The 144,179-nt window shown below is 43.9% G+C and overlaps 3 protein-coding genes across 7 annotated transcripts in view; 2 read left to right on the top strand and 1 right to left on the bottom strand.

Annotated features, from left to right (window-relative positions):
* Positions 1–1,404: 1,404 nt before the first annotated feature.
* Positions 1,405–19,397, bottom strand: abhd3 (abhydrolase domain containing 3, phospholipase; the record flags this gene model as incomplete). The annotated part of the gene is made up of 9 exons (XM_080725763.1): positions 19,233–19,397; positions 17,793–17,956; positions 11,166–11,348; positions 9,725–9,770; positions 7,005–7,117; positions 4,798–4,971; positions 3,095–3,143; positions 2,790–2,955; positions 1,405–1,589 (listed from the first exon to the last, which is right to left on the bottom strand). The coding sequence occupies exons 1-9, from the start codon at positions 19,392–19,394 to the stop codon at positions 1,405–1,407; spliced, it is 1,242 nt and encodes a 413-aa protein (XP_080581889.1). The 5' UTR covers positions 19,395–19,397.
* A 5,195-nt stretch (positions 19,398–24,592) lies between these two features.
* On the top strand, positions 24,593–109,610 carry mib1 (MIB E3 ubiquitin protein ligase 1). 2 transcript variants are annotated; one of them, XM_080726629.1, is made up of 22 exons: positions 24,593–25,467; positions 27,490–27,661; positions 30,406–30,535; positions 34,156–34,260; positions 35,386–35,452; positions 37,280–37,484; positions 38,744–38,927; positions 40,752–40,896; positions 41,640–41,773; positions 45,004–45,111; positions 45,801–45,998; positions 47,715–47,866; positions 86,532–86,664; positions 89,045–89,131; positions 89,870–90,028; positions 93,674–93,855; positions 94,647–94,836; positions 96,725–96,803; positions 97,794–97,958; positions 100,282–100,353; positions 101,912–102,012; positions 106,870–109,610. In XM_080726629.1, exons 1-22 carry the CDS (start codon positions 25,239–25,241, stop codon positions 107,008–107,010), a joined length of 3,138 nt encoding a protein of 1,045 aa, XP_080582755.1. In that variant the 5' UTR covers positions 24,593–25,238; the 3' UTR covers positions 107,011–109,610. The 2 variants fall into 2 exon arrangements, with proteins under 2 accessions (XP_080582755.1, XP_080582756.1); XM_080726630.1 differs by having other exon boundaries at positions 100,285–100,353.
* Positions 109,611–142,989: 33,379 nt separating this feature from the next.
* Positions 142,990–144,179, top strand: part of gata6 (GATA binding protein 6) — an 8,171-nt gene continuing 6,981 nt past the window's right edge. For 3 of the 4 annotated variants that reach the window (XM_080725299.1, XM_080725301.1, XM_080725302.1), the window contains exons 1-2: positions 142,990–143,085; positions 143,805–144,179. The exon at positions 143,805–144,179 is cut by the window's right edge and continues 542 nt beyond it. In XM_080725299.1, coding sequence (XP_080581425.1) covers positions 143,860–144,179 — 320 coding nt within the window. In that variant the 5' untranslated portion in view covers positions 142,990–143,085; positions 143,805–143,859. Of the gene's footprint in view, positions 143,086–143,410; positions 143,488–143,804 lie in introns of those variants that run through there. The other variant, XM_080725300.1, reaches the window with a different exon arrangement.

The following is a 144,179-nucleotide window of genomic DNA, read 5'->3' on the forward strand; positions in this document are numbered from 1 at the left end:
CAATAAACCGGGGTTATGTACGTAACCTATAGTCTTCACCTGAATGGAACATAAACTTAATTAATATCACTGATAACGCCTGTTTTTACCCTGCTATTTAATGTTAAAATCGGCGGCTGTCAAAAAGGTCTATTGGTGCACGCCAAGTAAGTGCAATAGTCAGTCACATCACTGTACCAAGCAAATTCAGACTAAAAGAACCAAACAGGTTAAGACTTTGATCTACAACAGGACATGGACAGTTGTGGAATTTCAGTTGTGGTCTGTTTGGCCTTTGAGGTAAACTTCCCATAATCTAATGAAATCAAGTGTCTTAGAGGCATGGTACAGTAGTATAAACTAAAATAGTGCCATTTAACATTCCTTGTCATTAGTGATTTGTTTTCCATAATATATATTTGTAGAACTATTTGGTGTAAAGGTAGAATCTGTTAATAAAAAGTGCATGCAGGAAACCTCAAGAAAACATGTTAACCGGGACATAATACTGCTTGGACAAAAATGTTAACAGAAAAATGACCAACAAAATCATAACTCCACAGGATAGGACTAGGGGTAAATAAAAGAAATCCCTGAGGACTACATTCCTACTGATATGAGTTGTACAAGATGCGTCATACAAAGTAGATTCTGGCGTGTCAACTCTGAAAGTTTAAAATAAATGAAACATTGCCGGTCCATTTGTAAACTTTCAGAGTTAAATGACCACAATGTACTTTACATTACTCATGTTATGCAGTAGTTTTGTTCATTGCACATGGTGATGATATAAAACAATCGTCTTGATTATACGCAACTTAACAGGATGACCACATAGTCAGCTCTTTAACATTGACAAGTGTCCATGCTTGCTTTTCAATAAGTATAATATTGATTGCAAGGCTACATAGAGTTGTTGAGCACATGGAGGTATAAGTGCCTGTTAACACGCAGTATAAACAAATAAGATGAACGAATGTATGAATGAGAAGGAAAACTTTTTTTTGCTTGTGGTTGGAGGAAAGAAAATAAGGCAAAAAGATAAAAATCACACTCGTGTGAACTGAGCGGTGGAGGCTGCGTGTGTGTGTGTGTGTGTGTGTGTGTGTGTGTGTGTGTGTGTGTGTGTGTGTGTGAATGTGAGTCTGAACAACAGCGCCCCTCCTTTAACATGTGTGGTCAGAAAAGGTACTGCAGGCTACATACAGACACGGACGGACGGACGGACGGACAGACGAACGGACGGACGGACGGACGCATACATACATACATACATACCCACACACACGGCTACATATAGGAGACGGTGTGACCACCGCTCAAAAAAGGAAGGAATGATGGAAGGAAAAAAATATGGAATAAACCAAGGGAGGGACAACAAAAAGAATTGAAGGAACAAACCAAAAATGAGAGGAGTTGGTTCTCCTAACAAGATAGGTCTGTGAGCCCGCCGCCTTCCTCTATGACAGCCTTGGCAAACTGCTTGAAGACCCGGTCCATGTAAGTGTTCTTTCGAGGCCACAGGCCCTCCAGGAAACCAATATGGCCGCCATGACAGGTGATAAGGAGTGCTAGGTTAGGATTCTGCTTCACAGCCTCCACTGGAATGGCTGTAAAAAAACAAACAAAGAAAAACTAGAAATATGCAATTGGAAATTGCAAGTGTGGTTGCCGTGACGCCGGTCAGGGACATGCTGGGCCCCTGATTCAGCCCGGGAAAAAGAGTTGGAGAGGCCCTCAATGCGTGCTATAGAGCTGCTGCTACTCAAAGATTTGCCATTTCAGATCATGACAAGTGACAAGCCAGTGGGCCAATTACATGAGTTATATTTCGTTGTTGTCGGGTGGAAACCTAGTACGTCCAAAACCATTTGTTTTGTATTTATCATTTTAAAAATGACACAAAAAAATGACACATAAAAATGACACAACGCCTCGGCGTTGTGTTCTTGTAGATCTGCTGTTTTCACTACTTTTGTGCAACGGCCTTGTATGATGAAGCAGAGCTTTGCTTTGCGAAAAAATGTACACATTTGAAACTTGGAGATACGAGGTTTCTGCCCGACAGTGACGATTTACTTTGTTGGCCGCCCAGCCCCCAAAATGGAACAAAGGCTGACATTTTATTTATTTTTCCTAATGGCCGGCCTGGACCGGCCAGGAATGAACCGGCCGTTCGGGAGTTGTCCCGCTTTTCCCAATAGCCAGCACGTCTCTGACGCCGGTCACACTTGCAAACATCTCTATCTGTCAGTCCTTGTCCCTATTTGAGCGGTGCTAAACATTCCCTCCTTGTCCTTTCATGCCCATAAATGGAGAACCCTGGTGTCATCAATATTAAGCCCATATCTGGGAATGCCCATACATGGATATACTGTGTCAGTCTCATGTGGTCTATGATGTCAGACATCTACGATGATATCATCTCCATATTTGGGAAAAGTATATATATTTTTTTAATTAAAGTTTATGGAGAAAATGTATCCACGAATACATTTATATAAATTAAACAATGTAACGTATCTCTTAGCAAAATGCAAGGAATCGATTCCCCATTGAAGCCGGCAAATTTGACATATGGCCCACCAAAACTGTGGGAGGAGTAGCGCAGCAAAAATACGTCTATCTATGGGGGGAAAGAAAGATGGAAAGATGGAATAAAGTCAGACAAGTACTATAGTCACACAAATGAAATAAAAAATCAGGTTTTCTTTTGCCTGCTAGGTTCTAAGGCCGGCTGACTGATGACTGATGTCTCCTCCTGTGGAAACTAGTGCACACATCCAGTTGCTTTGGGGGCTGAAACTTACCATGGTTCGGTGAGAAGACATCGTCAGCAGCATTCAGACACAGCATTGGCACCTGCACAGATTTCAGCTTGTGTATGGGGCTGGCATCTCGATAGTAGTCATCATTGGTAGGGTATCCGAACATTATAGAGGTGAACCTCTCATCGAACTCTCGGATAGTCTTTGCCTGCAGGAACAGTTTGAAAAGATGACATGAAATGACAGGTACATCATTTTACAGGATTAGCCTCTATGTGTTATTTAAGTTGAAAGTAAAGTCTACCTTCATAACATGATCTATGTCGTAACACTTTTCATAACCTTACCTTCATAACATGATCTATGTCGTAACACTTTTCGAGCACTGGTCTATGTCTGGAAGAGAGAGCAAAAACACTGCTGTCAGCCACGGGCAACTTTGGCAGATGAAATGGTTTGAATATCAAGGTCAAGGTGATCTTTATTAACACAAATAGAGAAATTAATCGAAAACGTGATAACAGGCAAATAATTACTTTGGTGTCGTTTTTAAAACCGCACGCACGCACGCACGCACGCACGCGCGCGCACACACACACACACACACACACACACACACACACACACACACACACACACACACACACACACACACACACACACACACACACACACACACACACACACACACACACACACACACACACACATTTTTGTTGTTTATCTATCAAGAAGTAAAAATATTTTAGTACAATGTGACTCACTTGACTGACATAAGAAAATTAGTGCAGCCGTGGTGTACTGTATGACGCTAATATATTATTATGGAAACCCTGGCACTTATGTAAATCTGCAGACAGGGAATTTATGGTTTAGACAAGCTTACAACACGTCGCTTCGCGCCACGTTGTAAGCTTGTAGATCGGCGTTGTTTTCAAATGTATGGAATTTATTTTATTTTGTATTAATGAAATTATTTTGAAAGATGATTTATTTTGTTATTCATGAAAAATGTTGGACTTTTTGGGGACTTTTATTTATTTATTCATGTTTTGACATTTCTCGTGACCCACAAATGGGTCCCGACCCAGTGTTTGGGAACTATAGTACAGCGGCTAACAGCAGTATTTTGGGAGAATCGTTCACTTGGTGATACAAGCGTGAAAATTGGTACACATCATCTTTGGAGGCCACTCTTCGATTTAAGAAACCGAGACACTTGAAAATCAAAGATGGCGGCCCCCAAAATTCAAGATGTCCGTCCGAAAACGTGGTTTTTCCATTATAACTCCAAATGCATTGATTTTAAGACCCATAAATGTATTAAAGTTGATATCGCAGATATTTTGGTACCAAGTACATGTCTGTATCTATTTCAGTTCTTGAGATACAGCATATAGGTGCACCGGAGTCTGTAAAAGTACCTATAGGGTGTACCAAATGTAGTTCTAAGAGCGGCCATTTCTTGGGTAAACACAGCCTTACACAGGTGTTTTGATTGGAGTAAAGCATTAGTTCTATGCAATCAAACAATTGAAACACCTGTGTTTTTACCCAAGAAATGGCTGCTAAGGACTACAATGACGTAGCCGCTGGCACACACTATATGCTGTATCTCAAGAACTGCAATAGATACAGACACATACTTGGTACCAAAACATCCGCAATGCCCAGCTTTATATTCAACTTTAATACATTATGGGTCTTAAAATCAATGCATTTGGAGTTCTAATGGAAATAACACGTTTTCGGATGGACATCTTGGATTTTGGGAGCCGCCATCTTTGATTTTCAAATGTCTCGGTTTCTTAAATCGAAGAGTGGCCTCCAAAGATGATGTGTAACAATTTTCACGCTTGTATCACTAAGTGAACGATTGCTCCTATTATCCGCTGTACTACTAGTGGTATAGACAGTAGACCACAGTGCACACAGGTTATCCAAACTCCCCTTCCCCTGACCTCCCAGCCACAGCTGTCTGGCCAGGGCTGGGTACTGGTGGCTCTATAGTGGCTAATCTGGCTTAATCTCACACTGGCCCATTGCAGACCTGTGCACAGAGGCTTGTAGGCAGCTGGTGAGGTAGGAGTTGAAGAGGAAGCGGTCCAGGGGTTTCTCCAGCGACGCGGTGCATTCAAACACATCCCAGCCCGCCGAGAAGACCACCACGCCCTTCAGGCAGGTCTCACGACCTTTACGGCCCAGGTAATTGGCCAGCATCATCCTGGACATTGAGGTTTAGAGGGAGAGATAACAGGATCCGAGGATCGTAAAGGGGAAAGCGATGGGGAAATGCTCCATAAATGACCGATTCTTTCCTTCGTTGCATTAGCGCAGTGCAGTAAAACAAATATTCTTGGCATGGCTTCGAGAAGCTAAACTACATCATCGGAATTAAAACTTATGTCCCAAACAAACATCAAACAACAACTAAGACTCCCCCACAGTGTTCATAACAGTGTGACGGTATAATACCCTTTGATTTAAATCCCCAGTCTGCACAGTGTGTACCAAGGAATTTGGGTCTACTGTTACAATTTAATGAGTACTATTTGTATGGCTAAATTGCTCCATTTTAAGTGACTTTTCCGCAGCATGGTACCGGCTAAACTTGACTCAACTCTACCTGCATTTTTTTTAAATTTTGTATTGGGAACAATTACCTGGTACACTTTTTGGTACTTCTTCCAAGAATCATTACTAGCATCAATGCATCATAACCAGGCGGCAAATAATCTCTGTTGGATTTGAAGCCCACTTTCTGAATCTCTTAAGCATGCAGTTCCCATTAATGACCTGGTTTCGCTATTTCACCTCCTGCTGGCTCCATAAGAATTTACTCTCATGCCCGGACCGCTAGCCTTGTGGTCTGGGCACCTATTAGGCCCAGTAGGCTAAGTAGCCTGACAGAGTCTATGGTCATGATGGACTACTCTATATTGCATGGATGCTCCCAAATAGGGGCACTTGATTGATTTGAATTTATAGACAAACAAACTTTGAAAAGTACAGCAGTATAAAGAGTTAAAAATACATGATATGGATAATACACAAAAAAAGCCAAAGGCTTGTTTCCATTGTGAATAAAGAAATAAGACTGAAAGGGTTTAAACGTCAAAGTTGCCTTTTGTCGCAAATAAAACATTTTGGAGCTTTGAAAAGTGAGTTGTGAGGGGCACCTGCTGGCCTAGTGGTCAAGGCGCATACCACATACTAGGCTATGATGCCTGCTGGCATCGCCGGTTCGATTCCCGATCCAGATGACCTTTGCCACATGTCATTCCCCATCTCTCTCCCCATTTCCTGTCAGTCTACTATCCTATCAAAAAAACCTCAAATTATCCCTATATTTTAAGGAATTCATGATAATAACATAGAAAGGATACGACACAAGAGAAATGGCAAAGCTCACCAAGTAGTGAGACGTTTTCAACCCGGGCAGTTCAGCAGGGGAACGAATTAAGCTCATCTGAATTTAGGTGGAGCCATGACTTCTGGTCAGTTTAACCTGTAATGGTGAATTTAGAACTTTCTGGGCTGTTGGTAGAGCATTCCACTGTGTTGTGGAGAACACATTCTTACCCTTGAGTGACTTGAACTTGGCGGAACAAGTACAGTAGTTTGCCAACTACTGTCTTGGGAACTGCTCCTTTGACTATATTGTTAGGATCTAGAAACATTGGGGGCTTAGCCCAATCTCTAGATTTTCACACGACAATTGCAACATTTTCAAGGGATACAAATACGGGAAGTAAAGCGGAGTGTCTTGCTTTTTTATTGTCTGTCCTGGACCTGCTTCTATGGGCTGGCGGTGCCCGTCAGCAGGGGGTGTTGAACAGGAGAAGTAGGAGGAAGGCACTACATCCTCGCGGTGGGGGCTCCTCACTGGCTGTTGAGTCAGTAGGGTATAACAGCAGTGGCAGCACAGAAATGAGTGGGGAAAACCTATTGGCATAATGACTAAATGGGTAAATTAAAAAATATATATAGCATTAGTGTTAGTGTTAGCATTAGCTTTAACATTAGCATTTTTAGTAAGATCATAAGCATAGGGAAATCGCGATGATGACCAGCTACAGTACAATGAGGGAAATCCTATCTACAGTGGAAAACAAAGTAAAATGATTAGTCAAGTTGAGTTGAGAACCATGCAGTGGAAAAGCAGCATCAGACTGCTTCACTTCAGTACAGTGTGAAGTGAGTGACGCAGTGGCATTGACAACCTTAGTCTTAGCTTGTAGCGAAGGCCTCTCTTACCCGCCCATGGAGACTCCAGCAGCCATAATTGGAGACATTTCATAGTTCCGCTGGATGTGTTCAATGACCGCCTCCAGGTCCTCTGTGTTGGCTGCACAGTAGGTTCTGGGAGTCTGGGTTGAATGGAAACATCAAATGCACTCATTCTTTCTTTCTCTCTTAAATCGCCTCATAGCCCCAAAAACATTACTTTTCGGGGAAATGGAACAACATTTTCTGAAATACTCCAAACAGCCAACCTACAAGCTCTCAATGTGTGTGAGCTTGTAGATCAGCTATTTTCACTACGGTACTTTTGCTTGACACTTGTATAAGGAAGCAGGGCACTATAAGAAAACGAGAAAACATAAAAAGTTGAAATATGGAGATACAAGGTTTCTGCCCGGCAGCGGCGATATGCAACCGACATAGAGTACAAACATGAACAATATCGTTGTTGTCGGGTGAAAACCTTGTATGTCCAAAACCGTTCATTTAGCATTTTTCATTTTAAAAATGATTTAAACTAGTGAAAACAGCCAATCTAAGCACACAGCGCCTCGCACCGCGAGGCGCTGTGTGCTTGTAGATCTGCTGTTTTCACTTCTTTTGTGCGAACGGCCTTGTACAATGAAGCAGGGCTTTACTTTGCGAAAGAGCGTACAAATTTGAAACTTGGAGATACAAGGTTTCCACCCGACAATGACAATATGTAGATTGGTGCAGCAAAACACAGACACTAAGGAAATCTTGAACCAAAACAACCTAATGATAATTTCCATGAGCCATATACTACATGTAAGAGGCAGACAGGTATATGGGATCTAACAGGCTACCTAAAGTTTGATCAAAGTAAATAACTTAGGATATAGAAATATGGTAACATAATGACAGTCCCACCAATATACAACCAGGTCACATTGTTGATTTTACGATGAACCTCACAACTGTTTATTGTACTCTCCTCTCACACAACACAACCAGAACAAGGCCAGAAGAACAAGCTTGGATAACAGATATAAGAAATGCAATGGCATGACTACATGTATATCTTTGAGCGGTGCTAACCGCTACTACATCTGGCTTTGTGTGTATGTCTGTATGCCCGTCCCGCAAAGCTTGGTATAGGCCAAGCCTCACAGGACGTCACGTTGTGGCATGTATGCACATATAAGGCACCGCTCACTTCGCACTGGGTGTGATTATTTAACCCAATAAATCCTTTAAAGAATGGTGCCTTGCTACCAGGTCCGCTAATTTAGTTAGACTTTAGACCTTAGTTTTAGACCTAAATAACTACGTCATAAAAATGTAACACGTGCACTATGCCCATTGGGAAACGAGGTTAATCTTTCTGAGCCTGAAACAGTTTGCCAAGGCAATAGCCTTTACTTGACGGACACAACAAATCACCTCTTACTTGGAGGAGTCCATTTAACAAGGCCAATTCTTGGGTTGCAGTTGTCTCTCCTCAGCTATGGCCCTTCATTGAAATTCAAGCAGAATGTGCAGGGAAAGTAAATGTCTGCTTTCTGCACTCAGGCTGAGTTCCTCTCATAGGCCAACACAGGTAGAGGACTGCAGTGACTTAACATAACAGAGCCCACTAAAGTAAACAAACTCTGGTACACAGCTTGCTGAGATTCAGACGAAATCTTACTATCATATTCAGCCTTGCTGGTACTGTAAACATAAAGGGAACCAGTAGTTTCTCCCGATCTCATGGCTACATGTGCTAAAAAAAGAAGTACTGTAACCGCTATTCAAGCAGAGGTCTAGAATTAGGGCAGTAGCACTTGTACTGTTCTTTAGACAGAGGGCATCTCTCACATAGTGGGCCAAGCACTGGTCTATTTAAACAATGAGGACTATTCACTATTGGTGGCCACTACACAGAGAACACACTGACAACAACGTATGAATGCTAAGTCATTTTCATGAAATGTTGCACAAATACCCAGTTCATATAAGAGATAATTTGCTTCTTCCTTTTTACCATCAGTTCCTCATATAGTGCCATAAATAGAACATATATTAAAACATATGTTATTGAGGTCACCAAATCTAAAATAAATTGTTATGTTGCATTTCTCACAACTTTCAGAGCCTGTCTCTTTCAGATAAATGTGCAGCAGTTAGTCAGAGTGGGAAAACAACAATGGCAGCTACAGTACAAGGCATAGACCAGCCATTGATGCAATGACATTTTATCAAGAGGAAACATTGTCAGCTAGCCTTGGCCACAAGACACTACCATGTCTTGTAGACAAAGGGAGATGGTTGTGTGACACTGTATGATAAGAAGACGCTGGCTATTCTGCAGACTTGAAAGAATGTGCCCCTGTCCAGATGCCTAGAGTAGGTGTTAATACAGACAAGCATTGCACAGGAGCTTAGGCCCATTCTGTTGACTAAATATAACTGAGAGTAGGAGGACAGATGAAACTAGGTGTCTGAACTGCACGTGCCGTGGTAAGGTCATGTTTCTTAGGGGCGGCAATAAAATACACTATCTGTCCACCTGCAACTTAATCCCTGCTATGGGTCAACATGGGCTGTCTGGACAGCCCACATGACACGTGCACAATAGACATGCTCTGCGCTAGATGACTGCTGAAGCACTGGAAAGGGCATTTCTATGATTCTCAAAGTCATAATCCTGTTTTTCTTTGTAACTACACACACATCTCGGGTGTTCTGGTTGGTGTAAATCATTGTGTATGTACATGTATGAGTCTTACCAGCAGCATTTCACCAGACACCCCTCTGTTGTTGAATACCACACATCTGAAACAGTCAAAAGAAATGTGCTCATAAATCCATATATTAAATACATTTGAATGACAGTATAGCCATCTTTGTGAGTCCTTTGAGTTTGATTCTACAAGATTCTGCTTTTAATGCTTCATACAACGGTGTTGTGTGGTGAAAATAGACGTTTCTTTTCTGCCTACAATCATAAAAAAAACGCCTGGTTGAAATAATAATTATAATAAAATAGTCCCTTTTATAGTTGTTAGTGGTAAAATCACCTGTAAACTGCAACAGTGAATCCTTTTAAACAACGTGACTGTGCATGATTGTAGTCTACAAGTTAGCCTACTGACTGTCAAGTTCACATCACAGGAACACCTTGGCCCAAATACAATGAGATATATATCGAGACACAGCTGTACGAAATCATGTCGTTTATAGCTACTGGAGAGTAAAGTCCCCCCCCATACACACACATGGCTCACTAGTTCGTCATCTATTATCTGCAGGAGTCAGACCTGCTGTTTCTACGTATATCACTGTAAGATAGCAGCAGGGTGCAGTCAAACAGCTAGGGGGGCTAGTTGAGGGGAGTGCTTACGTACCACTCACTGCAGCACAGAGCACCATGCTAGATTGGACTAAGCTGCGAAGCTTGTATCAGGATAAACTGTGATAAATTAAGCTACACAGACAGCGGTGGATGGGCAAAAGATGCTGAGTTTGCCTGCTGTCTTCCCATTCCTTCCACATTCTGTTTGAAAGAATCAGTACAGGGAACACAGAAGGGCTGTTTGTTTGGGGAGAGAATGGTAGAGAGGGGGTGGGGTAGAAATCGGTCTCCCTCTGCATCAATGCGTTTTCAATGTTCGGCGATGTACCAAGACAGAGCTGGACACTAGGGTGCTTGGCTGGCACACTTCTCCGTGCACCTGCTCACCTGAACTCTACACAGTAAATTCCCGGTGTTGATTTAACTCAGACGAGTGTACAAATCAAGTCAAATAAGGGTCCATCTGTTTCTTTTCATTTTAACTGAGGTGGAAAAAGTACTCACATTTTGTACTTAAGTAAAAGTATCAATACTGCACTGTAGATGTACTCCGTTACAAGTAAATGTCCAGAATTCAAAATGTAAAAGTATGAAAGTATTGGCATCAAAATGTACTTAAAGTATCAAAAGTAAAAGTACTAAATGTTTGAAAATAGCAGATCTACAAGTAAGTAAATGTACTTAGTTACTTTACACCAATGGATTTTACTGTGTATTCCGCGAATAATCAACATGGACTTGAATGAAGACATAACTGTGTATACATGAATGACTTGCATCAATGGCACGCACAGTGGGACAACTGCATGAATCAGGGCTCTGTGGGCACAATGCCCAGCCTCTCTGGCCAATGGCCATGCAGGAGGACCACCCACCTATAGCCCAGATCCCGGCTCTGTTGGACCATGTGCAGTATGTAGGACTCCCTGCTGGTCCCGGTGAGACCTGGGAGAAGCAGAACGGTGGGTCTGGTGGCAGGGTCAGGGTGAGAGGGACTGGCGTCGTTGTCGAACCAGTCCAAAGAGATCTGCCCTCCATCTGCGGCCTTAATGAGCTCACTGCAGAAACAAGCGGGACAAACCAACTCAGCAATAAGCATCTGACCAGGGGCGTCGCACCAGATCCTGGGCCCTCACATTGGGGGCCCCCTCACTGCGGGCCCCCCCATGAATGTTCTTCATAGGGGGAGGAGGGGGTTTAACCCATTTAGACTGGGAACGCATTATTACGCATTATTTTGTGCTTTAACTATTGAAAAATAGCAGATCTACAGCTTGTAGATCTGCTATTTTTTTTAAATCATGATATCATGACATTAAGTTCCAGGGACCCCCCTGAAGCAAAATGTGAGTTACAAATGTTCGCTTAAAAAGATTTGCACACATTTTCACGACTTTTCAAAAATAGCAGATCTACAAGCTCGCAGTGCGGCACTCTGTGCCGCGCTGTGAGCTTGTAGATCTGCTATTTTTCAATAGCTAAAGTATAGAATAATTAAGGCCCTCCACCTTGGGCCCTAGTAACTCAGTCCCACTTTTCCCCCCCTTTTGACGCCCATGCATCTGACCAATCCTCTGTCTCTATTGCCTGTGTGTGTCTCCCTGTCTTTAATACACACATGACTCTTGTTTTTAAAGCATGCTATATTATTATTATTATGCACTCCGGCTAATTACATAGGTATCACAATACTGCAAAGAGAAGAGATACAAATGCAATACATTGTTGTACACACATTGATGTAGCATTCATAACAACAGCAGGCGTGCATGTCATTGTCACGCTGTATAAAATGAATGAATCTTGCAGCTGTTCATGTGTGGCTAAACCTACGTGAACATCCGGCAGGGTACAAGCATTCTTTCTGACAAGCTTCTCGGCATAATTGCGTTACCTTTTTTTTTATTCCCAGGTAAAATGATTTACTCCGACACATCAATCAACGACAGTGTCAAAGGGAATTTGATATGGCGCTAGTGGAGTCCCACACAGTAAAACCTCTGAGTGCTGATTCAACACTGAGAGGGCACAAATGGAACTTACGGGTCCATTTGATGATTCTATGGCAGGGGTCTTCAACAGGGGGTCCGGGACCCCTAGGGGGTCCTCGAAGTTACAGCAGGGGGGCCGCCAAATCTTTGTGATAGGATCATTCTTTTAAATTAACAACTTGAACCCTCACATCCTTATTCTGAGTAGAACTTTTGCCAAAAATAGCAGATCTACAAGGTCTCAACGCCTCGCAGCGCTTGTAGATTGTCTGTTTTCGGCAAATAGGTTTGGTGTAGAGGTAAAAAAGAGCAGACCAAGTACAGAGTGAAAAGGTCAAGTTTACTAAAAAGACAAATCCAACATAGACTGATGACAGTGCTGTCAAACAAGTCTATGAATCTATCTATCAAATCCATTAAAATCTTAATCACATTTATACAATATGTAGAGGGGGTCCCTGCTTCATCTCTCTCTCTCAGCTAAGGGGTCCTTGGCCTGAAAACATTGAAGACCCCTGTTCTATGGTATTTGTACACTATCAGGGTGAAATGGACACTCTGGGCTTTACAGTGCACCTAAACACAGGGGCGTCACAAGGGGTAGGAAAGTGGGACTGAGTTACTGGGGCCCAAGGTGGAGGGGCCCTAGTAACTTTATCTATTGAAAAATAGCAGATAGGGGCGCCTGCTGGCCTGGTGGTCAGGGCGCATACCACATGCTAGGCTATGATGCCTGCTGGCGTCGCCGGTTCGATTCCCGATCCGGACGACCTTTGCCACATGTCATTCCCCATCTCTCTCCCCATTTCCTGTCAGTCTACTGTCCTATCAATAAAGGCATAAAAAGCCCAAAAACAAAATCTTAAAAAAAGAAAGAAAAATAGCATATACAAGCTTGTATCTGGATCTGCTATTTTTGAAAAGTTGTGAAAATGTGTGAAAATCTTTGAATATATGTATTTTTTAAGCGAACATTTCTAACTCAAATTTTGCTTCTGGGAGTCCCTGGAACTAAATATTTTGAGATCGGGGTCCGTGGCCAAATACATATCATCTTGGGCCTTGGGGGTCCTTGACATAGGTTTCTTGCACACATTTTCACGATTTTTCAAAAATAGCAGATCTACAAGCTCGCAGCGCGGCACTCGGTGCCGCGCTGTGAGCTTGTATATCTGCTATTTTTCAATAGATAAAGTTATTAGGGCCCCTCCACCTTGGGCCCCAGTAACTCAGTCCCACTTTCCTACCCCTTGTGACGCCCCTGTGTGCAGGTGCACTGTAAAGCCCAGAGTGTCCATTTCACCCTGATAGTGTACAAATAGTGTGCTTGTATATCTGCTATTTTTCAATAGTTAACATTCATGGGGGGCTCGCAGTGAATCCTTGTACCCAGGGCCCAGAATTTGGTGTGACGCCCCTGCCTGCACACAGCTCATTGTGACAACCGTTTTATTTCCCCTGTGATCGTCCCGTCAGAGTGCTATTCAAGAAGCCCCAAGTCAAGAGAAAGGAGCGCTGGGGGGGGGGGCTTACACAGATGTACTGTATCACTGTAAAGTCCTCTGTGTTCATATAACTCAGAGAGTGTACAAATGAAACCATATGGGCCAATAATGGTCCATTTGGTTACATATTTACACTCAAGGAGGATGCATTAACACTGAGGAATAATATGTTAGGACAAATGAATCGCCTGGGCTACAAATGTAAGCTGGCACATAATTTAGTCCTAGTACAATGCATGTGCGCATACACACGCACAGGCGCACACATACACACACATACACACACACACAAACACAAACACAGAGCAGTAGAGTAAACCTGGCCAGGCTATGAGACATCAGCATGAAATTACAGAACCACTATAAAATATGCACCTTACGGCCAGACTTGAAAGTTAAGGAGGCCCAATCCACAGTGAGCAACCCACAAGGCGTGAGGAGATGATCTTTTATAGGTACTCTATAGGTTCACTGATCTAGGAGTGGAATTTCTCACAGATGGACTTGAATAAATCAGACAGCTTTCAGGGTCTCTGTCATTGGGCAAACCTTGGGGTAACTTGATTATAGGTGGTTGTCTTCCGGATGGAGGGAAAATGTGATAACGTCAGTAAATGTCATAGCTGTTACTGGGTTTGATTAAAGATGGGTGGCTGCAGGACTTGACATGGCCCCTCTGCATTGTGGGAAAGTGTTTCTCCTTGATTGAGTAGAGGACATACAGTGAAAATCAAAGGTAATGTGAATGTCCTGCCTGGAGACGATGCGAAAGATAGGACAAAAACTCTGGGACAAATATCCATAACAGAATTATGTGTTGTTGGTAATTGAATGTACTGTAAAGAACGGACAGCCAAGAAAGCAAAAAAACAAAAAAAACAAACAAAACATCAGTTATGGACACAAGATTTCAATATCAGATGTATTCCAGTAATATTACCATTACCGAGTGGTCCAGGCGCATACCAGGCTCTGATGCCTGACAGCACGTTGCGGGTTCGAGTCCCATTCCCGACGGCCTTTGCTGCATGTCACTCACCGTCTCTCTCTCTCCCTTTTTCCTGTCTACCTACTGTACTATCAATAAAGGCAAAAAGCCCAAAAACATAACTTTAAAAAATGTACGCAGTTCCTCCATATCATTGGACAGGAGTTGATCAAACAGTCCAATTGCCTATCCTCCCTGCTCTATATTAGCCAAAATGTCCTGACAGTCATGTTAAGAAACAAGAAATAATAATGAAGAAATAATGGATGATTGGTACTGTTAGAATAAGGATTTTTAGTTGCCTGTGTCTGTAATTTTCTTTATTATGTTTGATGCTCTGTTAAATATGCGATGCAATTTTTGTTTTGTGTATGTATATGTATTGTATGTCCATCTAGTATGATTATTACATAATAATTAGAAAGAAGATGCAATTCTGGGAAATTGCGAGTGTGGTTGCCAGGGCAGGAATTTCATGGAGGCCATGAAGGCCATGGCCGTCGTTGCCCCTCAGTTTGGCTTTGTGACCCTCCAAAAAATGACATACCCCGAGGCCACAGTGGCCTTAATGCCCCAGTAGCTGACTGTAGGCCTGGGGCGGTATGGATTTTTAATTATCGCGGTAATAAGTCACTGTTTAACAACGGTATGGCGGTATCCCCCCCAAAACGTTTCTTTGGGGCGCCTGGTGGCCTAGTGGACCAGGCGCATACCATATAGGCATTGCCATTTCGGCATCAATGCCTGTCGGCGTCGCCGGTTCGATTCCCGATCCGGCTGACCTTTGCCGCATGTCACTCCCTGTCTCTCCCCCATTTCCTGTCAGTCTACTGTCCTAAAGGCAAAAAGCCCAAAAACAAATCTTTAAAATATAAAAAATAAAGTTTCTTTGAATGATAGAGAAAAGAAGAAAAAAAAGAAAGAAAAGAAAAACGTAGTAGGCCTATACATTACTCAACCGCTGTATTGCAGTTATTGTACCTAGTCCTAGACTGTCACCACACCAATGCAACTCCTTGCAAATAGTTGCAACTCTTGCAACAAAACAGTTTTAAGGCCATGTCACAACAATGCAACTCCTTGCAAATAGTTGCAACTCTTGCAACAAAACAGTTTTAAGGCCATGTCGCACCCAATGCAACTCCCTGCAACAGCCATTGGGGATAATCGTTGCAAGAGTTGCATGCAACAGTTTTATTACAAGGAGTTGCGACTAGTTGCAATGGTGTGGACTGGCCTTAAGGGAAGTTCACGCCTAGCACTATAGCGATAACTGTTGTCATACTGCTGTGAACTCTTTCATCAACTTAAGCTAGAACCTTTTTTTAAATAAGTTATAAAATATAATCGGGGTATAATCGCAGTTATGAACACGGTATACATTGCAACCACGGTATGGCGTTATAACGGTTATTGCATTTGCACCCAGCCCTAGCTGACTGTACTACTTTCTTCACTGTCTTGTCAATATGTAGGCACCATTGTCTCTTTCTTGTCATGTAGACACCAGTGTCTTTTGTTGAGTCCCCATTTTTTAACCAATCCAGTATCTTTGATTTGTGCAGGGCTGAGCATGGATCATATTGTAAATACCAATTTATTTGTTTCACAGCAGATAGTCTACATATTACATTTTAAATCCTCCGTAACCCTTAAATTCAATTAATTTTTTCAATGGACAAAAATCTTGTTTCATTTGATGGCCTTCCTGCCCTGGCATTTGGCCTTTGTGCCATAAAAAGATGGACAACACCAAAGGCCAAGTGGCCTTGCCCCTAAAATGACGAAATTCTAGGCCTGGTGGTTGCCATTTTTATAGTAAGGATAGGCAGAATGTCATGTGAAGCTTGACCAATCCTCTATAACACGGTGACGGTTATTGACACGATGGTTATTGACCAATCCTCAAGCTAGCACAACTCCCCCATTGAACTCAACGGACTTACTCTGTAATGGTGACGTCACCGAGAATGCTGCTTCCTGATTGGCAATGAGTTTACCCAGAATTGTCTAGAACTATAATGTGTTGCCTACAACCACACAGTCCACACTAATAATAAAAAATCACACCCAATGTGAAGTGAGCGGTGGTCGTGCTTGCATAACGTCTTCAGACTAGGATTTGAGTCTAGGATGTACAGGCTATGCTACACACACACACACACACACACACACACACACACATTTTGCTATGGCAAAACGCTGAGGAAAAAGGCTACAGACACAAGCACAGCCACTCTATGGAGCGGTTTACCACCGCTCAAAAATGGAAAAGAAATGGTTTGGAACAGATAACTATGGACTATGGATATTCAGGCCAGATTTGTAAACATTTGGGACACACTGAGCAAAAGTTGCATCCACACAGCTAAATCCCCCCTTCCAATGACCACAGGAATGAAATGGCATGGCAATGTTCACATGGTCCATACTCCCCGAAACAGACTTAAGCCCACCTAATCCCGATGACGATGATGTATACTGTATACCCCTCCTTAGTCCCTACCACACTTTTAAATCATTCCAATGCGGGGGGGGGGGGGGTGGAAAGCATTGGCCAATGCCATTGATCCTCAAAAGAATGTACAGTATCTGAGCAGCTACAGTACAGTGGTCTCTGAGCCAGCATGACGGCGCAAAAGATCCCATTCACGTTTGAGCTTTTGAGTCTTGGTCACGAGCAAGAGTGGGATTTGTTTCCCAGTGTGAAACTTGGAGAGAAGGAATCAAGGATCAGGTAATAATATGCCTAATGGCAGACCCAAAGTGACCAAGCCAATTTCTTGTGTTTTTAATAAACCTGCCCCTCAGCAGGCCTGGAATAGAAGGCTAATATTTCTGGTATTAAATTACTCTACAGCAAACGTTCCAGCTTTAACATATCCTTTAACATAACACATGTTAGGCTTATCTCTTATCGGACATGCACTCCACCAGTTTGTCCATTGGACTGGGATAAGTAGGCTAAACGCTTCCAAGAAACATTTTCATTGTCTGTGCTCTTGGGGGAGTACTTACTTTCTGTAGCTGACCCCAGGTTTAGCTGTAACAAAGGGTCTCAGCAGGGTCTGGATGCGGCTCTCCCAGCACCAGAAGGTGGGGTAGTAGGTTTCTGACACCACTGGACATTGTTCCCTCAGAAACTGGTAGAACTTCTTTCCTCCTGATATGAGTTGTGGTTTCTACAAAACAAAACAAATGTTTTTTTTAGTCCACATTAACATGATTTTTTTTTTTTTTTTTTGATGATGTTTCAGTATCCCAAACATTATCAAGACAATGAAAATGTTTTAGAAAAAAGCACCATCACAAGTGACAAAAAAACCTGGTAAATCATGTGTTTTCACACACGCACGCGCACACGCACGCGCACGCACGCACGCACGCACGCACGCACGCACGCACGCACGCACGCACACACACACACACACACACACACACACACACACACACACACATACATATGAATTCAGTACAATACATTTCTGAGATTTTGTGAGAATGTAATGTAAACTGTTTATCGAGAAGAAAGGCGGGTCCTATACTGGGACTGACCTATCACTCACTGTCTGTACTGTGTAACTGGAGGTCAGCACAACACATCTGGAAGAAGCTGCACGATTGGATTTTCTACTTTAGCAAATATACGAATTACACATTAGGCCCAGCTTTACATTAACATTGTGTGTGAGAGAATGATTAATACAAAATAATACACTGAATGTCCAATGGATATGAAGTGACCTTTAGTAGCCTAAACGTATTGCATAAAGCTCATTACTTTGGTCTAAACTCTAAAGCCATTCTGTAGCAGACTAGCCATCTTAACCTGTGATCCTGGATTCTATTCTATTCCATTATGTTATATATTCTAATTTAATTATTTATTTTGACTAGGCCTATTATATATTTTTGCCCTGTGGTTAATCATAAACTTCCTCTGTCTGCAGTTTTCGTTTAGCAATAAGCTATAGACCTAAGCTATAATTTAATTTGTAGCTATTATGACGTTTGTGATGATAGCTAATCAAGACTTTGTTAAGACTTTCCAGTGAACAATAAACGTATTGTGACCTGAGCACAAGCATTTCAATTGCCATTAGCTGGTGTCGAGTCACAAAACAATATTCCAATAGCTTAAATACATTCTTATGTAATTACAAATAGTTACTACTACATAGTAGCCTACATGCCACTAATTTGGCCTACATCCCACATCAAGGGTAACCTATAGACTTCACTGCCTCCCACCACATCACACATGTGCGGGCGTCAGGGATACAGAGCAACCTAATCTATGTATCCATCCATCCATCAGCAAATGCAGCGGTCGTTTCTGGGTGCAATGGCAATTACAGCAGCGCTCCTCTATGGAAAACATAAACGCTGACTAAACTGTGACTGTGATATCATAATTATGAAACGTGGTTGTTCAAAGCAGCCGGTTAGATCCCCTACCTTCGCTACAGATATCAAGTAGTAGCAGGTATATGCAGCGCTGAAACCCAGCACCAGGGACAGACCCACTCCAGATCCAAATAGCCCGACTTTCACTTGATTTTCGAGATACAACGAGAGGTCCCTTGTCAAAACGTTGAAATTGAAGTCCAGGGAGATCATTGCAAGGTCGCACTGTTCCCTCGCACTGCAAGGATAGCGGCCGATGCGGCTGAAGTGAAATGTCAGCTCTCCGGATGCCTGCGGTGCTATGGGTGCCGGTGCTGCTGTGTGAAGGAGACAGTCAAGGGGAGCTGATCTGGGGCGATATAGATAGGGGCGGATGATGGCGCTCTCTGACCAACTATGTACATGGAAACCGAGCAGATCAGAGTCTGGCTCCACCTACAGTTAATAAAGATGCTCTACACACTAGTACAGTGATTTTCAAACTTTTTCATGTCAAGGTCCATTATTTATTGGGAATTTGAGCCACGGACCACCATTTGATGTGATTTTGCCTCTCTGACCGGAAACTTTGAATATTTTGTTGTCGTTGGATAAGATTTTGTCCACAATTCCATGCTGTAGTGGTCTACCATATAGGACATACATGGGCAACTGGCGGCCCGGGGGCCACATGCGGCCCCCACCTTCACTTAATGCGGCCCGCAGGTTAATATCAGAATACGAATATACTGATATATTATATTAATTCCAAACATGCAAAACAGGACCTCCTTTAATTACTTCAGTCCATATTAGTAGTTTTTGATGGCTAGTATTAAAATTGTAGGCTACTGTTTTTATGTCCAACTTATTTGCAATAAAGTTCATAAAGTTTACATATTGTAAGTACAGTATAACTAAATTAAGAACATTGCGACACGTTTAGCACTTGTAGACTGGCTATTTTTAGCTACTCATGACAGTAGAATGAAGAAGTGGGAGATCATTTACGAAATAAGTTACGTTCAAATATGGAGATAATATGGAGAGGTTTCTGTCGACAGCAACAATATGCAATGTGGCCCCCTGGAGTGAGTGTGGAAATACAGTGGCCCCCTCTATCATCAAAGTTGCCCAACCCTGATATAGGAGATAACATGCTGGCAAACATTGGTCAAAATAACATCTTGTAAATTAAGAAGGCTATATAAATAAAAGAGTGCAGGCCTATTAAGGGTCCATTCGGTTTCATTTTAAACTCTCAAGAGTTAAAGATTTATAAGGGTCCATTTGGTTACCAACTCTCCATCTTTTAGCTGGAGAATCACTGCACCAGGTCTACACAAGTGCTGTTTTTTGGCCCAGAAACACATCATTTGGGATATTATGGGATATTATGGAGAATAATTATATAATAATTCTACTTGAGGCTTCAAAGCTGCATAATTAACTATGTGTCAAGCGTTTCCGCTATCGATTAGAAATGAGAAATAATCCAAATAATTCTAGGGTGTATGCCTATCTGCCTTTGAGTGCCCAGTAACACCATTTACTTGTTACAGCTTTAACAAAAATAGACCAACGTGTGTAGGCCTATTTCTCACCAAGGAATAAGGAGGCCTTTTTAGCTTATTATTCAATTTCACCACAATGCATGCAACATTTAATTTAACATTGATAATTGAATATGATTATATGACTAATTGAATACTTTATTAACTGTTAAAAAATAAGGTCTGCTAATAGATTTTTAAACCTAAGACTCAATTCAGCTTCATTCACACACATGGTTATGCAGCCTATTTGAAAATCTAGGAAAAAATGGGATCATTCATGATGCGGAGTCCCTCCATTTCGTGGTTGGATGAAGTCAGGGCATGAGACACTGTGGAGTGGACAATGATGTTCATGGACAACATTGTGATAATGTAGTAAGATGAGGGAACAGGTTGAAGAGGGTCTGGAAAGGTGGAGGCATTTAGCCTACAGAGAAAGGGAATGGAAGTCAGAGAGGTGGCAAAGGAGAAAAAGGGTTTAAATACCTGGGGTCAATATCCAAAGTAAGGGGGAGTGTGGGAGAGTGCTACGATTCTCATTAGGAGAGACTGCAAGGGTGGACAAGATCAGAAATGACTACATAAGAGGATCAGCCCAGGTTAGAACGTTTGGTGATAAAACAAGAGAGATGATGCTGAGATGGTGTGGACAAAGGAGGGGTGGTGCCAGGGTACATTGGGAGAAGGATGCTGAAGACGGAGCTGCCAGGCAAGAGGAGAAGAGGAAGGCCAAATGGATCCGGTGAGAGAGTACATGCTGGAGTGACCAAGGAAGACACAGAGAACAGAAGCAGATGGAAACAGATGATCCACTGTGGTGACCCTGATGGGAATTAACCGAAAGAAGAAGAAGGAGAAGAAGAAGACTAAGCTGTGTAGGCTATACAAGATTTCGGCCCGATGGGCAAGCACATCCAACGGTCAAGGACAGAGCGAGTGTGTTGGTCACCCTTTGTTAGCCCTCTGGTTGGTCTCTGACTGACCAACCAGCAGGCTCTATCTGCCTTGTCCCGCCCTGGTTCCGCCTTTTTTATGTTGAATTTGCTAAAACATACTTTTTGGAGAAATTAAAAAAAATGCTGAGTCACTATACTGCAACTGAGCAGCTTCATTTGACTGGAACCAAGTTTTAAATTAGAATTGATCAGACAATACGAAGCAACTGAATTAAAATGGTAGTGGATGGAGTGTCTCACCGAGTGTCCCACCAAGACACAGCAACCAATGGGTGGGAAGAGGGGTGGGACAACGGGGCGGGAGTCGCGGGACTTGGCAAAGGGTGAATTGTACAATTATCTCCACTAGGCCGGACTACCGAAGGCCGGAGATTATGTTTTTGCCCCTGTCCGTGTGTCTGTCTGTCATCTGTTTATTGTCTCTGCTGGCAGAGGCTGGAGACTCAACTGTTTATGTTGCTGTCCATCTGTCCAGCCGTCCGTTCATTTCTGCCTGACTAGATTTTCCAAAACTCACAAATTGATACATATAATTTTTCATATTCCATTCCAATTAGCTAATAATTAACTTCCAAAATGTGTGGGCAATGGGTAGGCCTGGCGGATCTCTGCGCTCTGAGGAGCACACTTTTCTAGTTTTGGTCTATTAGGGCTACAAAACATATAGCTACTCTAATTGATTTTGGATTAAGAGTAAGGCAATTGTAAAGGTGCAACTGCAAGTGTATATAGCTCTATTTATTGTAATCATATAGTGTTCAGTGACAGGTCTCCCTGATGTCTCTTGAGCTCTTTAGTACACAGAAGATTTAAGGCTCCAGTTATAAATCCTCAGTGCCCAAAAATCTTGTTATTTGATTGACTTTTGAGTGGCTGTATTGTGATCACTGTTAATGCAATTCTTTTGCCGGAAAGTTTATTATCCAAAATAAAACCCTATTAAGTATCCTCTCTTTGCCTGTGACTAATAGGCCTGCAGTACATTGTCACCAACTCTGATCAAAGTGATCATAAAGCCCAGGGACTTACTTAGGGGTGTCTCGACCCACATTATGGATTGTGTTTTTCCCAGGTGAAACTAGGCTAATGACAGTTTGCTATCAGAAAGCAACAAACCAATATATTTCTGAGCGTGGTGCATGAGGACTCTTTCAACCGGTGCACCATTTGTAGCCTAGTCATTTGCAAACATTAACAAATTGCAGTTACATGCTGATTTCACCAATAGGCCTAAGGCCAGAGAATTCTTATTTTTCCCCCTTTTTTTTGACAAGTCAAAACACTTTAACAACACAAATGTTGTGCCATCCCTGGCACAAAATATACCATTAAGAATGAGGGCGAGAAGCGTCCTCGCCCTCTCGCGTCTCGCCCTCACACATGGGCGCGTGCACGCATCCGCCTGGGTGACAGCAGACTGCTGGGCAAGCCCTGGCGCTTTGGCATAGGATCAACTTTCCCCAAATATGGATGAGCTGGGATGAGGTGTCACGCACTGTGACGCACATGGGCTTAATATTGATGACATCATGGATCTAATCTTCATATGGGCATAAAAGGGACAAGGACGGAATTAATTTGCAACATCATGTCAGAACTTTTCATATCCTTCTGACAGCTGAGCTGGGATGATATTGATGACATCAGGGATCTCCATATATGGACATAAAGGGGACAAGGACGGAATTCATTTGCAACATCATTGTGATGTCAGAACCAGTCAGCTCAGCTGAGCTGGGATGAGGTGATGTCAAAACAGGTCAGCAATATCCTTCTGCTGAGCTGGGATGAGGTGTCACAGTGCGATGTCAGAAGAGTGACAGACAGACAGACAGACAGACAGACAGACAGACAGACAGACAGACAGACAGACAGACAGACAGACAGACAGACAGACAGATATGAGCCGGAGGTTTTCATAACTAAGTAGCGACCTATGGTTGCAACTATACATATAGCCGCCTACTACATATGATGTTGCATTGCAATACTACATTTTTTGGGCTCCTTGACATAAAAAAGTTTGTGAACCACTGTAGAAAGTATTAATAAAGTTCATCTCTTTTATGAAGAGTTTTAACCTGCAGTCCTGGACCCTCACTCACATCTCTTGTCAGACCTTTCTTTGCTCCGCATGCAGGTGGGTGGTCAGTGTGGTCAGTGACCACCCGTGGCCACCTGGTCAAATCAGTGGTTCCCAAACTTTTTAGCTCAAGACCCAAAAGAGAATTAGACATTTGCCCTGGACCCAAACTAGGGAAAATACAAATGGGTCCCGACCCAATGTTTGGAAACCAGTGAGTCAAATCTCCACACTTTGACCTGAGTCACCCATATAATGTATGGAGTCACCTGACGGCCGATGACGTCTTCGTGCGTCAATCTGTCTGTACTCTGTAGGCTACTCTGGACTGGTGGCTGGCCTAACAGCTGCTCTCATCTGATTGACAATAATCAGTGGTTGAAAAAGTACTTGCATGTTTTACTTTAGTAAAAGTATCAATACTGCAATGTAGAAAATCCTCAAGTAAAAGTCCTGATTTCAAATTAAAACTATGAAAGTATTGGTTAATTGGTATCAAAGTGTACTTGAAGTACCAAAAGTAAAAGTACAAAATGTGGGAAAATAGCCGATCTACAAGCTCACAATGCGTTGTGAGCCTAGGTATAAAATAGGGCTAAAGTGCATAATGTGTGTTTTGTAATAATATAATTTATATTCGCAAAGTAACTAGTAAATAAAGTTTAAAAAAATTAATGGCAGAGTAAAGTACAATATTTGGATCCGAGATGTAGTGTAGTAGAAGTAAAAGTATTGGAAATACTCAAGTAAAGTACAAATACCTAAAAAATATTTAAATACAGTACTTGAGTAAATGTACTTAGTTACTTTACACACACCACTGACAATAATGGCGACGCGTACAGTTGTGAGTTGGCTCCAGCAGGGAGCCGTTTGACAAAGGCAGCACAACGGCCGCTCAACCCCCAGCCAGGAGCCAGCAGCACTGCTCGGTGCTCGCATTCAACACCGACCGGGAGAAGCACAAGGCAGGGCGGACTACAACATTAGTTCTTTAACGCGATCAACATTAGCTGCTAAACCTGGAACGAACAGGGGGGTTTTAGCTTGCTAGCGAAGCATTAGCCGTCCAGCTAGCTGCCTAGCTCAGTGTAAGAGGTGGCAGTCAGTCAGATATATTCTTGTTGTGTGGAGTCAGTGGAGGAGGAGGGACATCCCCAGTTTGCCAACAAACAAAGATCTTGGCAACCATCTAGCAATGTGGCTTCACTTTACGAGCTTGTGGGTGATCGCTTTCCCCATCTGGCTGTGTTAACATGGAAAGAAGGCGCTGAGAACAGGTTTTTTTTATGCAAGAAAGTGCGCGGTGTTGAACATCTTCCTTGGGGTGGGGGGGCAGCTAGCTGTTTAGCTTCTGTGTCCTGTTGCTTTTTTCACGTCGTCCACTAAAGGGGCTACTGGGGCTAGCAGTATAGCTCCCTGGCTAACTTCATACACAACTCGCTGTGGCATTGCTGCCAGGGGGTCCTTGTTTTCAGCGACAATGACCACGGGCAGGAACAACCGGGTGATGATGGAAGGGGTCGGGGCGAGGGTGCTCCGCGGACCCGACTGGAAGTGGGGGAAGCAGGACGGCGGAGAGGGGCACGTCGGCACGGTCAGGAGCTTCGAGAGTCCCGAGGAGGTGGTGGTGGTCTGGGACAACGGCACCGCGGCCAACTACCGCTGCTCCGGCGCCTACGACGTGAGGATCTTTGACAGCGCTCCCACAGGTAGGCTGGAGCTCAGTTAAAGTGTTTCTCAAACTTTCACATTTCAAGGTCTCCCCCCTTAACTCTGACAGTGTACAAATGGAACCAAAATGAACCCTGAGGGTTCATTTTGGTTCCATGTGTACACTGTCAGAGTTACAGACGTGTATGGGTAAATGCACAAGTCCGACATCTCATTAGTTCTTCATTGGTTAGGTTTAGGGTTAGAATTCACCAGGTTACCAATACCATTCACCAGTGCCGGACTAATGGGATGTTGGACAAATGCCATGGCACAGTGGCACCCCCGGCCTAAAGTAACCCACAGAGTCCCTGGAAATCCACTTTGAGAACCACTGTTGTAGCTCATTAGAGTGGTTGTCCATGGCAGTGGTCCTCAAACTTTCTCATGTCAAGGAAGTACATGTTTACAAATTGACACTTGTCAGCCCGCGTACCCACTTGTGAAAAGATATGCCAGGGACCCACATTAGAGAAGATTGTTTACGGCAGCGATTCTCAACCAGTTTAATTTCAAGGACCCCAAGTTTGACTTGCATTTAGGCTACTGACCCCCCATTTAATGATATATCTGAGACACCAATGGTCCATTTGGTTCCATTTGTATTTTGAACACTCCCCTCTAACATACCCTTAAAAGTCCTCTTGGTTCATAACTATCATTTAGCTGGAGACCCCCTGGAACTCCCTCAAGGACCCCTGGGGGTTCCTCGGATCCCACTTTAAGAACCAATGCCGTAAGGGTCTAAATAAATAAATGCTGTTTACATTTGTACACAGTTAGGCCATGTGAAGGGGTTACCTGATAACTGTCTGTCAGTGTTGCATGATTAATCCTCGCCAACTGAATGTGACAGGCACCATGGGAACTCCATGACATGGCCCAGTTAGAGTTCAGAGTTAGAGCTTTTCATCTTCTTAAAGTGATGTTTCATTTTCAGGCCCGTGACCAGGCCAGGGACCTATCAACAATATAATGGGGAGTAGGATTATTACAGAATGAATGTGAAAATGCAACCCTATCCTTCCATCTGTCAAAATGTTGTCAAGATAGATGCTGTCTGTCTATCTTTACTAGATCATTGAAGATTGGTTGTGATGGTGCCAACACTAAACTGTTTCCAAACTCTTGATATCAATGCCCCTGGGCTGCTTAATTTTGATAGAGAGGTTGAAATGCAGCAAAGAGGCTTGAGTTGGATACAAACCCTGGCCTGCTGTGGAAGTACTGTAGCTTAACATTGATTGCACTCTTACCAGGTGAGCTGTGGGGTGCCCCCTTGTTTACATGTCTGTTGGATGATAAAGTTGTCTGGTAATTAATAAAATATTATACACCACTTTTCAAAAACAAATTTACGAAGTGTACACAGACATACCCCCCCTACCAGATGAAAGACAATGAATACAAGTTTAAGAATAAAATCATAATATTATTTATCAAAGCATAAAAAACAAACTGTTGTTAACCCCGTCCCCTTGAACCCTATTCGGCAGGGTCCCCCAGGGGTCTATCTTTGACCGAAAAGAGCCAATCTAGTATCTACAACCTCATAGTGATCGGTTGATTGTTTTTGGATATATATTTAGTGAATAGGGAAGGCTGATTAAAATCTTAATACAACAATAATATGTCAGTTATTATCTGTGTTTACTGTTTAGATACCAGTGCACATGTTCATGTATATGTAAAACTGTGATCAGTGTTCTAATCGGCATAAAGGCGGAAAAAGAAGCATATGTTGCCCGCAAAATCTGCTGCATCAATTATTGGTCGACCACTAGTCATAATCTATTACTACGACGAGCTTTAAATCTGTTTTTGCCTATTTTGACCTACAGTACCCGTGATGGGGTGAACTTCAAGTGGTTAAAACTAAAGCCATTTTAGTTTAAACCACATGAACCATAGCATGTCTAATCTATTCTGGGCATGTCATAATGGGTGACTATTTTGCAAAAATATCAGATGATCTCCAAACTCACAATGCGAGATGTTTGCTTTGCTTTGCAACCCCTCAGGCATCAAGCATGATGGGACCATGTGCGACACCTGCCGCCAACAGCCCATCATTGGGATTCGCTGGAAGTGTGCAGAGTGCACCAACTATGACCTCTGCACCACCTGTTACCATGGAGACAAGCATCACCTGAGACACCGCTTCTACAGGATCACCACTCCTGGCAGTGAGAGGTTAGACTTTGCACCTCATGTCATCATGTCTGCTGCACCCGTAAACTAAACCAACCAGGTGGTTTTATAGCTCCATCACCTCATGTGTTGGGTGACCCAGCAGTTAATTCCGTTACGTTGGCCCTATCTGTCAGTGACATTTGAGAGGTCTTGTTTGAGACCTGCCTCTCAGTCAAACACAACTGTGTCCAGTGTTCACGACTCCTAGCCCACTGTTGCCAAGCAACAGCTCAACCTCCAGGTTAGATGTTGTTTGGGTTCTGTCACACTCAATGATGACCATGTAATAATGATGATAATTGTATCTTCACAAAGGGTTAGGGCTAGAAGATTTGTTTAGAAGAAGACGGAGTGACCTCTGCACCTGATCTTATCAGTATCTTGTCATACAATATTAATATATTCAAATAAATATGGCACAGAAATGTCATATTGTACATATTGTACAATGTTTGGCTGAAGAAAAAGGCAGCTGATTCATTTTGAGGTGGACATATACATTTCTTCCTACTGTATTTTTCACAATGCGTGAAGGTGCAGAATCAGATGGCATTGAATGAACAAACCACACTACATGCATGCATACATGCCATACCTCACTGTGGCAATATTTGAGATGGGGCATCCTGTTCGGCTGTGTTTCAGGGAAAACCTCTATTGTAGGGTTCCCCAATTAGTTTTCCTCAAGGGCCGAATTATATCTGGGGTACCAAGCCGAGGGCCACAACATTGCAGGGGGCGACGGTGGCGTTCCCTCTACTCCAGCGACAGTTCAGATATCGTCACTGTCGGGCAGACACCTTGTATCTCCAAGTTTCAAATGTGTATGTTTTTTGGTAAAGCAAAGCCCTGCTTCATCATACAAGACCATTGCACAAAAGTGACAAAACTAGTGAAAACAGCAGATCTACAAGCACACATCGCGAGGCGGCGTGTGCTTGTAGATCGGCTGTTTTCACTAGTTTAGTACATTTTTTAGACGATGAATACAAAACAAACGGTTTTGGACATACAAGGTTTCCACCCGACAACGACAATATACTAGTGTTGTTGCTGCTCTTATACCACCATTATTACTGTGGTTGGTGGGGGCCAGACAGTAGCCTCCCGCGGGCCGCAAATGGCCCGTGGGCCGCCTATTGGGGAACCCTGCTCTATTGTGATGTTGAGTAGATGAACGCATGGCCCAACAGCTGGCGGTCTTTTCAACTAAGTGTGGCTTCAGTTCCCTCGAGACAGTTAGTGCATGGTAGCACGCCACACAATGGGCACTGGAGGTGTCCCCTATCCACACTGCTCTGACGGCGTAGTAGCGGGGTGCTTTGTTATGCCATTTCAGATTCTTTCACTGACTGCTGCAGGGGGAGTGTCTAGAGGCCACAAGCTGTTTGCTTTGGTTAGACGTGCACTGTCCAGCTGCCATGTCTAGCATCTACAGGTGCATTGTAGTTTGATGGTCTAAGATCTTCTGGGCAGTTTATTTGGCATTTCTATTATACTTGTAATGCAACACTCGGCCTCAAAGTGAATGCCTCCTCCTGGCTGATATTTACCCACAGCTACTTAACTAAGACCTGATGGTTTGCATTGGCAGTCCCATGATGGCTGGGTCAGGGGTAGGAGTTGCCACTACAAACACAGTGTAGAATCGCAGCACAAAATGTTAGTCTTCTTCGTGAGTACAAGTCGGTGTTGTGAGAGGTGATACTGCAATTGTCTTTTATACATTTTAACTGCAGTAAAATTAAAATAATAAGTTCAAGTTACTTTTATTGCCACACAACCAGGTTGGTGGTATTTGGTTTCAGTACAGAAATGTGTTGCAGCTCTGACAAAACAAGGAACAAGACATGATGTAGACATTTACACCATTACCACTTCCAACAATAAAAACATGGAAACAAAAAAACAAGACAGACAGCCATTTAGTTAGTGGCCTTATAAACTACGGTTTGTTTGTGGCCATAGAAATGTACCCTAACACAATAATCATGCATTTCTCTTCACCGTTGTTGATTGCGTATGATCATAGAATATGTTGCAATACATTTGAGTGACACCCCTTGCTGTTGGGCTGGTTGTACTGTCATGAAGAATGGGATGTAATGTTCATATTCTTATAGAGCTCTGACTGAAGCTCAGACTTGCCATCTGACAGTCTAATAGCTCTCTGGTAAACCACCAGCCTGGCCCCATGGCAGTAGGAGTGTGGCTTCCCTTCCATTGTGATCAAAAATGGGAATATTTCAGACCACACACTCAATCTTGGCCTCCATATCGGCCTCTGGATAGTGTTCTGGCAATTGTTAGTGGAAATGATTATGTTACTGCCACAGAACTGCTGACAAAAATGTATATCAACACTTTCTGGGCAACTCCAATAAACCATGCCATGTTCTTTTAATTTTATAATTATAAATAGCACTGCAGTGCATTGTGTAGATGGGCTATATTTTTAGAAAGGTTTTTAAATTATACATTTTCGCCTATAGTGACATGCTAGGCTAGGTTAAAATGACATTTTCCATTTCACATGTTGTCTAACCTCGTTCCCTGCCCTTTCTCGTCTCATGAGGAGAGAAAAGCCTGTAAAATAACTACAGCTGAAAATGTCTACGTCTATTATGTGTATATGCTTTCAGTTGCAGTTCTTGCTTTGTAGTTTGTGAGTATAGTGAATTTGAATAATGCTAATGCCCAAAAGAAGTGATGTTAATGAAGAACCGTTCTGTCTCTTGGTGCAGAGTCTTATTGGAGTCCCGTCGCAAGTCAAAGAAAATCACAGCCAGGGGGATCTTCACTGGCGGCCGTGTGGTGAGAGGAGTGGACTGGCAGTGGGAGGACCAGGACGGAGGAAATGGCAGGAGAGGAAAGGTGAGATACTGGGAGGATGTTATTCATATGAAAGCAGAGAATAGTAAAAGATATTGGCTATTAATTGCGACCGTAGGGCGCAGTTAACTATGAAAACAGTCACATCTTGTCAGTTACGTCAGTTACGTCAACCTCAATGTCTATAGCTGACCTATGACATCACACTGTTGTGACATCACATTCCGTCCTTACATTCCGTCCTTGTCCCTTGTATGCCCATATATGGATATCCCTGATGTCATCAATATTAAGCCCATAGGCATAGCATGTAATGCCCATATAGACATATTGTGTGAGTCTCGTGTTGTCTATAACCTAAGACATCTATGATGTCAGACGTCAGTCATCCATATTTGGGGAAATATTCTATGAAAACCCTTGTATGCCCATATATGGAAATCCCTGACATCATCAATATTAATCCCATTGCTTGGAATGCCCATATATGGATCATCATGTGCCTTGTGGTCAGTGGTTTTCAAACTGCAGTACCCCCTTATACTGATTTCTGAAGCCAAGGACCCCTTCCCCTGACGACAGCATTTTTCTTATCAAAAACTCCAGTCCAGTTCCAATGCCAATATGTCAAAAGTAAAACGGCATAATGGCAAATAAAATTGCTTTCTATTCAATAGTTGTACTGGTCAAGTTATTGATGTAATTTGGTTTTACAAATTACAAATTAGCAGGCTCACACAATGTTTTGTAATTTTTTTGTCAGTAAAATACATATTCCCATTTTCTCCTGTACCCCCTCCCCTGCAGTACCCCCACGTACCCCTACGGGTAGATGTACCCCCATTTGAGAAACATTCCTGATCTATAACATCAGACATCTATGATGTCAGACATCAGTCATATCCATATTTGGGAAAATATTTTGTCAAACTTAAACAACCAACCGCAAATCGAATCACACACGGCACCCAGGTTAAAAGAGCACAAGGTCTTAATTTTAGCCCTGATTAAGACCGCTTGTGGTCGAAACATGTTGGTGTATTAAATAAAGATTTGGGAGTACCCAGATCTCCTATTTATCTGATTTTCACGTGGCTTGGTTTGTTAGAAAGACACTTACATACACTTACATTCTGTATGGTTATAAAACAGAAAAGAGCTCTGGTCTCAGGTACTTCTATACAACACAGCTATATTTCTTGCAGTGGAATTATGGCAACTTTATGTTATGTGGGTGGTGTTGACGTGCCAATGACACGTCTACCTATTTACCTCTATGGTCTCTTGCACGTCTACAGGGCTCTTTGTTCTTTTATGCCGTTTGAGATCAACTGTTTGCCTCTGTCCCCTGCTGAAACTCATCACTCTGGAGTTTATTTCTTGCTAAAAACAAACAGCCGTTTATAATGATTTCGTGGTTATTTGGGAGATTTATATTATACACCCACCATGGGATTAGTGTTTCCTTTCACAACACTAAGGTATAGAGCGCGGTTACGTGGATTTCACCGGGACTTTTGCAGCGTTGTAGATGAAATAGTAAGTTAGCATAATGCCTAGTTGTCGCACACTGTTAAACTGATGGATCCAAACAATGATCCAAATGAGATGGAAAAAACACGAGTCAGTTATTGCCAGAAAAGGCTGCATAATATACTTGGGCAGCGGCTCAAATCACACAACTGGGTGAGAGCAAGAGCGACAGAGAGAGCAATAGAGAGTCATTTATCTTTTAGGATAATATGAATGGTGATGATGAATTAATTATTAATCATATCATCATTAATTCATTAATTTCATTTGGTTAGATTTATTTTATCGTTTGACAGCCCTATTATGTTTTAAATGTGACTGCAGATACTTGTGAACCTACAGAGATTTAGCCTGTTTATTTTGGAATTGTTCTTAGTGTACTCGGGATTCGACATTGCCAGCTAATTGTTTGGCAAAAAGATACAATATTGGGTGTGACTCATTTTAATTTTCACGTCAGAATTCCTCATTGATAAAAGGTCCCTTTAAGATCTTATTTTGGTTTCATCCCTCCCATTCAAATTCATATTATTTTCATAGAATACAATTATTATGTCCTTGCAGTCTGATGAGGTTGTCTATTAAAATGTACATTGGAGCAGTGCCATAAAGAGCTTGTATTTTGACTCCGGTCCAGACCCCAATGTATTCAATTTAGGAGTCCCTGCAGGCAATTTAAGAATTCATTTTGCTGTTATTTAATGGCATATCTCATTATTGTTTTATGATGCTGTAAGCAATATGCTCCCCAGAAAACCGCCGTTACATGTCCCCAGAAAACCGCCATTACATGTCCTGTAGCTAAGATGAGCTGTCAGTTTAGTGCGAATGTTGCCTCCTAAGGCCGCTTAATTTATTATGCCTGGAATGAGCATTCATATAATCTAATGATTTGAAATATATTTTTTACTGAAGGCTAAACTGTTAATTATTGTAATACAGCTCCTACCATTTTTGTAATTTACAAATTGTGGTAGACTCTCATACATGGCCGGAAAATTATTTCATGTAGATGATTTTGATTCTGTGTTTTCTAATTGGGCACATTTTTATAAAATGGATACATTTCGTTCTTGTTAAACGCAGCCAAAGAGCTCTTGAAAGGAAAAGTTTCTCCACAACTCCTTGGCTACTCTACCACAGACTTTTAGTTTAGTGTGTCCTTTGGGAATGCTTTAAAATTATTAAGAGTCACAGTTTCTGACAAAGGAGACTTATCTGAAATGACTGTTAATGCAAAAGATTTTTCATTTCAGATGACTTTACTTGAGTCACTTTTAATAAAAAAAAAAAGAAGGGGATTTTCTTTTTTCTCACAGCCAGCATGGTGAGGAATTTCTGCAGTGTGTGCATGTGGCTGTATTTTAGTGCAGTTGTGCTTGATCCTTCTTTTTACTGCTTCTCTGGGAACAATTGCTGTAACAATCACAAAGGTATATTAAAAATAACCCGAGAGGTTTGCTACTGCAGTAAAATGGTAAAAAAAAAAGTTGAGCCTATTGAAAGAAAAAATTGCAGTGCATGGAGAATCGAGACAAAATCTAATTGCAAGTCAAAGAATCAAAATGTAATCAAATTGTTGGTTCCTTGCCGATTCCCACTCACTAATATTTCCCTGCCTTCGTGAAGCCTCATGAAGGCCATTCCATCACTTCATGAAGTGATGGAATGGTGAGGCATACAGAACTGCAGACAATGCAGTATGGATTAGCTACTATACCTGCACACAGACTGAGGCCCTGTCCGAAGATGTTGGGTGGGGTGGGGGTTGGGGAGCAATAAAGCTGACGTGCTCATCTGAAACCGCAAATTATTGCCCTTGTAGCTGGTCACTAGACAGACCTCTATACTGCAATATAATGTGATCAGCTCCTCCAGGAATGGTTCTTGGCACTGTTCTTAAACATATTCTTAGCCATGGTGTTCCTAATGATTTAAAAAAATCATCTTATCTTCACCCTTTGTCATAAAATGAAGCATCTAGGGCCTAAGTGGCTAAAAGACATATTATTGAAGTAGAACTTCTTTGGAGTGCACCTTTTATGCCTTTTGCACATTTCCTAGATGGAAACCCCATATCAGGTGCCTTGACGTAATGGTCTTGTTTTGTTTTGCGTACCTCCCTGCAGGTGACAGAGATACAGGACTGGAGTGCCGCCAGCCCTCACAGTGCTGCCTACGTACTGTGGGACAACGGGGCCAAGAACCTGTACAGAGTTGGCTTTGAGGGGATGGTGAGTAAACTTCCAGTTCAGACACAACAAACATAGACACACGCAGTCATCTTACAAAGGATCAGCTGCCCATGTGGCTTTTGTGTTTGACCACAGAGCTGAGGCTGCCGTGGCTTTTGTTGGAGACACGCAGCCAGCATGCGTGAGGCACTATTGTGTAGGCAGCTGGAAAGAGAGGGTATCTACATGATAAAGGCAATCTGGTCCTTTTTTTTCGGGGGTTGGGTGAGGGGGTGAACATTGAGGTCAGCATGATGGGAGAGACGGGGGGTCCTTGGTTTTATCGGGGCTCTGGCTATGCACACACCCCCAATGAAAAGCTTATCTCTCATTGGCGGAGAGGCCCCCTCTGCCTTTTACGAAGGGGCCAATGAGGTCTCTCAGTCGTGTAACAGATTTGTCCTTTGTTATCCTAATAGGCTGAAACGGTCTTGAGGGTTAGGTAGCTGGCATCTGTTTCTGAATTAAGCAAGTCACAGATTACACTAGCCCCCCACTCCCCTTCAGCACGGCCATTTTTAACTGAAGGACCCCACTTTTGAGAGACGGTGAGCAAAAAAAATAAAAAGCCACTGCAGCTAAATGTAAAACGCCCAGGCAAGTCAACTCCTTTTTCTGTGTACACAGTAAAATCCTCAGTGTTAATTTAACCCAAATCCATTTGGTTATATTTCAACACTCTTACAGTTAAATGACCACTGAAGATTTGACAGTGTAGTAATTATTTTGTGCAAATAGCATCACAATAAGATCAACTTTAATCCCGTTGGCGCAGGTTTGTCTTCTTCTTCATTTGTTGGGACTTGTGTTAGGTTCCTGAGGCCTGTACGGTCTCATCACTTCAGAGGAATGTCTGCACTGCCTTGTAATCATCTCTGCCCTCTAACTCTGCCACAGTGGCTGCACATCTCTGAGTCATCAAAAAACCCACCACACACGATAACGCTTTCTTTTCCCCAGCAATGTAATGTTTCATTGTCCTTGCTTGCCCTTAAGGTAACTCTGTTGTCCCTCATTCTGTGCTGTTATGGTGACTTCTCAGTGACATAATTCACGATCAGGCTCTAATGGAATTACCCACCGACTAATTATCTTTTCATCCTCTTGCCCCCATCTCTCCTTCAGTCGGACCTGAAATGCGTGCAGGATGCCAAAGGAGGCTCGTTTTACCGTGACCACTGTCCTGTTCTAGGTAAGTAAGCCAGTGATCTGTGCCCACCCTCATTATTGCACCAATCCTTTCTCCCAGCGTTCTGGTGCAGTGGATTCCAAGGGCGTTAGGGAGAGTGTCTGTCGCAGGTACGCACCAGGGCCACAAGATGGCAGCACCACACAGTCACCTGGGTGTGCCTTGATACCAGAGCAGCACGGGTCATGATGCCAGCACAGCCAGGGGCGTCACACCAAATTCTGGGCCCTGGGTACAAGGATTCACTGCGGGCCCCCCATGAACTATTGAAAAATAGCAGATATACAAGCTCACAGCGCGGCACCGAGTGCCGCGCTGCAAGCTTGTAGATCTGCTATTTTTGAAAAATCGTGAAAATGTGTGCCAAGAAACCTATGTTTTCATGTCAGTGATGCTCAAACCTTTTCACGTGAAGGACCCCCCCATCTCAAAATATTTAGTTCCAGGGACCCCCCCCCCAGAAGCAAAATTTGAGTTACAAATGTTCACTTAAAAAATACATATATTCAAAGATTTGCACACATTTTCACGACTTTTTCAAAAATAGCAGATCTACAAGCTCGCAGCGCGGCACTCGGTGCCGCGCTGTGAGCTTGTATATCTGCTATTTTCCAATAGCTAAAGTTACTAGGGCCCCTCCTCCACCTTGGGCCCTGGTAACTCAGTCCCACTTTCCTACCCCTTGTGACGCCCCTGAGCACAGCATTCCAAGAATTCCAGTAGGGAAATGTTTCCTTTAGTGACTTCCTGGCCAGGGGTATCTGGGCAAGGACTGGCAGCGAATCCAACACTGCAGCAAAGCCCCTCCAACAGTGTGATGCGTCATTGTCATCGTCATCATCCCCTCAGTCCAGCACGTTGTACTGCCTATTGTATATGAATATATGTATATTCTTAGCACTGTAACAGTTATTTCTCGAAGGGTGTATCGTACAATTAGGAAAATGTACAGCAATATCCACTCACTTATTGGTAGAAAAGAAAAAGAAACGATGCACACAATGTTAACATTGCTGCTGCATCATCATCATCCAAGCTTTGTGTTGATAGTTCAAATTTGGAAGCAAAGTCTACATTGTGCTCCATTATTTTGTATAGTCTGCCACTGTGTGTCAATCTCTACATGTGTTCTACATTATTTGTTATTTTCACATGATTGGACTTTAATTAGATTTCTAATGCTATCATTGATTTTCAACTTTTAATGATTAACCACCTCCTTATTTTGGGCAATGGGCATGTCATCATTTCAAAGAATTTCAATTAAAAAAATATCTGCAACGCGTTGTGAGCTTTTAGATCGGCTATTTTCGTTATTTTTAGAACGTTTTAAATGGGGCTTAAGTGTTGAAAGGTTCTGTGAGGGATATTTTCTTGGGTTAAAACAAATAGGCTTTTGTTCAAAAGTTAAGGCTCTGCATTCAGATAGTAATCATTGCTATAGAGTTCAGTAATAGGGGCTCCCTGAAGAAAATACAGTTTCACGTTGGAATACCAATTTCATCCAGTCAGGAGATGAGCGAACCCAGCAAATAACAGCTTCAATTTTAGTGTTCCAGACAGTTCCAATTGTATTATACGTTTTGTTTCATAATTTATATAATTTCAAATTTCACTTACAGTTCCTGTATCCTGCATGAGTTGATTGTATAAAACTGCTCTCCTAACCAGAAAATGTATTCTCTGTTCATTGAAGAGCTGGATTAATTACTATGATAATTTAGAGCTATTTGTATTTAACACTTATTTGAACAAAGAAATATCACTTGCGCCACGTTTTTTAAGAATAGAATTTCCTTCATTCTTACTAAGTGTTGTTCTCCCTCCCAGGTGAGCAGAATGGCAACAGGAACCCTGGTGGTCTTCAGATTGGAGACTTGGTGAACATTGACTTGGACCTGGAGATTGTCCAGTCCCTCCAGCATGGCCATGGCGGGTGGACCGACGGCATGTTTGAGACCCTCACCACCACTGGCACAGTGTGTGGCATCGACGAGGACCATGACATAGTGGTTCAATACCCCAGTGGGAACAGGTGAGGCCATGGAAACAACCAACCAACCAGAAAGTGGGACTGAGTTACTAGGGCACAAGGTGGAGGGGCCTTAATTATTTTATATTTTAGCTATTGAAGAATAGCAGATGTACAAGCTCACAGCACAGCACCGAGTGCCGCGCTGCAAGCTTGTAGATCTGCTATTTTTGAAAAGTCGTGAAAATGTGTGCAAATCTTTAAATATATGTATTTTTTAAGCGAACATTTGTAACTCAAATTTTGCCTCTGGGGGGTCCTTGGAACTAAATATTTTGAGATGGGGGACCGTGGCCAAATACATCATTTTGGGGGTCACATGAAAATGTTTGAGCACCACTGACATAGAAACAAAAGTTTTTCAAAAAACCTTAGTAGGATTTGAAATATTCAAAGACTTGCACACATTTTCACGATTTAAAAAAATAGCAGAGCTACAAGCTTGTATATGAGCTTGTATATCTGCTATTTTTCAATTTCAAGTACCCAGGGCCCAGAATTTGGTGCGACACCCCTGGATACAACCCCACCACCACCCTCTCATGGCCAGCTTTTCTCTGAATCGGACGTTCCCTGTCGGCTTCTGTGATTTCACTGACTGTTTTAAAAGCATTGTTAGGGCCTTAGGATGTTGACAGAAAGTTATTTTTCTTTGTGTTTCTCCTTTTTTATATAATTAATGTTTTTGCACTTGAACACAATGTCAAAAACGGGGAGGAAATTATTGTTGCAAGGTTCCAGTTAGCCTATTAATGTGAGTGGCTTCAGTCAGTGTGCACTTGATCTGATGCCATGTCTGGATGTAAATCATGTCAGACTTTCAAATATTGACAGTTTAATTACTTTGATATGATCATTTATTGTCAGTTCAAATTTGTATCCAGTCTATGTAGTAAATGAGGCTATCACCTCAGAGTCAATAGTCGATTAATCAATGGGTTTGGCACTAGGAGGTTCAATCCTTAACCCCACCTACTTGAAAAGGCTGGTCTCTGCATGAATCCATGCAGCAAACCCAATTTTACAGATTTATTGATTAGTCTGCAAATTCCTATGACTTGAGTACGGATCTTTATAGTTGAGGACTGCCCTAGTTTTGAATCATCACTCAATAGTAATACAATATATCATGCAACTCTAAAGCCTACACTGTTACATGCCATTACTATGTCATTTTCTGATTATGAGTCACGAGAATGAGTTGACTGTTTGCTATACAGTATGTTCAGCACACACTGTAACGGTTCCCTGTGTGTCCTCAGGTGGACGTTTAACCCAGCGGTGCTGACCAAGGCCAACGTAGTGCGTAGTGGAGAAGTGGCAGCAGGTGCAGAGGGTGGGACTTCCCAGTTTCTGGTTGGAGACTTGGTCCAGATCTGCTATGATATCGACCGCATCAAGCTGCTGCAGAGGGGACATGGAGAGTGGGCTGAGGCAATGCTGCCTGTAAGAGTCTCATACTTTATAACAAAGTATTCACTGTGTATCATCACTGTCCGCCAGAAACCATCTATCTCTGTTTTAAACTTTGCCTTATGACACTTTTTCGCAAAAGTAGCAAAAATCTACAAGCTAACAACACAGCGGTGCGCCCGTGGCGCAGTCAGTAGTGCTGTCGCCTCACAGCTAGAAGGTCCCGGGTTCGATTCCTGCTGGGGACGCTGTGGGCGCTGGGGGGCGTGTTCTCTCCTCCACGTCATCAGTGCCCATACCCTAAGTGGGGTTGGCAAAAGGGTTCTCTATACTGCCTCCCCCTGATGGTGGGGAAAGGAACTGGTTGGAATAACGTGTTCCTTCCTCGCACTGCGTCCAGCCGGGGAATCTCTCCTCTGTCAGGTGAAAAGAAGTGGCTTGGACTACTCATGCATAGAAGGAAGCATGAGGTCAGCCTCTCCCCAGGTTGGCTGAGGGAGTGTAGCACCAAGGATTACATTAGATAATTGGCACTGGGTGAAAAATGGGTTACAAAATCGTGGGATAAAAATTATTAGAGATAACAACACATCGCCATTGTTGAAAGATTTTGATCATTTTGTCTGTTATGATATCCCAAAATGAGAGATGCCACGTTGAAAGTTGTTAAGTAAATCTGTGGATTTTATAAATATTTAACCAATGAAGAGTTATTAACAAGACTAAATAACTACATTGGATCATTTGGAACACTGGTTGAGAAGTAGATTTGGACATACAAGGATTCCACCCGACAGTGATGATATAAGATAGACCAATGCATTCCTGCAATTAGGCCCAATGAACTAATCTTATTTGTACTTTGCTTTTCATAAATCACAAACAATAAATACAAGGCCGAGTGACTTTAACAGCCATTGTAATTTCCTGCTACTCGCTATGGTCTTTAGCCAGTGCTGACTTCATCTCCCGTGTGGAAATTACCCGAAACATGCCAAAGATTCCTCTGTGCCAAATTAGCCTGGACACCAATAAAGATTATGGCCGTTACGGTAGTGATTACTTTATTTTCTCCTCTGCTCTATCTCAAAGAGAATGTATTCTTCTCTTATTATGGAAGTGTATTCATTGCTGCCCCATAACGCCGTTGGCTGTGTAATGCCAGTCTAGTACAATATGCCACTTATCCCTGCCAAACTAGCCCCCTCTCGGCAGCTAATGAGCCTTAAAACCCCGAGATGGGCTGTAGCTTTGATCACTAACCACGGCTGTTCCCCGTCTGCTGCTGCGGCTGCCTCTATTGCAGCAGTGTCGTCTCCCCCCCCCCCCCCCCCCATTATTGATAGTATCCTCCAGGACGGCCCTGCCTGTAGCTCCATGGACTCCAAAGTGCCTCCTCCTCGTGCAGCACGGCACAATATGATTGGAAATTGGAAGGCGTTTTGCAGCGTCCCCCAGAAACCCTGGAGAGAGGATGCCGTTATTGGCTGTATAGATGGGGAATAACCTGGCTAATAGACGGGTCTCTCTCTCTCTCTCTGTGTCTCTCGTTGTTTGTGCAGCGAGTCGATGCCCTTTGAATGACTAATGAGAGGAAAAACTTTACATTTGTCTGTGATGATCTCTGGTCTGTCAGTATTTTCTTTTTCTTGCACGCTTGTCGATTACTTTTTCCTCTTCTCCTGGTCCAATAGTTCCTTAGCCGAATAACCTTCTGTTTTATGCCTGTTGCCCTCTCTCTGTGTCTGACTTTTTATGTTGAGCTGATTTTTCTTGACACATACACACACACATATGTATGTATTTGTGAGTGAGACAGGCAGATGATCTAAATGAGTTTGTGCTGTGTGTTCACAGACCCTGGGTAAGGTGGGGCGGGTGCAGCAGATCTACTCGGACAGCGACCTGAAGGTAGAGGTGTGTGGCACCTCGTGGACGTACAACCCCGCCGCTGTCACCAAGGTTGCCCCCTCTGGCTCGGCCGTCACCAACGCCTCAGGAGGTAGACAAGCTGCATGCCACCACAGTCCACTGCAGTACAACTAGGCCTGTCACAATTATGGAATAATCGTCTAATCACAATTATTTGATCATGGTTATTTTGTCATAATAGTCATAATCATTTCCATGTTGAAAAATGTTCATATATTTTCAGACATTTTCAAAAATGGTGGACATAGCAGATCAACAAGCTTTTAGATCGGTTATTTCCACTATCAGTGTTCTTTTTGAAGTATAAAGTTGTGAAATATGTCAATAATTTATTTGTATATTTAGGTTATGTGTCAAATCTGCCATGTGCAACTTCAAAGCCTACTAGCCAAACAAATTTAATTGTCAATGACAAAAACACAACCCATTTAGGCCTAACCTATAGAATAGGGCTAAATCAGAAATTAGCCTACAAAACAAATATGTTGCTACATACTGTACATGTACTGTAAGCCCCTCCCAAACAGCAAAATGTGTTCCTGGCCTGAATGGGTTAAAGTGTTAATTGCAATTATTTGAGTGACAATTAATCGTCATGTAAAATGTCATAATCGTGACAGCCCCAATGCCACCAGAGTCTTCCGCAACTATGATGAAACACTAAATGCACAAAACCTTTTGTTTTATGGCTCTCTTGCTATTGTCTGTCTAACTCTGTCTTTCTCTGTGCACCTACACGAAATACCACTCTGATATGCTTTTGCACCTATTGTGTGTGTGTGTGTGTGCGCGTCTACGTGCGTGTGTGTGTAGAACGTCTGTCTCAGCTGCTGAAGAAGCTGTTTGAGACGCAGGAGTCCGGAGATATCAATGAGGAGCTTGTCAAGGCTGCAGCTAATGGAGATCTGGCCAAAGTGGAGGACATTCTTAAACGACCTGATGTGGACGTAAGTGCTGCAACAAAAACACACTTTGCTATGGGGGGGTAAATGTGTGTATTAATATTAGTGTTAGTTTTTACAGTGCTTCAGTGTGTGTCCTCCCAGGCATCCGTCTCTTCTGATCAGCAGATCACTTGATCAGTTTACACTGAGCCACCGTGGCCTGAGAATGCAGCCGTGCCTGGCTACTTGTTTAACCCATTCAGGCATAGAATTATTGAATGCTTTAACCAGTGAAAAATAGCAGATATACAAGCTCACAGCGCGGCACCGAGTGCCGCGCTGCGAGCTTGTAGATCTGCTATTTTTTTTTTAAGTCTTCACATGCAAAGGTTTGAGAACCACTAACATAGTAGTCTCTCAAGAACAGACTAACTGAGCTCCTTTTAAGTGAAAAGGACCTTTTCTTTGACGACGGCTGGCCAGATTGCTGACATAGAAACATAGTTTTTTCAAAAAACCTTAGAACGATTCAAAAGACACTTATAGAATCGGGTCAAAATTCTAATTTTCACGATTTTTCAAAAATAGCAGATCTACAAGCTCGCAGCGCGGCACTCCGTGCCGCGCTGTGAGCTTGTATATCTGCTATTTCTCAATAGTTAAAGCATAAAATAATGATACACAATAATGTGTGCCCGTTCTGAATGGGTTAATGAAAAGAAAAATCCTTTGGCCTTCGGGCATTATAGCAAACCACAGAGTGTCTCTCTGAGTACACTGATATTTGTTCTTGAATTCACCCCCCCCCCCACCACACACACACACACACACACACACACACACACACACAGACACAGGACCGCCCGTTTGGCTCCTAGGAGAGCGCTATGAGATCTTCCCTCCCCGCTCCTCTCTCAATCAGAAAAGCATTAAGCCTCGGCCCAGAGGAGGCATTGAGGTGCATCGGTGTGCATTGCAGCACTCTCAGTGTCCAGCTGATATCCACTAGTCCTGCATGGCCAGAGGATCTGTCCTGACAAGGGGGCTCTGGGGGCAAACACCCATTTGCCGGGGACACGAGCCATATTACTTTTTTAGAGTTGGTAAGGTCTAAGCCACCTGAACACTTTGCAATACGGTCTTCACTCGGAGAGAGAGAGAGTGTGTGCGCGTGCGTGCAGGGGTGTCACACCAAATTCTGGGCCCTGGGTACAAGGATTCACTGCGGGCCCCCCATGAATGTTCTTCATAGGGGGAGGGGGTTTAACCCATTTAAACTGGGAATGCATTATTACGCATTATTTTGTGCTTTAACTATTGAAAAATAGCAGATATAGAAGCTCACAAGCTGCAAGCTTGTAGATTTTTGAAAAATCTTTGAATATTTCAAATCCTTCCAATGTTTCAATGTCAGTGGTGCTCAAACATTTTCATGTGAAGGACCCCCAAAATTATATTTATTTGGCCACGGACCCCCATCTCAAAATATTTAGTTCCAGGGACCCCCCCAGAAGCAAAATTTGAGTTACAAATGTTTGCTTAAAAAATACATGTATTCAAAGATTTGCGCACATTTTCAATAGCTAAAGTGTAAAATAATTCCAGGCCCCTCCACCTTGGGCCCTAGTACTCAGTCGTCCCCCGTCCCCCCTTGTGACGCCCCTGCGTGCGTGCGTGTGTGTGTGTGTGTGTGTGTGCTGAAGGCTGGCCAGGTGCCCCAGCGCCTTTCAATGGAATTATTTGCTTAAAGCTGAGCACACTGGGCCTGGCCAAGTGATCCGGCCGGCCAGGACAAGAGACGTCTCGAGACTCCCAAAGGAGTCCGCATTAATATTTATGCTCCGAGTTATTGCAGTGCTGCAGTTAGCAATGGAACACACACACACACACACACACACACACACACACACACACACACACACACACACACACACACACACACACACAGACACGCCCAGCCACTTTCTACACTGGTGGTACTCCAGGTGAACAGCTAGTTTTGTGGATCGACATAAAATGATGCTGCTTCACATTGACAAACACAAGCGTGCACACGCACCTCCTCAAACACACACACACACACACACACACACACACACACACACACACACACACACACACACACACCAGGGTGCAACAGTTACTTGAACAAATAGATTTAATAGATTATGGCACATCTACAAGCTCACAATGCCTAGTGTTGTGAGTTTAATAGTTCTGCTATGTTTGCTTCTTTTGTTTGACACCTTTATGCAATAAAGCCTATCATTAAAAAAATAAGATACAATATATAATTTTTATTTATTTATTTTTGCTTATGGCTTTATTGATAGACAGTAGGCTGACAGGAAATGGGGGATGATGGGGAGTGACATAGAGAAAATGCCCGCTGCACCAGCTGCCCAGTAATCGTTTGAATAATCACAAAGAAAATGATAGATGGTTGCAGCCCTAACACACACACACACACACACACACACACACACACACACGTGCACATGTAGAGAGCAGCGTGGGCTGTACAGGCAGGCAAGCCTAGTAGGCTACAGAGGGGCGTGTGTGTTTACATTATTGCAATAAGTTGATAAAACCTTTACAATTATAAAAGCTATGAAAATGTACTCTGCTTTCATGCCAGCAGACTGGAGTAGATCCTGATATCCTATGAATTGAATCGAGAATTGTTTTGAATCGAGAATCGTTTTTAAATCGGAAAATAATCGTTTCTGAATTGAATCGTTTGGATTTGAAAGAATCGGGGGGAAAAAAAGAATTGTGACCCCAAGAATCGATTCTGAATCGAATCGTGGGATATCCATATAGGGCTGTCACAATTATTACATAATCGTCTAATGGCAATTATTTGAGATAATCGCAATTCTTTTGCATAATCGTCATAATCGTTTCCATGTTGAGAAATGTTAATATAGTTACAAACATTTTCAAAAAGTAGTGGAAATAGCCGATCTACAAGCTCACAACTCGTCGCATCGTGGCGCGTTGTGAGCTTGTAGATCGGCTATTTCCACTATCAATGTTCTTTTTTTAAGTTGTCAAATATGTCAGTAATTTCTTTGTATATTTAAGTTATGTGTCATGATTGCCAAGTGCAAATTCAAAGCCTAAAAGCCAAACAGGAATGTAACTGTCAACGACAAATACACAATTAAAATCGTTAATCGCAATTATTTGAGTGACAATTAATCGTCATGTAAAATGTCCTAATCGTGACAACCCCATACCCATAGATTGGTAGCCCTAGTGTGTGTGTGTGACTGCTGGTGTGTTTGCAGGTGAACGGGCAGTGTGCTGGTCACACGGCCATGCAGGCGGCCAGTCAGAACGGACACGTGGACGTGCTCAAGCTGCTGCTCAAACACAGCGTGGACCTTGAGGCGGAGGTCTGTATCCTCTTCTGTCTCCCTCAATATTCACACTGGCTCTTATCACCCAACGCCATTAAATTCTTATTAGTCAGCGGAGATAGGGTTTGCACCCTCTGCACACAGACGTGGTGTTCCTACATCTCGGCTGGAAGCAGTTTTCATATCGTGGGAAGTGAAAATGTGCTTTGACCTAACCTTAACAAAAAAGAAAAGAAATAAGCTTCAATCTAGGGATGGGACGATAAGTGATATTATTGTGATAAAAAAAACTCAAGATAATCGTATCGTGGAGATTTAATTTATCGTGACGTCATCCTCAGTCATGCACTGGGATCAATTCACCTTTTATTTGCCGAGCTGCATATCCAGTACCATTTAAACACTTTATAATTGGTAAAACGTACTTATAAACGTACTTTTATACGTTTTTTTTCACCCTCCACCAAATCTCTTCGCCAAAAAAGTAGTCGATCTACAAGCTCACAACGCGTCGCGACGCGGTGAGCTTGTAGCAATTTTTGGGCAAATGTTCTGCCTCAAGATAATGGATGCTGGGGACATTTTGTTTGTCGCGATAATATCGTAAATCGCAATTTCTTTGGTCACAATAATCGTGTCAAGAGATGTTCATATCATCCCATCCCTACTTCAATCCCAGTTTGAGCGCAGCAGTGTCATTATGGTGTCTCTGTGACCGTCCTCAGGACAAGGATGGCGACCGGGCGGTGCACCACGCGGCGTTCGGCGACGAGGGATCCGTCATCGAGGTGCTGCAGCGGGGCGGGGCTGACCTGAACGCCAGGAACAAGCGCAGGCAGACGCCGCTGCACATCGCTGTCAACAAGGGCCACCTGCAGGTGGTCAAAACACTGCTGGATCTTGGCTGCCACCCCAGCCTCCAGGTAGCTGCTCCATGCTGCACCTACTCTGAAATGTTACACACATTAACCCATTTAGGCCTAGACTTATTGAATGCTTGTTAACCAGTGAAAAATAGCAGATATACAAGCTCACAGCGCGGCACCGAGTGCCGCGCTGCGAGCTTGTAGATCTGCTATTTTTGAAAAAAGTAGTGAAAATGTGTGCAAATCTTTGAATAGATGTGTTTTCAAAGCGAATGTTTGTAACTCAAATTTTGCTTCTGGGGTGGTCCCTGGAACTAGATGTTTTGAGATGGGGGTCCGTGGCCAGATAAATATCATTTTGGGGGCCCTTCACATGAAAAGGTTTGAGAACCACTGACATAGTAGTCTCTCAAGAACAGACTAACTGAGCTCCAGTAGAGTGAAAAGGACCTTTTCTTTGATGATGGCTGGCCAGATTGCTGACATAGAAACATATTTTTTCCAAAAACCTTAGAAGGATACAAAAGACACTTATAGAATCGGGTCAAAATTCTAATTTTCACGATTTTTCAAAAATAGCAGATCTACAAGCTCGCAGCGCGGCACTTGGTGCCGCGCTGCGAGCTTGTATATCTGCTATTTTTGTTATATTTAAAGCATAAAATATTGCGTCATAATGTGTTCAGGCCTAAATGGGTTAAAGTTGAGGCATTTAGCACTAGTCAGAATAGTTCCCCAAGGTCAGATGACTCTTAACACTTTACGGCTGCCAGTTTTTTATCATTCGGAAATGCAGAACCGCCAGCGATTTTCATGGATTTTACCTTATTTTTGAAGGACCCACGGAAGTCAGGCTCGCAATACAGAACGGAGGCGAAGGGAGACCTCTTGTGTCAAGCGCATCTCTGCAGACAGCAGTAGTAGGGGGCGATGCATAAATAAAATAAATAAAAACTTCTTTGGTATTTTATGAAAAGGTTGCTACACTAAAAACTAATTTTTCACTACAATCATTAAACAGATAACAAAGCCTATCCTTACCAAATACCATTATTTTGTCATTGGCTTTGTATTTTACAAGTTTAATACCATTATTTTGCGTTGTGTTCTACAAGTTTTTCTTCTTCTTTTTCTGCGTAGGCCTAGTAGCCTACTGTGATTTGTCTGTCAATGTCTATGTTATAAGTTAAATTCATAGGACCCAAATTGCTTGACAAAAGCTTTCTTGAGGTATCCTTTTAGTTGACCGTGACTCTACCAGTGAAGTGTACTGTCACGAAACTTTAAGGGGGCGTCAATGTTAGGGCTGTCACGATATGACATTTTACAGGACGATTAATTGTCACATTTCTGTTTGGCTTTTAGGCTTTGAAGTTGCACATGGCAGATATGACACATAACCTAAATACACAAATAAATTACTGACATATTTGACAACTTACTACTTAAAAAATAACTTTGATAGTGGAAATAGCCGATCTACAAGCTCACAACGCGTCGCGATGCGACGCGTTGTGAGCTTGTAGATCTGCTATTTCCACTATTTCGGACATTTTTCAACATTCACGATTATGACGATTATGACAAAATAATTGCGATAATGTCAAATAATCACGATTAGACGATTATGTAATAATTGTGACAGCCCTAGTCAACGTTGGTCGCAACCTGCACGGATTTCGCTCCTCGCTAGTACAGAAACAGGAGATGGGCTTCACGACTCCTCAAGGCTTACTTACTTACAGTACCCCCCCCCCCCCCCCCTCTCGGCAGGACTCTGAGGGTGACACGCCCCTGCACGACGCCATCAGCAAGAAGAGGGACGACATGTTGTCCGTGCTGCTGGAGGCCGGCGCCGACGTCACCATCACCAACAACAATGGCTTCAACGCCTTGCACCACGCCGCCCTGCGGGGGAACCCCAGGTAGGAACGCTCTGTCTTTGCTGTCATTACCCCACTGTGTGGTGTCACCTCTGATGATGATTCCACCCTGGCTGGGACCAGGAAATGGTTCGCTTCAGTTTGAGCATTCTGTGGAGGCAGAATTCCTCTGCAGATATGCGCTTTCATATCGCCGTTGTCGGGTGGAAACCTTGTATGTCCAAGACCGTTCGCTTTGTATTTATCATTTTAAAAATGAACTAAACGAGTGAAAATAGCAGATCTACAGTTGTGTGCTTGTAGATCGTCTGTTTTCACTACTTTTGTGCGACAGCCTTGTATGATGAAGCAGGGCTTTACTTTACGAAAAAACATGCAAAGTTGAAACTTGGAGATACGAGGTTTCTGCCCGACAGCGACGATATATTGGATGTAATGACTTGGATTGGATCCAGTCAATGTCGTTTCAGAGGCTGGTGATTTTTCTTTTTTCTTTACTGTGGACCACCACACACTTAAATTCATACAGCCCCCCAAGTGCTCCTTGATGAGCAGGTTTGTTGCCTTGCGTAGTTGGCGGTGTCTGTGTGTAAATGTTTGGGTGAATGTAAAGTAATTATATAGTGCTTTGGATAAATATAAACAAGCTATATAAATGCGTTTTTTAGCATTTTTAACTCATTCATAGTTTACGGCCGTAAAGCCCGTTAATTTCTCTATGTCTTTCACTGCCGGCTTCTCCTACCTGTTAACGTGGGCGCTCGTCCAGTTCCCATCGTGCGTGATCGGACACTGCTATGCATCGTGTGTTCGCGTATTCCATCAGCTTCTCAAATCCGTTGAAACTTTTTCAATTGATCAATAAGTTCTCCATCTGTAAGCCGCGGAGTTCAGACAGAAAGTTAACGGGCCAAAATAGAGGACGGACTTCCGGTTCAGGGACTCCAATGTTAAAGTTGTCCGCTCAATAATGTGTCCGTGTAGAAACCGATCACGGAGCATTAGTTCCGGCCTATTTTAGTTGCGCTTCGATAAAAAAAAAATGTTTAATTAATTTTTATTACATTTACGGGTTCTACGGGCATGGCAGAGAAGGGGTACAAAGGGGTATTTTGATGGCAGAGTTTGTGTTAACAGTTTTTCTGGTGTGTTGGTGGCAGTTGCACCTCTGAGATTTTTTATTTATTTCATGTTAGTTTATTATTCAGCCTTGGGGGTTAGAAGAAAATCCTATTCACACCAAGCCTGAATCCAAAGTAAACTAAAGTCATATTAAACAGACAAAAGATCCCCAAGTGCCCTACAAAAGCTTTTCAGTTACATATTTAGCTTGTTAGTAGGACATTGCACTGGTAGAGAAAACAACAAATACATTTGGTTACCAACACTTATTTATTGAACTGTTGAAGCGACAAACAGTCGTCAATGTTCAGACAACATGAACGCTTTAGAAAAGGATTTTATTTTATTTTATTGGAGGGTAATCTACCATAGTAGCTCACAAAACTAAAGCTCGCTATTGGTTTTTGAGCATCTGTTGCCTGTGGCCACAGTCCCCCCCCCCCCCCCCCACCGTGCGTAAATCGAAATCGGAGGATGTTGAAGGCTGTGTTTGGCTTCAGTGTCCAAACAAGGTCTACCAGGCAGTGCTGTTAGACTATGGCAGGATTCCCCAATAGGCGGCCCGCGGGCCATTTGCGGCCTGCGGGGGGCTACTGTCTGGCCCTTACTGGGCCCTAACCCAGTAATAATGGTGGTATAAGAGCAGCAACAACACTAGTATATCGTCGTTGTCGGGTGGAAACCTTGTATCTCCAAATTTGTACGTTCATCGCAAACTAAAGACCTGTTTCATCATACAAGGCCGTTGCACAAAAGTTGTGAAAACAGCAGATCTACAAGCACACAACGCCTCGCACCGCGAGGCGTTGTAGATCGGCTGTGCTTGTAGATCGGCTGTTTTCACTAGTTTAATGCAAAACGAACATACAAGATTTTCACCCGACGATATCTGAACAGTCGCTGGAGTAGTGGGAACGCCACCATCGCCCCCTGCAATGTTGTGGCCCCATAATTCGCCCTTTGGGGAAAACTAATTGGGGAACCTGGACTATGGTGTCTGTCTGCTCTCTGGAATACCGGCACATTAGTGGATCGTAGAATCCAATAGGCACACGATTCACAGCATTTGGCTGTTTAGTTGTTTATTTTATCATATGCAGCCCAAAAGCAACATAAATATGTAGCCCAAAAGCAACATAAATATTCATAGTTATGTATCATTATGTGTTATTTTCTAGGTTACAAGTGGGCCCGAGGAGTTTCATTCAAATCTTGTCGAGTAACACACTTCATTGTTATGTCAGTCCTTACCCCAATCAGGCTGGGAAATACTTCAATTTTAATTACAAGGTAGAAAGAAGTAGAATCTATGATCAGAGTGAATTACGCTCATCAGTTCACAAAGAACGTTGAGTAGCACTTGAGAAAGATCATTGCTTTGTAGATTGCTTGACAGCAGGTTTTCGATGTAAGGAAAACATGCTCAACTCTAATTTCCCTGATATAGACTTGTCATTCTGGAAATGAACAAAGCGCAATTTGTTTGGTAAACTGAGGAAATAATCATTACAATCACATTTCACTGGGAAACAGATCTTTCCTATTCTTATAAGAATCTTGCTACTTGCACTGTTGCAGCTACAGGATAATTTAAATGCAAATCAAATGGACACATCTTGGAATAACACAAAGTGTAAAGAAAGATAAAGGTTTGATGTTCTTTGCCACAGATTCCTAGGTCAATGCCAACTGTCCACTGTTATGCCACTATCAGACCCCAAAGAGTCCAAGAGGAATAGCACTGACTCTCGTATTTTACATAAATGTTGCATTTAGGCAGATTCTCTGTTATTCGCTCTTTCTTTTTCATTCATTTGGGCCCCAGGTATAAGCCTACAGGCTTCGTCTGTCTCTGCACCAGATGGCATGGACTCACATTGACATTAGACTACCTGTGAGGAACCCAAAGCATCTGTCAAATAGTTTTTTTTTGCCGTGCACCTAATAGTCCTTGAAGTTCATTAGTTTATTTTACTGTTAATGCTGGTCTATTGCTTTGCATGTTAGCAGAGGCTAGCCTGAAGCCGCTGGCCCACACCGTAACAGGAGTCTGTCTTGTCCTTGGCCACAGCTATTTCTGGCTCCACCTGGTTGCTGCTCCGCTCCGCGATGGGCTATTCTGGTCTCGCATGCATGCGAATATTAAGGGTGGCTTATAGAGACTACTGTCTGTATATCAACCTCTGAAGGTGATGGACATTTGTGTTTTGAGGGTCAGGGTTATAGACTGGAGTGTTGTTGTTTTTTTTTTGGGAAGTCAACAGCTGCCTTTTTGGCTGAGCTCTGTGTGTGGTGTGTGTGTGTGTGTGTGTGCGCGCGCGAGCGTGTGAGTGTGTGCTTGCCTCGGACCAGGGACGTGCTGGCCATTGGGAAAAGCGGGAAAACTCCCGAACGGCCGGTTCATTCCCGGCCGGTTCATGCTGGCCATTAGGAAAAAATATTTAAAATAAAATGTCGGCCTTCGTTCCATTTTGGGGGCTGGGCGGCCAACAAAGTAAATCGTCACTGTCGGGCAGAAACCTCGTATCTCCAAGTTTCAAATTTATAATTTTTTTCGCAAAGCAAAGCCCTGCTTCATCATATAAGGCACAAAAGTAGTGAAAACAGCCGATCTACAAGCACTCAACGCCTCGCACCGGCGTTGTGTGCTTGTAGATCGGCTGTTTTCACTAGTTTAAAGGTTAAATGACATTCTGTTTTTACCAATCATAAAAGTCTTTGCCCTGGTCCTAAAAACATGTTTTAAAATGTTTAAACTTGAAAATCCACTCCATGGAGCCATGGTGTCTCTCTCTGTTTAGGTGTCATGAAAAACGGTCTGTCACCTGAAATACTCTAAACTCACCACCAGGGGAGCCTCTCTCTCCCACTCATTCTAACAAAATAAATATTAGTAGGCCTATAGTGCAGTAAGTACATGTACTTGAGTACAATTTTGAGTATTAGCCCTAACCCTAACCCTTTCCAATTTTCAATTCTTATACTTCTACTCCACTACATCTCAGAGGCAAATGCACTTTATCTCTCCACTACAATCATTTGGAGGCTTTAGTTACTAGTAACTTTGTAGATTTTGATTATTAATACAAATCAATCACTTCAGCCCTTATAGGACAGCGATTCTCAAACTATGGTACCCAAAGTGGCCACACACACACACGCACGCACACACGCACGCGCACCCACGCACATACAGATCTGCGGCCGCCCCGGCTCCAACACACAGAGATGCGTGCTCGCATTTTTTGTTGCTTTCGCACAAGACAGTGGCTGTGACACAGACACACACAACCATGGCAGCTAAAGAGGCTGAGCTAAGCCCTGGCCTGAGGCATACGCGTCTGCATGATCAGCGGGGAATTGTGTCATTACGAGCCGAGGCGCGGGTGTTTTTTCTTACCCCGGGAACGATACATTACCGGAGCCCTGCGGTTACTATGTACCTTCGCGGAGTTCAATTTAGACCGTCGGCGCCGCGGTAACGTTCAGCTCCGCTCCGCAATGCAGAAAAACGTCATGGTCCTTTGTAGTTATAGCAACATATTTTGGCTAAATGCCTCAGTTTAGAGAAACACCTATTGCTTGTGTTATAGCGTTTTACTGGGTGCTCGCATTACTGTCTGTCTGTGTGTGTGTGTGTGTGTGTGTGTGTGTGTGTGTGTGTGTGTGTGTGTGTGTGTGTGTGTGTGTGGGTGCGCTGTGCACTGTCACAGCAACGACAGAGTGTCGGTAAAAGGAGGGAGGTTCCACTTAGCTCTACCCCGGGGACAGTGCACTGTTAGTCGGACACAGCCGACACAGAGTGTCGGTAAGAAGGAGAGAGGTTCCGCTGTGCGCAAATACATAGCGATTTTAATTATTTCACTAAAGCATAAACAGACTACTTGATATGAAGGATATTGATGTAAATAAGATATTTGAATGGATAAATGTATTTTATATGCCCATATTTACAATTAAAGGACGATATAATGTAAGAGGTCACTTCCTCAAAACTTGGGCTGTGGAGAAATAACTCTATGGGAGAAATACAGACAGGGAGACTGGGAGAGAGGAGGACTGACGACGTATGAGTCCAGTATCCAATGAACTGCGCGTTTGAGACTCATTTTGCAGAAACCGGCACAAACACACAGATAGCAGGAAAACCACTGCATGTCAAAAGTTGTGTTTTTTTTGGTGTAATTGAGGCCAGGGAACATTAAAAAAAGCATAAAAAACTCAAAATTTATTTTTGGATGTCACCACCCCTTTAAATCATTTTTAAAATGATAAATACAAAACAAACTGTTTTGGACATACAAGGTTTCCAGTAACCTGACTTTCGCCAGATGGTGGCAGCATTGCTTATGCATTGCTTTACCATCTGGGCTCGCTCCAGCACAGTTGATAACACTCGTAAAGTCCCGGGCCGGACCAATCAGCGGCAGCTATGGGCGGGCTCTGAGCGGCTCTGAGCCAATAGAGTCTGATTGCAGACCACGTGGAAACCCAGGAGGCGGATTCTGGGTGCAACGTCATGCAGACAGGCCAATATGAGTGGTTGGAGTTGGCACGGCCATATCCAATCACCTGCTTTAGAATTTGAAAAAATGGCCCGCCCCTTACATCGGTTGTGCTGGACCGAGCCCAGATGGTAAAGCAGAGCGTTATGCAGGCATACGCAATGCTGCAAACCATCTGGCGAAAGTCAGGTTAGGTTTCCAGGGCCTCTCCAACTCTTTTTCCCGGGCTGAATCAGGGGCCCAGCACGTCCCTTGCCTCGGACCATGGGGACAGATACATTCTGCTGGCCTGGCACGAGGACAAATGAAATTGGGGTCAGGGGGCCATGGAGCACCTGGCCAGTCCCATCCCCTCAGCCCTGGCATGGCCTGCACAACGGCTCTGTCTAAAGCCCTCGCCTCCTTTACACCAAACCAACACCCTGATAGATAGCCTGTTAGACAATAATCTGCACTGCAATCAGCCTGCGCCTGACATTCTATTTCGAGCCGTGTGCCCGGAAATGCATTGGAGTCATTTTTCATGGTACCGTGATAAAGCGTATATGTATTTTTATATATATTTTTCCATTTATTACATTTTCTTCCTCCTTTAGCCAGCAATAGCATCAAAGGCGGAAGACAAATCTTTTCACTTATGGTTTCATATGAATCTTGTGCATTTATGGTGTGCGTGCGTGTGTGTGTGTGTGTGTGTGTGTGTGTGCTCACTAGAATTTATTGGAGAAGGAAATGGGGAGCTGGTTACCCTTAGGACTTAACAATACATAGCACCTTCTTCACCACCACTGAGTGTAACATCGCAGTCCTCAGTCTGTTATTGACTTGGAAGGTGAAAACGGCTGGAGTTAGTATTTTATATTGCAGGGCCCCTGTCGTGTTGTGTTGTGAGCGTGGGGCTGACTTGCTTCAGTCCACGCTCTGTCCCCTCTCGCCTTCAGTGAAACGAAGATATATGTCACCTTCTCCAATCTCGCCATTTACTTTTATTTCACGCTCGAGCTCCCGCAATATTGTGGAGACGGTCCTCTAGACTCAGCCCAAGTCCTAAAACCCTTGAAAATCTCTCCCTGGGTTGAAGTGAAAATTGTCGTGCAGCTGTTTTTTTTTCCCTCTTCTGTTGTAGAGGCGGGTGTCTCGACTGAGCGCTTGAAAGGAAGTCCTGCTGTAGAGTCATATTCTTGAAGAGTGCCCTCTGAGACTGTCAGGAAGAGGTACTTGGATGCGGAGCTGTGTCCTTACTGTCCTACCCACTGAACAGGAATATGAGGCTGGGTCCCTCTAATGTAGGTGCCTAGGCTTAATGATTTGTGTGATTCATGGCTCCAAGGGCCTGCCTAGGTTCACAATCACGAGCGTGCCTCCTCGTGTTTTAGATTGAACTACGATGGCACGGAATGTTCCGGGTGTGCAGTTGTGAGAGAGGCGTGGCTAAAACGTAATAGTTCCATTGTGACGAGTCCCAATTCACATGGAAGCACAGAGTAGAGATACCCCCACACTGCAACGGCTGCCCTGATGTAAGCTATCCACATCAAACAACACGCTAGTAGTTTTTGGTACTAAGCAGTGACCCTGTGTGTGTGTGTATGTGTGTGTGTGTGTAATGTATTTAGACCAGGGGTCTTCAACAGGGGGTCGGGGACCCCTAGGGGGTCCTCAGAGTTACTACAGGGGGTCCTCCAAATCTTTGTGTGATAGAAACCTTTTTTCTCCTTTTTTATATTAACCACTTGAACCCTAGCGTCCAAAAAGTAGCAGATCTACAAGCTCACAACGCCTCACAACGCGAGGCGTTGCGAGCTTGTAGATCGGCTATGTTCGGCAAAGAGGTTTGGTGTAGAGGGGGAAAAAGAACAGACTAATTACAGAGTGAAAGGTTCAAGTGGTTAAATATCTGAAAACACAGATTGACATGAATCCAATACACTGATGATTGTGCTGTCAAACTATATGGAATCTATGAGAAGGTTGTGGGGGTCCCTGCTTCATCTCTCTCTCAGCTAAGGGGTCCTTGCTTGGCCTGAAAACGTTGAAGACCCCTGATTTAGACGTTCTGAGAGCATGGGTGGGCCTTGCAGCAGTGGGTGGAAGATGGAGGAGGAGCCCCGTAGGTGACAGATGAGTCTGGCCGCGCGGAGTCCCCAACACTGAGACAAATCAACTCTATCAGCGGGGGTGCCCGGTAATCTGGGAGCCTGAACTATATATCACCCCCTTCATTACTCTCACACACAGTGCGTTAGGCCGCGTGTAAATGGAATTCCTCGTAAATTAGGCCCGTTGTTAAGTTTTACTGTTGCTGGTAAATTGAAAGCACTGGAATACACAATTGAAACACGTCGGCAGGGCTAAAAGAAAGGCCTTCCTCGGCCATCCATAATGCACATTCTGTCGCTGCACGTGTTTACCGCAGCGCCTGCCTGCGAGGGCCGCCTGGTTCGTCTCTTGTGTCTCTCCCCTCGGGCTGCTTGAAGCCAGTAGCTGCTACAGCACTGTAAACAATACGATTAATAGCCCGTGACTCATAAACGGGCTCCAAACAGGCCCTGCAGCGGTGGTCTGTGCCTATTTTCTTTTTTCTCTTTTCTTTTTTTTTAACCCCCACCTATAACACGGCACTCTGCTTTCTTTTAATGCGCAGGGCAATACGGGGCGGTCCTGCATGGTAATCACTTCACCTGGGCTTCCAGGGGGAGGAGGAGGGGGCGAGAGTTACTGGTTGGTTGTGGTCGCTCTCTTTCACTGTGTTTCTGAAATGCCAACGACATGTATTCCCAATCTACCGATTCACTCTGCTAGAACTAATAGGCAGCGCTGTAATGGTGCTCATCCTAACAGGGATCATAATTAGATAGAAAATAGTGTTACGGGCCTGCGGAGAGAACAACTGTGTGAAATGGGTGGAATGTTTGTGTTTCTGGGGGGGGCTAAGCCCCCTAGAAACACATGAATGTAATGCGTTGCATTGTTAGCTTGAAAATCTGTTATTTTTGGCATGCGGCACAGTTGTGCGACAAAGTGTAAATTAGGCTTTACTGCTGCGTTCCGCTGGTTCGCTGCTGCCGGCATTTGTGGAATTAAGAGTTTATCACCCATCCACCCCCGCCCACCCTCTCCCTTCTCCCTCTCGGCTCACGCACTTGCTTAGATTAGGCTAATAATCTAAGAAGCTGAATTGTGCTGCCGCAATTGGCTTGTATTACTGTAAACCTACGTAGGTGGTCATGGGGTAAACTCGATGCATATTCATGGTAAACGATGCATTCAGACGTGGTAGTAAATAGTAGTAATTTCTCCCTGAAACATGTGATAATGATGAATATACTCCTTGGTGTGTTTTAACATTACAAGCCATTTATACCTTTAGAAATGCTCTCTACCCTACACATCTATACATAATTCATAATTCAGCCTAGAAGTTAAAGTATGGTAATTGTATATCAGTCTGAACTAGGCAATTAGCTTGTATGTGATTCTGTTGTGTGTTATCACACGGGAACCGGTCAGTTTGACATACTAGGCTGATGCATCAGCCAAATTAGGGAGGAAGAGGGAGAGGTTGGGGTGGCAGGGAACACAGAGACATGGCTTTTTTATTTTGATCTGACTGCCTGTACTGCGGCAGCAGCTCTCTCTCTGTGTGTGTGTGTGTGTGTGTGATTGGGACTGTCTACAAGGAGTCTGCCTCTGTGATTTGTGTGTTTAGCTGCTGTCCGCTGGTGCATCTGGCTCTCGTCTCCCCCCTCCTCGTTGTCCAGTCTCAGCACAGGACTCGTCCAAGGGGAGGAGACCAGAAGAAGTGTGTGTTCAGTGTACACTGCAGTTTTCAATCCAAACTTTGATCGTTATCTTTTTTTTCCACCCTTAATCTTTCTTTAATTTTACCTCAGATGTAGGCTTTTTGTTTTCACACACCGCTTTTTCAACCCCTGCTGTTCTGCGCTGACTGTTCCCCATGTTGCTTATAGGGCTGGCATTCACCAAATATTCGAATATCAATGTCACTATTCGACGTTCACCGAAGTTTATAAAGCTTGGCGATATAGGAAGTCATAAGAATGAGTTGTCAATGCCCCTGGTGGATGAATTTCTTAATGCTCTATACCAGGGGTTCTCAAACCTTTTTAGGCTGTGACCCCCAAAATAAACATAGTTGAACTGACAAGCACTTGGAATTGTAGGTATTACATTTAATGTGACTCAGTTCCACAGATAAATATTGTGAAAATAGCAGATCTACATGCTCAAAACGCCTCGCAACGCGAGGCGTTGTGAGCATGTAGATCGGCTATTTTCACTATGTTTGCCTCTTGCTTACTTAATATTTGACAGTTTGGCCAGTCCTGTCGAATATTCGACTATTCGAATACTTTGAGGTCGAATAATTCGAATACTAAAAATCACTATTCGTGAATGCCCTAGTTGCTTAATTCCCCCCCCTTGCTCCCCTCCTCATAATTCTCCCCTACAGTGTAATTGACTGTTATCATACAGTGACTGTCAGTTCACGAGTTTCCGTCTCAGTTCCACAGCCCCCCCCCCCCCCCTCCCGCATTCTCATACAGACATGTGAGCACTGTGTGGCTGCAGCGTACAGCGCATACAGTATGTCTACCCCCCCTGCTATTTTTGAAACAGCCGCTGACGCTGTGGTTGGAATATCAATCTCTCGGGGGTGAGAGACAGCGAGGCAACGCTCAGTCAGGGATAATGCAAAAAACCCAAAAGACAGAGACTGAAAGGGTGTTGACAATACGAAAGGCTTCAAAGCTGGGATCGGTCTTTTCTTTTTTTATTAGAAAGAAAAAAAAAGAGAGAGACAGGATTAACATGGAACATCGTCACTCGGTAAACATTTTTGAGACAGAATTCAGAGAGACCTTGAAGGCGAGCAGTGGTCTAAAGTAACTAAGTACAATTACTGAAGTACTGTATTTGAGTAACATTTCAAGTTATTTGTACTTTACTTGAGTATTTCCAATTTCCAATACTTTTACTTCTACTCCACTAATCTCTTGATTCAAATATTGTACTTTTCCTCCACTACAATTATTTTAAAACTAGTTACTTGTTACTTGTAGATTTTGATTATTATTAAAAAACATATATTTACCACTTCAGCCCTATATATACAGCCCTATATATATTTTGGCCATTTGAAAATAGCCGGTCCACAAGCTCACAATGCCTCCCGATGTGACGCATTGTGAGCTTGTAGATCTGCTATTTTCAAAGTATATTTATACATTTGACAACTTAAAATGGGACATTCTACATAATGAGTACTTTTTACTTTTGCACTTTAAGTACATTTTGATGCTAATTATTTAGTACAAAATATTGTCAAGTACATTGTGAATTCTGGACTTTTACTTGTAAGAGAGCATTTCTACATTGCAGTATTTTATACATTTACTTTTCCAGCGCTGAAGGCGAGTCATTGTCACCGTGGCCACAGCTCAACACAGGGATGGCGGGTGGTGGAAGAGGCGTCTCTGTGAATTGATCTCCCGTAGTGATCAAAGCATAGCTACAGCTGGTTGAAGGGGACCAAATCCATTCAAGAGGTGATTTGGTTCCATTTTACCAGCTTTAGCACAGCATTGTGGAATCGCCGCTTCCTTGGTGACAGGAGTAGAGTTTTGCTAGATCCCACATCGGTCTCCGACAAGAGTCCTCCTGAGTCAACGACTGGGCGTAGAGAGGAGATGGGTCACACATCCTTCGCCATACCACCTGGAGGTGGCTAGTCGAGGGGCCGCGCTGTAACCGTACCCACCCCTTAGCTAGCATGGGCACAGATAGCTCCATCTCACTTACTGTCTGTCTCTCTTTCTCGCTCGCTTCATCACTCTCACTTTCCCTCACTCTCTGTGACACACGGTTGCACATTTCACACTGCTCGCACGCACACACACACACACACACACACACACACACACTATCGCCACGCGGCACCTAGCTACAGTCAATCAGCCCCTTGCTAACTTCCTCCTATGCCGCCTTCCAGGCCTGTCTATTTATCTTCGTTGGGATTTCTCTTTTATTTTTTTAATAGTTTATATTCTCGCTCTCACTCCCTCTCATACAGAGGGAGAAAAATTGTTCCCTGCGAAAAGGATAATAATAATCTGTGGCAGTGCACTTGAGTCAAATGTCCCGGAGTCGTGTAGCAATTACAGGCTGTGACAGATGGGCCCCGCTGCAAGTACGCTGGTGCTCAGGTCAGCAAGACGGCCAACAGACATGCACACACATGCACGCGCACTCACACACACACTCACGCACACACGTACGATCTGTAATGCCTCTCACTCACATGCCTAAAGCAGCACTCTGGGGTGTCAATTCACAACACTAATTTAGAACAGTCTTTAAATCCCAGAGACTAGATTTCAGATGACACCGTCAGAATGATGACAGGACACTGTACAGTCATTCCATTTAAAGCACAGCTCCCACCACACACGCCTTCATTTCCTTCTCTTTGGTGGTCATTGCTAATGTTTATTTGACACCACTTTGTACTACAAAGTAAAATACTCTGTGTCAATGTATCCATTTGTAACTCTGAGAGTGCCCATGATGGATCCATTTGCTTACGTTTGTACACTCTTTGACTTAAGGAAAAAACTCTAGAATCGTCTACAAAGTGAGCATTTTAATTATTAGTCAGATTTGATCATTATTGTCCGTGTATTTTTGTTAGCATATTAGTTTTTCCTTCCTTCCACCAAGGCTGAAGTGGGTTTGGGGGGAGCGGGCCGAAGGCCGCGACAGCTGAGGGATAGACGGGACTGCTTGTAGACAGACTGGAGGTCAACACAGGGCCAGCTCGATATGGCACACCAGAGGCCGGGCTATTTGTAACACACACACACACACACACAGCTCGTTCTCTTCCACACACACACTCTCGCAAAGCAGAGTCAGGTGGCCGGGCAGCAGCCTGGCTGCTCACCTCCTCCACTGGCCATAACGGGGCAAAAAAAGCAGGGGGGACGACAGGCACCAGCGAGCATTTGATAATGTCAGCATCTGCTGCGTTTGTCACTCAGACATGGAGGGGCCTGGGTGGAACATGCCCCCCACCCCCTCAACCCCCCAGCCTCCCTTCAAGACTAGAGTGGGCCATACTTCTGTAGGGATGTCTTGACACAAGCAGGACCCCAGGCACATGGAGATAGGTCTATATGAGGGGAGAAACGGGACCAAAGCCAGGAAAGGCAGGGTTGTCCCACTGACCTTCTCCTCCTTGACCTTATCAGAAATAGGATCTATATATATATATATAATATATATACTGTATATAGTTTTATATTGGGTTATAACTTATTATGAACTGCTTTTCATCCAATGTAGTAAGAATGAAAGAGATGGTGTTCTATTGTGTAGAATTCGTTTTCAAAGTCAGCCTTCCCAGCTTAGTCCCTCTCCAACATAGTTTATCCCCCCCCCCCCCCCAAAAAAGTGTTTTAACTTCATTTTTCTCTTCATGCATTCAAATAGGATTTTACCGAAGCAAAACATGGAAAGTATTGAAAAGGGACTAGCAGGTTACAAACTCCATATCTCATTCTCTTTTTATGATTGAAACTTTTTTTTCCTAAAACATACATTATTATATTTTTCCCCCTCCTCTGCTCAGATGTCAGTGAAACCGGCATTCAGACTGTCAATGTTAAGAAATCTTCTCCTCAGCTTTACATCTTTTCTCTCATGCACGGCAAATGGAATAAGTCTCAGCGCTACACTCAGCATATTAATCAGTTCAGAATAGAGTGTCATGTTTTTCATTAGAATAGTGCTGTAGCATTGAGGTGGCAACGCACACACGCTTTCCCTATTGCTGCACTGCACTGGAGCAATACCGCCTCCTCCGAAGATCATTCGCCGTTTAGCAAAACCGTGTGATTAGCAACTGTAGATAAGATACCTAACTCATTTAAAATCTCTCAACCTGGCAAGGTGTATCTGTAGTAAAGAAATGGAGGGGGGAGGGGAGAGGGGGGGTGCTAATTTGGCTGCCCACACATCAATTTGATATCACTTAGTCCAGACAGGTGATCGTGAAACTTATTTCATACTTTTACTTTTTTGTCATTTTTAAACCGTACCTAAATTCAACTACAAAAACCTTGGAGCAGAGCAATGCATGACATGCAAATGTGTTTCAAAGCGTGTCAAGCCCATGCTTAAAAAGGCTGGTCCTGGCCGTGCTCATGATCCAGGGGGCCAGAGAGGGACTGGAAGGTATTAGAATAGGTGAAAGTGCTAGATATGAATAGTAGGTCATGCAAAAAAACCTCCCCACCTCTCCCCCCTCTCTCTCTGTCTCTCTCTCTCTCTGTGTCCCTGTGCCTGTTCTGTTGCCTTTTATTTGTTTGAACCAGTTGACAATTAGAATCAGCTGACAGGGCCAGAGTTGACCCTGATCCTGCATTGTCACTTTTTGATGGCCTAATCTGACTGCCATGTGGCCCAGCAAAGCATTTGGCAAGCATAGCAAACGTGAACAATGAGAGCAGGAATCGGAGGGGAGGGGAGGGGAGTGGGGGGGGGGGGGGCGAGGGAGGGGAATGTGGGGCAGCCGGGTGGGTAAAGGGTTGGGGGGGTTCACAATGGAGCACACAGTATGGTTAACACAGCAGCCATATGATACAGCACTGGGGCAGAGTCAGTGTTTGGCAGCAGTGGCCTCGGCGCCTCTCTGATATCTGCCTCCTCAGCAACTCTGTCATGCTCTTTCATTCGCAAGTAAAATAATAATAATAATAATAAGGAGTGGTAAAGATGGCAGTGTCGTCGTCCCCCCCGGTTCACCTTACCTCCACCCGCCTGGCTGAGCCATGGGACCGTTGGGAAAAGATTATGGTATTAATATGGCCGGGGCCAGCTCTAGCATACCTCTCTGCTCGCTGAAGTTGGGGCTAAGTTGCAGCTGGCCGCCTTTCAATGCAGTAATGCAGTAAAACCACGCAACGATGAAAGGAGGCCCTGTTCATATGGTGATGTCGCAGGATGATTGTTAGCCCGCCATTCAGGGGAGATGGCTAAAAGTCGCACGCTAACATTCACACTGCACCCGTAACGTGGGGAAGAGGCGAAACACTCGATTGCTATCTTCTCTCTTATCCTATAGTATTAATTGCCATAAAAGATAATCTATGTCGATTGGATAAGAGGATTTTATTGGCCAACTCAGCTAGTTTGAGAAAGCAGTTAAGTTCCCTACAGCGATTATTGCTGCAGTGAGACTGCCCAGAGACAGTATAGCTAATGTATGAGCCATACACCACTCACATTCACTCTCTCTCTCTCTCTCACACTCTCTCTCTCTCTCATATACGCCTGCTGTTTTCTCTCAAACCATGGTCACAGCCACATTAACAATCATACACTGCATGACATTACTATATGTCCTCAGACACCACTGTCCAACAACATTTTGCACGAGGACTCACCACCCCACCAAGAATACATACTTCTTTACATTCCATAGCTATCATATGTTCATATGGGTACATAAAGAAGTATGTACTCCAAGGAGGCATTCTGAAGACATCACAATTCTCTCATCTTTTCACAAGGTCAAGGGAAGTTATTAGCAGAACATTTGTAGTTTTTTTTTCCTCACCGTGTTCCCTCCCAAGAAAGGCAGTCAGTCTGCACCATAAGGTGACTTTGAGCGTAAATTCAGTTCAGCGCTCAAGGCTTTTCCCTTCACTGGCCATGTAAGGCTAAAAGCACCAGTCCCCCCACCAATGTATCAGAGGTGTTGCGGTCCATACCATTGCCGACTTGTCCCAGTGACCCCCGCTGTCCTCCAGAGAGCTGGGAGAAACCATTAGGATCATGGAGAGAGGGGTGGAGAGACATAAAGGGAGGAATAGAGCCTGGATGCTGCTTCTCTCTCTCTCTCTCTCTCACCTCCCCTTTTCAGCTGTAGAAGGTGGTCCCTTTTTTGTCTTCCACAGAAGAAGGGTTGGGGAAAAAAAAGAGTAGGGAGGAGATAAAGTGGTTGTGACAAAAAACGGCCCGGAAAAAAGAAACGGAAGAGTTCTCTCCTTCACTGAGTGTCCTCGATGATGTCGTGGCCTCTCGAGCTCCTCGTCTTGTGCGAGGCTCAGTCGCTGTGTCCTGGGAATAGGGGTGCACCTTCAAGCTTAATGGCCCTACTGACATACTACACATTCTCACCTCCCACTTCTCTCTCTCTCTCTCTCGCCCTCTCTCTCTCTATTTCTGAGTCTATTCCCACTATCTCCTTACCCTTTTCCTAAGCCCCCTCCTCTCTCACCTCCCCCATGCACCTCCCTCTCCCTCTGGCCTGTCCCTCACTTGTCTATCTCTGGTGTCAGCCGCGTCCCCAGTGGTCTGTCAGGAGCGCTCGCCTGCTGATGTTTGAAAACGAGGGTGATCCAAGTGGAACAGGAAGCTATTGTGAGCGGGATTTGGGCTTTAGGCGCAGAGGCAGGCCATAGGTCACATGCAGCCGCTAATGCCCACTCAGCACTTGTGGATTGGCCCTGGTTACATGGCTATGTTAGCCCCCTCCCTTTCTCTTTCTCTCTCTTGCTCTCCCTCTCTATCCCCCATGGGCAGCCATATATTTCCCCCTCCCACACTCCCCAACACTTTCTCACCTCCTGTCCCCCCGAAACCCCCATTCACCCCTAACCCCCCCCCCCCCCGACACACCCTCACCTGTCCATGAGTGACCAGTCCAAGCAGCTGCTGTCCTATTGGTGTAAGTGGTGTGGGAATGGATCAATAACCATTTGCGTTGCGGTGTGAAATGTTCAGTGAGTCTCTAATGAATCTTTACCCCAGACCAACACATTCCACAAGTCAACACGGCTCCCCCTATCTGCCGGCTAGCGGGCTGAACGAATGCTGTGGCCGTCTGGGTGTAAAATGTACAAATGAGTAGGAAGCTGTTAGTGTTGTGTGATTTTCTTTTTGGGGGTGGGGGGGTGAAAGGATGGTGTTAGAACTATATGAATGGCTTACAGGAGAGGAGGCAGTGGAGTGTGTGTGTGTGTGTGTGTGCTTGGAAAAGGCAGAAGGGTTTAGAATAGCAATGAAGGGGCGCTTAAACCAGCAGTCGTTCTCAGCACAAAGATGGTGCCGGGTGGGTGGACGACGTACGACAAGCCTGGTGTTCCTAAAGGTGTGACGTCCTGTTTAGGAAATGTCACAGCCGCCCGAGAGGGTGAGCGAATGGGAGAGGTTTGGGGTGGCGTGGGAGGGGGGAACATTCCTTCCTTCCTTCCTACCGACAACAGTGGGCCGGAGGTTAGGGGTGATGGTGAGCAAGTGAATGAACTGGGTGGCTATCATGTTGGCTCTGCTGTGGCCTGGGTCATATAGAACCACTGCAGTACTGTGTACCATGCATGCCCTGCCTAGACTAGAATACCAGTACAGAGCGCGAGAGAGAAGAAACTGGGTTACTACCCCAAAGTGCAGTGAGTTCAGCCAGTGACACCCATCTACGCAGCCAGACATTGCTGCCCAGTTCTCCCACCCACCCATCCTCACCTTCCTTCTCCCCTACATCTGTGTTAATACACTCATCACAGCTGTGTGTTGTCAATCTCCGCCATCATTTACAGCTTCCCGTCCCGTTTGTGCGTTTTTCTGATGCCTCGTCATCCCTCTGATGCCCACATTCCATACCACCTGTCCGCCCCAATCATCCCCAATCGTGCATCCTTAAACTTACCTCGCCATCAATTAAGAAGTGCCACCCTATACACATACTGTATACTGTACCTCCTAGCGCCCCACACCCTTCAGTGTAAAAAAAGAAAAACTACGACCAAAGAAGACCAAAAAAAAAGAAGGAAAAAAAGTCCCAATACATATTGTATCCATTAGTATTTGGCGAATCGAAGAGGAAAAAGAACAATGACAAAAAGCTGTAAAGGTGTCCGATGCAGAGGGCCAACTGAGGCAGAAGCGAAGAAGGTCTCTCCACACCAGTGCAGGTTTGGAGTTAACGAGTCCGTCGTTAGATAGCGGCAGGGGCTGCAACCGGGAAGCGTAATGAGCCAAAGAGCTCTGCTGCTGCTACTGCTACTGCTGCTGCTGCTGCAGCATGTCCGGCCAGTGCCGGGAACACGAGGGAGGGAGGGAGGGAGGGGGGGGGGAGAGAGAGAGAGAGAGCATGATGAGAGCGAGATAGAAAGGAGAGTGCAAAAAAAAGCGAGGGTAAAAAATCCATGCGGGCCATAGCAACTCCCCAGCCTCCACCTGCCTCTTCTCGTGGGTGTCGTCTCGTGGATTTCTTTTTTGTTCTCCTCCCTGCACTTTTCTTTCTCTCTTATCTGTCTCTCTAAGAACCAACATGCACAAAAGGAATAAGCCCCCACCGCCCCCCCCCCCCTAAAAAAAAAAGCTACGTGCGCTGGTGAAGTTGTGTCCCAGTGCTGCTGCTCGCTGCAGAACGGTCCATCCGCTCCCGCTTCCGCACTACGCTGCACGCAGCTGAGCCATGCGGTTAATAACTGATCGCATCCAAAGAAGAGGCGGAGAACAGAGGGAAGGGGGGGGGGGGGGGGAGAGACGGCACACGTCAGGGGTGAACTCCTGTCCGAACGCAAAGGGAGAGCATATATTACCTGTCAGATCAGTTTCTTATCTGGGCTGTACCTCCTCTCTCTCTCCTCTCCTCTCCTGCTCTCTCATCTCTTGCTCTCTACTCCTGCTCTCTTCCTCTCTCCCTTCTCCTCCTCTTTCCCCTTTCCCTGTAGTGAAGAGAGCCATAATGACCTATAGAGTGCTCCAGCTGCTGCAGCCATCGTGTGCGCTGGTTGTATGCCTGACTCGCTGAATCAGCTTCTCTCATTGGTGGGGGGCGGGGGTGGGGGAGCGCCGGGTGCCAGAGTCGGGGAGGGGAGAGGAGAGGAGAGGAGAGGAGAGAAGAGAAAGCAGAGACTCAGTGCATGCACATTCCCATGCAAACACCCCAGCCATACCTTTCAGTAGGGGAAGGCGTTGAGCTGACGTGAAGAGCAGCCGCTTGGAGCGAGTGGGGGAAAAAAGAAAGGGGGAGTGTGGGGGGCAAGCAGGGAGAAGAAGAAGAAGAGGATGAAAGAGGAGGAGGAGGAGGAGGAGGGGAGGACTCTGCAGCACTCTCCTCTCCATCATGTGCATTCTGAGGGAGAGAGCTGGGAGGATGCCCTGGTCTGTGGAGGAGCTGGAAAAGTGCAGCAGCCGGGTTCTCCACCCTGCCTTTTTTTCGTATTCTGACGACAGCGTGTAATAACTAACGCACACACACACACACACACACACACACACACACACACACACACACACACACACCACACACACACACACACACGCACTTATTCAGTGGAACTTCACACGACATCGTAGAAAGAAGGAGTTTGCCAAATGAGAGCAGTGTGAAAAGGGTATTTCAAAATAAAATGCCTGCATCTCCGTGGCAGCAGAGACATATCTGCACTACTTTTAATAGCCGGCGTGCAAACCATCCAGATTTGATTTCCATTGTCTGAGACGATAGACACGATAGCATGTCGCTGTTTCTTTTTTTATCTGGATCGGAGCTTTTCTTTCTTTTTTAACGACACACGCTTTTCAATGTGGTTCTCTTCTTGGCAGCGACTGAACAGGGTCACCTTATAGGGAGAGAAGGTCAAGGAGAAGTGGCCAGCGTTGGGTTGTGGGAGTGAGTACTGTTGGTACAGTGACCGAGGCACGGGAGGCCAACAGGATCTCTACCACCCCACCAGACACCACCGCTCCTTCCCCCCACCCCTTTTTACGGCGCACAAGGCTAAGCTAATCGGTTAGCACTTTATGGGTAGCCAGGCATTTGAAACGCGCGTCGGCCCCTGCTGCTGGGACTGCTCCTGCATGTGTCTTCTTCTCTTCACCACCTCCCTGACCATATTTAGTCAAGCAGTGCAAAAAATAGTTCCCCCGCTCTGCTCCACTCACTCTGCTCCTCTCTACTGCCCCCCCCAACCCCCCACCACCCCATCTCTCTCTCTCTCTCTCTCTCTCTCTCTTCCGTAACTCCCCACCAGCACCCGCCCTAAGCAGCTGTTGGCCACAGGCTCCGGGAAGCCTCCCTGCCTATCGATTCCACCGGCCTGGAAGGAGAGAGGAGCGTTAGCCTGGCTAGCCCCCGCTTCCATTTGCCTGGGCTATTTTTAGAAGCTCCAAATAAAGTGGTCTCTCATGGTTCCACTTGTATATTCTCGACCCCCCACCTCCCCCCTTCCCCCCTCCCCCCGCAACTCCAATTCCCTTCCCCTGTTTTACATCCACCATCATCATCACCACCATGTCCACTACCTCCCACCCTGGCTCACTCTGTCCTTTTTAATCCCCCCCACCCCACCCCACCCAAAACACCAGCGACGTGCAAAGAATGTTAGAGAGGCAGCGGCTGAAATTTCTAAAAGGGCCTTTTGGTGAAAATATTGAAAATAGCAGACCTCCAAGCTCTCAATGCGTCGCAGCAACATAAGAAGCTGCAATCAAGTTCAGGAGAGTTTGGACAAGGTATTTTTCTTGAATGCTGCCTTCGCGTATGGCATGGAAAGAGGGCATTTGCAATTCTTTCACCATAGTAAAAACTGCATTCATGGTTAAGAGAGGGCACCTTTTTACAGACTGATAAAAGGGCAGGGGCTCAAGCCCCCTTTGATGTCTATGTGTGCACGTGCCTGCCAAACACACACACACACACACACACACACACACACACACACACACACACACACACACACACACACACACACACGCACCCACCTCGGTCTGTCTGTCTCACTCAATCTCTTTTAAATAGAGCTGGAACACACTGCTTATGGTAGAGCTCATGTCTGCTCCACTCTATACTTAGAATGGCTGCCTATTTGCCAAATGGACAAGCACAGGGTGAGAGGCGGCGTGTCATGAAGGGGAGCAGGGGGAGGCCATTAAATAGCAGCAAATATTATGTTTTCCTGTGGGCTGTTTTCTCTCTCTGCATTTTTTTCTCCTGTGACCAATTTTATTATTATTTTTGAGTGGCAGCCCCCCACCTCTCTGAGGCATCGAGTAGTTTTGGGTGCCTTCTCTCCTTTTTGAGCTCTCATTAATTTTCAAGTGTCTTTTTTCCAAGACTTCCCGAGGCACAGCTACTGAAGAATCTGTTTAATTAGTTGGACTCATCACAGGCCACAGCCATACTGTACGCCATGAATGTCCTCTGTGCCCTCTCTTCCCTTCCCCTCTCATTTCTCCTTCATTCTCTCTATATATCTCTCTCCTCTCCTTTCCTCTCCACTCTTCTCTCGTCCATTCTTCTCCTCTCTTAGCCTCTCTCATACCTCGATGACTAGGGATGGGACGATATGAAACTTTCATATCACGATTATCGTGACAAAAGAAATCGCGATTTACGATATTATCGCGATAATCAAAATCCATTATGAGCTTGTAGATCGGCTATTTTTTGGCAAAGACAACTGATATAGTGGGGAAAAAAATCTGGATATGCAGCTCGGCAAATAAAAGGTGAATTGATCCCAGTTTATGACGGAGGACGATATCACGATAAATTAAATCTCCACGATACGATTATCGTGAGTGGTTTTTATCACGATAAATGATAATATCGCGTATCGTCCCATCCTTAGTGTTCTCTCTTCCTTTCCCCTCATTTCTCTTTCATTCTCTCTATATATCCCTCTCTCCTTTCCTCTCCTCTCCTCTCCTCTCCACTCTTTTCTCGTCCATTCTTCTCCTCTCTTAGCCTCTCTCATACCTCGATGACAGAGCAGCACTAGTCGTCCCCCCCTCCCCGCCCCACCTTCATTCTAACTGCTGCAGAATGCCCCAGGATGTGTATGCTAATGTTTGGGCACACCGTTTACTGTTATGTCCCCTTTAAGTAATCATATGGAAACCTGACTGTGGCGGTTTAGTCTTAATAAAGGGCGAACGCGAGAATGTGCTCAAACGCACCCTTAGATGCAGCAGCGGGAGAAAATGTATGGTCATCAGAAAGGAGAATGTCTCTTGTACATGTAATTCTCTTTCAGTGCATGTCTGGTGATTGATTTGATATGCCTTCTAACAAGCTCACTGGCATACTTACCCCCACTCACAGTTATATATCCCAGGCCTTGTTTTATGGGTGGGGAAAAATTCTGCATAGATTTAAGTACGCAATTCAATTAATGTATTGTCACTGCAATTTATGGCCTTTCGATTACATTATCTTTATGGCTATTACAAGAATTGACCATTTGCCAGGTGAAATGGATTCCAGGCTAATGTGTCTGCTCAAAACCTGACCTTACATGGCCAATGAAAGTGCAGACTTGCAACCACATAAAGAGGCAGCCATGAATGTCCACCTGTTATTGGGGGTCTTGCAATGCAGACTCCATTTTTGCAGACCACTTTAAATTAAACCAGCCATAACTTTCCAGCTAGCCATAATTTCCTCCCTGTAGCACTTACTTGTCATCGTAATGTGCTGGCTCATATAAAGTGTGTGCATGTATGTGCGTGTGTGTATCGCTGTGTCAAACTAAGTTGTAAGAGTTTTAACTTTTTATTGTATTAATTAAAGAAACATGTCTTTCCCTTTTCTCCCAATTTGGATATTATGGCAATTCCCAGATTCCCCGAAAGTCAAGTTAAAACCTTTTAAGCATTTTATTAACATATCCTGTTGATATCACCTCCATATGTTGGCTGTGTTTATAGACTCTCTGGGCCTGCTCCCTGCTTGCACCAACCAACCACCCACCCAACCCACCAGTTTAATCTCAATTACAGCCAGACATTCATCTGCCCGTGAAACCCGGCAGCAGGGCATGCATCCTCCCTCCATGATGAATAGTATGGGGCCAATGTTTAGCTGAGCAGTTAATCGATCAATAAGAAAAGGGGCCATTAATGGACGCGTTTTGTTTCACTGGATAAAGGGGTGGGGACGACCTGTTTTCCCCCCTCTGAGTCCTACTTAAGACTCCTGCATCTCTATTCACCAAACTTTTGAATGAGATTGTCCATTTGTATGCATCAATGCCGCCTCGTGTTGTCCTGAATACTTATTGTGGGCAGAGACCGATGTGGTGTTTAGTTTAAAATGGCTGATTTGCAACTTCTCCTCAGCCTAGGAAATTTGACTCACTTTTAGAAACGTAATTACACTGCGTACATATCAATGTAAGTTTTGCAGTTGTACCTTTCCTTTTTATTTGCACATTATTACACCATCATGACATTTCCCAAATCCTTGCTAATGGGGTCACCATGGAAATTGTCATCAAAGCTTACTTGAGGTGTAGGTCAGTGGTTCTCAAAGTGGATTTCAGGCACTCTCTAGGGTCCTTTATGGGGGTCTAAATTGACCCTGCTCAAATGGAACCAAATGGATTTGGTTCCATTTGTATGCTGTCAAAGTTAAGCGGAGACCTTCAAATGTCAAAGTTTGAGAACCACTGGGTTACAGTGTAGCAGATCTCCAAGCTCAACGTGTGACAATGCAGCGTGTTGTAAGCTTGTAGATTGGCTATTTTCGGCATGCAGCACCATCTTACAACCTATATCAGGCTAAAGTCCTTCTGGGGGCAGGTCACATCATCAGCTGGCATGGGGTAAGGGGCCATTGCTACCCATTGGACGGTGGCCCTCATCTCCAACTTGAGAGACAGAGACGAGAGCTTTTCGACCAGTAGAATCTGGTGAGCTTCAGATGGGGATGGGGGGGGGGGGGGGGGGGGTAAAGCTCTCTGTCTCTCCTTTTTACTGTTTTTTTCCCCCTCTGCCTTCGGTCTTTGATGTTTCGGCGTGCTCGGCGAAGTCTCGGCCAGTTCCTCAGCCCGTCTCTTAATTCCTCGTCTCTGTGCGTCCGACTCTACCGGTCCAACAACATAGAGGGATTAAAGCCGCTACTAATGAGTCCAGTTTGGGCTCTTTTGAGTAAAATCTCCATCCTCCTCTTCCATCAGCACCGCTTACTTTATCACTCCCTCGTCAGTCCTGCCCACCCCACCCCCTGCACCCCACCCATCCTCATCCCTTTACACTGTGCATCATTTGAAGGGGTGAGGCTGTGTGAGCGCTCTCTGGAATAAAAGTGATTTATGAATGGCCAACTGGGTGTGTGTGTGTGTGTGTGGGGACGGGGTGTTCTGGTGGCAGTCAGACTCTCTGATCCAGCAGTCCATTGTTCACTCCAGCCTCACTGCAGGGGAAGCTCCTCTTCAATTCCTAGCACTCTGATCTGTTACCGTCCAAACGCTGCCGTCAAGTGACTCACTAAAGTCTGCACAAATACACTGCAAAATGCTGAGCGTTCATTTGATTCTGAACAGAACCAAATGGACCCATATAAGGGTTAATTTGGTTCCATTTGTTCACTTTCAGAGTTGCAAAGGGATGAATCAACATTGAGGCTTTTTCTGCGTACTTATGCAGGGGCACACGCCCGTAATGCATGCGTGCACCCTCCGTTGATATTTGCAAATTATTGTTTACAGTTTTGCATATGCAGTGGGACGTTCAAATCGACGACGTCTCTCTCTCTCTCTCTCTCTCTCTCTCTGTGCATATATCTTCCGAAACGGGCTGTTGTGTACAGTACACACATCACACGCACACAACAACGCTGAATGATTTCTCTTATCTTTGTGACCTGGCTGTTCGTCCCAGTCTTTAGAAGTTAACACAGGTGGGGATGGAGACAGGTGCATTGCCACCGCCAGTGAGCAGCGTTGACAGGGAAGGTGTTGTGTTTGATGAAGATAATGTACGACTTCCTCCCTGTCACCATATGTTCACATGCAGACACACATTTACTCGTGCACGTGCACCGACGTACACACACCCACATGCTGTTGTTGTGTATGCAGGACTGTTCACCTTCCTGCTGGGTAAAATGGTGGGGGATAATGCAGCCGCTCACCATTTGGACTATTAATTTTGGTGTCTATCTAGGCGCGTGTGTGTATATGATCACTTCCTCTTTGCAGAGTAATATAAGCTAATTCTAATGACTCGGAAAGATGAGCTGCTAAGATTGGTCAATGGAGAAGGGATAAGTGCACCGTTGTAATTCATTAAAAGATAAAGTGATGGCAGAGATACGACTCGCAACTAAGTAACCTTTCGCATCCAGATGAGCTGTGGTCTTCATAGCAATCTATTATAGGAGACAATGTCCCCACCTGGGTCAATGTTTTATGATAGGTGGGGCTAGATTATAATGCTGATCCTTTCCCTTTTTCTCCTGTCTTACTATTATCTGAGATTGATCACTTCATCAATTAAACCTGCCACTGTGTTGCTGCAGCATGTTCAGCAAGAACAGGTGCATGTTTCACCTAAGATACAGAGTACAGCCCCATGAAACATGCCACTGTGTTGTTTTCTACCTAAGACAAGTTAAGGAATATACGTGTAGGTGCATGTTCTAGCCAAGTTAGAGAGTATACGAGCATTTGCCTCCATGTTACTGCAGTGCGTGTACTATTTAAGTTACAGAGTATAGGTGCATACCGCTATAATGTTCTACCTAAGGTACAGAATACACTGTAGGTGCAGACTGCTATATAAGTCAGTGATCATCCTCTTCAACAGGGCCGCGGACGGGGTTTGCTCCAGCTTACCAAGGGACTTTATTGAAACATCCCCTCAGTCCCAGCAGCCCTGCTACTGTCCACCTATCTGAGCTGGGACCAGGCCAAGAGATCAGCCAGAGGACAAGCCCATACAAGCCCCAATCCCCCTGTGACCAATCAGAACGCCCACACTTCCACTGGGGGCCGGGCCAACAGTGGCGCTGGGCCAATAGATAAGCTCAGCAGTGCTGTAATGCTCCGTCTGTCTGTAGCGTGCTGAAACACTGAGTCCTGGCTGCTATGGTTGCTATAGCACATGCTGGGGGTGGTTGTGGGGGCTAGGGAAGGGAGGGAGTGAAGGATGGATGGATGGAGAGAGAGAGGGGGGGGGGGGCCAGGGAGGGGTGGAGGGAGGGAGGTGTGCAGCTTTTCCTGCAGGACTCAAGGACATATAGAGCTTTTGGGAAAGTGACTATAGTATACAGACAAAAGGAAACGCTTGCACCATGCACCAACTGTAAGTAGTGATGGTACGTTTTTTCTTTTCTTTTTTTCGCCCCTTTGCCAAACCTAGAAAGAGCAGGATTTATATGTGGCAGCTCCCTTTAAGTGCCTCAGCAATGCAGGTAATAAATATGACGGCGCCAAGTGATCTACTTCCACTACACAGCTGAGAGGCATCTATTAATATCCCCCCCCCCCCCCCCCCCCCATTTAAAAACAAATGTAGTTTATATATTTGCTTGACGTATTGGAACGGGCGACATAATTTATTTGTGCGGGTGATCGTACTTTAGCAGCAATGATGGCACTGCGGTTTCTGTTATGGCGAAGCGCTGAGGAGCGCACATGGTATTGCCTAGCTGTCATTGTTACGGGCTCGTAAGGCATCCGTGTACAAACTGTAACACATTCAATATGGATCCAATGTAACACAAGCATCGAGGGAGCATTTCAATGCCTCCCGAGTTGTAGTTTCGCAGTACGCCCAAGTTGGACAGTACAGTCCAACAGAGATCTACAGTACAGAGTACAGTACACAGTTGTGTATTAGTAACCCTGGTGTACTGTGAGGTACACATCCCGGGCCTGTGTTCACAACTGACCCAGGCTTAGCTATTGAATAATGTAGGTCTGGTTTCCTTGGTAACCCATACAGACAGGCAGGAGTCAAAGGCTCCTATGTAAATGCTGTGTGGCGGGTCAGAGAGGAGGATAAGGATTTTGAGAGTTGCGTTCGCTTGTGTACGTGTGTGCGCGTACAAGCACGCTTGAATGAATACTGAAAATGCCACGACACCTATCTTTGACATTCCTCCGGCGAAATAAGGCGCTGTACATTATTGGTATACGGCACAGTGTCTTTTCACTGTAGGAAAGCGGGGGGGGGGGGGGGGGGGGGGGCGACCACATTGTACTGTCTGTAGACTCATTGATCTGTGGGGAATGCATTCATGTTTGTATCTGTTTAACGTGCATTCATACAAGACACGTTCCCCTGCCAGTAACAAATTGGCTGTTAGACATTTTGTGTTCTGCAGTGGGACATTTAGTCTGTTGTCTCTGTGCTTAGGGGAGACAGTGGGACATATAGTCTGTTGTCTCCGTGCTTAGGGGAGACAGTGGGACATATAGTCTGTTGTCTCAGTACTTAGGGGAGACAGTGGGACATATAGTCTGTTGTCTCAGTACTTAGGGGAGACAGTGGGACATATAGTCTGTTGTCTCCGTGCTTAGGGGAGACAGTGGGACATATAGTCTGTTGTCTCCGTGCTTAGGGGAGACAGTGGGACATATAGTCTGTTGTCTCCGTGCTTAGGGGAGACAGTGGGACATATAGTCTGTTGTCTCCGTGCTTAGGGGAGACAGTGGGACATATAGTCTGTTGTCTCAGTGCTTAGGGGAGACAATGGGACATATAGTCTGTTGTCTCAGTACTTAGGGGAGACAGTGGGACATATAGTCTGTTGTCTCCGTGCTTAGGGGAGACAGTGGGACATATAGTCTGTTGTCTCAGTGCTTAGGGGAGACAATGGGACATACAGTAATAGTCTGTTGTCTCAGTACTTAGGGGAGACAGTGGGACATATAGTCTGTTGTCTCAGTGCTTAGGGGAGACAATGGGACATATAGTCTGTTGTCTCAGTACTTAGGGGAGACAGTGGGACATATAGTCTGTTGTCTCAGTGCTTAGGGGAGACAGTGGGACATATAGTCTGTTGTCTCAGTACTTAGGGGAGACAATGGGACATATAGTCTGTTGTCTCAGTACTTAGGGGAGACAATGGGACATATAGTCTGTTGTCTCAGTGCTTAGGGGAGACAATGGGACATATAGTCTGTTGTCTCAGTACTTAGGGGAGACAATGGGACATATAGGCTGTTGTCTCAGTGCTTAGGGGAGACAATGGGACATATAGTCTGTTGTCTCAGTACTTAGGGGAGACAATGGGACATATAGTCTGTTGTCTCAGTGCTTAGGGGAGACAATGGGACATATAGTCTGTTGTCTCAGTACTTAGGGGAGACAATGGGACATATAGGCTGTTGTCTCAGTGCTTAGGGGAGACAATGGGACATACAGTATAGTCTGTTGTCTCAGTACTTAGGGGAGACAGTGGGACATATAGTCTGTTGTCTCAGTACTTAGGGGAGACAGTGGGACATACAGTATAGTCTTTTGTCTCAGTGCTTAGGGGAGACAGTGGGACATACAGTATAGTCTTTTGTCTCAGTGCTTAGGGGAGACAGTGGGACATACTGTATAGTCTGTTGTCTCAGTGCATAGTCTGTTGTCTCAGTGCTTAGGGGAGACAGTGGCTGATACAAGGCCCTTTGCTCCCCATTATTTCAAGTTGCAAACAATGGATTTTAATTACCAATATGGGTTCTTTCAGCCACTGCTCCTTCTTCTGCCATGTGTCTGGGAATGAATGTAGCTTAGAAGTCCCCATCTGCTGCAAAATATGGCAACCGGGCACAGGGTGTGAGTGGTATATATTTATAAAATATTTACACAATATTTGATGTACACATTTCTTTGCGAATGAGACATCAATGCGAGTCATTTTTATCATTGTGCAAGTTATTGTTCAGCATGATTTCAAAGCTTTGCAAGAAAGAGTGAATCCAAATGTCAAGGATATGTTCCTCTCTGGCTCACCAGTCTGTAGCCATGTCCATCCCTGCAAGTAAAATGGTAAAAAGCAACACAACAACAACAACAACATGGAGAAATGGAATTGAGCCCACCAAAGCCCCACAACAATTTGTCTCTGAGCCCCCCATTTGTAAGGTGTTGCCAAAAAAGCTTGCTATGAAAAGCAGCACCTCCAATCAGTTACATCACATCTCTGAGGAATGGCTCAAACTGCGGTGCAGGCTGTGGCATTAATAACATTAACAGCTCGCTTCGCGCCAGGTGTGCCTCGCTAAAAAGTCTGTTGTTTTACTCTTTGTTCGTGGTCTTGTGGTGATTTCAAACTAGCCCTGAATAGTATACTATTTTTATTGAGGACCCATGAAGTGCCCACTAAGCAGTTTGAAGCTATCAAAAATACATGTTGAATTAGATGAGGAATATAGTTTATAGCCTTTCATGTTTAGCCAAGAGTAATTTAGCCAATACTCAATCATTTTATTTTCATTTACCAGCTATCAAGCTGTATGAAGGTTCATGCATTAATTTGACATGACTTTAATTTGTGTGGTTCAGCAAGGACTATTTTTTTTTATGTCCGTGAAAATATTAGCTTTTCATGCTGTGCACATCTTATTGGAGTAAATGAAAGGTGTAGATTTACATCACATGCCTGGTTGGAACTGATTAAAAATAATACTGTGAAGCTATTTCAGAAAGATTAACTGAAATATCAGTATATATTTGTATATTGCCATGGACTAGAAATAGATACTATTAAACAAACATCCCCCCCTCCCCTCAGAGGGAATATTCTTTCTGCATATTTTCTTGTGTTGGTTTATAGAGGATTATTTCTGCATCTTTTCTTGTATTGGTCTATATATAAAGTGTCCCAACAACTGCTGACTGGTGGTGCAAGCTACACTACGTACCCTTGCAGGTCACTCAGCACCACAATACAGAGACGAGCCAGCCAGGTGGAAGTGCATGCAGAGTACTGGGAGGAGGCAAGCCCGGGTGATTTAGAGCGCTGGATTTATGGTGCAGTTGTAGATCACAGGTGCCTCTCAGACCGTCTGCCCATATGTTGACAGTGCAGCGGGGCTGCCGATCGAAGGGCCTTTAGAGCTGCTGAATCCCCCACACTGCTTTGAAATGTCCCTGTGCTAAGTCCCTCGTTTGCTGTTTGCCTCTGTATATGGAGATGCAGAATGTTGAGCCCAGCAGGCGTGTCTAATTCTGATGGTGTAGTACACACGGCGCAGAGAACGCTGTGGCACTTCCCTAATGTACTAACGACCACTAACTCCTGCTGTATTTGGGGAACAGATGCAGTTAATGGCAATGGTCTCGGAATGAATCTTGATTTATACCAGTGGATCTCCCGTGATCCCCAAAATAATCATATTTTAACTTACGAGCACTAAGAGTTGAGGAATTACATTTTGTATATCACGGTTCTATTGTGAAAATAGCAAATCTACATGCTCACAACGCCTCGTGTTTTGCGAGGCGTTGTAGATGTGATATTTTCACAATTTCTGCCACTAATATTTGACAATTTGGACAATGTTTAATTTGTCATTTTTAGAGGTACTAAAAAGCCCTTGAATTGTCACTTTAGAAATGTGCAGATACCCCTCTATACACCTAAACTTTATGCTGGTTTGTTTACTGTTGAGTGAGAATACAATGTTTCACATTAAGCTAATCATCTAGGGACCTGGTCCCTAGATGATTAGCTTAATGTGACCCTCCCAAAATAATTTGGGGACCCCCCCTGGGGGTCCCGACCCACAGGTTGAGAACCACTGGCCTGATGTACAAACGACCACTAACTCATGCTGTATTTGGGGAACAGATGCAATTAATGGCAAAGATCTTCGGAATAAATCTTGATTTATATTACAAGCTACAATTTCTACAAGCTCACTGCATATGGCAGTTTTGTGAGCTTGTAGATCGGTGCGACACCAGCGCACAGCGGGAAACCGGATGAGTATCCCCTGAGGTGCTGTTATTACTGTCAGCGGCTCATATCATATCTAATTACAAAATAAAATAAGTTGACATCACAGGATCATTTTAATTTAATTTGACTACTTTTAACAAGATATTAATGAGGCAATACTTGACTGTACAGTGGTTATAGTATGGGATGGATGGTAGCAATTGATGTTGTCAAGGGGGAGCGATTCTAACCAATAGTTAGTTACCTATGCACGTGTAACATACTGCCTAGATAGTTTTTCTTTATTTTTTCTTTTGTTCAAAAGTTAAAGTTAAAATAGGAAAAAAGTTTCGAACCCGGGAAGATTGCTCACTTGCCCCCTGGTTACCATAAATGTTGGTTTAACAGCCAATTACATTTTTTCATAACGCATGCTAGCCTGTTTAGATTTCCACCAGACTTCTGTACAATCCAATACATTGAGATGTTCCCACTCTTTAGAACTATATGAAAAATGATGTGCAATAATGCATTGTTGCGACCGTTGGCCAGGACATCACAATGCCATCGACTAATTGCTGCACATACCATATTTGATTCTGATGTTGTTTTATTCTTCGATGCCCTTGCTTTTCCCCTGCGCAGTCCCATTCTCAGTAAAGGGCTGTGTATTATGACTATTATGGCTGGTGCAGAAATGAGAATGAGGCTTTTTCAAGCTGCTGAGGGGAATAAAGTGCACAGGAAGAGGAGCATGTGGGAAAATAATTGGGTCATCTAGAACCAATGGGACATTAACGTGCCATTGGGCCTCTCTCACTGTCTGCCATCCTTCGTCTTCATAAATCGCTGTGAATCAGGACGGCCCATAATGCAGTGTGATTTAAGGCTAATTAAAGCTAAGGCGGGCACAAGCCCACACCTACTTCCCGAACGGACGGAAACCGAACAGACAGAAACCCGTACCTGCGATTGCGAGAACAAACACCTGCGGTTTCCACGGACAGTGTTGGAGCTGACAGCATTTGCTTGATGTAACCAAAACATCATAGAAATGCACAAGTCAACCCCTCTCTTGTCTCCCTCTCTTCCCGGTTTATGCAAATAGTCCTTAATAAAATCATGCTCACTCAGGGGCCTCAGGTAGACAAAGGCGGGGGAAGGTCACATTGAGGGGGAAATTATTCTCTCCACGGCATGATAATGAAAGTACCACAGCCCCCCCCCCACACCTTTTTTTTCTCCTTCTTTTTTTAACCCATTTAGAACGGGTACACATTTTGTGTATCATTATTTTATGCTTTAACTATTGAAAAATAGCAGATATACAAGCTCACAGTGCTGCGCTGCGAGCTTGTATATCTGCTATTTTTGAAAAACTGTGAAAATTAGAATTTTGACCCGATTCTATAAGTGTCTTTTGAATCCTTCTAAGACTTTTTGAAAAACCCTATGTTTCTATGTCAGCAATCTGGCCAGCCATCGTCAAAGAAAAGGTCCTTTTCACTTAACTGGAGCTCAGTTAAGCTGGTTGCACACTGCTGCGTTTTTCGGGCCGAATATCGGAGTGAATTTCGGAGCGTGCAAATAAAAAATCAACCTCACGTTAGGTCAGTCACGTTTGCACACTGCCGCCCGTTTCGCGCACCACTCAGTCCCTTGCTCTCTCTATCTCTCTCTCTCTCCTTGCCCTGAAAAACGCATTTCGCAACGAAAAACGCAGCAGTGTGCAACCACCTTTAGTCTGTTCTTGAGAGACTACTATGTCAGTGGTTCTCAAACCTTTTCACGTGAAGGACCCCCAAAATGATATGTATTTGGCCATGGACCCCCATCTCAAAATATTTAGTTCCAGGGACAACCCAGAAGCAGAATTTGAGTTGGAGAAATTCACTTTGAAAATACATATATTCAAAGATTTGCACACATTTTCACGACTTTTTCAAGTGCCGCACTGTGAGCTTGTATATCTGCTATTTTTCACTGGTTAAAGCATTCAATAATTCTAAGGCCTAAATGGGTTTTAATGGATCAGGGCCAGTGAGGTTCTGCTCCCCAGCCCTCTCTGTCATTCTACGGGTCTGGCCGCTGCTGGTGTTTATCTGCCCTGCCCATAGCGGCACCCGGCGTCTGCTCTCTGGATGGCCCTGCACTGTCACATGCAACCTAGTGTTGCTGGGTTGGCCAGTGTGCTGGGACGAACTTCGTGGAACGCCGAATTTCAAACGCTCTTCATTTGCATAGGTTTTATACACTTTAAATGATTTTATGTTGTCTATCAAACGGGTTTGTTGTAGTTATTTTGGCGACCGTGACAACACTTGCGCCCCTCCCCTTCGTCTTGAGAATGTGGCAGTTTTGTTGTGCATAATTTATAAGGGAAGGGTTTTGTAAAGGTCTGTTCACAGACTGGACACAAAAGTAATTTTTCTCACGCCGTGATTACATACAGAATAACGTGAATGCACAGGACTTCCCACCAGGTGACACGATTTCGCATTAAGTTGGCGTATTTCAGCTTGAGCGAGTACCATGAATAAACTTGCTTGAGTGTAGCAAGGTGCTGGATATTCACTTGGTGTTATTTTAGGCCTAGAATTATTGAATGCTTTAACCAGTGAAAAATAGCAGATATACAAGTGTATATCTGCTATTTTTCAATAGTTAAAGCATAAAATAATGATACACAATAATGTGTACCCGTTCTGAATGGGTTAAGTTTGTTTAAATGCATGACTTTTAGGGTAACTTAACGGCCACTGAATTACGGAGCTGCTCAGTGTCTTCTAAGCCTTTCCCACTTGATATAAGAATGCCAGAGTTGAAGGGGATTTCATTTGGAGTCCATGCGTTGTGTTTGTGTGAATGATTTGTGGTGAGCCGGGGTCACTATTTCAAAGGGGCTTGAAGGTATTGATCCTGTCGCTGATGAGCTGACACATTTCCTCTTGAGGTCATCTCAACTGGAAAAGGAGTTCAAATGCAGGCGGTTGAACACTTAAACACATCATGAGCCTTTAGTGTCCCAAACATCCAGCCAACACAGCACATTTACAAGCCCCCTACGGGACGCATTGCCATGCGTAGTTAGATTGCAGCTCGGCAATTTTTGACAAAGAGATTTAGTGTAGATGGAAAAAAGGAGCGGTCTAAGCATAGAGACCTGGGGTACCGCAGTCAAATGTGGTTAAACAACAACATAGAAAAGCCCTGCACTATTGGGTATTTCTGACCATGTTGACTCTTCCACCATTATCAGTTTCATCAGGCTTTTCCATTTTTACCCCAGACAGGTGGCGCATTTCGGGGCGACCAATTCCAATGCATAATTTGGATCTCCTTCCCCGGGCTCAAAGCGATCTCCTCGCTAGTTAAGGGGTGAAAGTATGCCGAACACGTCTCCTACATCACACTAACCATATGTTTGTGTGCAGCCATTAATCTCCGGGCTGGATGTTGACTGTTCCTGTTTTGCCCTGTCCTACCCAAGTTATTGTCCCCCGACTCTCACTTCCTGTTGCAGTAATGGCCACTGACCACCACACAGATGGCTGTCAGCCAGACGAGGGCAACAGAAGGGCCCTGTCGACCCCTACACGCACGCACGCACACACACGCACACGCACGCATAGAGTTCGGCAATGTACACCCACTGACAAACGCCAGCCTGAAACATACACACAACCACACACACAAACACACACACAGAAGCCCCACCTACATACACACTCACACACACACACAGAGCTCCCAGCGTCAGTGTACGTCCCGGTCAATGACAAATTGCAGCCCAAGACAACAGGCCCTGGTGTAGCGCTCCTGAGGGACTCCTGAGATCTCTCACAGGGTGACCCAGTTCCATCATGCCTCCCCTTCACCTCCTCTATTCTCTCTCTCTCTCTCTCTCTCTCTCTCTCTCTCTCTCTCTCCCGCTCTTCCCTTTCCTACGCTATGTGTCCTTCTGCATTTGCAGAGCCGATACCTTTAGTTGTAAGGTATAGGCGCAGTGTTGATACCTTTAGTTGTAAGGTATAGGGCGGCGCAGTGTTTATTTCTATAAACCGTGTACACTCATCTCCTTCCTGCACAGCGGGTTCGTGTTCTCTCAGCAGACGTGTTGTCAGCTCCCAGGTGAAGTCGATGCTTTCTGACCACTAAAAGGTCCACAGGAAGAAGACCTGGCCATTAGTTCTCTCTCTATGACTCTCTGTCTTTCTCTTTTTGGTCTTTCGCTCTCTACTTCTCCCTCTGGCATTCCCTCTCTCATCATCACCTCAAGCTCCCTACTCCCGCTCAATCAAAGCCAACACCACTTACACAAGAGATAAAAAATTACAAAAAAGGACAAAAAAAAGAAAAAAGACAACAAGGATTTATTCCTTCGTTCTTCATTCATTCTATTTTTTTCCTGCTTTTACAGCAAATAGCTTAACTGCAGTGCAGCAGTGCCAGCGTGGGGCATTAATATTAATGTCCGCCCATTTGGCCCAGTGTGGCAGAGAGCCTGTCAATCCAGGCTTCAGTCTCCACCCTGGTGAACACTGGGGCCAATGCTGCAATGCCTGGCTCGGACACCAGAAGGCGCCAGACTGCCCCTATAGAATAGTGCCAGGGGTGCTGGGTGTAGGCGGTGTGCGCTCATTGGACAGTTGCACTCCATATAGGAGATATTTCCAGCCAATCCCACGTCATCTGAATGCACCAATTGGAGTAACAATGGGAAGGCAAGAACAAAGGCTTTGTGTGGGACAATTACCCTTGGGTCTTATGGAAATTGTAGTAGTTAAGGAAAGAAAGTGTACTCGGGCAAGGCTGATTCTCGATTCTCTAGAAACTTTGCAATAACGTAAACTGTGTTTAAAGGTTGGGATTATAATTTATGTGATTGGGGACAGAATCAGACAAGGGGAAAGGTCTTCTCTTAAACGATGTGCTTGTTTAAAGTCTCAACTCCTACACAGTGGGAGCACTCAAAGCGAAATTGCTCAAAAGTCCCCCCACGAGATGAGATATCTACACTTCTCTGGCAAATAGCACTTTAAACAGAAGACGACACATTGTGAATGTACGATTAGGCAGGAGGGGTGCGGTTGCTATCACATTTAAGCAGCGCTCCTCTGCATTAAGTGCTTGGAGATGGCTGCAAGCAATGCAGGTGTGTGTGCGTGTGTGTGTGTGTGTGTGTGTGTGTGTGTGTGTGTGTGTGTGTGCGTGTGTGTGTGCGTGCGTAAGCTTCTGTGCAATGAGAGAGAGAGAGAGAGAGAGAGAGAGTGAGAGAGCGAGCGTGCGAGGGAGCCGGGGATCAGTGTGCTGCGCTGTTCATCACTGCAGTAGTACAGCAGCTCTGTCTGCTGCCTGCCCGTCTGCCCCTCTCTCTGTCTCTTTCTCTCTGCCTCCCTGTATGCTGATGACGATCTCCTTTATCCCATCCAGAACGGGTACACATCATTGCGTGTCATTATTTTATGCTTTAACAATTGAAAAATAGCAGATATACAAGCTCACAGCGCGGCACCGAGTGCCGCGCTGCGAGCTTGTAGATCTGCTATTTTTGAAAAATCTTGAAAATTAGAATTTTGACCCAATTCTATAAGTGTCTTTTGAATCCTTCTAAGATTTTTTTGAAAAACCCTATGTTTCTATGTCAGCAATCTGGCCGGCCATCGTCAAAGAAAAGGTCCTTTTCACTTAACTGGAGCTCAGTTGGTCTGTTCTTGAGAGACTACTATGTCAGTGGTTCTCAAACCTTTTCATGTGAAGGACCCCCAAAATGATATTTATTTGGCAACGGACCCCCATCTCAAAATATCTAGTTCCAGGGACCACCCAGAAGCAAAATTTAAGTTACAATCGTTCGCTTTGAAAATACATTATATTCAAAGATTTGCACACATTTTCACAACTTTTTCAAAAATAGCAGATCTACAAGCTCGCAGCCGCGCTGTGAGCTTGTATATCTGCTATTTGTCACTGGTTAAAGCAGGCCTAAATGGGTTAATACTCCAGAATGAGAGTGAGTGAGAGAGAGAGAAAGACAGAGCGTGAGTTGAGCGGAACTCTGCAGGGAAACCTGCGCTCCAGAGAAGAGCCCTCACACCTTAGCGGCGCCTCACACGCCTTTCATCGGGGCACGTGCGCTTCTCGCCTCTCGTAGCGCACTCTGTGAGAGGTGAACTCTTGCACTCATGCTCAGCCCTCTTCCCCTTCTCGTCGCCGTGCACGTACAAATGTTCTGGGGGTTTGGGGGCAGCGGGGGGCAGCGGTCAACCGTATCAAAGTCGGGGCAAACTCTGCTGCCTCCTTTTTTCCCGTCGTGGTTCAAAGATATGCCCCTGCACAATTATTCAGGGTTGGCCAAGGTTAGAAGTTTTCCCCACAGAGTCTCTCTGTCTTAGTGCTCAATGGTGGAACATTGTGTACCCAGCCTCACTCTACATCTAAATACACTTCAGCAGATGCAAACATTCCAGGTGATTTCAGGCGTTCTACACCTCCCACTCATCTCTAATGAGTAAACCTGGAGGGTGTGTGTGTGTGTGTGTGTGTGTGTGTGTGTGTGTGTGTGTGTGTGTGTGTGTGTGTGTGTGTGTGTGTGTGTGTGTGTGTGTGTGTGTGTGTGTGTGTGTGTGTGTGTGTGTGTGTGTGTGTGTGTGTGTGTGTGTGTGTGTGTGTGTGTGTGTGTGTGTACATTTTGTTGGGCGTATCCTTGACAGTAGCACAGTTCACACAGTAAAATAACGATACTTCTAACCTCAGTCCACTTTCTCCTCGACACCAGATCGTTTTGCCTGAAATAGACAATCATGACACGTCACAATGCTACACACTGCTTGTGGATCGTCTATTTTCACAGAATGTTCACATATTATGACTCGCCCAGAATACGGACGTTGGGGTTCAAGCGTTGAAAGTGGTTAAACGGCAGGTGCCCGGATGTGGTTCCCGGAGGTTAGGACAAGAGGAGGCATCAGACAGGTAGAGCTAGGAGAGAGTAGGCAGTTTAAGCAGCCCGTTTCTACAACCGCGAGGCGGGACTACGGCTGCTATGACGTAATCGCCGTAGCAGTCAAAATCGTTAAGCAAACAGCCTTCTGCGACGGGGTCCCACGCCTGTTACTGAACTCTTTGGTTCCCATGGCGACGCGACCACGCAGCAGGCGTTGTAGCCACAACGTGGAAAGGGAGCGTCTGGCGTTGTAGAGACGGCTGTGGCGGCAGGCAGGGGCCTCCTGCCAACAGTGTAGGGATGTTGCTGTTTTATTTTTTGCATTTGTACTTGGTTGCGCTTCAGTGTTGCGCACAAAAGTATCTGATCTACAAGCTCATGCGCTTCACTGGCACGCAGCTAAACATGATCCAGGCTTTATAGATCCCACTCCACAGCCTCATCACTTCCTCTCACGCAGTCACCTTTGTGGCCACATCTCTCTCTCTCTCTCTCTCGCTCTCTCTCTCTCTCTCTCTCTCTCTCTCTCTCTCTCTCTCTCTCGATGTGGAACGGCGCCTCGACATGACCTTCAAACGGAACAGAACCCACTGGCTTCCTTCGCCACGGCCAGGCGCCGTCTCTTTTAAACAGTCCGTTTTAAACTGGATATTTTATTCCTCTCCCTTGCCTTCCTATCTTTGTTCCCCAAGAGAAGACCTCAGTGAATGCAGCTAAATCTTGTGTAATTACCATTTTGCCTGCCTCCCAATGATGGGCGCTTTTGCGCATCACCGAGGGAGCAGCGGCTTCCCTTTTTAACTGTGAGAGGAGACGAGGTGAGGGGGATGGGTTGCTCTAAAATAACACGCAGCCTTTTGTACCGTTCAAAGCGTGGTGTAAATACGTTCTCCTCCTACTCTCTGGTTGGTTGGTCGAATATTTCTCATCTTGCTGTGGGCAAATAGGATGTGCATCACTGTTTTGGGGGGGCAACAAATGAAACAAAAGTTTTTAGTTGTCAAACTTGTCATGCATTGTGCATCAGCCACACTTGACCCTATTCTGTGTTTGTATACAGCGGCCGGCCAAGCTATGTCTAATAGAGTGCAATAGCGACATTAAACTACAGAACGATGAGATGGAGCCACGTTAGGGCCATATTCACACCAATGATCCAACTGATTATATTGCCGTGACGCATTACTACGCATTACTTGGACTGTTATTTTATGCTTTAGCCATTGAAAAATAGCAGATGTACGTGGCACCGAGTGCTGCGCTGCGAGCTTGTAGATCTGCTGTTTTTGAAAAATCATGAAGATTTGTGCAAGGTCAAGTTGTCTCAATATCTCTCTCTTTCTGTTTCTCTTTCTCTCTCTCTCTCTCTCTCTCTCTCTCTCTCTCTCTCTCTCTCTCTCTCTCTCTCTCTCTCTCTCTCTCTCTCTCTGGTCTCAGTGCCATGCGTGTGCTGCTCTCCAAGCTGCCCAGGCCTTGGATCGTGGATGAGAAGAAGGATGATGGCTACACCGCGCTGCACCTGGCCGCGCTCAACAACCATGTGGAGGTGGCCGAGCTCCTGGTGCACCAGGTAACGACACACACACACGCACGCACGCACGCACGCACGCACGCACGCACGCACGCACGCACGCACGCACGCACGCACACACACACACACACACACACACACTAACTATTGTGAAAATAGCATATCTGCCATTTTCACAATTTCTGCCTCTAACATTTGACAATTTGGCCAATGTTTCATTTGTCATTTTAGAGGTATTAAAAAGTCCTTAAATTGTCACTTTAGAGATGTGCACATACCCAGTCTATACACTTAAACTTTGTGTTGGTTTGTTTACTGTTGAGTGAGAAAACAATGTTGCACATTAAGTTGATCATCTGGGGACCCCCCCAAATAATGTGGGGACCCCCCTGAGCCATAAGGGACCCTTTGGTTGTTTGAAATATGATACACTGAGGAGAGATCTATTAGCTCACACCGTGTCACAACGCAAGAGTATATAGACTAAACCTGGCTTTACTCTCGCTCATTTGAGATACAGCACACGTTGCAACTTTTGTATTATTCCACGAAAAAAAACAACACATTGAACATTCAGCAACATTTAGGTGCCCACTCGTCCTGAACACACTCTTGGAGTTATAAACAGATGAAATTAACACTGAGGATTCAGAACAGGTGGCCTCTTTTTTTCTGTCTTTTTTTCTTTATTTTCTCCTCATGATAAATCGCGCAAACTTGACACGCAAACTCATTTATTCACATCCCCTTAAGAGACCCCTCTGTTCCCTCCCACATATCCCTGGTCCGTGGCTGCGTCAGCCTCGCCTGCTGCTGGCCCTCAGCGCAACACACCATTAAATAGCTGCCTCTTCCTCCCTGCAGCCTGCAATCTGTGGGCCGGCGCTGAAGTAGCTGGAACTGCTGTTCTTCCTTTTTTATTTATTTATTTATTTGTTTTATTGAATCCATACGGCCTCGCTGTCTCTAGGGGGATTCCTTAGTGCAGCGCGGGGCCTTATAGCGGCGTCCTCCTCTTCCTCCTCCACCTCCTTCCTCCTCGCGTCAGGACCGTAAGGTCCATGCTGAGATTGCAGTGGCACCTCCTCCTCCTCCTCCTCCCCGAAACGACACGGCAGAGGAAGGCGGCGTGGCGCCGCTGACCCAGCCAAGCAGGAAGTGGGTTAATTAGGGACGACGTATAGCGCGATGCTACGACGCTGCCGCAACATTCCGCCTGTCGTGTTCGCGAGCGTTTGCTGTGTTTTAGCGAAGCAAAGGGATGGGGGCGGTGAGGGGGACGCCCTTTTGGCAGGTCCCTGCAATGGGCTGGTTCACTGTGATGGCTCAGCTCTCTACACAGCGATGCGCTGCACTAAAGAAGGTGCACTGCAGATTCCCAGCCCGGCAAATCAGCCGGTCAATGAGTCAGTCCGTTTGCCAGCCTGCCAGCCAGTCACTCGTTTTACTTGTCATCCTCACACACTGATCCAAATGCTTTATCTCGCTCCCACATGATCTCAGTGGAGGGTTACGTTCACGTTCGGAAATGACTCGTTATGTACTACTTATCCTATCGGAATGTATGGTTATTGTTGCTCCCCCCTCCCCGGGTAATACCTAGAGATGGGACGTTCGTGAACAAATCGAGTCTTTGAAATGAACGATGGGATCCAGTTCACAGTAGGGAGCCGTTCCTTTCTAAATGAACAGTTGTGGAAAAAAGCACAAACATTCTTTACTTATCTAAAAGTATCAATACTGCAATGTAGAAATACTCTGCCACAAGTAGTTAAGTTTAGAATTAAAATGTACTTGAGTAAAAGCACAAAAAGTATTGGTATCAAAATGTACTTAAAGTTAATAGTAGAAAGTACTCATTATGCAGAATGTCCCATTTCACAGGTTTTCCAGAAAAATCTTTTGAACTACAAGCTCACAATGCGTCGCAACACGACACATTGTGAGCTTGTAGATCGGCTATTTTCAAATGGCAGAAATGTGAGCTTGTAGATCGGCTATTTTCAAATGGCAGAAATGTATATAGGGTTGAAGTGATTTGTAATTATAATCAAAATCTAAGTTACTAGTAACTAGTAACTAAAATGAGACAGTCTTTTGAACGGCTCTTTGAAAGGAACCGATCCCAGCGATTCGGCTCTCTTCAAAGAGCCATAAATCCCATCTCTAGTAATGGGATGGGAGTAGTTGGGTGATGGAGCAGAGGCATTGTTCCAGCCTGCTTTCCACACTATAGGAATGTGATGGCTTAATGGATCTTTAGCCAGAATCCTTCTTTTCTGGTTCTCTCTTCCAGTCCCTTGCGGTGTCTTCTTTTTTTGGGGGGGGGGGTTGCACGTGACTGTGGTTGCTTCCTTGGGATTATAGGTGTGTGTGTGTGTGTTTGTGTGTGTGTGTGTGTGTGTGTGTGTGTTTGCAGGGAAGCGCCAGCTTGGACATCCAGAATGTGAACCAGCAGACGGCCTTACACCTGGCAGTGGAGCGTCAACACACACAGATAGTCCGGGTCAGTGAGTCCTCTCCTCTCCTCTCCTCTCCTCTCCTCTCCTCTCCTCTCCTCTCCTCTCCTCTCCTCTCCCCTCCTAGCACTAATTGAAGATCCTATCTAATAGTGATGTCGCTATCTGGCCTTCATTTATTGGACATTGTACAAAAAGGTAGAGGAAGTGAACACGGAAGCAGTGTTTAATTGAAAGGGGTGGTATGTCCTATTGGCCCGGGTTCAAACTGGGGAAATGTGTTCTGGGGGAGAGAGAAGGAAGGGTGTCTGGAGTCATTCTATATGTGCCACATCGCCATCCTGTGGACCCCGGGAAAAATGCAGGGCGCAAGCTGGTGTGAAGCTTAAAGAATTAATGATCTCCAAGGTCACCCTTAACCCATTAAGATCACTTTAACCATTATTTTATGCTTTATTCATTTGAAAAATAGCAGATCTTCTAGGTTTTTGGAATAACGCATGTTTTTATGTCAGTGGTTCTCAAACATTTTCATGTCAGACACCCCAAAATTACATGTATTTGGCCGTGGACACCCCATCTCAAAGTATTTAGTTCCAGGGACCCCCAGAAGCAGAGATTTGAGTTACAAAGGTTTTGAATAAAATGTTCAAAGATTTGTTCAAAAGATTTTTCCCTGTCTTGCAGGGTTAAACGGAGAACCTTTTTGCAAAATCATGTTTCATCAAGATGTCTCCTGTTTGTCTGTGTCCACTGGTTCATGTCTGTGTGCTCTGGTTCCACAGCTGCTGGTGCGAGCGGAGGCTAAGCTAGACGTGCAGGACAAGGATGGAGACACTCCTCTCCACGAGGCCCTCCGTCACCACACCCTGTCCCAGCTCCGTCAGCTGCAGGACATGCAGGATGTCAGCAAGGTGGAGCCCTGGGAGCCCAGCAAGAACACGGTACGCACACACGAGCGCACGCATGGACGCACGTACACACAGATAGACATACACCAAACAACATAAACACACTGTTCTTTATTGTGACTAAATTGTCATGGTATTAACCAAGTGTAAGAGAGAGGATTTTTATTTTAAAAACAAAACTTTTTTTAAACGTGAAAATGTGGTCAATTAAATTGAGTTAGCTAATGTATAGCAAATTACATCTTGCACAAATTCTACATTCATTAAAACTCTGAACTCTGACTGGGGAGGGAGTCGGGGAGATAGGTGGATTGTTTCTAATGATCGTTATAAAAATGACCTGCCAATCAAAATATTACAGAATATTTGTCATAAAAAAAAAATTAAACATGGTCAATTAAACGAAGTTTGCTAATTTATATAAAATTTCATCTTGCAGATAATTCTACATTCATTAAAACTCTGAACTCTGACTGGGGAGGGAGTCGGGGAGATAGGTGGATTATTGCTCTGGGTCTAATGATCCTTATAACAAGGTCCTGCCAATCAAAAATATGACAAAATATTTTGTCATTAAAATGTATGTTGACATGGCGCACTGACACTCTAGAAAATAAAAACGTGCCACTTCATTTCAAAAAGGTTGCTGACCCCTGTTGTAGATATATCCCCTGTTGTAGCTCACAACGGCGTTGTGAGCTTGTATATCTGCTATTTTTGGCTAAAGTTATCAGAATATGGATGCTAGGGTTCAGATGGTTGATATAAAAACAGAGAAATAAGGTTTCTATCACACAACGATTTGGAGGACCCCCTGTAGTAACTCTGAGGACCCCCTAGGGGTCCCGGACTCCCTGTTGAAGACCCTTGCTCTAAGTAGTATAGTATGTTTGTCCCCTCAAAAGTAGACCAATCACAGCTCATGATGTCATGAAACATGATGATGATGATAAACTTTATTTCAGACACAGAGGTCCATAAAAACATGTACACAAAAAACAACAACACGGAGATACACAGTACCAGACTGCTTTCATTCCAGAAACAGAACCGCCTTTGACCATGAAGGACTTAAACGGCTTATAAGTATCGCTAACTTATCTATAGAGCATAGCAGTGGACGTGGTTTACTGGTGCTATGAAAAAAGGATCCTGGTAAATCATGACCATAAAACCTTTGATTCTGTGGAGAAAAAAAAATGTATGAGTATGATATACTACTTTTAATAAATACCCTTTATTTAGCGATTTATATTTTTTTCTTTTCACAGAATCAAAGGTTTTATGGTCATGATTCACCAGGGTCCTGGATAGCCTCGTAAACCAGACTCCTCCTCCAGAAGATGGGAGGAGTCAGTTTACTAGGCTAGGTCCTGGATGGCTTGATTCTAGGCTTAAAATAGTTTATATAAATATATTTGTAAAAGTCTGTGGGAAAAATGAATGGCAGATTTTATTTTTTGTGGCACCAGTAAACCACGCCCAATGCTTTGCCCTATAGCTAAAGATCGAACAGGGAGGCCATTCTATTATGTGTTTTTTTAATACCGGTTAGAGCTTATTTTTATTATCCAGTCCTGACTTCCAGACGTTTCGTCCGGTCATTCATATTTCCAGCATACAGCGAAGTAACTTAGTTTGAATAATTATGCCCCAATCTGCCTCCCTGAGGGCTTGCGTGATTATTTAGCCCCAAGGTCGGCCGGAGGTCAGTCATTTGGCAGTGTGAAGCCTCTCCTGAACCCGGCGAGTCCTCTGTGAGAGCGGTGCGGTCAGGGGTGTCGCACCAACTTCTGGGCCCTGGTTACAAGGATTCCATTGCGGGCCCCCCATGAACATTCTTCATAGGGGGGCATAGGTAACCTGACTTTCGCCAGATGGTTTGCAGCATTGCGTATGCCTGCATAACGCTCTGCTTCTACCATCTGGACTCGGTCCAGCACAACCGATGTAAGGGGCGGGCCATTTTTTAAAATTCTAAAGCAGGTGATTGGATATGGCCGTGCCAACTCCAACGACTCATATTGGCCTGTCTGCATGACGTTGCACCCAGAATCCGCCTCCTGGGTTTCCACGTGGTCTGCAATCAGACTCTATTGGCTCAGAGCCGCTCAGAGCCCGCCCATAGCTGCCGCTGATTGGTCCGGCCAGGGACATTCCGAAGGGAACCCCTCCTCCGCAAGTGAACCCAGATGGTAAAGCAATGCATAAGCAATGCTGCCACCATCTGGCGAAAGTCAGGTAAGGGCATAGGGGGTTTGACCCATTTAGACTGGGAACGCATTATTACGCATTATTTTGTGCTATTGAAAACTAGCAGATATACAAGCTCACTGTGTGGCACCGAGTGGCGCCCTGCGAGCTTGTCGATCTTCTATTTTTGAAAAATGTTGAAAAAGTCTTGAAGAATATTTCAAATCCATCTAAGGTTTTTCGAAAAACCTATGTTTCCCATCTCAAAATATTTAGTTGCAGGGACCCCCCCGGGAAGCAAAATATGATGTTCGCTTCAAAAATACAAATATTCAAAGATTTGCACACATTTTCAAGACTCGTTGCCGTGCTGTGAGCTTGTTGATCTGCTATTTATCAATAGCTAAAGTATAAAATAGTTAAGGCTCCTCCACCTTGGGCCCTAGTAACTCAGTCCCACTCCCCCCACCCCCCCATTGTGACGCCCCTGGGCACGGTCACCTCTATGGCGTGCCCACGGCGTCTGTCTGTGCGCTGATGTGTAAGTAAATGATGACAGATCACACTCTGGGGCTGTGCAGTCTGGGCGTGCCTCGCCCCCCGTCCCCCCCCCCCTGTCATCTGCATCACTAGGCCTCCCTGGCCTGTCACTCACACAGAGCAGCCTAGTGCCGCCGCCTCAGCCCGCCTCAGCCTGAATGCCAATGTCCCTCGCCAGGTGACCGGCCAACCGTGGGGGTTGCAGGGGCACGTCAGACTTAAAGCCCTCCGTGTTAACCCCACAGCACTTAATCCCTGCAGGGATGAGGTGTGCGAGGTAGAAGGTCTAGTTCTAGCCGACAGCCCAACTTCTCCCTACCTACGTCTCTCTCTCTCCCTCTCTCATCCACCCTGCCCACCCCTTGTTCCCCCCCTGTGGAGGATGGGAACAGACAGGCAGCGGGGCCTAATTGAGACATGTGCGGGCCAGGTCACTCTCCCATAGCACTCCCCTCCTCCCTCCCTCTACGCGATGAGAATTGAATTAGCCAGCCTGATGGCTCCATCAGCAGTGATGTAAAAAGCCACTGGTTGAAGACAATCAGACATTCTGGCGGAGAGAGAACAGCTTCGAGGTGCTACCGGCCAAGTGAGAGACGGGGAGAGAGAGAGAGGTGTGTGTGGAGCTAATGAGAGTGATGGGGAGAAGACGGGGTCTGAAGTCATACTGCCTGACTGCCGTCTTTTTTTTCCCCATGCTCAGATCGGGACTCTTTGATTGGCTAAGCAGTAGCGCTGCGATGTTAATTTGATTCTAAAGTCATCTGGATGTAATACTGGAACTAAGAGTCCTTACCTAATGTTAGTCCTATTATACTATACACGCTGACCACCAGAGGGCCTACATTTATTGCTGACACACACTGTTAACACTGTTTTTCCCTCTGATTGAGTTAAACGTGTGTGAACCATTTCTGACGATGTGTGCATATGTCTCTCCACCAGTTGATCATGGGTTTGGGCACCCAAGGGGCGGAAAAGAAGAGCGCTGCGTCCATCGCGTGCTTCCTGGCCGCTAACGGAGCCGACCTGACCATACGCAACAAGAAGGGCCAGTCGCCTCTAGACCTGTGTCCTGACCCCAGCCTCTGTAAGGCTCTGGCCAAATGCCACAAGGAGAAGAGCAGGTAAGCATGCAGAGAGTACTAGGGCAGGGGTCTTCAATGTTTTCAGGCCAAGGACCCCCTTAGTTGAGAAAGAGATGAAGCAGGAACCCCCACAAAGTTTTCATAGATTCCATATACAGTAGTTTCATCATTTGACAGCACAATCATCATAGTATTTTGGATTTGTGTTTTCAGATATTTAACCACTTGAGCCGTCATTACCTAATAAACTTGTCCTTTCACTCTGTACTCTTTTTCCCCTCTACACCAAACCTCTTTGTCGAAAATAGCCGATCTACAAGCTCACAACGCCTCGCAGCGTTCTCAGAATATGGACATAGGGTTCAAGTTGTTAATATAAAAAGGATTGGAAGATTTGGAGGACCCCCTGTAGTAACTCTGAGGACCCCCTAGGGGTCCCGGACCACCTGTTGAAGACCCCTGTACTAGGGCTTTATCAAGGTCAACCCACAAAGTGCATACTTGTACTTTGTATTCTGCTACCACTTGTGTCTTTGTCTCTAACACACAAGTATGGGAATGCTCAGCCTCTGCTCAGACTTTCAAGTCTGGAAGAGTTAGAATTTCTCGGAGAAGTCATCAAAATGTCTTATTGATTTTTCTTCTTTTCTTTCCAAAGATGGTCCATGTAGTGCTTTTAGTATTTCCTTCCCTTGTTGTAGTCTCTGTCTCTTTCGCTTCATCTCTCTCTTTCCACTTCCCCCTCTGTTGTCTTTATTTCCTTTTACTTTTCCCGTCTCCCCTGCGATCCTCCGGCGCTCTCTCTGAGGCTTGTTATTTGTCTTTCTCAGTGGCCAGGTAGGCTCTCGCAGCCCATCTCTGAACAGTAACATGGAGTCCCTGGAGGAATGCATGGTGTGCTCGGACATGAAGCGAGACACTCTGTTTGGGCCCTGTGGACACATTGCCACCTGCTCCCTGTGCTCGCCGCGCGTCAAGAAGTGTCTCATCTGCAAGGAGCAGGTCCAGTCCAGAACCAAGGTATAATCCCAGAACCCACTTGCCCCACGCATCCCCGGCTGTTCTCTCTCCCTGTGAAGCATGAACATGCCGCGTCTCCTTTAGGGAAGGGACCATATGAAAATTTCATGTCACGATTATTGTGACCAAAATATTTGCGATATAGGATATTATCGCGATAATCAAAATATCCCCAACATCCATTATCCTGGGACGGAACATTTGCCAAAATGTTGCGACGCGTTGTGAGCTTGTAGATCGGCAATATTTTGGCAAAGATTTGGTAGAATGAAAAAAGAACCCCAGTGCACGACGGAGGACGATTTCACGATAAATGAAATCTCCACGATAGGATTTTGAGTGTTTTTTATCTCGATAAACGATAATAGCGATTATCGTCCCATCCCTAGTCTCCTTCCTGCTGCGGCACAGGGACACCGTGGTCGCCACTGTAGCCGCTGTTACTTTTTAATTATTATTTTTTTTATTAACTTTTATCTATAAAGGTGCAAGTGTGGTTGCCCCGACGTTAAGTGGTGGGTTGGGGCTGTTGGGAGGAATCCATAGATACACACAGATAGACAGGAGTGCCCACAAACGTCACATCCGGTTTAAGCTTGGGGGGAAATGTCTGCCTCATAGAGTTTGTAGGCGAAGCTGTATATGTGTAGGTTTGAAATGAGGATAGGCTGGGGTTTGGCTTGTGAGTATAAATTCTTGCATAATAACAGCACACTTACTCAAAACGGTAATGGTAAAACTCCCGTCTCACTCTCAAAACCGTACTCGGAAATTCACTAAAATGTGTTCTATAACTATTGTTTTTTTTTTACACTATGGTTTAATTGATCATATCTATAGAAAATGTAAGAGTGTATTTTACCAGGCGATAACCTCGGGCCATTGTGTTTCATCATCTGTCCAGTCATGATACAAGGACAGCATTCCAATCCGGCTCTGTTTGATTTGCTAACGTAGCGTTGGTTGTCGAGTGGCAACGAGGATCTGTGCCTATGATCTGTGTAAGACATGACACGTACTTTTGAAATCACTATTCTTTTTACAGCTTCTGAGTTTGAAAATCCCACACCCCACTGACTATACCAGCTGGGGGAAATCGGTTTTCCCCCGTCCCGACTCTGCCCCCCGGCTAAGACGCGCTGATGACGCTACGCCGTGTGTATGTATTGTGAGAAGTAGCGTTAGAGGCCGCGCAACATGCGATTCAAGTTTGGGGTTGATTGAATGTTGATGATTGTTTTCTATTTTTTAAATTGGCCCTCTGGCCCTCACACTCATTTAGCCAGAGTCACATGACTCCCAAGCTTACGTGAAACTAATTTGGACGACATTGGTCCAAACCACTGTTTCCCAAACAGTGGGCCGGGACCCATTTGTGGGTCACGGACCGTTTTTTATGGGTCACGGCTCGAGTAAAAATCCCATTTTATTTTCCTACATTTAAATATATATATTTCAAAAGATATCTATATAATATAAAGAAATTATAATAGTATAATTAGTATTATAATTACTAAGAAGTGAAAATAGCCGATCTACAAGCTCGTAACACGGCACGAAGCGACTCGTTGTGTGCTTGTAGATCTGTTATTTTCACTAGTTTGGGTCTTGGGCAAACGACTAATCTCTCTTTCGGGTTTCTACCTGAAAAGTACAGGAACCACTGGTCCAAAGAAAGAAATGATGTTTGTGCAACACTTTGTTTAGTATATACTGTAGCACACTTAGTTTATATCTCTTTAGATTATCTTCTATTCATTTTGCTCAGCCGTAAAGCACTTTGTAACAACTGTTTAGTGAAGCACCTTATGAATAAATAATTGTTGATGTTGTTCTTGTTCTTGACATTTATTTTTCATGTGTCTTCTCTCTCTCCGCCCCCACACAGATCGAGGAGTGTGTTGTCTGCTCCGACAAGAAGGCCGCCGTGCTGTTCCAGCCCTGCGGACACATGTGCGCTTGTGAGAGTAAGTTCTCAACAGCACAAGAAATGCCATAAATACAAATGTATAATAATTAACAAGTAGTGGAAATAGTGGATCTACAAGCTCGCAGCGCGCTATGTACTTGTAGATCTGCTATTTTTAGATCTGCTTGTAGATGTGCTATTGTAGATCTGCTAGCGTCTAAATCTCTCTTTCGGGACCTGACAAGTTAGGGAAACACTGCTCTACAGCTTTTATTTAAGAAAAAAGAAAAAGGCAGTTCCTGTTTTCATGCTGGGAACTTAGGGCTGCAACTAGCGATTATTTTCTTAGCGATTGCTCCATCGATGACATTTTCGATTAACCGAGGTGTGTCAGTTTTTTAATAAATAAAAACATTTCAAAAATATTTTTTTCAACATTTGAAAAATGTTTAACATTTTGAATTGAGAAAAAGTGTGAGAACTACAGATTTTAGAATGCATTTGTAGAGTCGGCCTCAGGTCTAAACCAGGGGTCTTCAACGTTTTCAGGCCAAGGACCCCTTAGTTGAGAGAGAGATGAAGCAGGGACCCCCACAAACCTGTTCATAGATTCCTTATAGTTTCATTGTTTGACAGCGCAATCATCAGTGTATTTTGGATTGATGTCAATTTGTGTTTTCAGATATTTAACCACTTGAACCGTCAATACTTAATAAACTTGACCTTTCTCTCTGTACTTAGTGTGCTCTTTTTCCCCCTCTACACCAAAGCTCTTTGCCAAAAATAGCCGATCTACAAGCACACAGCGCCTCGCAGCTCGAGGCGTTGTGAGCTTGTAGATCTGCTATTTTTGGCTAAAGTTCTCCGAATATGGATGCTAGGGTTCAAGTGGTTAATATATTAAAAAAAAGGAGAAAAAAAAGTTTCTATTACTCAAAGATCTAGTGGACCCCCTGTAGTAACTCTGGGGACCCCCTGTTGAAGACCCCTGGTCTAAACACGGAGATATGGCGTCTTAACGTATCCTGTGTCTCTGTGTGTTGCTTAGACTGTGCCAGCCTCATGAAGAAGTGCGTACAGTGCCGGGCTGTTGTTGAGCGCCGCATACCCCTCGTTCTCTGCTGTGGAGGGAAAGGTATGGAGGATGATGATGCCGCAGATGATGATGATGATGATGATGATGATGATGATGATGATGATGATGAGGACATTAGTGAGTGAATCTTCCACATGTTCCCTTTTAATTCCCTTCTATTTTACCTTTCTTTTTTCCTCCCTCCCATTTCCTCCTCCTTTGCTTCTCTTTTATTCCCTCGTGTCTCCTCTAAATATTTGATTTAGTTTGCAGTTTTGTCATCCTTTGCTTTGCTTCTGTCTCTCCCTCTCTCATGCATGTTATCCTCATGTTGTCATTGCTCTTGTTTTGCAATTTGGGAGGGGCTGGCCCCATAATATTATCCTTCGCTTTTAAATTGTATTAAGGTAGGAGTCGGAATCAACTGCACCTGCTTTGACAACCTCTTCCATTCAGAGTTGTGGAATGTTTTATTCATGACAGCCGATGTTATTTATTCTAAGCAATAACGCAAGACAGAAGAGTGCTTTCATTATTTTGAAGTTCCACTTCCCATTTTCCTATGCCGGTTCCCAAAATTAATTTTCCGAAGACAACCAGTGGTGTGGTGCAGGTTATACTGTACATACAGTAGGTATAGCCACTGCCTTTTCAGTGGACATTGTGAATATTTACTGGACAAACCCTGTTGTTTGAACCATGGCATATCACTTCTTGTAGTTAGAAAAAAGAGAAAGTACATGCTACTTTGTTCAACTGTTATTCCTACTGTGAGGTAAAGAAATTACCTCTCACTTCTCAAGACCAGCGTGTATTACAGAGAAATGTGGTCCTTCTTTGGTTACGATACATTTCCTAGAGCCGTTAAGACTGCGAGAATGAATCCAAGATGCGTAACATTTTCCCTTGCAGATGTGACAGGGCAAATCAATTTAGATTTGAGTTTAATGACATTGTCACTTTCATTTAGTCATGCTAATTAAATGGAAGCCTCGCAAATATATCCAAGGGGAAATATTTCTCTTCCATTCTGTCATCCACACAATGCTACATTTAAATAGTGATTGTGTCAGAAAAGATATGTCACACAGAGATATTCGTCAGTTCCACTGGGGGCCCCTTTGTTTGGTTTACTGTCCTCCATAAATATTACACTATTTCAACGTCTGTGAATCTGTCTTAATGTGAATATACACTATCTGTATTCAGTTGTGTTCGCCATCTGTCCTGTTGCCTTTTAAGTTACAGCATCTTCCATCACCCATGTTCCTTCTTCAGAGGTGCACATCACTAGCGGTTCCCTCTATTGTGTGTCTTCCTTATTTTTATGTTGAGTTAAAAGGGAAACTGTTGTAGCTTCACATCTTCTAAATCATACATGGGAAACTGGCAGCCCGGGGGCCCCACCTTCACTTAATGCGGCCCGCCGGTTAATATCAGAATACTGATATATTGTTGTATATTTCAGCTGTTACAATTCCAAACATGCAAGCAGGACCCGCTTTAGTCTATATTAGTAGTTTAATGACTAGTACTAGGGTAGTCCTTTTTTATGTACAATGTATTTCTATTCAAGTTCATACAGTTAACATAAGAACATATACCGTAAATGCATTTAAAATTAAATAAAAGTGTTACTTCTCCAATTCAAGAATAGACACAAATAATGCAGGATTCCAATTCAAAAATAGCAAAAATAGCCGATCTACAAGCTCAAACGCACTGCGGCGCGTTTTGAGCTTGTAGATCATCTATCTTTGCTATTTTTGACTGTATGTGAATTGTGGCCCTCTGGAGTGAATGTGAAAATATAGTGGCCCTCTCCATCATCAAAGTTGCCCAGCCCTGTTCTAAATACTCCAGGTTCACTTTTATCAGTATTTTATTTGTCTGTGTCAGTATGGCACCGTCTAACGTCCTTGGATTTACACTGGGATGTCATGCCGCCGAAGTGAAATCAGAGAGCAGCCGGGTCAAATGCACGCACATACATACACACTCAAGCATTGATTATTATTCTCCATCTTTCCCCTCAGCTCAGTAGCACTGAAATATCGAGATGCTACTTAGAAAGACAACATGGAACACAGTGTAGCTGTTTTTCATTTCCTCCATGGCTTCTTCAGTGTTTTTACTAGGGCATCCATTGCACACGCCATAACCCAGTGACCACAACCATTGACCCCGCGCCTCATGCTCAAGTGCTGGCTAAACGGCACAGTGAAAAGGAATCGGTACCCCAACTAAAAGCTTTCTAACTACCCACTCTGCCGTCGATAGAAGGGTTTCTCTCGCACGCTTTCCTCTCCCTTGACCTTGGCTCTGATCACTGTCTCTTAACTCTTCCTGACTCTCTGATCCTCTCTTTGAGGCTGTAGTGAGTAGCATTGGTCCTCAGGCCAACTGTTCCTGCTGGTGCGCGGATGCTCCTTGCTATAACGATGTGACTGGTTATTCTCAGCAGGGAGCTCAAACTCTATGGCAGGGGGATCGCAGGATCTTCTCCAGCCCAACAATCTGGCGCTAAGTTGGTGTAAGTATACCTCTTTTCTTTGATTTCTTCATGAAATTGATGAAAAAAATTATGTAATTTTGTTTTTAATTTATTTTGTTTTTTATGGGTCCCGACCCAGTGCTTGGGAACCTGTGTATTAGACCACTGGAAGACCCAAATGTTTTGCTAATGTGTTTTATATCTGGGTCTTGGCAGGGTGCCCACTCTTTCTCTTTCGGTGACACACACCCTAAACACTAAGTGTTGATATACTGTAAATCTGACACTCTCACAAGCAGTCACACTGCTGCTGGCCATTCAGACAGACTATTGGCTGATCACGTGCAGTCCAGCCTGGTATGGAGCTGCCAACAGCACTTCGGTCCATCTAATTCTCATTGAGTGCCCAGATAATCAATGCAGAATATCATAATACACACGCACTGCCAACAAAGATGTATGGACCAGGCCTCTCTGCCAGACTGCCACTTTGTATTGCAAGTCAGTCGGTCTGTCCATTAAGGTGGCGGATGCTAACGTCTGATTTATACATGGTTGTGCTGTGTTCTGCACCGAAAATAACAGATCTCCAAGCTCAATCACACATTGTGTAGAATCTGCGATTTTCAGTATGACTCATGCCTAAGAGCTGGTGATGAATTAAGGAATGCTTTCCAGACTAGTGTGTCTGTTAGTGAAGAGTGATTCAAAAGGAATGGTTCCCATATAAGAAACATCCGAGTGCATGCATCTCAACCTGCTGGTTCATGAAATTGGTTCAATGTGACCATATACTTCTGAGCTGAGCCTGTTTAGAATGGCAAGGTGTGTGTGTGTGTGTGTGTGTGTGTGTGTGTGTGTGTGTGTGTGTGTGTGTGTGTGTGTGTGGTTTCATATGGACACCTTCAGAAAATACCTGTTCATCCTCTCTCTCTCTCTCTCTCTCTCTCTCTCTCTCTCTCTCTCTCTCTCTCTCTCTCTCTCTCTCTTTCCCTTTCCCTAGGCCAGGGGTCTTCAATGTTTTAAGGGACCTCTCTCAACTAAGGACCCCTTAGTTGAGAGAGAGAGATGAAGCAGGGACCCCCACAACATTTTCATAGATTTCATATTGTAACACCTGTGTCGATTTTAACCCATTTTCTGGACCTGGGTTACAATATAATTTCATCGTTTGAAAGCACAATCATTGTGAATTTTGGATTCATCAATTTGTGTTTTCATATATTTTATCACTTGAACGGTCAATACTTAATAAACGTGACCTTTTACTCTGTAATTAGTCTGCTCTTTTTCCCATCTACACCAAAACAAAAATAGCTGATCTACAAGCTCACATAGCTTGTATAGCTGCTATTTTTGGCTAAAGTTCTCAGAATATGGATGCTAGGGTTCAAGTGGTTATTATGAAAAAGGAGAAAAAAGGTTTCTATCACACAAAGATTTGGAGGACCCCCTGTAGTAACTCTGAGGACCCCCTAGGGGTCCCGGACCCCCTGTTGAAGACCTCTACGCTAGGCCTTATTTAGACCTGTGTTGATTTCCTGACAGAGTGTTTGCTCAACGTTTGGTGTGTTGTTTAATTCTTCTCTACCGACAGCGAGCGGTAACATCCCGGCCATGCAACGAGACAAGGACAACACCAATGTCAACGCAGACGTCCAGAAGCTGCAGCAACAACTGCAGGACATCAAGGAGCAGGTGAGAGCTTTTCTGTTGTTGTGATTTATACTGTGCAATACATCTTAACTCTTTTACTCTTTTACTTCTTGGGGACTTTAATGTTAGCTGGCTTGCTCGCTCTTCTTCAAGTGATAAAAAACTATTTGAAAATACACATTTAACTCAACTGATCACTGAGCCTACCAGAGTCACTGAAACAACATCGACTCTTTTAGATCTAATATTTGTTTCTCATCCAGATAGGATTATTAAATCTGGGGTACTTTCTGACTGCTTTAGCGATCATTCTGTAATTTTTTGTGTATGGAAGATAAAAATTCCCAGTCTTCCTCCAAAATTCATAAATATGAGACAAAGTAAAAAATTAAATGTTGACAATTTTATTCAAGATGTTGTTTCTATCGACTGGGATAGGTTTCAGTTGATACCCTTTGTTGAAGATGCTTGGAGTTTTCTTTTGAATGAGTTCACTAAAGTTATTGATAAACATGCCCCTTGGAAATCTGTAAGAGTTAAGGGTAGACATCTACCTTGGGTCAGCTCTGAGTTAATAAATCAGTTCAAACGTAGAGATAAGGCTTGGGCAAAATATAGAGCTAGCAGAGATCAAGCGGACTGGGATGTTTACAAAAGATTGAGAAATGACTGTAAAACCCAAACAAGGAATGCTGAGGCAGATTATTATAGACAGGGTCTTGCTCAAGATTTTCAAAACCCGAAGCGGTTTTGGAAAAGATTGAACAATATTCTGAGTCCCAAAAAAAGTTCTGTGTCACAAATTCGTAGTAATGATGAGGTTGTCCACGACCCTGCGCTCGTCTCGAATATTTTTAATCTTCATTTTGCTTCTGTCAGTAACATGTACTCTAATGAGTCACCATACTTAAAAACATACGATGACAATCCTACTATCCCTGGGTCCTTCACATTTAGACCTATTCTACCCACTGAAATTTTACAAGTAATTGCTGACCTAAAGGATGGCTGTGCTATTGGTCCTGATGGCTTAGATGCCAAATTTATAAAACTAGCAGCTCATATACTTATTTATCCTCTAGCCGATTTATTTAATTTGTCTTTGTCTACTTGTCAGCTTCCATCAGTCTGGAAATGTGCAAAGGTCACCCCACTCCATAAGAGTGGTGACCCACTCGATGTTAACAACTACAGGCCAATATCTATTATTTGCTCTACTGCTAAAATATTTGAAAAATTAATTTTTAATCAACTATCTAAATACGTAAATGATTCTAATATATTATCTTCATTTCAATCTGGCTTTCGTTCTAAATTTTCCACCACTACAGCGCTCACAAAATTTACCAATGATGTGTTCTCTTCTTTTGGCAATGGACAATTAACAGGTGCTATTTTTATTGACCTAACCAAGGCTTTTGATTTAGTGGATCATTATTTACTCCTTGATAAATTACATGCAATTGGTGTTTCTCGACAAGCTTTGTTTTGGTTTAACAGTTATCTTCATAACCGTCGTCAATGTGTTTCTCTAAATCAAGTTCAGTCTGAATTTCTAGTGGTCGAAAAGGGGGTGCCTCAAGGTTCCATATTAGGTCCTTTGCTTTTCACAATTTTTATTAATGATCTCCCCAAAATAATGTCAATTTGTTCCATACATCTATTTGCAGATGACACGGTTATTCACTCATCTCACTCTGATGTAGCTCAGATTCAAAGAAATCTGCAGTCTGAATTTTCCCTGGTCCAGGATTGGTTATCAAACAACAATCTCATACTGAATAAACAGAAGTCCTGTAGCATGCTGTTTGGCACTAGATACAACCTCAATCATTTATCCACTGATTTGTCCATTTATTTTTCTGATCAGTCTCCCCTTAAATTAGTTGAGTCTTTCAAGTACCTGGGACTCTGGCTGGATTCTGAGCTTTCTTTTAAGTCTCACATAGAATCCATTCGAACTAAAATAAACATTAGTCTTAAAGTTATGTATAGATCAATCAATTGTTTTAGCTTTAAAATAAGAAAACGAATTGCCCAGCAGCTGTTATTTCCAATACTGGACTATGGTGATGTCATCTACCAGAACACCTCTGAAACGCATCTCCATTCATTAACTGTTGCTTATAATAGTATTTGTAGATTTGTTTTGAGATGTCCTTATCTTACTCATCATTGTGTTATGTACGAATCACTGAACTGGTTATCACCCCAGGCTAGGAGAAAATTTCATTGGTTACTTTTTGTTTTCAAATGTTTTTATTTCAATTTTCCATCATACTTAAAACAATACTTACAGCCATTCACATCATCATATTCCCTAAGACATACACAACATCTTTTTTTCATAGTGCCCATTATGAACTCAGAAACTGGGAGACGTGCTCTTAAGTTTAAAGCACCAGCTGACTTTAATATCCTGCCCTTGTCCCTTAGAGCAATTTCAAATTTTAACGCATTCAAATCTTCTCTATGGGCCCATCTTACAACTAGCTGCTCTTGTTTTTGATTGGAATTAAATTGTTGTTGTTTGTATTTATTTTTCATGCTGATCTGTTATTTGTATGATCTGTGCATCTGCAAAGTTTGGTTATTTTTATTTTTATGTTTCATTTGTATATCATTTTTATTCATCTTTATCACTAAGGATACTAGTATACTGTTGGAGTGGGGGTGTAGTGGGGGTTGAAATGTTGGAGGAGCCTTATATGTATGTTTTGTTTTGTTATTCTGTGTTGTTTATTGTTGTTGTTGTTGTTTGTTGCGCTTGAGGAAAACCTCGAAAACGAGTTGCTGCAACTCAATGGTTGATCCTCTAACAAAATTTCAAATAAATAAATAAACTGCTTCGGATGTTCCCGTTCGCCCCAATTTTGACCCTAGCTCGTTGCCAATACGAACGCTCGTTCTTTTTTACTTACTTTTGATGACTGTTAGCTGATAACTGGTCGCGCCGCCGTGTTCAGTAAAAACATCTCCCGTAACGCTGCTCTAAAATTTCCACTGCACGTAAACAATAATGATTTGGTACATAAACCATCCTCTTACGTAATAAAAAAAACATTTAGCAGTGTTTTGAATTGGATGCAGGCATCAACTGTAGATCAAGGGAACGCAGTAGTGTAAAAAACATCACAAGGATGCAGCTGGGACGTATCATCAGTGATGTAGCCTGGGGTCGACGGGTGTTTCGGGTCTCGCAACATCATACACCCTCGCCCAGGTGACGCAGCCGGGGTTGATCAAGTCCCGACTTACGTCCCAGTAGCTATCCACGATCAGTCCTATTAGGGAAAGACAGGGTCACTCAATGTGCAGCACCGGAACTACTCTGCCGGGACTGGGGGTACCATTCTGGCGCGTGGAAGAACTAGGCTCTATGGGTTGACTCCTGGCCGGGCTCCTCCTACGTCTCACCAGGTCCTCTCCTGCTCTCACCAGGTTCAGAACCTGTGCGTTGCACCAGACCCCAATCCAAACATTCCATTCAGCTGCTGCAGTTGAATGGCCCTCCTAAAGGCCTCACCGTGGATTTGTTGGGCTTCTTCCTCACGGAAGACACAGGCTGGGGCGCTAACCCAACCTGCTCCCGGGTGCCGTCTAAATTCCGGCCGTCAACCGAGTCTCCGGTGGTCACCAATCTATTCCTGGTTGTCACATAGTCTATTCCTATGAGCCACTATAAATAGAACTAATAGTGTAAAAAACATCACAAGGATGCAGCTGGGACGTATCATCAGTGATGTAGCCTGGGGTCGACGGGTGTTTCGGGTCTCGCAACATCATACACCCACGCCCAGGTGACCCAGCCGGGGTTGATCAAGTCCCGACTTACGTCCCAGTAGCTATCCACGATCAGTCCTATTAGGGAAAGACAGGGTCACTCAATGTGCAGCACCGGAACTACTCTGCCGGGACTGGGGGTACCATTCTGGCGCGTGGAAGAACTAGGCTCTATGGGTTGACTCCTGGCCGGGCTCCTCCTACGTCTCACCAGGTCCTCTCCTGCTCTCACCAGGTTCAGAACAACATGTGATAGATCTCATACAGACAGAGCTTAAATTTGGGTTTAGTTAAGTTTGTCACGCTTTTTATTGCTGCCAAAGCTGTGTAATATTTATGCCTCTTGGCCAGTTAACACTTGTAAAAGAGACTTTAGTCTTAATGTGGTTTAAGGCAGTGTTGTTCAAAATGTTACACGATAAAGTAGTTGAAGGGAGCTACAGTGTGCGAACTCCTTTTTGCCTTGTACTGAGGCAAGCCTTTGTTATGAGTCTTTTGTACCTGCCTTTAAATGGTTTGTGGATGTGCTCAGATCTTTGTTTATACTGGTTAAATAAATGACAAGGAGGATTTATGGACTGCAGTTTTGTTCATTCGATAGTAGGATGAGCATGTTTGGATTCAGACCGGTTGGGATCCAAAAGGTTGTTCTGAGAATTGGAGAGAGCTGGTTAAAAGACTTTTGGAGGGGGCGCCCGCTGGCCTACTGGTCCAGGCGCATACCACATAGGCATTGCCACATAGGTATTGATACCTGACGGCGTCGCCGGTTTGATTCCCGATACGGACGACCTTTGCTGCATATGACTCCTCATCTCTTTCAGTCTACTGTCCTATCAAATAAAAGCATAAAAGCCAAAAATGAAGGAAAGGCGTGATATGGCTCTGTTGTTCTTGATGTTGGAGGAGTTAAAATTTTCTTGAGGAGTGGAGTAAATCTGATCCACTTGAAGGCAAATGGGATGCAGCATGAGGTTATGGATGTATTGCTGATGGTGGTAATGAAATGGAGTTGATCAGTACATCATTGGTCCTAAAGTGGCCAGTTGAAATCCCAAATGGTAATCCCCCCCCCCCCCCCCCCCCCCCTCCAAACCCCCTTCTCTCTCTATCCAGACCATGTGTCCGGTGTGTCTGGATCGTCTGAAGAACATGATCTTCATGTGCGGCCACGGTACCTGCCAGCTCTGTGGGGACCGCATGAGCGAGTGTCCCATCTGCCGCAAAGCCATCGAGCGCCGCATCCTTCTGTACTAAAAGCCCCTGGACTCTGCCTGTCTCTCTGGGCCAAGAAAACACTACAAACCACATTATACCCACCCCCACACACGCATACACACACCACCACTACCACCAGCTGCTGCCTCACCTCATCTCTCCCATCAGCTAGCCAAGGGCAATCCTTAAAATGTCTTATAACACTACAAGCAAGACTGTTTAGCACCATGATTGTGTTCAAATGGAAACCTGTTACAGAAAAAAAGAGGAAGAATCCTGAGTCATCAGTTTGAGTTTGTTTTATTTGCTGTATCTTAATTGCAGCCTGTAGCAACTGCTGTTCCCTTGAGAACGACCGCCTCCCCCTCGGTGTCAGCAGAGGTGCTTGCTTCTCAAATATGCCCCCTTTTAACCTCTCTATCTGGCTCCTTTGCTCTCCAAGCTCCCTCCTTGTCCCCTCCTCGCTAGCGTTTTTCTCTCGTTTACTGTAATATGTAAAGTCTCTTCCTGTTATTGAATCTGTGTTGGCTCTTTGGACTTTGATGGCCTTCTGGATGTGGACCTGAGGAAGGAAAGAAAGAAAGGCGTGAGCCGTCAGGTCCCACCTTCACACCGTGTTTACGGAGCATCAGGTTCGGGAAGCGGAGCCAAGCTGAAGTTTGTCGTGTAGGGGGGAGGGGCTTGACGCTTGGCCTTATTTCGCAAACCTTCGTAATGTCCTGTGATGCTTTTTCTGTCTGAATGGCCTATGATGGTGAGATTCAGCCCCGGCTGTTATAAGTTCTATTCTATTTGTAATCTCTCTCATGCAAGCACATTGGTATTGGAAGCTACTGACGTGGATGTTGGGTACTTAATTTTTCATTATGATGTGATGCATCTCTCTGACACTAAAAATGCAATGTGTTCCGCTCAGACCTTTTAACTACATGGTGTGTTTTGAGCTTAGGCATTTGTGACACCGCACGCCCGCTGGCCTCACCGTTCCAAGACCGGCTGACTGAAGCCGACGGTTTTGCACTATGCTCGTGTCCTCTAGTGTTGGAGAAATAGCTGATTCAGAGTTGAGCTAAAAGTGCCGTGCTGCTCTGCCTTTCGGAGGTCCCACTTCAGCACTTGCTGATAAAACGCTGATAGAGCCGGGCCAATCACTACTAGGTAGCACACCACACCTGTACCTTGTTTACCAAGAACGGTGGCACACAGCGAGTGTTGCAACAACCCTTTGGCTGTAGCTTCAAGTGCAGCCAGTAGACAAACAAGAGAATCATTCAGCTTCCTGTCTACTGAATGGTCCTGTTGCACCCTGTTGGGGCTCTTTTCCACTACAAGAACAAAGTGCATTTCACAGGTTCTGGGTTGGTTTCCATACACTGCGGCCCAGATTCAGATGAGGTTCTCAGAACCTGATTTGGTCCCTGCTCAGGAGGTAGTACTAACCCTGAGTTGTGGGAACCCAGAACTCTTATACTTTAGAATTGTTTCTAAAATAGTAAAAATACATGTAGCAGATCTACAAGCTCACAAAGCGTCGCAATGCAATGCATTGTGAGCTTTTAGATCGGCTATTTTAAAAAGAAATCACAGAACCTCTGGGTTAACCCTCGTAGTCGAAAAGAGACATTAGTCAGATACGTGAACTCACACCACGTGAACGTTTGTGAAACAAAAGTGTCATGTCACGACTTGGATGTTAAGCTGTTTTAAGGCTGTAGGTGGTGTTGTCTGACAAAGATCCTATGAGCATTGCTGATTACCACTGATTACTCTGTGCCATTTGCTTCCAAAAATAATGTACTTGTTAATGGAGTTGTATGGGGATAAGGTGCTCTTTACCTTGTATTACTTTTTTATTTAAACTTAAATGTATTTCCTTTTACGAGATAAAAAAAGAACACACACATTTATGGAACTAGAGTGTACAATCTCTTGGAACACAAAGATGAAATTGTAGAAAGTAAATTATTTTGTATTGCTGCCCTAAAAAGAATGATGAAAAAAATGATTTATAGGTATCACTGCCTCCATGATATGTAGCCTCAAATTCTCCAAAACATTCTGCTTTGATACAGTATCAACGTTGATATTTTTGGGTTATTTTAATTTTCTTTTTTCTTTTTCTTTTTCATCCGTAGTGAAATTGTTTTCCTGTTCCTTTGAACAAGGTCATTGTGAATAAAAAAAACCCCATTGTGCATTGTCAAGATTCTCATGTATCTTGTGACCAGTGTTTATTTGGGAGGAAAGCAAACGGTTCTGAAAGCAGAGCTTGCCTTACCTGTTTTTAAAAAGGCACTTAAACCTCTGTGGAGAACCCAAGAGACGACATGCCTGCTCCGTCACAGGAACCAATTTTTTTAGGACGGAAAGCAAACTTTCTGACAGCCTATTTTTATTCTTTTCAATGATCTTGGTAACATTTTAAGCTAGAAGCACTAATACGCTTTATGGTAGTGTCGTCTTGTTACCGTTGTTATCGGAAATGTCTATTTTGTACCTTATTTTCAATGCTTATAACTGTTCAAGGTGGAAAATGTTTCAGTAGTTATTCTTTTCCTTTTTTTTTTTTTTTGGCATGAATGTTTTGATGTATGCAGTACAACATGTATCATGAAAGCCGTTCACTCTGTATTGCTAATAAGTGCTTTTAAAACAACCATATAGCTGAAATAAAGTTCTAAATGAAACTTGGGACGTTATTATTGTCATTGCGTATTGCTTTGTTTTGCGACATTAGTCTAATTTTGTTGAGTAATTTTCTTGCTTGTTTAATCATGCATGTATTTATTTACTTAATGTAGTTGTTTGTTAATCTCACATGTAGTCGTCTTCTCCTCAAGCTGGAGACTTAACATTTTGTTGTCTTTCCCCTGCTGTGTAGCGTCTACAGAGGGGGCAGGGAGGGCCGGGCTAATTGAAAATGATTGAGCTGAATTATTATCCATTATTTTGTAAGCGATTATTCTATCGTAACTCTCTTGATTGATATAATAATCAAACCTTTTTTTCCCTTCAGTTTTTAAAATGTTTTCTATCACTGAATAAGCGTTACTTTATACTTATAGATCTACATATATATACTTTATACTTAATAGATCTACAACTGTCTCATGAGTGTGTAGATATATTCAGTATTTTCAATAACCCCTTTCTTATAATGACATTCCCTACATATGCATGCATTATTAGTCGATTGTTTTATTTATTTGGTTTAGTTAAATGAGTTGTTTTTGGATAGTCACAGGGTTGTGTCACAACGTATGAGGCTCGGGGGCGTTACTGATGCTTACTCAATAATGACTCGGCACCAAGATGTGATAAGTCAGCTATGCTAATCGGCAAGAGGGGGGGAAAAGGAAAAATAAACAGAGTTGCAGGAGTCTCTCTCTCTCTACTCTCTCTCTCTACCCAAAGAGTGATGCATCTCCTCCAGTGAGTGATGTGACAGTGGGACATCTCACAAGCCATCTCGTGAGCCTTAAAGAAACGTATGATCAAAGGCCATTTATACGTTCTAGCTCATTGACCGGGCCATTCATAACCTGGACATCTCTGAGATGGGCTCGCGCGCGGCAGAGCTCTGCTCTGCAGCGCCTTCAGAAGAAGACATTCATCAAGCTGTCAACTTCGCACTCAGTCTATGGAGACCATAAGAGAGCATCTCTGACACTCTCTCTACGCCCTAAGGTCTTTGTGATTTGAAACGAGGCCTTCATGATTACTGTTATATTGTCTCATGCCGTGTCGGTTTAGGTTAAGCGATGAGGCCCAATGTGGTTTTAAACGGCAGAATCTGTCATAGGGAAGTGGCCTCTCGCCAAGGACAGCAATTGTAACCGACATGCTTTCCTCCTCACATGACAGCGTCATACTGGTCATAACACCAGGCCAGTAGGTTCCTTGAGGTGGTTCCTTTACGGGTCTGTAATTCTGAGGGTGGGGTCCATTTGGTTCCATGTGTACTCTCTCAAAGTTATGGGGGTCTTTGAAACGTCTTTTTTTATTCCTACATGCTGCGATTCCGACATCCCCCCCATTCAGACACTAACCCTATACCTAACCCTTACCCTAACCTCTATGGAAGTGCTGCCACTCAGACAATTAGAAGTCAATGTCGAAATGGCAGCATGTCGGAATGGAGAGCAGCCCCCCACTGCGCCAGACTGGTGCATCCCTCCATTCCGACATGCTGCCATTCCGACATCCCCCCCCCATTCCGACAATAACCCTATCCCTAACCTCTATGGAAGTGCTGCCAATGTCGGAATGGAGAGCGGCCCCCGCGCCAGACCATTTGATTGGAACAGATCAATGCACACTGCAGATCAATGCAGACTGTGACAGAGGTGTTTGTGGGGTGGCTGATAAACCAGCCCAGTCATCCATTATGCTGATTGACTGCAGCCCTGCCCTGCTGCCGTACTGACTGAGTGTCAGGGTGGTGGAGACTGCACTATCTCCCCCTGCTACCTGGACCTGGTCCTGGGGGAGGCTGCTCACCCGCCTGCATGCTTGCATGCTTGGCTGGCCACCAGGCTGCTTGCAGAGTGCTGTGTGTTTGCTGACTGGATCGCAGGAGTCGTTAACTGGCCCCACCGGGGGGGCCAGCAGCTAATCCACAGGCAGCTCCATTAGGGGGGGTGAGTGACGGAGGCCTAAACTCTGCAGGCCTCGGCTCGGTGGCACGCGGAGACGAATGCAACCGCGGGGTGGCCAGTGACAGCCAGGGGAGGTTTTCAGGATCGGGGAGGTGACTTTGACCCTCCATTAAGTCTCCGCTGTGATGGCGCTCGAGGGCTAGGGATGGGATAAGCGATATTATCATTTATCGTGGTAAAAAAACACTCACGATAATCGTATTGTGGAGATTTAATTTATTGTGATTTTTTTTTCCAAAGAAAATAGCCGATCTTTTGTGAGCTTGTAGATCTGCTATTTTTTGGCAAATGTTCCACCCCAGGATAATGGATTTTGATTATCGCGATAATATCGTAAATCGCGATTTTTGTCACAATCCTCGTGATGTGACATTTTCATATCGTCCCATCCCCTGTCGAAGGCCCACAGTGTCGGGTAATGTCATTCATCTTCTGTCAAGAGTCTGTGCGCTGGCAGAGGAACATTAGAAAGTTGATGTTCTCCCTCCGGCTTGGCCCCTGGCGTTGGCTCTGATGTTATGACTCACCAAGGAATTTAATGTATTCTACACTCACAGTATGAAGGGAAGGCATGAGGGCAGTCAATATTGGAGGTGCAGATTTCATTACATATCACAAGGTGGCAGTGCATCCAATGCAGAGCAGACTGAACAGGCCTCCTCTCACACAAGCCCACATATAAAGTACTGAAGAGAGGATATTCCCAGTTTCCACTTTTGGTATTTTTAAATTTTGGTTGAAAAGCAGGCTTCAGAAAAGTTATATATAAACTGACCTGCAATGAGTTTCCACGTCCCCAATTCTGTCTCATTACCAGATCCAAGCTTCTCTGGGGAACTTCAGACCGAGGCAGGACTGTCAAGGACAGACAGGATGGTGGCCAGTAGTTGGGCAGATTCAAGTAGTTTCTGCAAAATTATAATAATACATAAATCTGGATCAGTATTTTAAATCCAACATTCTTTTTAAACGAACTCGTCTAAATGTAGGTCTTAGCTTAACTCATTCTTTGCATGTGACAAGTATTAACGAGACTACACGTCTTGTTAATACAGCAAGCAAAACATTTTGCATGCTTTAGTTTTCTTACTATAATATATTTTAGGGACGTAGGGGGTAACTATACATGTATGCTAGATACAACAATTTGATAGGCTATATCTACATCCCCATTTCTACTACTGTGTGAAATTTAGACAAAATACAGCGCATTTTGTTGGTTCTCAGCAAATCTGTCTCAGCTGAAGTCTTCCCTGTGGGAGAAACAGATTCTTCTTCCTCAGATTCAAACTGACCGCCCAGATAAAGAATGTTTTCAGGAACTTTGTATTTGGCCATTCATTATGCCTTGATGCCCTGTTGGAGGGATTGATTGCTGGCTGTCTGAAGGTCCTCTCTGTAATGTCATCCAGTTCAGAAGTAGTGCTGTATTTATTGTCTTGTCTTTATGGCTGGACTGAGCAAAGTGCACTCAGGGCTGTCTGGATAGAACAGCCTCGTATAGGACTAAGGCATATTTTATACTCCCCTTGTCGCTTGCTCTAAATAACAGCTTTTCTTCAAAAAGATGTTTTTAATTGAATATCGAGTTATTTTCCACAAGTGATATTGTCGTTCGGCAAAGTATAAATTGGACCAGTGGTTCTCAAAGTGGGGTTCAGGAATCACTCAGGGTTCCTTGAGGGGATACTAAATGGACCCTTACAGGTCTGTAACTCTGAGAGTGTACAAATGGAACCACGTTATGGTGGTTCTTAAAATGTTTGAGTACCACTGAATTAGACTTGAAGAAAGGGAGAGAGGCACGGCACATCTGACCTGTGTGTGTGTGAGTGTGTGAGTGTGTGTGTGTGTGTGTGTAGTGCTTGCGTGCGCCGTGTGTGCCTACAACCTGTGCCCCACCTCCACAGTAAAGCCATAAAGTAGCTATATTCTACCACAGGTCCCTCCTCCAAACATATAGGTTCCTGACATGCTGATTGCTTTATTGATATTGATCAGGGCAAAGTGTCAAACCTGTCCCTCTGCGTCTCTACCAGGGGTGGATCATTTGTTTGTATGCATGTCAAGGGAAACGCATGAACACAAATGACTCAGTGTTCTGACCTGCTAGACCCAAAAAGGAATATGTACAGTACCTGTATGGATGTACATTTCTCCTCACTGTTCCAGTTTTAGGCTATATGGCAATCAAAACACGTTTGCCGCTTTGCTTATCAGTATGATAGCATGGTTCTGTTTTAATGACAAAATGTTTTACGTTTTATCTTATATGTTATTCAAGTTAATCTTTAAGACAACGCAGCGCAGATGTATAGTATTCAGTTAAAGTCTTGGGAAAAACAAATCAAAGGGCCATGCACAAATAACAAAGATAATACACCAAAAACTAGAAAAACAAATAAAACAAACAACAGTGACCCATATAACACCTCAACCACAAAAAAATTAAATGCACAAAAGAATCCTTCAGCACAACGATACAATATTTTTTTTGTTGAGTTGCAAGATTATGCTGTATTCCCGTTTAAATTATTGGAACATGATGGTTAATTCCTTGGTTGTGAGCAGAGTCACAGTCAGAGGGTGTTCACCGGATAACATCCAGTAGCCCTACTGACATTATTCAAATAGATTCCATAAGGACAAAATAATACCATTCTATTCCAATTGGCCAAACATTGTTCATTGCTTACAGTCAATTTAGCGTCCAATTTCTTGTTTCATAATGCCACTCATTTCATCATTTTTAATCGAGTGAAACTTTAGTACATCTGAACTCTCCTGCTAAGCAACATCCCCTCCACTCAAAGGTTAGTGCCCTTTGACCCATTGATGCAAGGAGGGTTGTGGTCTAGGCTCCATGCTTATCATCCCAGCATGATTGGAGCTGGGAGGCTGGAGCCTGCACGCCGCATTTACAGTGCAAATGTTATCGTTCGAATGACACTTTAAACAACCTTTATCAATATATAGTCATTCAGGTCTTTATGAGCTTTGATAAAATGCCACTAGCCACGCCGGGGTCATTACAATATGGTGCTGAGGTTTGCTTTATTATTGCCGTTAATATTTATGTTGTGCATTTGGTGCATCATGCTTGGCAGAAATAACTACAAAGAGTTGATCAACGTGAGAGAGAGCTTCAGCGCCAGGAACAGAGGATATAGATTCTCGCTCAGGGAGAGCAGCGTAAGGGCAAACTGCAGTGTGAGTTTGGCAGAACGTTATCATCCTATTATCTTTAAAACAGTGGGTTATCATAATTGCTTACTTAATAATTCTATAAAACGGCAGAGGTGTAACCTTTGCCTGGAGCAGTAAACTGTCAATTGCTTTTGATGCAGAGATTTAAAAGGATTTCTGAGAATGAAAGGCTGTAAATGCCGACAACACTGTCAGTTTTGCACTGTGGCTTATTAAATCCATAAATTGCTGTTAAAGTTACGTTGGGCAGAATCTGTTCAAATTTGTCCCGATCTGTTTTTTTTGTTTTTCCGATCCCGATCACATATTTTTGCTCCCGATCCGGTCCCGATCTTTCCCAATCTGATCTTTCGGCAATGCATTAAGAAAAAAGAAAAGAAAAAATACACTCCCTTAAGGTTGTTTTTTTATTTAAATTACAGTATCCATGGATATAACTTCTTTCACAATTCCGATACGATATTTTTCACCCCGATCCGATACCCGATCACCGATCGTGACATCCCTATGTGCAATAGTTGAAAACATTCGAATATTCGAAGCAAGTGACGTATCAAATAAATACAATTATTTATTAAAATGATTTATTCATTTGTTACGTTTTTTCAAATATCTCACAATCTTTTACAGCATCAGCATGACAAGCTATTACAGCATCTAGGCAATTCTCCATAGGATTGATGATGGAATTAGTACCAACCAAGCAGGGAGAAAATAGTAGCCACTGCACACACACTGTGCTCTATCTCTATTAGGTGTGATTAGCTTCACACTGCTACATGCTCTGAGAACAATGGCGTAGACATACCTACTTAAGCAACAAGTGCAAACTGCAGCACTTGCAGCTCTTAAACAACCCCAGCTTACGCTAAGCAAACTCACAGGCTGTGGTGAAATGCCTGACTTAATACTGCGTCATACGACACTGTCCCAAGACAAAAACACACAGTCTACAAGCTCACAATGCATTGCAACATGTTGCGAGCTTGTAGATCTGCTATTTTCAACATGGGACACTGTTGTGTGACGGAGTAATAACTTGTGCACAACGCTTGGCCTTTTCACCACACTGCCAGGTCTGCATTTGACTGGAATCGCTGAATATCTTCCTGTTTATTCGGCTTGTTGGATTCAGAGTTTAACTACTGATTAGCTTGTATTTTCCTGCGAAAAAGCGAGACAACAAGCTCTCTGTTGGGGAGAGAAAATGCTACAAAGAGACGTTGTGGAACAACACAAGGCTACATCTGGCAGGTGCTCGCCTCCACCAGGCAGGCAGCAACCTTGAAGGGAGTAGACCGGAATGCTGCAGTCCTGCTGCACACTAAACTCCAGAGCGTTCATTTCAATCTGAAAGTGTGAAAATGGACCCTGTGCGGGTCCAACACTGTTAAGTTAAAATCAGGGACGTGCTGGGCCCCTGATTCAGCCCGGGAAAAAAGAGTTGGAGAGGCCCTGGAAACCTTGTATGTCCAAAACCGTTTGTTTTGTATTTTAAAAATGATTTAAACGAGTGAAAACAGCCGATCTACAAGCACACAACGCCTCGCACACGTTGTGTGCTTGTAGATCTGCTGTTTTCACTACTTTTATGTAACGGCCTTATATGATGAAGCAGGGCTTTGCTTTGCGAAAAAATGTATACATTTTAAACTTGGATACTAGGTTTCTGCCCGACAGTGACGATTTACTTTGTTGGCCGCCCAGCCCCCAAAATGGAACGAATGCCGACATTTTATTTTTAATATTTTTTCCTAATGGCCAGCCTGGACCAACCGGGAATGAACCGGCCGTTCGGGAGTTTTCCCGCTTTTCCCAATGGCCAGCACGTCCCTGAGTTAAATTAATGCTCCGGATTTTGCTGTGTATGTAAGCTCAGAGGGAAATACTGACTGCAAGGGCTTTTTGTTGAGAGAGAGGGAGAGACAGGGAAGAGGGAGGGAGAGAAATCAATATTCCAGAGTCCATCACAGAAGCAAGCATTTTTTTGCACTGGGTTCTAGCTATGTGAAAGAGCTCAGAATGACCCCTAGGAGAAAAAAAAAAAGAAAGTTAATGCGTAACTTCTTTATCTGTCCTTTACAGCTAAGGGTTGTACCCCAAATCAATACGTGATACACAAATATCCCAGGGCTCCGTGTTCCAGACAAAGAGCCATGATGAGGGCTTGAGAGCCAGCCAGCCTCGCACCACCTGGAGAGAGAGCAGTCTAATACAGTATATATGACTGGTGTATTAGGCTTTGTCCAAATGTAGACACAGTGAGGTTAGAAGTTGTACCGGGGCTGACATTCGAAGAGTGTGTTGGCCAAAGGTTTTTCACATTCAATATTCAATAGTTCTACACGATTTCACAATTATATGGAGGCTGCCTGCAACTGATCAGTGCAAAGAGTGCTCAACTCTTGGCTCGGTATTCTTAATAAAAAAAACATATTCTAGAAAATGTTTTACTTTCAAATGTTCATCTCTCCCGGTCAAGAGAATTAAACAAATGAGTTTTATCACACTTTTGCCTGTGGATGTAACCTGCACAGAGTGAAATTTCACAATAACTTTCCACTGAAGGTCTTGGAAAGGCCTGGGAAAGAAGCATCTGGGCTCTGCCATGCCCTTGATAGCAGACCTGCACTTTTCCGTACTGTGTTATTCCAACCCCAGCCCTGGGTGTACAGTTGAAAGCAGCAGAGTAGAATGTTTATGGTAAGATTGAAACACAGTTTGGAAAACTGTTGAGCTTAAGGCGGGGGGGTAGAGGGGCTTTACTTTCCCTACTGTGTGTCTAAGCTGGTCTACACCGTTGATTATCCATCATTGTCTTCTGCGTCTGTCCCCAAAGGCCTTGTGGCAGGTCAACAGAGTGACTCTCCCTAAGATAACCATTTGTATCAGAGGATCAGACGCCAAAAACAAGGTCTGACTCCCAGTCAGTGTTACCAGAGAGAGAGAGAGAGAGAGAGAGAGAGAGAGAGGAGCATCCACTCGTGGAGGGCAGGCATCCCTTCCTGATAGTGGCTTGGTAATCTCTTGAGGTCGCCCTGTCAGTCGGGTCCCGGAGACAGATGACGTGAGGCCCCTGATAGGCTGTCTCCATGCGGGAGACGGCAGCCTCACGGGCCCGCCTGCCGGGACAGAGAGCAGGACGCGGAGAGTGACGGGGGGGAGGGGGGGACTCGAGACTGAAGGGATGAGGAGGATGGATGAGGGTGAGGATTCGATGGCTGATTTATACTTGCTGTAAATGTAAATAAGATAATAAAATGTCCAGCGAGCGACAGCGGCCGTACAGTGTACTAGTATAGATGAGGCTGTAATGGAAAGGACGAATTGAGGAGAAGGAGAGCTGCCAGTTGGTTTGGGGCAGGATTGATTGACTGCCTTTTCTATTGACAAAAAAATGCATACCGGTATACACAAGCAAGTTTTGTCAAAAGGATCAAATGAAAAAATAACTCATTTCCATTGTGGTCCTATGAGTTAAGTGTAAACTGAATGCCATGTGATTGAGGAGGGGGTGTAGCAGAGATATACAGAAACATAAAATCTTTCCAACGTACTAGACAGGTAAAATAGCAACAACAATAAAACATGGGTACTGTGTAAATGAAACCTGTAACTGGAACATTTTACATTCAACCAGCTCTTTATGCAAGCATTCCACATAACTGCATAACTGAGTACAGCCAGGCAAGGAGGAATGGCTGGGCAGACAAGGAGGGCTTCAGAGGGAGGGGGGTGAGGATGATGACCTCAGAGACAGCTCTCTGCTGGGGATCGTTGTGTGGCCGACAGGGTTTATTTGACACTCGCCCCTGGGAAGCAGGGGTCAGCGGCAGGGGGGGGGGGTGCGGGTGGAGATCGGGGGCACATCATCACAGACACAGCAAACTACATCTACAGGACCCTGGGGGGAAGTAGCCCCTCACTCCACTGTAATGGGAAGCCGAGTGGCTTGGAAGAATACACAGGAAAATCCTTAGTTTTCATTTAATTGTGTGTACAAATGGAACCAAATTGACGCAAGTTACAAATGGATGCATTGAGGGTTTTGCCAAGGTATTAAAGAAAGTCACTAAATAACGATGCAATGCGATACAAACAGAACAGTGGTATTTTAGTGCCTACTGCTTGATTCTATATTTAAAATATCAAGAGTTTTCTATGTGCCTACATAGAAATGTAATTATGTTTCACGTTGGAACAGTGAAATAGCTGAGATACCAGCTCATGGTTCATGGTCACTCAGGCTTTGTCTCTCGTCCAGTACGTTGTCTGGAAGCAGGAAAGACTGCTGTGACAAACACATCTGTTATATTTGACATGTTAGGAATCTACTAGATTGCATGTATCGTCTGTAGCTGAACTGTTAGAGAGCCCGCCTGGGTCCCAGGTTCCATTCCTGCCCTCAGCAATGTGTCAACATGAGCAAGACACTTAACCCTTTAACTGCTCCTTGGATGGGTAGAGGACACATTTCACATGTGTGCAAAATGATCAAAAAAACAAACACTCCAATTAAGGTGTGGGGACCAAGGTATTATTTAAAATGTAATCTGATCAATTTCATCCAAAATCTTTGCTTATTAGTATCATGTGTATTTATTTCACACTGCAGTTTATAGTAAAACATTTAGTAAAACATTATTTCTCTGTGCAGGTGGCCATTATGAAGACTTATTTGTCTATTTTCTGCATTTAAAAGGATTCCTGATGCTTCTTTGTATCCTGACTGCAGTTTAAGGTCTTTCTTTCTTTCTTTCTTTGCAAGGTGCAGTAAAACAGATATGTTGGTGCTAGGCAACAGTCAAGGGCCATCAGTATCTCCTCAATATGTCAACAAATCCAAAATAATCCTCCTGAATGAGTAGTGATAGTCATTTGCATCGATGCTATCAAATCTACAGTATAAGGTAATCGTGTGCCCTACATTCCTTGTACTCTTAAGTTTAAACCCAAACTCATGGCTGGGGACAGCACACAGTCAAATCTTCAGTGTCAATGTATCCATTTGTAACTCGGATAGCGTAACCAAATGGACCAGTACTAAGGTATATGAACAGTGAGAATTTGACTGGCCAGACTGGGTGTAGACAAGTAGTATTTCCCTAGTGTGAACTACTCCCCTCACATTAGATTACAACAGAGATTTATCAAGTCGGCTTCCTTTTTTTCCCCCAGATACGATAGTGACACACACACTTATCTTCAGATATTCCCTTATCAAAAAACTATTTAGTGAGAGAAACGGACATTAGCCCATTTTCGTTTCTTTTTTCTTTTGTTTTTCTTTTTTTTTGTGTGTGTGTGTGCGCGCGCTGCTGAGTGCTCCAGGTTAGCGTCCCCCGGTACAAGGGTCTGTTTGCACTGTGCACACACACCTCCATCTGCCCGCATGGGGAAGCATTAACCACTTTAACCCTGGCGTCCCTATGTTTTCGGGGCATGTCATTGTGGGCAAAACTGGCAGATCTACATGTTCACAGTGTGTCGCATCGCGGCGCGATGTAGGGCATTCACCAAATATTCTAATATTCTAATATCAAAGTCACTATTCGACGTTGTTCACCGAAGTCGAATATTCGCTTTTTTTATTATTATTGTTTTCTCTTTAAAGAATATATAGTTTATAAAGCTTGGCTAGATAGGAAGTCATAAGAATGAGTTGTCAATGAATTTGTTATGGTATGCTATGGGTTTGTTTTGATATGCTCTATACCAGGGGTTCTCAAACCTTTTTATGCCGTGACCCCCAAAATAAACATATTTGAACTGGGGACCCCAGCCCTGACAATCACTTGGAATTGTTAGGTATTACATTTAATGTGACTCGGTTCCGCAGATAAATATTGTGAAAATAGCAGATCTAGCATGTAGATCTGCTATTTTCACAATGTTCGCCTCTTGCTTACTTAATATTTGACAGTTTGGCCAGTCCTGTCGAATATTCGACCATTCGAATACTTTGAGGTAGAATAATTCGAATACTAAAAATCACTATTCTTGAATGCCCTAGCGCGATGTGAGCCAGCTCTTTTTACATCAGTGCAAAGTGGGCTCCGAGGACCCCCAATGGTCCTTGAGAGTGTTCCAGGGGGCCCCTAAGCTAAATTTGTTAATATAGCATCAAAATCAGTTGAACCACTGTAACTATATACAGCTTTATGAGGTTGTAGAGCGCATATTTTCAAAAGGATTCTGAACTTTTTTTTTATATTCTTGAAATATTTTACAAAACAAATTTTGTATGGGGGTCCGTCGCACAAATATATTTACAGATGGGTGTCTGTGGCCAATAATGCATTATACCAATACATTATACCCATCATTTGGGGGTCCTTGACATGAAACGGTTTGAGAACCACTGTATTAGATTACAACAGAGATTAATCGCGCCGGCTTCCGTTTTGTCAGATAGGACAGTGACAAACACTTATCTGCAGATATGCCCTTGCCCTATCCTATCCTTTATGGGAAAAAACAAACAGAAGCTGCATGCTATTTTCAAAGTAATGTCGAAATGTTTTGGGTGTTTAAGAGGTTTACATGGATGTCACTGTCTATGTACATTACATTACTGGACTTTAATTACAGAGAATTCATCCATTCTTTCAAGTGAGCGACACAAGAAAGTCAACAGGAATAAACTAAAGGTGCAAGAATTCTGTAAACGAAAGCTGTGCGTGCGTGTGTGTGCGCGTGCGCGTGTGTGTGTGTGTGTGTGTGTGTGTGTGTGTGTGTGTGTGTGTGTGTGTGTGTGTGTGTGTGTGTGTGTGTGTGTGTGCGTGCGTGCGTGCGTGCGTGCGTGCGTGCGTGCGTGCGTGCGTGCGTGCGTGCGTGCGTGCGTGCGTGCGTGCGTGCGTGCGTGCGTGCGTGCGTGCGTGCGTGCGTGCGTGCGTGCGTGCGTGCGTGCGTGCGTGCGTGCGTGCGTGCGTGCGTGCGTGCGTGCGTGCGTGCGTGCGTGCGTGCGTGCTGTGTGTGTGCTGGCGGCAGGGGTGGGTTGACAGACTTGGCAGGGGGTGACAGAGGTCACAACATGAGATGGAGACGGTGGGTCATCATGAGGTTATCCTGCCCTCAGCTTAGTTTCTGCCTGTATTTATCCAGCACTGTGTGTGTGTGTGTGTGTGTGTGTGTGTGCGTGTGTGCGTGCGTGCGTGCGTGCGTGCGTGCGTGGGTGGGTGGGTGGGTGGGGAGGCTGAGTACAACAGGATGAGATGGACACAGCTTCAGGGTTACGTGAAGGTGTCTGTCAAGGATAGAGTGTTGTGCTTGCATATGCTTGTGTGTGTGTGTGTGTGTGTGTGTGTGTGTGTGTGTGTGTGTGTGTGTGTGTGTGTGTGTGTGTGTGTGTGTGTGTGTGTGTGTGTGTGATGCCACAAGGCCATGCGGGGGAGTGGGGCAGACAAATGGCCCACACACTCCTGTCCCTGTGGCCCTGGGAGGGTAACGGGCCTGTCTACCTCACAGACAGTAGAACACAATGTGTGCATCTCTCCATTCCGACATGTCTCCTTTCCAACAGATACTAACCCTATCTCTTACCCTAACCCTAACCTTAACCTCTATGGACGGGTTGCCACTCCGACAATAAGAAGTCACTGTCGGAGTGCGACATGTCGGAATGGAGAGAGCCCCCCGAACACAATAGAACCCAATAGGAGACGATCATGAGACCTGATGATGAGGACGTTAACGTTCCTCACTCCATGTAGTCTAGTGTGCTGTGTGCATGCATGCACTGTAAAGTAACTCAAAGAGTTTGCAAATGTTAAGCAGATAGGCCTGTAAAGGTCCATTTGGTTACATTTGTAAACTCAGAGTTACAAATGGATAAATTAACACTGAGGATTTTACTGTGTGGGAACAGAGGTTACTTAAGAAGTGCCGTTCTCCAAGAGTTATTGCTAAATTCGCCTTCAAATTTTAATGTTGCAACTGTAGCCAGGGGTGTCGCACCAAATTCTGGGCCCTGGGTATGAGGTAATATAATGTCGAAGAGTCCTTGAGCAAGACTCTGAACCCCCTAGAGTAGGTTGGTGCCTTGCATGGTTTCCTCTGCCACCGGTGTATGAACGTGTGCGTGAATTACTGTACATGAGTTATATTTCGTCGTTGTCGGGTGGAAACCTTGTATGTCCAAAACCGTTGGTTTTGTATTTATCATTTTAAAAATGATTTAAACTAGTGAAAACAGCAGATCTACTGTGTGCTTGTAGATCGGCTGTTTTCACTACTTTTGTGCAACAGCCTTGTATGATGAAGCAGGGCTTTGCTTTGCAAAACAATTAATTCATTTGAAACTTGGAGATACAAGGTTTCAATGACAATTTACTTAGTTGGCCGCCCAGCCCCCAAAATGGAACGAAGGCCACTGGTGTATGAATGTGTGCGTGAATGGGTGAATGTAATGCACAATCTATGTAAAGCGCCTTGGATAAAAGCGTTATATAAATGCACCATTTACCATTTACATGGATTCACTGCGGGCCCCCCATGAATGTTCTTCATAGGGGGAGGGGGTTTAATAGCTTAAAGCAATAGCTTTAACTATTGAAAAATAGCAGATATACAGCTGCGAGCATGGGGTCTTGCCACGGACCCCCATCTCAAAATATTTAGTTTCAGGGACCCCCCAGAAGCAAAATTTGTTCGCTTAAAAAAATACATATATTCAAAGATTTGCAACACCTTTTTCACGACCTTTCAAAAATAGCAGAGTGCCGCGCTGTGAGCTTGTAGATCTGCTATTTTTCAATAGCTTAAGTATCCACCTGTTTCCGTGGGAGTATACTGGAGATTATTTGGACCTGTTTGGACCACACTTCCGGTTTAACAGCAGACATACAAGCTCACGGCGTCGCAGATGCAACCCATTGTGAGCTTGTAAATCACACTTGGCTGCGGCGCCGGAAGCTCGGTACAGCGTCTGCACTATGGGGCGTTGGAAACTCGTGGATAAAATTATTAAGGCCCCTCCACCTTGGGCCCTAGTAACTCAGTCCCACTTTTTCCCCCCTTGTGATGCCTGGGAATCAGAAAAGTGTCCCTGAGCAAGAAACCTAACTGCACCCCCAAGGTGCTGCTCCCATAACGCCCATGCACTGCTCCTGATTATTAATGGGTTAAATATGTGAATATACAGTGACAAACAACAACATTTCCTTTGTAAACGTTCTGAGTTACAAATGGATAAAGTAACACTGAGAACGTTACTGTGTAGGACTTCTGCCGCAACAGAATTACTGCTGTTTGCTTTTCTTTTTTCGGACCTTGTCGCGGTCAAACACCTGTGGGCATGTCAGCGCGGTGGGGGTCCGGTTATGGACGATGTGCCCAATAAGCATTTAGAGTATTAGTTTTTTCCGTGGATGATGCCTGTAAAAAGGGGTCCGCAGGTGCTCTGCCGAGGGGCACATGTCTACGAGCCACGTTAACTATTAACACAGCCATATAATACTGTTACTGATTGACGCCCCTTGTTCTTGAGACTCCTGCTGACCTGTGATACAGGTAGGGGTGTGTGTGCGTGCGTGCGTGTTGCGTGTGTGTGTGTGTGTGTGTGTGTGTGTGTGTGTGTGTGTGTGTGTGTGCGTGTGTGTGTGTGTATTTTTATTACTATATTAATGAGGGCCAAATGTCCCCACAAGCATGGTAGATTTTGAGAAAGAAATTTGAGGACCACTTTCCTAGTCCTCATAAGACAATAATTATGTCATGGTTAAAAAAGTGTTGTGGAGTTAGGCTTACAATTAGGAAAAGATTCAGGTTTGTGTGTGTGTGTGTGTGTGTGTGTGTGTGTGTGTGTGTGTGTGTGTGTGTGTGTGTGTGTGTGTGTGTGTGTGTGTGTGTGTGTGTGTGTGTGTGTGTGTGTGTGTGTGTGTGTGTGTGTGTGTGTGCGCGTTTGTGTGTGCGTTTGTGTGTGCGTGTGTGCATGTGCATGCGTGCGCGGCGCGCCTGGCTGTCTGTCCTAATATAGCACACACATCATATTTTGCCCCCACCCAGCCCTCTAATTGTTCAAAAGTGATTCAGTCATAATTCTTCTATCGTCTTCTATCCTATCTCCATCCATCCATTCATCATCACACAGTCCTCTTGCTTCTGATTTAATATTGCTCATGTAGGTTAATTGACTAATAGGTTTAAATCGATTAATCTGAAGTGAACCACTTAACCCTGTATTATAGTCGTTGTACATTGGTTGTGTACGCATCACTACTGAAAATAGCTGATCTTTGACGTTCACAATGCATTGCATCATGACACATTGTGAGCTTGTAGATCTGCTATTTTCGCTATTAATTAATGTACATTTTCATTAATGGTAATGGAGGCAGGTTGAACTGAAATGTAAAGGTGTAATGATGTCTCATAGGGAAACCATGTTTGAACGTCGTTGCTCGTATAGGACTTTCCTCTGGTGCAAAGGTCTAATGATTTATGACTCACTCATGTACAGCAGGGCATGTTTGTGACATGAGCTGAATGTGTCGCTGACACTTGTGACGCTGCACTCTGCACGCAGCAGGTTACAGAGAGGGAGTGGACTGAAATCACTCTGTTATGTCCCCAACATAGTGTTAACCACATGAACCCTATAGCAGGGGTTTTCAAAGTGGGCACCCTGGGGTGCCGCGGCGGCAGTCCAGGGGTGCCGCGGGATCATTTGATAATATTTGGAATTTATTTGGACACTTGAAAAAATATTTAGTATCATTTTAAACTTGAAGTACAAAGTTATTTTCAGTCAGTTCTAACCAAAATGGCTATTATCTCAACGTTTTCCTCGCAACATAATCATTAAAATATCGTCACTGTCGGGCAGAAACCTTGTATCTCCAAGTTTCAAATGTGTACGTTTTTGGTAAAGCAAAGCCCTGCGTCATCATACAAGACCGTCGCACAAAACTAGTGAAAACAGCCGATCTACTGTGCTTGTAGATCTGCTGTTTTCACTAGTTTAGTAGCCTACATTTTATAGATGATAAATACAAAACAAACGGTTTTGGACATACAAGGTTTCCACCCGACAACGACGATATGCTATAAATATAAGGTGCTGGGGGGGGAAATTATAATGTAAGGGTGCCTCGGATTAAAGAAAATATTCATTGGGTGCCCTGAGACAAAAAAAGTTTGGGAACCCCTGCCCTATAGCACCCCTGTTCTGGGCCATGTCACCATAGGACAACAGTCAGCAGGAGTAGCTGTCAACTTCTGTGAAGGTGACTTCATTGTTACATCTTGTACAGTACATAACATAATTCATTTGTTCAAACACACACACTCTCTCTATATTCTGTATGTATACACATTATGTACTTAAATGTATTTACATACTGTATATGTATCCATATGTATACATAATGTACAAATACACATGTAATAGTTGCGACCGTAGGCCACAAGTTTACTATGAAAACTGGCACATCTTGTCCACGTATCCGTGTATCTCTGAAGGTCACGCCTGACACTGTGTTTCCCCTGACACATCACTGTGACATCACAGGTGATAACAGAGGTGACATCACCTATGTAAAAGTCCATATATGGGTATTCCCCAGAATCCCTTTTATGCCCATACATGAAAATCCATGATGTCATCGATATACATCACTGGCCAGATGGCCAAGACATGGCCCACATCTGTGTGGCTGGTTCAGATAGGGATCACCATGTACGGGCATACAAGTGATTGTATGTTGTGATGTCATGGGAACCACTCTAACAGAATCCCTTTTATGCCCATATATGGAGATATTAAACCCATATCTAACAGGACTTCATATGGGAATGCCCATATATGGAGGAAGACAGCCCATCTGTGTGGCTGGTTCACACAGGGATCTCCATGTATGGGCATAAAAGGAATGTACCATATACAGTACATAATACAGTACATGGATCTCCATATATGGGTTACAGGGGTCTCCAAATATGGGTAAATGGTCCGCTATACATCACTGGCCAGATGGCCAAGATTTGGCGACCTCGCCCTTTAGGGCGACGTTGCATGTCGCCCCGAGGCGCCTTACTAGTAATAAGAAACACCAGTACTTGTAGACAGTAGCTGCAGTATCACTTAATCACCTCAAAGGTCTATTCTTGGCGCCTAAATATTTTCCCTCTACACTAAATATCTTGGACCAAAACATCTGATCTACAAGCTCACAATGGGTGTCATTGTTGATGCGTTGTGAGCTTGTAGATCTGCTATTTTCACCAAATGTTAGCCTATTTTTGCTGAATGTTAGCCTATTATGACATGCCCTGAATAGGAAAGCTTGAACAGTTTGTTCATAAGTCCTCGCACTTAAGGTGTTTGAAGATGCTGTGTGCAGCATCTTAATCCTACTGTATACGCATCTATTTACATCTACGTCTGTGTGTAAAAGCCCCAGGATTCCCAGCAAAAAGGAGTCAATCCGTGTAACCACTTTTATACAAAAAACAAAATAGCCAATGTACAAGCTCACAACATGGCACGACACAACGTGTTGTGAGCTTGTACATCTGCTATTTTTAAAGAAATCTTGAAAAAACAATTGATACATTTTGAATATTTTTGAAACATTTTAAACGCATCTTGTATGGGGGTACCTTGCACAAAACCTTTCAGACTGGGTTAGCAGACAAATCCATATTCATTTGAGGGTCCTTGATATAAAAATGTTTGAGAACCACTTAAAGTGAGCTGTGACACTGACTCAGAATGACTTTATGGACCAAGCAAGTTTGCACAGTGGAATTTGGCTCGCCGAGTTGATCACAGGGACTCACTTAAACATACATCTGTTGGAAAGTGTGTAAGCTTGTAGATCAAAGAGCGAAGAGATTTGGTGTAGAGGCTTTAACTAAGTGATGAACTACCATGCTATGAATGCATTTTACTGTAAGTCCATATGGGCTGGGCTTCCATGGAAGCAAGACACTTTAATAAAGAAACATCAATCAATCAAAAATGTAGAAACACTCTGTTAAAAGTAAAAGTCCGGAATTAAAAAATTGTAAAAGTATAAAGGTATTGGTATCAAAATATAGTTAAAGTACACAAGTAAAAGTACTCATTATGCAGATTGTGATTTCACAAGTTTTCAAATGTATAAAATCATTAAAATGCATTTAAATATTTAGAAAATGTACTAGTTACTTTACACCACTGGCTCCAGTTACTGGTTGTGACAACCACCCTTCTCGCCTATATTATGCAGTGATGTCAATTCACGATTATCTAACACTACATATTTGATAGGAGTCAGTCCAGACTGCTAACCTCCAGCATCTTTAAGGTTTGAAGGCTGTTTTCTCCCAGATCTGTAAACACAAGCTGCAGCAGACCATGGTCTATCAAAACAAAGCATGCACAATGGCCAGGGCTTGTGTTTGCGTCAACGGAGATAATGGCAGGGGGTCAAATAGAGTAGAGAAGGCCAGAGTGATTGTCCACTGTGAGTGAGAGAATAGTCTCTGTCTGAAGTCCTAATAAACAGTGGCTAATTGGTTGTTGGGTTAAGAAAAAAAGGCTGGAACTTTGTGTCAAACGATTATGTGAAGAACCAAATACGTGTCGAATGACTTTAAACACTCCTTTAAGAGTTCATAAGGTCTCTATGAACAACTCATTTGTCCACACTCAACTGTACTTTCAGTTATTTATCTTATGCCTGTGTGACTTAAAAAATGGGCCCCAGTCAAAATGTCAGCTTGACGTGAAATCAACAATGGCCCGATTTTGCGGATGTGACATTTTTGACATTGGGCGGAAATAAGGCCAACCAAGCCCCGAACCAATGGTCACCCAATGGTCACTCAGATCTGCCATGTCTTTGTGGAGGTGGACCGTGCAGCTCACAATGAGCGAGCGTTCTTACTGTACTGTGTGCCACAGATCATCCTGATATGACCTCCCCACACACATTAAAGTCCTCAGTGTTAATTCAACTCTGAGAGTGTTGAAATGGACCCAACGGGGCCCTTGTGGGTCATTTTCAGCACTCACAGTCAGGCACGTGCACACATAGACATCAAAGGGGGCTTGAGCCCCTGCCCTTTTATCCGTCTGTAAAAAGTGCCTTCTCCAGACCATGAATTCAGTTTTTACTATGGTGAAAGAAATGCAAATGCCCTCTTTCCATACCATACCTGAAGGCAGCATTCAAGAGAATTGCCTTGTCCAAACTCTCCTGAACTTGAATGCAGCATCTTATGTTGAAAGAATTGCCCCCTCTGTGTAGAAATCCATGCCGTTACGCCACATCTCCAGTATTGACTTGATTATGCTTAGTTCAGTGTGGTATCAAGCAGTGAAAATAGCCGACCTCTAAGCTCACACTGCGACGCGTTGTGAGCTTGGAGGTCTGCTATTTTTTATATTTTCACCAAAAGGCCCTTTTAGAAATTTCAGCCCCTGCCTCTCTTAACATTTTCTGCACGTCCCTGCTCACAGTTAAAGGGCCCATTTGGGGTCCGTTTCAGGACTCTCGGGAGTCAAATTCACACTGAGGGTTTTCACAGTGCATATTTAATTTTGAAATGATGTCAAGACAGGGAAAGATTGAAACCCAATCTGTTACCGTGGAGTGGACGGGGCTGTGACACATTGTTTTCCGACCAGGCCGTGTCTTGTTTCCGCGAACAGCTAAGGGACGTTGTCCTCCCACCATGGGTAAACATGCAAACACAGCGCACCAGCGCTCTGCGTGGTACAGCACACACCGCTGGAGACGGCACAAAGGAGGGCGCGTGATTGGTGTGTTTGACGGAGATCTGATAAAACCCATAATTGGAGCATGTAGAATGCATATGTTTTTCAGTCAAACAAAAGCCCCGGTCACGCCATAGAAACTGCCTCTCAATGTTTTCATTGTCTGGCAACTGAGAAAAGTAAAGTAGAGGGTGACTGAAACCTCAGAGTCACACCGAGAGTGTTTAATGTGTGCAGAAGGGTAACTGTGTGTGTGCGTGTGTGCGCGTCTGCGTGCATGCACGTGTGTGTGTGTGTGTGTGTGAGAGAGAGCTTGTGCATGCATGGGTGCATGGGTGTAGGGGCGTCACAAGGGGTTGGAAAGTGGGACTGAATTACTGGGGCCCAAGGTGGAGGGGCCCTAATAACTTTATCTATTGAAGAATAGCAGATAAACAAGCTCACAGCGTGGCACCGAGTGCTTGTAGATCTGCTATTTTTGAAAAGTTGTGAAAATGTGTGAAAATCTTTGAATATATGTATTTTTTAAGCGAACATTTCTAACTCAAATTTTGCTTCTGGGGGTCCCTGGAACTAAATATTTTGAGATCGGGGTCCGTGGCCAAATACATATCATCTTGGGGGTCCTTGACATAGGTTTCTTGCACACATTTTCACGATCTTTCAAAAATAGCAGATATACAAGCTCGCAGCGCGGCACTCGGTGCCGCGCTGTGAGCTTGTATATCTGCTATTTTTCAATAGTTAACATTCATGGGGGGCCCGCAGTGAATCCTTGTACCCAGGGCCCAGAATTTGGTGTGACGCCCCTGCATGGGCGCGTGCACACGTGTATGTTGGTGTGTCTGTGTCAAGTGTGAGAGAGAGAGAGAGGCCGAGACGGGGCGAGGCCAGCACGGTCATGGAAGGACAAGGGCCCGCCATGTCGGCCATGTTTGGTGGAGCTTGAGACCCTTTTCAGTAAAGCCGGGATCTTATCAGATCTCGGAGAGCTTACTGTATTTGTTCTCCAGGCTCAAAAGGCTGTGGACACATTGGAAGCACATTTTCCATTGGAAAGAAACTCTTAACCATTTTTTGTTTTGTGTTTTGTAGAAGGTCAAGGTTCCAGCCAGGCAGGGACTGGGAATTTCAATAAGGCACTGCTTGTGCGGAGCAGAAGATTTATGAAACACTGTTTAATGTCTGTTTCACTTTCTTACATGCTTTTTCTCCCCTCACAAATCTGGTTGATTCACAGCAGGCTGGTACAGTATCCTGATTGCAATCTATGGCATATCCCAAACTGGGGGTCAGGACCCCCAGGGGGGTCTCCACATGATTTTGTGGGGTCCCCAGATGATTAGCTTAATGTGCAACATTGTTTTCTCACTCAACAGTAAACAAACCAATATGCAGTATAGGGTCTGCGCATTTCTGTGACAATTTAAGGACTGTTAAGCCCTTTTAAATACAAAATGGAATGCCTCAACTCCTACAATTCCAAGTGCTTGTCAGCGTGGTGGTCCCCAGTTCAAATATGATAACTTTGGGGGGTCATGGCCTGAAAGGTTTGTGAACCCTTGATCTACAGTAGAGGCACTGATCAACTTGAAACCCAGCATCCCTATTCTTGAGGGAACAATCACCAAAAAATAGAAGATCTACATGCACGTAATCTACATGTGTAAAAAAAGCAGGTAAGCTAACAATGTGTTGTGACAAGCTGTGAGCTTGTAGATCGGCTATTTCTGAGTAAGAGATTCGGCGTAGAATGAAATAAGAGCGTACCGAGTACAGTTGCAACTCAGGTGTGTACTCCAGGGTTCCCACGGTCATGAAATTCCTGGAAATATTTTGAAATTAGAAAAATATTTTTCCAGTACTGGAAAAGTTTTGGAATTTATCAAGGGTCCTGGAAGGTCTTTGGTTATTGATTTTGTTAATACCTCTGAAATGACAAATTAAACATGGGCCAAATTGTCAAATATTAGAGGCAGAAATTGTGAAAATAGCCGATCTACATGCTCACAACGCGAGGCGTTGTGAGCATGTAGATCTGCTATTTTCACAATAGAACCGTGTTATACAAAATTCCACAACTCTTAGTGCTCGTCAGGGTGCCGGGTCCCCAGTTAAAACATGATTATTTCGGGGGTCACGGGCGGCCTGAAAAGGTTGAGAACCACTGGCAAACACTACCTGTCTTTGGGCATTGCGCAGAGGAGTAAGCAACCTGTTATTGAGCTGAATTATTGTTATATAGTCCTGGAAATTGGGTTAAATATTCTGGATATTCTGAAAAAGTTTTGGAAAAGTTTTGGAAATGAATAGACGAAAATGTGTGGGAACCCTGGTACTCAAGTATAGAGGGTTTGAGTGGTTAACTTTCGCCCCGTTTTCATCTGGACAAATAACAATTGACAATTGCTTTGCCTATACAGAACACTCCCCTATCATATCCTATCTCGCCAGCAAGCAGCAGAGACCTTGAGAATGCGTGAGCGGACCGGAGAGCTGCAAGGTCTGGCAGCTGCTCCTCTGGTCTCTCCGTCTCTGTGGAGCCTACTGTAAAACCCTGAGTCCTGGTGAAGGCTCAAACAGAGCAATTGTTATTTGTCCAGATGGAAATTGGGGGAAAGTTAACGCTCTGTTTCATACATGGGCAACTGACGGCCCGGGGGCCACATGCGGCCCCAACCTTCACTTAATGCGGCCCTCAGGTTGATATTAGAGTACTGATATATTATTGATTTCAGCTGTTCCAATTCAAAACATGGAAAAATTAACCGCTTCAATTACTTCAATTACTTACAATGTATTTGTATTTAAGTTCATAAATTAACATAAGAACATATAAATGCATTTGAAATTAAAACAAAAATAAGTAACTTTTCAGGATTCCAATTCAAAAATAGCAAAAATAGCAGATCTACAAGCTCAAAACCCGTCACACTGCGACGCGTTTTGAGCTTGTAGATCGGCTATTTTTGCTATGTATATGCATTGTGGCCCTCAGGAGTGAGTGTGAAAATGTAGTGGCCCTCTCCATCATCAAAGTTGCCCAACCCTGTCTATTTCATGCTTAGGCTATACAATCTCACAACGTGTTGCGATGTAACTTGTTGTTGAAAAAAAAAACATTGAATAAAAACTAGATTCTAATGACATGCCCAAAATATCCCCGGGGTTAATGTATGTCTCCAGGATTGTACGATGTAGCCTCTACTGCAGTGGTTCTCAACCTGTGGGTCGGACCTCACAGGGGGGTCCCACACATGATTTTGGGGGGCTCCTAGATGACCCAATATGTCACAGTATTTATCTGTGGAACTGAGTCAAACTAAATGTAATGCCTCAACTCCTACAATTCCAAGTGCTTGTCAGGGTGGGGGTCCCCATTCCAAATATAATGATTATTTTGGGGGGGGTCACAAGCTGAAAGGTTTGGGAATCCTTGCTCAACTGTGGTGGTTTCAAACTTTTATTCCTTTTATCTAACAGAAGCTGACCCCTACCACAACAAACACACACACACGCACGCGCACGCACACACACACACACACACACACACACACACACACACACACACACACACACACACACGTGTGTTTTTCAGACATGTTTAAACAATGTTATCACTGTTGATGTTGTTGTGGCACATGCAGTATTCTTGCGGACCTCACACACATTTTGCTACTTGTACTTGGTATGAATCTTGATTCAGGATAAAATTGCAAGATAACAGATACTGTCTGATATCACTCTGATATCCCATTGAGAACACGCAGCCAGAGACAGTGGACGAAATCATCCTGAAAAGTCATCCTTTAACATTTGTACTACCTCAAAAACTGACTAGGCCTCACGCAGCACGTGTTGTTTATCGCCCACGTAAACACCGATCTACTAGTTTATCATGCCTCCATTACGTCCCCACCCCCACCCGCCGCCCTCAGTTGTCTCCAGGGACGTGCAGAGAATGTTAGAGAGGCAGGGGCTGAAATTTCAAAAAGGCCTTTTAGTGAAAATATCGAAAATAGCAGAGCTCCAAGCTCACAGCGCGTCGCAGCATGACACGTTGTGAGCTTGCAGTTCGGCTATTTTCGGTGCTTAATACCACACTGAACTAAGCATAATCAAGTCAATACAGGAGATGTGGTGTAACGGCATGGATTTCTACACAGAGAGGGGGATTCTTTCAACATAAGATGCTGCATTCAAATTCAGGAGAGTTAGGACAAGGCTATTCTCTTGAATGCTGCCTTCAGGTATGGAAAGAGGGCATTTGCATTTCTTTCACCATAGTAAAAAGGTCTGGAGAGGGCACTTTTGACAGAGGGGTAAAAGGGCAGGGGCTCAAGCCCCCTTTGATGTCTACGTGTGCACGTACCTGATTGTCTCTATTTCACTATCTATGACGTCATCTCTACCAAGGCTGCTGCCTCTCTGACCGGGGCCTCCAAACAGCTGATGCAGGGAAAGTGTAGTGTAGGCTACTAGAGATCTGACCTTCTCCTCCACAGACACAACACAGCGACAGGGCCTCCTTCAACAGGATGGAGACAGTTGGAGTCGTTGGCACGGCAGAGACGATAACAATGACTCTCAAGCTACAGAGGAGATGAGCCTATGTGTGGCTTTGCACATACAGAGCTTAAGAGATCCCATGTGTGCAAACCTTTTTGATGTGCATTGGAATCATCTGATTATTATTAAGCAGTTGAAAATGGTGCATTCTAATCGTGTCTCTTAACCGAAAACATTCTGTGAACTTGACTGCACTATTTGCACTCTGCAGTTATCTATGGGTTTGATTGTTTTCCCTCTATTTGGGCATTTCCCTAAAAAAGTCATTCTAATCAGCTGCTCAGTGTTGAATTATACACCTTATTATCTTGAATTGTCTAATAGCCTTTTAAACACTTAAAGGGATACTTCACCCCCAAAATGACTTTTTTCTATCGATTACTCGCCCCATGGAGACCTGAATTGAATTCATGGATATTTGTTTTGTATTTTTCGTATTCCTAAACCAATAATTTGAGGAGACTCTTTGTGTCTCCATGGGAATAAAGGAGACTCTTTAGCCCCTTTTCCACTGACATGGCCCACCACCACACCACTCCACACCGCCCACTTGTGCCAGGTTTTCCACTACAAGGACCTGGGTAGAGTGGAGTGAAAGTGGTACTAAATGTGGTACTAAAAAGTATCCAATCTAGAGTAGGTCCGAACTAGGCCAAACAGGGCCAAACACTTCATAATGACTGATCACTCACTGACTTTTCATTTAGACCACCAGGATATAGTTGTAATACATGATAATAGATTATATTGTGTTATTATAACCACTATTATAATCTATTATAGTGTATTATAGTTATCATAGTAATACTCTATAGTGTATTATAATCACAGTTATAATCCATTATAGTGTATACGGGGTACTTTTGTGTAATGGAAAATGTAGATATTTTTATGTGGTGCAGTGTGGTGCAGTGTAGTGTAGTGTAGTGTGGTGCTAAAGCTTCTGTGGAAAAGGGGCTGTGTCTCACCACTGTCAGTCATCTTAAAGGATCACCCCCAAAATGACTTTTCTTCTATTGATTACTCACGCCATGGAGAGTCGAGTTCAATAATTATTTTAGTTTTTTGTTGCATTCCTAAGACAATAATTTGATTACAATAAATGTACCCCCATTGATTCCGGATCGATGGGGACCCAAATGCAACAAACTCAAGTCTCCATGGCGTGAGTAATTGTTAGAAAGCAAAATCTTTTTGGGGGTGAATTGGCATTGGAATGTGACAAAAACAAAAGAATATCCATGGGGTGAGTAATCGATAGAAAGAAAATGTTATTTTTGGGGGTGAACTATCCCTATACTGGCTGATGGATGGTGGGCTTATCTTCCCAGGAGGGGTCTCACCATGTGACTGATCATTGCTTCCAGAGGTTCCACCAACACTAGGGATAAAACTGAATCACAATTACTTTATGGGCCAAGCGATTTTGCACGTACAACACATTTGGTTGTTGAGTTTTTCACTGAGACACATTTAAATAGCCCAAATAACAGCTAAAAGTGGAAGAATAAAATGAGTAAAATATAATTTAGTCCGTACGGTAAACTATGTTGTTAATACAATATAACTTATACAATTGGGGTGGCTCTTCTATTGAGACATTTAGATTGTGTCAAAGGTCAAGATACATTTTATCAGGGGCGCCTGATGGCCTAGCGGTCCAGGCGCATACCACATTGGCTCTGATGCCAGGCAGTGTGTCGTGGGTTCGAGTCCCGTTCCCGGTGACCTTTGCTGCTTGTCTCTCCCGCGAGTGTGTTATTTCTACCGGAGCTGAGGAGAGTATACGGGAGGAGCTTGTGCAAGGACGCACTGTGATTGGGAGAAGTCCCTTTGAGCGTCAGTCGGTCGCAGAAGCAGTCCCCACAACAATAGCTATTCTGGACCCCCTGCTTTACAACCTCTAACGGCGCTGAGTCGGCTCATGCGACCTTCACAACGCTCTACACGGCGATAGGTCGCTTGAGACGGCGCAACTCGGTCATGGTTTTGTCAATAACTATACTTTGCCAAAACAGCGAGAGAAGCACTTCCGCGTTGGGCGTGACCTCGGCTCAGCTCTGGTAGGAAAAACGTCCTTGCGTCTCTCCCCATCTCTCTCCCCATCTCCTGTCAATCTACTGTCCAATCAATAAAGGCATAAAAGCCCCCAAAAAAGATCCCCTGAGCAAGTAGGTAGGCTCTTTTAGCTCCTTATTAAAAAGGAGCAGACCCCTAGGAGACCCTGGCCAACAAAGTATATTGTGGTGAAATACCACCACCAATACTATGGATGCTATTGAATATTTACACAATATTGTATAATCTGGACTGGACTGGAGTAGAGTGGAAAGTGCTGGGGGTGTCTCATAGCCTGGGGTCAAGGCTCAGAAAGAGTGTTTCTCTGCATCCTTAATGAGGACAAGGACAAAAAACTAACAAAAGAACAGAAAACAAACTAAATAAAACTAAAACTGCTTTCATGCCTGTGCCACAGGGTGGTGGTCCAGGTAATCCAGCCCTTGCAGCGTCGCAGGTTCGAGTCCCAATCCTGATGACCTTTGCTGAGTGTCACCCCCCCATCTCTCTCCCTGTTTCCTGTCAGCCTACTGCACACCTGTCAATAAAGGCAGAAAAAGCCCAACAAATATCTTAAAAGATTGGTCATAATGTTACTTTTACAGTGGAATAGAGAAGTGGAATTGATATGTATGCCTTCAGGCTTCTGTGGAAAGCCTGTTTTCTATACTGTTCTGTGGTCAGATAAAGTATAGCGCCCACCCACTGTATACTACAATTTCCACACAAATGCCGCTTCTATGCGCTCTAGATCACATTTGTACCCTTCAATATGAATTGATCCCAGTCTAGTACACAGCTTGGCATAGTCATGGCAGTCTCCTGGCACACCCTCTCTTCTGGCCCATACAGATGGGGTAGAGTTCTCAGGCCTGAAAATTAAGGCCCAGCCCTAACTGGGCCGGCCCGAGGCCCTACCCGGCCAGACTAGTTAGCATTTTAAGCCCTACCCTACCCTAATGTCGGGTCGGGTATGGGCGGGTTTAGAAAGAATTTGAGAACTGATGGGGCCCGCATCGCCACCCCTCGTCTGTGAAGATGGGGGATACGTACTGATTGGAAGTTCAACTTGAACATAGGGGTGGGCGATATGGAAAAATACAATATCACGATATTTTCCCAAGCTGTATCACGATACACGATCTTATCACGATTCTTTTTCATGTTGGTTTTATGGTTATTTTTCAAGTTACTTACAACCACTACAAGGTGACAAAAACTAAAAGAAAAAGGAGTAACAGACCATTTAGACCAAAGAGTGGGGTCCAGGGACTCTCTGGGTTCCTTTTGGGAGATCTAAATTGACCCTTTCAAGTACCGGTATGTAACTGACAGTATACAAATGAAACCAAATTCTCATTTGTATACTATCAGAGTTAAGGGGAGGGGAGACCTTGACATTTTAAAGTTTGAGAACTACTGATTTAGACCAAAATGCAGGTTTAAATGAATTCTGCAATGAATCTCTGTATTGACAATTCAACAGGATTTTTAATAAGGATCCCTCATTGTATCACGTTATAAACATTGAATCTTCTTAACGATATTTATCACCATATCGCCCACCCCTACTTGAACATAATATGCTCCGCTCCCCCCAGCCACATGTACAAGACGTACTTTTGGGAGACAAATTAACCACATGAACCCCCAGTGTCCCTATATTCTGGGGGTGCACACCTGGCAAGAATAGAAGACCTATTGTGTCATGGATAAATGTTCAGTCATCTTTGTGTGTTGCTATCATAACTGTACAGTTTAATTGAAGGTAATTAATAAGAGAATGGGGCCAAAGTAGCTGGAAGAGGTCAGAGTGTCAGGTTAGTACAGCATGACATCACAGCGGTGTGTGCTGATAGGCTGAAGCCAGCAAGAGCTGTACAGAGACAATAACTCAGATAAAGGTGTCTCCCTCTGTCTAAAGGTAATAAAAAGCCTAGATCTTTTCCCCAGTTATACCGTATGTGCTGTTGTCATTTTATGATCTTGTTTGTGCGTGTGTGTGTGTGTGTGTGTGTGTGTGTGTGTGTGTGTGTGTGTGTGTGTGTGTGTGTGTGTGTGTGTGTGAGAGAGAGAGAGAGAGACCAAGCCAGGGACATGCTGGGCCCCTGATTCAGCCCGGGAAAAAGAGTTGGAGAGGCCCTCATTGCGCGCTATATAGATCTCTCTCTATAGCACTGCTGCTACTCAAAAGATTTGTGACAAAGTGACAAGCCAGTGGGCCAATTACATGAGTTATATTTTGTTGTTGTCGGGTGGAAACCTTGTATGTCCAAAACCGTTTGTTTTGTATTTATCATTTTAAAAATGATTTAAACTAGTGAAAACAGCCGATCTACAAGCACACAACGCCTCGTGGTGCGAGGCGTTGTGTGCTTGTAGATCTGCTGTTTTCACTACTTTTGTGTGACGGCCTTGTATAATGAAGCGGGGCTTTGCTTTGCGAAAGAAATTACAAATTTGAAACTTGGAGATACAAGGTTTCTGCCCGACAGTGACGATTTACTTTGTTGGCCGCCCAGCCACCAAAATGGAACGAAGGCCGACGTTTTATTTTTAATTTTTTCCTAATGGAATGAACAGGCCGTTCGGGAGTTGTCCCGCTTTTCCCAATGGCCAGCACGTCCCTGGACCAAGCCTAACTAGCAAATAGACTGCAAGCTCTCTGCAGCCTATATGGAAGGAATGCATATCTTTCTCTGACAGTGGTTCATCACATGACACCATGCAACATGGTATGGAGCTGTGCTGTGTGTAACCCACAGAGGATTGTTGGCAGGCTCCAACACCCCATACCCACCCTCCCCCAACACACACACACACACACACACACACACACACACACACACACACACACACACACACACACACACACACACACACACACATGTATGTATGCACACACTAATAATAATCAGGCAGGTGAGCAGGGCGTTCTGTTGTGGGCGAGCCAAGGAAGCAAGGACGGTACATTTCGAAATGACAAAGGTTGCTTTTACACCTGTCATAGCCCGTTTAATCATTGAATCATCTACTGTGTTTCACAGCCTCCTAGCTATATAGCAGCCTGCTATTAGCTTGCACATGGGGAGCGGGTTACTGTCTCATATGCAGGCATAAACCTTAACAGTTACTGTCTCATATATGCAGGCATAAACCTTAACAGTGTCATCCATAAAAGAACTGTAATTGGGTTATTGTTGGGAGGGCCCCAGGCCACATTTTAATCAAATATACAGGAAATGACTTTCACAGACATCATAATAATGTGTAAAATCTGGGTTTTATTTGGTCGAAGGCCAAAGTCTGAACACTACATTGTATGAAATAGGCCTACTCAAGAATTTCCTTTTGATGGAAGAGCTTATAGGAGAACCAGAAATAATTTCCAGAATTAACCTTTCTTAAAATCACAGGGCTTGATAATGTGGATAGGTCTCATGTTTAAGAAAAAATAAACCTAATTTTTATTTTGAAACTGATATTGCTTTCACAGTTCAGTGAGTTTAAATGACATGTAATAATCATACATTTCCTATGGAAGACACACTTTTATTTGTTTTTGTTGTAACAATATGGTATCATTATTTTAGCTATTAATTAATAAGACTGATAAGCATCCCTATTGGCTGACAAGAGCAACAATTCAGTTTTTCGCTCAACATAAAGAAATGGTTTAGTAACGGAATAATGTCTGGTTATTATATGGCATAAGCTATGATGGAAATGTGAGGAGAAAATGTGTAGCTTAATACATTGTTGCTTGTCTCAGTAGAGGCTACTGTCTCAGTATAGTATAGTAAATATGTGCATGCAGTCTAAATAATTTACTTAGGTATATTTATGCTTAAAACAATGTGTGATTAAAATTAATTAAAATGTAAGCAATAATTGTTCATTAATATACACTTAAATGGCAATCAAATTCTGATATTTATAAATGGTTTCTCTTAACCAGTATTTTATGAATCACACATTTTAAATTAAAACACAGAATGCATACAATTAGTATTGTAATAATAATATTAATGATGATGATTAAAAATAATCATAATATAATCATATTAATAATACATGTATTATTGTAGGCCTATAATACTGAGTTGATTACTACTATAGGCATAATAGGCCTACTCTATTACTAAGCTTTTACAGTCAGGTGTTCTGATGTTGCACATGGCAAGTGTTAATTAAGTCTGACGTGAATAAATCTGTGCAAGTTCATGATGATAATAATAACACCATGTTATCATCAATAGTAGCCCAAAATAGTTATAATCTGAATATTTAATAAATAGTGGGGGAATTATCACAGTCCTAATCTTCACTATAAAATAAAATCAGCGCTGGTGTTCTTGAATCAGCTGTTATCTCAATAACACAGACCCACTACATATAGAAGCTGTATTGGCTAATCAGGAACAGAGTAGTAAGGCTATAACAAGTGCTGGAGTGTTGCGAGTGTTGGAGATAATCATTATCAAGTCGGTACATAAGGCAATGACACCTGAAGAGGGGCAGCTATTATGCAATGAACGAAACAAACATTGTTAAGATAGCACTGTAGCGATGGTCAGCTTCAGAAATCAATAAAGAGATGCTCAAAAAATTGGATATGATGGGATTGGGAAGTAATTTAAATTTGACTCGTTGTAAACATAGGCCTACCCTGCAATAACTTCAAAAATGTGCATAATTATAAAATAATAATAAATAATGTATTATTATTATTTTTATATTATACCCACAATTAGGCCTGTATTACATTATGTATGCTTGGAGAAATATACTGATATAAGGGCCTTAATTCTCCATGTATATTTTCATTTTAAGTGTTTTAATTTAATTTCATACAATGTATTAGATATTGTATTTTTTTCTTATTTGTTTTACTTCAAATCCTAAACTCTATTGATCTCCAGATGTGAGTGCATCTTGCCTGCATGCATGCTGGACAGTCCCTGGACAATGTGAAGATAGGGAGGCTGAGACAGCGCGGCGTCCTGCCACTCTCTCCCTGCCTGGTCCGTCTGAAGCCGCCCTGTCACAGAGACACGCTTTGACATCGCCACGAAAACACCTCATTCGTCAACTCGGAGCTGAACAGACAGAGTGTAAAGAAACAACAGGATTTCGTTTACTCGCACCTCTCTGACAAGTGACTCATTCGAACATGATCGGAGACAGTAGCGCCTGGCAACTCGTTGTAATAATATCAGGGGGAGAGAGTAGGCGAGAGACCCCCTGATACACTTTATACAGCCTGATATACAGGCCTCAGGGAAACCTGCGAGGATATGTTCTAAATAATCCTGAACATGCTTGGTGCAAGCAAACCTACCGCTGCCTGTGGACATAATGGCCCCTTTACACACGAAATGCTGAAGATGACTCAAACCAATTCACCTCTGTAATTGTATTATCTAAAAAATAAAAATTAACGTGTATAGGCCTATATTGCCCGTCGCCGTTGCAACGAAAAGACAGGCCTGGGTAATAATATAGGCCTAATAATAACCAAATAAGCAAGGCTACATCTCCCTCCTATTCAAAGCAGTCCTGTTGAAACCACAGCAGCAAACTGTCCTCTCCGTCTGTTCAAACATAAAACAAAACATTTTTAAACAGTTCTCACAAATGCCTGCCTGCTGCTCTGTTTTTGTGCAGCAAAATGTGACCTACAATTTACCCATGCGCCTCGCGCACTATCTCTTGTTCAGTGTTGTTATCCAGGCAAAATGTAAATAGACAGAAATACCTGCCGAATTGTTCTCACGCGCGCGGGCGGGTGATGAACGAGTGGACTATTTGTCAGCCCCCGGGAAACACTAGAGAAGACCAGTAAATGAATGATTCAATTGACACCTCTTCACTTTTGATCACTTCACTCGCCAATGTATATTCCGCCTGAATGAGGCATCGTCCTTCAAAGCGGAATCCCTCCAGGACTGTTAGGGCATGCTGAGAAAAACATTTGATCCCACATGAAGGCGTCTGACTTAAATCAACTAATTAGGAACGAAGCTGGGTTTATTTTGCATAAATGGGGAATAAACAAACAGAATAATATGTAAATGCCTTTTACTTCACTCATTTATTCCATTGTGGGTCTACATTCGTTGTGGGGAGTATTTAGTTTGTGCTTATAGTATTGTTTCTTAAAGGATAATATATGTCTGTTAAGCCCATGTTGTTCTTTTTAAATACATTGTATTAGGCCTAGTTCAGACTCCACGGTGGCAATTACTTTACAGTAGTCTATGTTGTTGTTATTTATTGAATACAAAAGGACAATCTTCAATATAGGCCTACCCCTATTGTTTAAATTAGACTCAATCTGGCCTTTATTTTAAGTAGGCTATATGCTATCCAAACTAAACTAAAGTTCAGTCATATATTGCATTATAACAATTCTATAACATTTTTTACCTTGGAAACACATTTACATTACATTTAACAAGATCATTGGGTAAATTAATCAAAAAAATCAAGCTTTTAAAGAGAAACTGTCATCAACAACAAAACATCTAATAAATATATATTTGCCAAGTTTTCAAGTTTGTTTTTTTCTTCTCCCAAATCGCTTAACGAAATCAAAAGGACTCAAAGCAGCCATGATTGCATTATTGTGATTTTAGATGTGATCAAGCAGTCTCTGTCTGTGTGTCTGTCTGTCTGATTGATTGATTGATTGGAAGGGCCGAGGCATGGCTGGCACCCCCAGCGTGTCTCCAGCCGCAGAAACAAACCCACATGATTGGTCCAGGCAGCGCACTGCAACTTCACCCACGAGAAGCACCTCCTCTCAAAAAGCCTCGTCAGAGTCCAACAACGTTTCCATTATCTCCCAGCGCAGCAACGGAACACTATTGCTATAACTTTTGCGCTACTTCGACCTCTATGGCACAGAGCTAACAGGTATGTGTGGTGAGAAACTAATTCCTCTCTTCACTTTTCTTCCGCGGTCTCTTTTTCTGTCGCTCGCGCCGCTAAAAACAGCTGGTTTAGAACATCTGTTTCCAGTGGTCTGAGTGCCAGCTGCTGCGGTACCTAAATCATTTCGGGTATTGTTTTATCACCCTCGCCTGCCTCTTGGCCTTATCTGTTATGAGTCTTATCAAGCGGTTATCTCTTTGCTGCGAAGACATATTGCGTTTTGTTTCCTATCTGTAACGGTGTGTGTGTTTTTTGTAATTATGATGAGGCTATCGCAAGAGGGAGGACAGGGATTTGACACGGATGGATCCAGTGCCTCTGAGGAGCGCCTGACGATTAGACCGCGTCTCAACATGGATTTCTTTAGCCAGGGGTGCAACAAAAGTCCGTGGCCCTGAATTTGTCTCTTAGTTTTCGTTTAGTGTTAAGAGTTTTAGTCACATTGAATGAATATTGAATGCACTCATTGTACTGTCGCTTCAAAACGAAACCAAGAAGCCCGAGAGATGATCAAAAGTAGGATAGGCTGTTATTCACGGCGATTATTCAGAGGCGTTGTAATGTGACCACATCAGTTCTTTCTGATATCAGAGGACAGATGTGGTTGTTGTTCTGCTGGACAGATACAACAGCACTGAACGCTACATGTGTTTGTGTACAGCTAAATCTGAGCTGGATGTCTCCGTTCCTTTCCCCCACAGGGTAGACTACACCCTCACCATTTTTAATCCTACTGTGTATGGAAAGTGCTCCTGGATGGACCTGGGGGAAAACGGCTGGTCCATGGTCAAGCGAGAAGTGTCCAGCAGCCCAGGGTCACCTGCTGAACAGGGTTACTTACACGGTGACAGCAGGAGGGACGGTCACGCCTCGGACGAGCTGAGGTCACCGGCGCCGCCGAGCGAGCTTGACGCACTGGGACACCGGCGCTACGAGGGCAGGTCTCTACACTCCTACGTTCACTTCGGACACCACCATAACAACACCCTGCCCACCCCGGAGGACATCCCTCTGTTCACGGATCTAGACCAGGGCAACAAGCTCTCCGTGCTCTCCGGCGGAGCGCACAAGACGAG

This window comes from Nannobrachium achirus (genome assembly GCF_963921795.1).
Source record: "Nannobrachium achirus genome assembly, chromosome: 5".
Lineage (NCBI taxonomy): Eukaryota > Metazoa > Chordata > Actinopteri > Myctophiformes > Myctophidae > Nannobrachium > Nannobrachium achirus.

What these genes read in the sequence shown, in the direction of transcription:
- mib1 (XM_080726629.1), top strand. Translation starts at nt 25,239, where the DNA reads ATGACCACGGGCAGGAACAACCGGGTGATGATGGAAGGGGTCGGGGCG. An exon ending in GGGCTGAGGCAATGCTGCCT is followed by an intron (nt 38,928 to 40,751) that starts GTAAGAGTCTCA and finishes GTGTGTTCACAG; the next exon opens with ACCCTGGGTAAGGTGGGGCG. An exon ending in GGGAGCCCAGCAAGAACACG is followed by an intron (nt 90,029 to 93,673) that starts GTACGCACACAC and finishes TCTCTCCACCAG; the next exon opens with TTGATCATGGGTTTGGGCAC.